Source organism: Mytilus californianus, unplaced genomic scaffold (genome assembly GCF_021869535.1).
Source record: "Mytilus californianus isolate M0D057914Y unplaced genomic scaffold, xbMytCali1.0.p SCAF_1, whole genome shotgun sequence".
Lineage (NCBI taxonomy): Eukaryota > Metazoa > Mollusca > Bivalvia > Mytilida > Mytilidae > Mytilus > Mytilus californianus.
The window spans coordinates 127,522,463-127,640,195 of record NW_026262581.1 but is presented as its reverse complement, the minus strand read 5'-3'; the positions used below and the strand labels follow the sequence as shown (position 1 = coordinate 127,640,195).

The 117,733-nt window shown below is 30.7% G+C and overlaps 3 protein-coding genes across 12 annotated transcripts; 2 read left to right on the top strand and 1 right to left on the bottom strand.

Annotated features, from left to right (window-relative positions):
* Positions 1 to 10,079: 10,079 nt before the first annotated feature.
* Positions 10,080 to 22,019, bottom strand: LOC127733807 (armadillo repeat-containing protein 7-like). Of its 2 annotated transcripts, none has more exons than XM_052243143.1 (8): positions 21,965 to 22,019; positions 19,743 to 19,851; positions 18,748 to 18,846; positions 17,146 to 17,214; positions 13,184 to 13,250; positions 11,686 to 11,756; positions 10,884 to 10,975; positions 10,080 to 10,383 (listed from the first exon to the last, which is right to left on the bottom strand). In XM_052243143.1, the coding sequence occupies exons 2-8, from the start codon at positions 19,849 to 19,851 to the stop codon at positions 10,306 to 10,308; spliced, it is 585 nt and encodes a 194-aa protein (XP_052099103.1). In that variant the 5' UTR covers positions 21,965 to 22,019; the 3' UTR covers positions 10,080 to 10,305. The 2 variants fall into 2 exon arrangements, with proteins under 2 accessions (XP_052099103.1, XP_052099113.1); XM_052243153.1 differs by having other exon boundaries at positions 21,979 to 22,018.
* A 32-nt stretch (positions 22,020 to 22,051) lies between these two features.
* LOC127733673 (5'-AMP-activated protein kinase catalytic subunit alpha-2-like) lies at positions 22,052 to 73,845 on the top strand. 9 transcript variants are annotated; one of them, XM_052242990.1, is made up of 20 exons: positions 22,052 to 22,354; positions 23,673 to 23,814; positions 29,782 to 29,875; positions 31,495 to 31,639; positions 33,353 to 33,440; positions 33,919 to 33,988; positions 34,677 to 34,725; positions 35,739 to 35,844; positions 36,383 to 36,488; positions 37,523 to 37,637; positions 38,780 to 38,841; positions 41,356 to 41,400; positions 52,904 to 52,943; positions 56,850 to 56,939; positions 57,918 to 57,988; positions 58,255 to 58,320; positions 59,068 to 59,236; positions 62,150 to 62,281; positions 69,375 to 69,407; positions 72,332 to 73,845. In XM_052242990.1, exons 1-20 carry the CDS (start codon positions 22,258 to 22,260, stop codon positions 72,427 to 72,429), a joined length of 1,818 nt encoding a protein of 605 aa, XP_052098950.1. In that variant the 5' UTR covers positions 22,052 to 22,257; the 3' UTR covers positions 72,430 to 73,845. The 9 variants fall into 9 exon arrangements, with proteins under 9 accessions (XP_052098950.1, XP_052098956.1, XP_052098969.1 ...); XM_052242996.1 differs by lacking the exon at positions 29,782 to 29,875 and adding an exon at positions 29,369 to 29,462; XM_052243009.1 differs by lacking the exon at positions 41,356 to 41,400.
* A 7,164-nt stretch (positions 73,846 to 81,009) lies between these two features.
* On the top strand, positions 81,010 to 99,500 carry LOC127733749 (uncharacterized). The gene is made up of 9 exons (XM_052243067.1): positions 81,010 to 81,088; positions 81,994 to 82,170; positions 85,498 to 85,749; positions 87,818 to 87,928; positions 89,581 to 89,772; positions 90,200 to 90,394; positions 96,734 to 96,827; positions 97,239 to 97,327; positions 97,419 to 99,500. Exons 1-9 carry the CDS (start codon positions 81,019 to 81,021, stop codon positions 97,727 to 97,729), a joined length of 1,491 nt encoding a protein of 496 aa, XP_052099027.1. The 5' UTR covers positions 81,010 to 81,018; the 3' UTR covers positions 97,730 to 99,500.
* Positions 99,501 to 117,733: the final 18,233 nt, after the last annotated feature.

The window sequence follows — 117,733 nt, the reverse complement described above, 5'->3', positions numbered from 1 at the left end:
CTATCAGTCCCGGAGGGTATCATATAGTCAGTACTTCGGTACTGACATGATTTATAACAAACCTTTCTAAATTGTCCGTTTATAAATTTTGAAATTATAAAGAAACAAAGGTTTCAACTACCGCAGTCAAAGTTGACCTTAGATGGATTTGACTAATTTTTTAAGTCCTTATTTGTCATATAGCTCTTCAACTGTTTCGGTTTTTATACATCCTTGGCTTTCAAATATTCGGCTTTGAGCGTTCCTGATGAAGTTAATCCAGAAAAGCGCTTCGGACTCATGAAATTTATAACTTCTTGTTTTCTTTTTCTAGCACAATATTATACAAAAACAAAATAATTATTTATGAAAAAAATCAAATAACAAAAATTCCGAACTCCAATGAAAATTCAAATCGGAAAGTCCCTAATCAAATGGCAAAATCAAAAGTTCAAACACATCAAACGAATGAAAAACAACTGTCATATTCCTGACTTGGTACAGGCATTTCCTTATGTAGAAAATGGTGGATTAAACCTGGTTGTATAGCTAGGTAAACCTTTCACGTGTATGACAGTCGCATAAAATTCAATTTTACATATTTAAACAGGTATAAATTAAATGATATCAAATGAAAGTGACAAATCAGTATTTTCACAGCACTACATAAAGCATTAAACAATAAAAAAGGATGTCTTTGCCATAAAATAAGATTAATATAGTAACACGTCGTGCATTGCATTTGATGATGAAGAGCACGGGTTAGTTAGTCATGCATAATTTAATTACGTCTTCCGTTTTAATAATAAAAAGGTATTTTTTCAGTATTTGTTCGTCAATTCCTTGTTCACTCAAATGTTTACACATTAATAAATATGCATTATGCATTAGGCGTAAAATTTAAACGTTTTTCTTACTTGATAATAAATAAAATGTTAATTATGAAAATTTCTCAACTAAACACAGGTTAATTTACATGTTCTTTAGCTAGATGCAAATACTCAAACGACCTTGAATTTGTGGCGTAATCTTCAATTGGGAAAACCTCGATGGCATGTGACTCAATCCATTTGTCAGTCAAATACAACAAAAAAATCGTTTATTTTTCATTCGTGGGAAAGGATTTTCAAATCTTCTCTGTAATCTTTAATAGAGAAAACAACTCCTACATTGTAACAATAGCATATATACAAACTAACGCCTACATTATAACTATTAGTAGTATTTGGCATATGTACGAACCATGGTATCCTATACGGAAGAAGTCAATCTTTTACGTGCTGAAATGTATGAAACAATTCTTTCGAGGAGAATATGATTGACAGCACAAATCCTATAGTTGGATACAAATCCATCTATATATCTTCTTATTTCAAGCCTAGGACACTAAAAACGAAGAAAACGTTAATCAGTTTAGAGGGAATATAGAGAGATCACAAAATAAAAAAATAGTAATTGATGAGATTGCAACCTACCATCGTAGGTTTGGAAGAGCCGACAATCATCTTAGCTATATTTCCAAAACCTTTCGGAATTTTAGGTCCTCAATGCTCTTTAACTTCGAACTTTATTTGGCCTTTCAAGTTGTCTTTTTTTTAACTACACGGGCGTCAGGCGTACAAAATTATAAGCCATGTGTCTTTGGTGAATTTTTTTTTCTGATACCTTATACTCACCAGTATCCTAAATTTATAGAAACACTAGATTATTGAGGAATTACTCAATTATTTAAAGAACTCACTGGAGGCAGCACTATCTTAGATCTTATAGTTACATATCACCCGGCTTGTTTCCGTATAACAGAAAGCATACCATGCATATTAGATCATGGTATATTATATACTGAAATAGATATTACATCAGCTGAACACCGGAAGAAACATGCTATTTATCATTATATCACAAAAAAGTTGAAAAAAAAAGGCAGAATGTAACTCACAAGAAAACGGGATAGGAGGTACAAATGTTAAAAGAAATCTGGGAACCATGACGATGCGGCAAAGTTCTAATAACTAAAACAAGAGACAAACCGATAATTCGACGTGCTTACTGGAAATATAAAAGAGGGTATAATCACAACACAACAGGATGACCACACTGGCACTAGAAATTGCATGAAGCATTTTTTGGAACTACATTAACAGAAAAGATCTGATAAGAACAGCTTCCGACTATGTAAATAGGAAGAAACCCTACAAATTTGAAAGTTAAAGCGAGCAATCTACATACCCAGTATTCTTAAGAGTAGATGTAACACAAGAAGACAAGGTCAAGATGAGGGGAAACTTTCAACTTTGGCTGACATAAACATCGATGACCCATATATAGCAGCTGGACCATACAAATCAACACCTAGAATTTTAAAAGAAATTCCCACTGTACCATTTCTAACTTTGATATGTGAAGAGTTATACAACACCGGAAAAGTATCTAGCATAAGAATATCATCAATTACTTGCTCTATCTTTCAGAAAGGAAAAGAAATTTATTTCATACTTATTTAAGACAAGAAAGTACAAACAATTAATATAGTATGTATGTTCTGCATAATTGGACGACAAAGAAGAAGGGCTGGAAAGAACCGCAGTGAATAGGGATAGGGCCATATAAGGACCCCTCAAAGAGGTTTTGTAAGGGCTAGTTAACATGCAGAGACTTTGGCATTTTTGTACACTCGCATCAAACTAAACGCCCCTTTATTGCTACTAGTGACACCTTGGTTACCGCTCATCAGAACAATATCTTAAATTTACTACAACATAGTTTTTGCACACGCAGCTAGTGGAATTCAAAGAAATTATAAAAAAAAGGGGTTACAGTTCAATAGACAGCTTAACTATGGATTACAGAAATGTATTTGACAAATTGATGAACTCATGGATGTGAGAGAGAATCACACAGTTAATCATGTTCACCTGAAGCTTGACTCCATATGATTTCAGATAGCATTGATTAGTAGCTCCTTAGAAAAATGCGACAAAAATTTGAAACATATCCATTACGTGTAAGAATATAGAAGTACAAGAGATAAACAGATAGTTGATGAATATGAAGAATACATCACCCGTATCGCATCCTAATATTAAGTTTGATACCAAATTTCAGTAAGCTTTGATATGTAGTTCCAGAGAAAAATGAGACGGACGAACTGAGGGAAACACGTACGGACAGATGTTAACCAGCTATCAGAACCATTTAATTAATTCAGAAAATTAAGATTCATTCATATCTAATTGCTCAAACATTGCTTATAACTTTTTTCATCTGAGCGTCACTGGTTGGTCTTGTGTGGACGAGACGCACGTCTGGCGTATTGAATTTTAAGCCTAGTACCTTTTGTTAGCTATTATTCGTGTGTTTCTTTGTCCTATATGTTCTCCCATTTATTTGTATTGTGGTCCTGACATGTGATGTTGTCGTTTTGATGTTGTGTTTGACGTTGCCATAAAAGCGGGAGGTTTGGCATGCCACAAAACCAGGTTCAACCCACCATTTTTTTCTTAAAATGTCCTGTACCAAGTCAGGAAAATGGCCATTGTTATATTATAGTTCGTTTCTGTGTGTGTTACATTTTAATGTTTTTGTTGTGTCGTTGTTCTCCTCTTATATTTGATGCGTTTCCCTCAGTTTTAGTTTGTAACCCGGATTTGTTTTTATCTCTATCGATTTATGAGTTTTGAACAGCGGTATACAACTGTTGCCTTTATTTAGCCTTTAGATCGCGTAAAATTACCGTCATGATTCAAGGAAGATTAACGGATGAAGCTTGACATTTCAACATATTAATAGTAAAATTCCTTGATTTAGATTAATGCAAACTGTACTATCAATAAACACGAGATAACAAGAGATATATCGCGTGTCACAATGAATGGGGTGTGATATGAATTTGGTGGGTCTGTCATACGGTTGGTATTTATATCTATTAATAAAATATTTTTCACAAAAACCTCATCTTTTTACTTTCTGATATATGATAATGTCGTGTGATGTATGTATAGCAAGAGACGCTTAACAATTGTTGAAGTATCTGATCATGGTAATTTTGGAGTTCATGTGATTCTCTCGATTTTGTCTTGGTCGATTTTGACATCTATGAATAAAACTTTTATTGTTGCGTTACACAACCTCTTGTGGTTACAGAATGCGAGTACAGTGGCCGTCTCAGATACATAAATAATTACCGATATAATTCAATTATCGAGGTTTTTCGCGAATAATGATTCCAGTGGATTCTGAATGGCCCATGGTTGACAGAATTAACTCACTAATACATATGCGTGAACCCCTAATGGCTGTTGAGTGTTGTACTCTCATCAAAACCATTGATTCAAGACAAAAATCAGAAAATGTTTTATTTGCAAAAATATCGATTTCAAACATCATTTTTTATCCAAAATTTCAAAAACAGTTATTGGGGCCGATAAATCATAACATGGTCGGATTCAAATTTTTAATTTCTTTCGCATGTATTTGAATACTAACTTCACTTTTTTCAGAAACCGGTTGCGATTTTGACATTTTTCGCAAAATAAATGTTAACCTCTTAGTTCAACAACGCTGGGTTTTTTTTCACTCTCTGACTTTCTGTTGTGAACGATATGCACTAGCTAAGAAATGATTTGTTTTAACATGTTTTCCTCTTTGTATTATTTTGGTATAAATTTAGGCAATACAGTAGTTTGCCGATGTTCAAATAACATAAAGTCAGATCAATTTTAACACAGCTCTAAATTGTATAAAAGTATTAACAAAAGTACCGAACTTCAAGGCAAATTCAAAAAGAGAGAAGTCCATAAAAACTGACACAATAAAACGTTAGACTATATCAACTAATGGAACGAATGGAAAACAACTGTCATATTCCTGACTTGATACAGATATTTTCCAAAGAAAATGGTGGGATAAAATAGTCTATTACAAGTGTCAATAGTGTGTTCATTGCACAAATTTAAAGAATTTCTAATCTAATAAATAGTCAATAATTTTAATTAACGAAAAGATAATTTCAGACAAAATATGATTAATTTATGGTAACAAATGCACTTTATTTGATGCGGAAGCGCGTTGTTTGCATACTATTATGTGGATTTAACTACTTCTTCCGTTTAAGAAATGAAGTTTTATTACTTTTGTGGTTTTTTTGTAAGTTCTTTGTAACACTACAATATCAAAACATAAACAAATGTGCTTTTTCGTCATCGCATATGGTTTAAAGTTTTCGACATATGAATTATGATCATTTTAAAACTTAACACATGTTAATTTACATGTTCGGTAGTTAGACCCTATAAAGACTAACATGACCTTGTATTTGTGGTTTCTTCTTTAATTAAAAAAAATCCCTCATTTACACGCGCCGATTCATTATTCATTTGTCAATCAATAACGATAGAAACTCATCCTTTCTCTTCGTAGAAAGGGATTGCTAATCTTAGTAGTATTTCTTATTTCCAGAAAGTCATTATCACATGCATACGGGAACGGTCAACCTATAGCGTAAGGCGTACATGAGTATAAAACATTTTCAAATTGCTCGACTTGTTGTATTAGATTACTCGAATGAATTTCGTTAATCTTGTCAAACAGGGTCTCAAATATCATTAGTTCGCGAATTCGCGGGATAAGTTTCTTAAATCAAATATTGGAGAATTTATAATCAATAAAATATATTTTAAAAAGACTAAAACTTTTCTTAAGGTCATATATGAAACGTGTTTCATGTAAGGAAATTATTGAACCAATGCATGCATATATTGTTTTTCTATTATATACTAAACTAATTTCTCTATATACATGATGCACGTGTTTTACATTTATTACGAATCTATAACGTATTATCGACAAATAATATTTAATTCAGTGATTAGTTTGTTGTCGACGTTTAACGGATCGTAACATTGAAAAACAATCAGCACAAAATCGTAGAGCACGTGAATAATAAGTGAGTTGATAGAGCGGTGTTAACTTTTTTGTATATTTCCCATGCGTTCCCATTTAGGAGATAACTGTTTTGTATTTAAAGATTGTCCTAGCGATAACGTAGATTTTATTGTCGCAAATTGGGTTTACCTAGCGACGCAACGGATATTTGCGACAGTAAAGTTAAGTTTACGAAGGCCAAGCTTAAAATACAATACAGTTATCTCCATTGTCATGCTACATATCAAAATAAATTCCATTTTAGTAAATGTTTTGACTTAAAAATGCCATAAATGAAAAAGTCCGCAAAACTGTTACATCGTCTTTTGGCATCTAATCAATATGACATCATAAATGTATATATACTCCAGATGTCAAACATAAACACTGGAAGTATATATACTTTTCGTACGCTTCTGAATGGTTTAAATATTGACAAAGAGAAGATTTTGAGGCACAAGATGTTACTTTTTTGTTTATGTTTTGAGAAATTACATAAAAAATATTGAAATTCAAAATGGTGGCTTTCCTTAGTTACGGACTGGTAGAACGTGGAATCTAACCCTTCAAAATATTTGTCGACGTCCAATGGAACTATTCGTTCTAAACGGATTGCATTAGAATTGCTAATTTAACTTTTTCATAACAGTTGTTAATGATTTGGTATATTAAATCAGTTCTTTAAGAATCAGTTATTACCGGTACTATATACCTTCCAGTGCACGTTTGTTTACATTCTTTCATCACGGTTTTCCCTTGCACTTGCTGTGCGGTAGCCGAAATTCTAACGAGAGGTCTCGTAGTTAAGATCACTGCATACGAGAAAATATCTTATTATCAAATTAGAGTACAGGAAGACAATAATTTAATAGCAATGCATTTCTGAAGATAAAGGCTTTTATTTTACAAAAAAGTCCACGTGAACTTGTTTTATAGTAAAACTTAGCCATTCAAGTAATAAAACATCTTCATCTTTTTTTTTAACTTTAAGTATCATATGACTTTGAACAACGCCAAAAGTATTTTATATCATTTCTCTACATACTTTTATAAATTTTAAACAATACAAACCATAGCAAATCCATCAACTGTTTATCATGAAAGGCATTATATAATAAAACAAGCAATTCAATATACGAAAGTATATTTTGAGAATAAAAGTAATGATATACAAATTCATTGGCAAATTTTTTTTATTTCTTTTATTCATCGACATAGAACAAGTTAAGACAGACATATGAATGATAACAAAACAGACATTTTATCAAAATGGTATGTATGAGAAAAGGAGATGGGATAATAAATAAGCATAAAGAAACAAGGACATGCTGACTTGGGGTGTGGGAAGGTTTTTAAAAATATTAATCATAGAAACTTAAAATAAAAATTGTCCATTAAAAAAATTTAAATTTATGAAACGAGATTTTTCGTATTCATAATATTAAAGAAATGTTTGAAGCAATAAAGGCAACAGTAGTATACCGCTGTTCAATAGTCATAAATCGATTGAGCGAAAAAAAATCGGGTCACAAACCAAAACCGAGGGAAACAGATCAACTATAAGAGGAAAACAACGGAACAACAAAAACACTGAACTGCTACAAAAACAAACATACTTAGAAACGGACTATTTGATAACAACTGCCATATTCCTAACTTGGTACAGAACATTTTAAGAAAAAATGGTGGGTTGAACCTGGTTTTATGGGTAGCCTAACCTCCCGCTTATATGGCAATGTTAAAAAATACCGCTAAAATGACAACATTACGTGCCAGGAATACAGAACAAATAAACGCAAGAACACTCAGGACAGAGAAATACATACATAAATAATATAATATAACATTACAACATGTAAACAACAGAATAAAACGGACAAACCTCCATTAATTTACGACAGTACACAAGTACACCACAATAGAATTATGAACTGTGCGTCACACGAATGTATCAACGCCACAAAAAGTGACGTCACAGGTAAATTTCTAAAAATAGAATATAAAATTGGGATTAGGTTTGTAATGGTGTTATTTTATGTATTATCTGCATGTTTATATACTAAACTAAGTCTTCTGTGCAAATTCTTTTACATTTATTTTACAAATATATAATGCGTTCTATAAAATGTTCTACCATGATTGCTGATTGAATACTTTGACTGCTAATTAACTTTCGGTTCTAGTCCCGAATTTTACCTTGGTTAACTATCATCAATGAATCACTGAGCACATGTATAATAAGAGAGATGATGGAGCAATATCTGTTTTTTTAATACTTTAATTACTAAGCCAGCTTCTAGACAAATTTAGACAGAATTATGATGGTGGGTTTCTGTCTAATTGAGTAGACCCACATCTCTTTTTTCTTAAAATTTATTGCAAATTGTATGCATTTCTTTTATATTCTTTATTCTATAGTGATCTTTTCTGCATCTTTTATTAATCTATATGAGGGATTACAATCGACTTTTCTACATCTTTTAATCTATATGAGGGATTACAAGACTCAGGTATACAAGGGATATCAATATAAATAGATGTGGCGTATTCAACAATGAGACAGCAACCCAGATTCGCTTGATAAATAAAGTTGTCTGCAAACTGCAGGTCAGCATTAAGCTAAGTCTTCAACAATAGGCAGGTTTCTATACAATATGTCAAGCTCTAAATTGCCCTAGATCTTTGAAGATTGGTACGCTTCTAAACAAACATATTTATTTTGTATTTACATTGTATCATAGATCAAATTTATTTGTTCAGTATATGTTCACTGGTGTTATGTCTTTTGATTGATTTAAACCATTTCAATTGATATTTTATAGTGTGTCTGTCTTTCTATGTTTATTCATAATATCTTGACAGTAAAAGAGAGGCGAAAGATACCAAAGGGACATTCAAACCCAAAGGTCGAAAAAAAACTGACAGCGTCATGGCTGAAAAAGAAAAAGACAAACAGTACACAAAACACGACATAGAAAACCAAAGACTGAGCAACCATAACCCCACCAAACCAGGGGTGATCTAAGGTGCTCTGGAAGGGTAAGCAGATCCTACTGCACATGTGGCACCCGTTGTGTTGCTCATGTTAGTACAAACCCTGTGATTAGTCTTATTCAGTAGGTCACAATCAAGGAAAAGGGGACAGGATTGTAGTTATGACAATTAAATATTTGTTATTGGTTTCTGAAAGTGAACAAAAATATTTCATCATATACTGGAAAAAGCCAGTTTGAACTTATTTGAAGTTTCAATGTCATGTTGTGAGATAAAAAGATTCAATTTCTTTAAAAAAAATTAATGCCCACCTCCTCCCCAGTTTCCACCTGAAACTAAGAATTTTCATTCACTGTTGAGTTTTTAAATTAGATGTTATGAATTGGTTATTTTAAAAAACGTGGTATGTGCTACCAAAAAATGAGACGTTACACTATTATTTTAATTATCTATGTGTAAATATCTGTTTTTGATTGTATTGTAATCTATGTGTGACAGCCTCTAGGATGATGACTTTGTTGTAACTAACTGTGTTTAACTTCTGCAATAACATAAATGGTACCAATTTAGATGCACCAGATGCACATTTTGATATTTAATGTCTCTCCAGTGATGATTGAGGCCAAAATATTTGAATATCCGTAATTTAATACAAATGTCGAAGAGCCAATCAAATAAAAAAGGACCAAAAGTATACACAAATTCGGACAAGGAATCAGAGCTATGTATTAGGGAAATATATTCCTTAATCTAAAATAAAGAATTTATTATTATTATCATTACCAAATTGATAGTTAAAGGGAGAACACTCTAAATTATTTAAATTTTTCTAAATTTTTCATTTTATTATTTGCTGTCATTTGTCTTTTTCACTTATAACAAACTATGCTTTTATTGGTTGAGATTGTACTAAAAGTATTGTGTATCAAAAATAATAATTGGTAGTTAAAATTGTAGTGTATGCTAAATTTTCGTACATGAATCTTCTGATATGAAATTTAAATATTAACTGTCACATTTATGGCCTGCATCATCATAACTTCTGTTAGTTGTTATATTTGCCTTCAGTGGACCATAAAAGAATTATTGATTATCTTAATGGTCAAATCTATAGCGGTTGAGAAATTTTAATGAATGGTTATATTGTGATAAACATCTAAGATTTGGAAGACATAAAAACATGGCAAAATACATAAATTTATTAAAATAAAAATCATATATTGCACATCAGTTCACTGGAATATTGAAAATTTTCACATTACAAAATGTCCACTATTTTCAGCCTTCTCTCTACAGAATGTTTTGATCTGTGCAGCTACATACTTTTAAGATTTAATGATTGACTGACTTCACAGTATTCAATCATATTTGATTTTGGTACTTTGATGCAAAGAACTTTTGGTATGAAGGTCAAGTTGTATTTTCTTGATTACTGAATTGTGCTTGTATCTTCAGAGCTTCACTTTTTTGTTGATTGGTACAATAATCCTGTAAATTTCAAGTAGCATAATTTACAATTAACAAATAATGCATTTTCTATAAAATGAAAAGAAATTTTAATACTAAATTGTGTTGAAATATAGAAAGAAATGAAATTTACGATTTTCAATAATAGCATTTGTGTACTTTCTGTTCTTTGTTCTATCCATCGAATCCCTTTGCATTCAGTATGAATCTTGTAGACAAAAGCAGATGTGTTTTTTTCTAAATGCTTACATTTAATACTTCTAATGATGAAGAATCATCAGTTATAGATGTCAATACTATTGAATAAATTAACAGATGTCATTTCATTGTGGAACTACAGTTATCAGAATTGCTAATTTTTTATGAAAACATAAATTTACCAAATTTTCATAGGAAAGCAGTTTTACTTTTGTAAATGGTTCAACTCGATCCCTTACTTTCTTATTTCTGAAATAGGAGTATTTGTCCTTCCTACGGTCCAAACCTCTTATAATAGAAAGCTGAATAAAATGTTTACCAACCTGTAAAAATACCTCAGCTAGATTACCAATTCTTTTGTTGGAAGCTTGACTAAATCTCAGCATACATTCCACAACGGGTACACTGCATATTTCTAAAAAATAAAAAGACATTTCTTACGTTTACATGGAATGAATTATCCAGTGTATGAAACTGAATGTCAGTTGAAACTAGCCATACACAATCTTATATAGAACAATATAATACATATTTTGCTACCTTCCAGTAGTCCTATTATATGTAATAAGGCTATGATTATTGAATCTAGTGTAGACATCCAGTGTTATAGAATCTGGTGTAGACATGCAGTATTATAGAATCTGGTGTAGACATGCAGTATTATAGATTCTGGTGTAGACATCCAGTATTACAGAATCTGGTGTAGACATCCAGTATTATAGAATCTGGTGTAGACATGCAGTATTATAGAATCTGGTGTAGACATCCAGTATTATACATATAAGTCTATCTGCCCACTACTGATTTTGCAGATATGTTATGTTCTATAAACTTTTAAAAACATTTTGAATGTATAGAAATTATTGTACAGATTCAAAAGCAATTCGTTCACCAACTTCTTTCACCATTAGAAATTACTAAATGTACTTTTTCAGTTGACAATGCAAATTTTAAATACAACCATGATAATCCAATTCACATGCCCTATTTTCCAAGGTGTCTACAAGTAGAATAAGATACATACATTAATGTTATAATAGTCTATTGCAGTTTCTTTTTTATTTTTAAAATTATGGGTAGTCAGTTATTCACTATTTTAATGATTAAAAGAAGAGTTTTTATTACCTGTTTTAGAATTAGGTGTAGTCAGATACATCAGGGTTGTAATGGCTGACAATACTGTTTCTTCATTTGTACTATCAAAAAGAAATTAAAGAAATTGGACAGACAAAAAGAAAGTAAAGTGAATGGACTGCTAAAAGGAAAGTAAAGTGTATAATGTGTGAGTGATGAAGTAATGTCAAAGTGTACTGCAGCACATATATTTAAAACAATTGAATATTTTATGTTCAAATCTTTTCATCAGCTTTTAACTATGTCATTAATAAATGCATTCTTTATTTCAGATAAGACTAAACAATGTGATCTTTAATAAAAGAATAATTATTTTTATAAATTAGTGTTCAAAATGGACATTACAGGACAACAAAAGAGTATGTTATAAATGTAAAACAATTGTGAATGTCTTCCCTCCTTTCCCAAACATCAGAGAGTGGTTGATTGATAGAGTGTTGTTTGTGTAAAGTCTACAGACATATATTTCACATACTAGTAGATTGATTTATTGGTTGTGTAATGTTTAGTGAGATATAACATGCATTTTCAGTACATAGAGAAAGAAAACTGGTTAAATGTATCCCCTCAAAAAGGAAGGGTGGGGGATCCAGTTCCTCCATTAAACTAGAGCCGTCAACATAGAGGTATCAATATCCCCCGTACAAGATTTTCAGTTTCTGCTGTGAAATTAAGTATTGAGACAATGACAATTTGAGATTTTTGGCTTTCTACCATTCATTTTATATAATCATTGCATTTTTGGGGTCAAAGCCACAATGACCTAATCTTACTGACAAATAATTTTCTCATAATGCATCTGCACATTTAGTTTGATTCAGTTTGGTTAACCTAAGTTCTCCAGAGACATGTTGCAAAAAAACAGGAATTTTAAGTGGGAAAAAGTGACAAAATAAGAAAAATAAATGATAATATTCAGAAGAAAATCAAATCTATCTTCCCTTGGAAAGGTGAAAAAGCATAGTTATTGTTGCATCAAAAATATTCAAAATCAGGAACTTTGTAGTTTGGTTGAATAAAGCATGAAAACAATCTTCAGAGTGAGTGTTGAAAAACACTAGAGTCCCAAATTCTGATCAAAATGGTCTGACAAATCTCTGATGTAAAAGTACTTATTCTTTTATTAAACAAAAAATTGCAAAGAGTATGATTTTTGTTATTTTTTTGTCCTCCTCTCCCTTTAGGAGAAATTAACTCATATTCATAGGATTGATCAAAGGTTATTTTCAGATTTCTTTCATTTATATGTTTTGGAGTTTAGTATGACGTCCATTTTCACTGTACTAGTACACAAAAATGTACACATTTTTATTTAGGGGCCAGCTGAAGCCCGACTCTGGGTGCAGGATTTTCTCGTATGTTGAACCCCCATTGGTGGCCTTTGGCTGTTTTCTGCTCTTTGGTTGGGTTGTTGTCTCTTTGACATATTCCCCATTTCCATTCTCAATCTTATTCCCATAATTGATTTTGAATATCTTAAAAGAATTACCTTGATAAGCATTTAATTACCAACTGAACACCATTATTCTTCAGGATATATTCCTTATTTTCTTTATCTATAATATAAAACATAGTTAATCAATATTACAAAGTTTGTCAAACCCATATTGTCTTTAAACCTAATCAGGTACTAAACAAGATTGCTTCAGCTTAACAAAATGTCTCACACCGCTGTGTAAATGAGGAATTAAATTGTATGTTCAAAATAGAATTGTAGAACGGGAACATATGATAGATTACATTATGAACTGATTATGAAGTGTGTTTATAGCTTTTGTATTTGTTACTGTTATTCAATAGGCAGAACATGCTGTCATTGTGGTACAATAGTAGAAAAAAATAGTCAAATGTTCTCTTTGTATTGATGTGTTTCAAACTGTCTGACAAACGGACAGACATATTTGGACCATCACCATATGACTGAGATTAGACAAAATACAAAAGGTTAGTCAATGCAGGAATCAGAGTGATTTATTGATTGAGAGTCTGTTATAAATTTATACGCCCATAATTTGGGCCATAAATGCATTAGTCCAACAAGCTTGCATACTTTGTAAGATTATTTTGAAAATATTTCTTAATCAGTATATATTTCAACAGTTAAATTTGAAATGTAAGTTTGCATTGCTTAATCTAAATAGGAGGTTTTTATATTTCTATTTATGCGTCCTTACTCTTATTACTATGATTTTAACTGTTGAAACAAATTATTAAATATCATACAATTGCAATTCTGTTACAAATATATATATATGTATGTATGTCAGCAGCCTGTTGTTCAGTGGTTGTCGTTTGTTGGTGTGGTTCATAGGTGTTTCTCGTTTCTTGTTTTATATATAGATTAGACCGTTGGTTTTCCTGTTTGAATTGTTTAACACTAGTCATTTTGAGGCCCTTTATAGCTTGCTGTTCGGTGTGAGCCAAGGCTCCGTTTTGAAGGTCGTACTTTGACCTATAATAGTTAACTTTTTATACGTTGTGACTTGGATGGAGAGTTGTCTCATTGGCACTCATACCACATCTTCTTATTTATAATGTATCCTAATTTTATGACCAAAAAAATAAATCTTAATAATAGATTTTCAAAATTATACTGATTAAGAAATATTTTCCAAACTTATCTCATGTACCAGTAGTCTCAAAATTGATTGTTTATGCAGAGAAAGTTAATAGTGGAGCTGGATATCCAAGGGTGTGCTAAAAATTCAAGGATGAAGGAGCAGTACCATAAAATAGCCTGTGCTGATCCCTGCATCTGGTATTCTTAATGATCATTCCGTAAAAGAACAAATTTCTGGTTATTTTGATAATACTGAACTCCCTCTTATTTGTTATGTTTATAAAAAATCTACACGGAAATATGTACTTAATTATCGAAGTGCGTAAAGATGTTAATATCAGTGACAATACACCTACGTCATAACATTGCAGTAATTCCAAATATATTTATGGCCCCAGTTCCCATGTTATAACAGGAGACCTTAACATTGTCCATGACCGAGAGTTGAAATCATTCCTCAGTAAGGAACCTAAATATCGTCCCTCGTCAATTATTAATTGGAATGAGTGCCATAACAATATCCACGACTCACTCCATACTTACTGCACGAAATGGATAAAAGGAGAAAAATCCTTAGATTCTTTTTCTAATTCAGTAATGAACATAGTAATTATTCGTATTAAACATTTTAAAGAACATTTTACTCCTAACAACAACCATATTAGCAATATTCCTCGTATCAAACATAAGCTAAAAGAACTCGCCAAGGAATTTGTTTTTGTCTTAGCTGATAAGGCTGACAATAACATCATTATCGTTTGACGTAAATTTTACATTGGGGTTCTGCAAAAGGAAATCACGAATTCACCAACAATCCGACTGACTCCATGTTTCTGGAAAATGACCTCTGTAACAAACATAAACTTTTAGCCAGTGTTCTCCCCAGATATTTCATTTAGCATCCTGGTAAACAGGGGAAATTGAAATACCATCTTGTTTCTAAAAATTATAGCATCACATCCATAACATAATCTGTAATAATAACCACTTCAGATAGCATCACATTTAAGATTATAGCATCATATAACCATGATGCTAAAAGGCCCTGGGGAGAACACTGCTTTTAGCTACCTCTTTACAAGCAGCACCGAATAACATGAAAGTTCCAACTATGTACTGGCTTCCAAAGCTGCACAAAACACCTTTAATACAAATACAGATTTATTTCGTCTTCAAGCCATTGTTCCACTACTAAACTGTCTATCCTACTTACTAGTACACTTGGTACAATCAAAAACCTGGTAATAAATTGTTCAAATAAGGCCTTTGAAAATAGTGGAATTAATTACTTTTGGAGTGTCAAATATTTGTTGGAAGTACTTGATAAATTGTATACTCATATTGGTGATTTCGAATCTGTTCAAAGTTTTGATTTTTTTACCCTCTATACCACTTTGCCTCATAATCTCATTAAGAAAAAATTCACACACCTAATTAAATGGGCATTTAAAAAGTCAGAATGCGAATATATATGTTCAAACTCTTTTAGGTCATTATTTACAAATTACAATTTACGACTAAAATCAGCAACGACCCATCGAAACAACATCTGATACAAAAATTTAATAACACTTTTAGATATTTCGATGATATATTGGCTCTCAATATTGACAACTTCGATATGTACACTAAAGAGATTTATCCTGCTGAACTGACTTTAAATAAAGCTAATACTAAAAATGAACACTGCCCTTTCCTGGATCTTGATATCTTTATCTTTAACGGGAAGCTTAATACCAAAATTTACGATAAAAGAGATGATTTTTCATTTCCTATTGTTAACTATCCATTTTTAGATGGTGATGTTCCCTTGTCATCGTCTTATGGTGTTTATATATCTCAACTTGTTCGATTCGCTCGTGTATGTAACAACGTATTTGATTTTAATGAATGAAATCGCTGTATTACTGAAAAATTATTACACCAGGGTTTTCGATATCACAAACTTGTCAAAACATTTACTTAATTTTATCATCGGTACAAGGACATCATTCGTAAATATAAATCAACGTGCAGACATTTTATACGTTCAGGTACAAAATGTATTTCACATCCAATCTTTTATGATAATATTCTATACAAAGCATAAAAATGTCGTCATTTACCTCAAAAGCTAACCAAACCTTTAAACAGACTTATTCAGAAGGGATATAATTATGATACTGTTGTCAGCTCATTAAAGATGGCATTTATTGGAATTAATATTGATTCATTCATAGGGTCTTTGCATCAAAAATAAACACATTTATTCTAAAACCAATTGTTGGCATGATACGGGTTATGTTCTTCTCGTATATTTTATGATGGTATGATAATAAACCCCTAACTGGAGGGATTGTGCTTGATTTTCATATGATGAAGACATAATCTTTCAATCAGTTAATTGAGGTCTGAAGCTGGCATGTCAGTAACTGCTAGTAGTCCTTTGTTAATTTATGTTATCATTGTCATTTTGCTTAGTTTCTTCTGTTACCAATTCTAACATCGGACTAGGACTTCTTTTAAACTGAGTTTTACTGTGGGTATTGCTGTGTGTTTGTTTATTCTGCATTGGCTACAGGTTTAGGGAGAGGGTTGGGATCTCACAAAACTTGTTTAACCCCGCCGCATTTTTGTGCCTGTCCCAAGTCAGGAACCTCCGTCTTTTGTTAGTCTTGTATGTTTTTTTAATTTTGGTTCATTTATATGTTTCGGGGCTTAGTGTGACGTCCATTTTCTCTGAACTAGTACGCATTTTTGTTTAGGGGCTAGCGGAATCCCGATTCCAGGTCAGCGATTTTCTCGCTGTGTTGAAGACCCATTGGTGGCTTTGGGCTGTTTTCTGTTCTTTGGTCGGGTTGTTGTCTCTTTGACAAATTCCCTGTTTCCATTCTCAACTTTATCATAATTACCTAAACAGCAATTACATATACCTCCCACAGCAAATTCTACCAATTGGTCATCTGTTTCCTCAATAGCATCTACAACATAAACATTAACACCTGCACTCAATCTTCTAAAAACAAAATTCACAAAAATTTAAACACATACCTATTGATACATTTTTGTTTCATCTCTGCATGTATATATCTCATATTTTTTTTAAGATAAATATTGATTCCATTTCAGTGTTTTACCTATATTTTTTTTTAAGGATTAGGAATTAACTGAAAGGATAGTAGTCTTATGAATTTTGACGGATGGGGCTGATACAGAGTAATAAGGAATTTCAAATTTTAAAAGACAGAGGCATAAATTAAACCACCAAGTATAAGCCCAATAAGAAAAACATAGCATTTAACACTTAGTGGAATCATTTATTTTCCCACTGATCGTGATATTAGGAGTGAGGCTTAGTTCTAGTTAAACCCTACCAATTTTATGTGCATTTCCAAAATTAGAACTCTTGTAAGTAGGAATTTAAAAGAAATATGGGGTATATCTCAATGACTCAGCAACCCAACAACACAATGAAAAGACATCTACATTTAACCCGACGACAAAACAAAAAGATATTTATGTCCATCACTGTCCTCTTTGTGTTTCTTTCTACAAAGAAATTTGGTGTATGCAGATTTCAGATATTTTATGTCGTCTCTTCATCTAATTCCCAAAATATTCAGACACAAGCCAATTAAGAAATTTTCAAACCAGTGAAAACCATTTATTTTTAAAACTTTTGAGACATTGCTTTTAATTTTTAAATCAAATTATCTATGCTTTCTCAGGACACATTAGAAAGATGAATACTATTCCATTTACAATTAACACAAAAGCAATGACTTGATTCTAATACACCTATCACTATTTATTCCAATCCAGAAAAGTTCTAAAATTACACAACTCTTTCAAACCACTTGAAGCTATCTGGGGCCCTGTTTAAACAGTGTACTGCGCATAAAATTTTTCAAAAAGTTATGTTTAAACCATTGTAAACAATTCAAACAAAGCATTTTTTTACTGTAATTTGTGAATAAAAAATTGGATCATAAACTATACAAATTTCAAAATGTTCACTTTCTACACATTTACTACCCTCAGCTCATTACTGATGTCCTTTGTTCTTGCGTCACTTGACCCAAACAGGAAGTTGTCTAAGTGACTGTTTTTTTCCAGATGGGACTAAATAGCAATAAGGTGTATTACTGTGGTGTAACATTTTAAATGAAAGAAAATTTATTTGCTGAACATACAAAATTTCACCATATTTCACATTTATTTATTTGGTGTACATACAAAATTTCCCCATATTTCACATATTTGTGTACATACAAAATTTCACAATATTTTGCATATTTGGTGTACATACACAATTTCCCCATATTTTGCATATTTGGTGTACATACAAATTTCACCAAATTCACATATATTTATTTGGTTCATACAAAACTTCACAATATTCACTTCAGCAATTTGTAATACTACATGTACTTACAATTTAAGAGCTGAGTGACAATTAATTTGAATCCAAGTGTTGTAAGGAAAAAAAGTGTTGCATTTGTATCAAAAATTACCTAGAAAGAGATCCAGCATGTTCAATGTTCTGAAGTAATCATAGTTTACTGGGTCATATGCAAAGTTTGCCAGGTTTGCCAACACTTGCTGCTTTGATTCTGTCAATAAAATAAATCTATTCTAAAGAACTAGCTCAAAGTCAAAAACCATTTGGAAATTCAAGTCAATTGCTTGCCCTCCTTTGCTAAAGTCAAACTGTCATTTCAGGTGAAAAGACTCATGTTTTGCTTTATAAGAGTTAACTTCTTCAGAGGCAGTCATTAGTCATCTGAAAGTTTTTTCCTTCAAGTAATTTGGTTTTGACGGCAGATATTTGATAGTCCTTGTTAAATTACTTTGCAACTAAGAGTTATTTACATTGCGTAGGTTTTTACATATTTGTATAGACACCTGTCTATTGTTGAAGGCTGTATATTGACCTCTAGATATCTTTTCGGTTATCTGTGTTGTTGGTTGCTGTCTTACTGACGTACCCCCGGTATACTTCCTTTCATTTGTATTTGCGATAATTACAAAAGATATGTTTTAACCAAATATAGGTTAAGGCTCCTGGAAAACTCAGAAAAGTTCAAGTTTTTAAGAAATGTTTAGAGAAACATAAAAAATTATAAAGTTTAGACATTTTAGAGCATGAAATCTTTTATCATTCATTTCAAAATTGTTTGGAAAGGGGGTTAAATTTTGTTGAGTTATGTCATATAAGAGTGGAAGCTATATGTATGCAAATTTTTCCACACGCTTTTTGAGTGAGACTTGTTTACTTATAGCATGATCCTTTGCCTATTGCTTCACCTTGTCTATACATTTAGAAACCTGTAGATGTGTCTATAGTCACTTTAATGTCCTTTGGTAGATAGTTGTCTTAATGGCCATTTTATCACATCCTCTATTTACAATTGTTTCTGATGAATATAAGCCTACCAGAGTTAACTTATAAATCTTGAAATTTACATTAAGCATATAAATAAATTGAACTAGTGTAAGTGAATCCTACCAAGGCTGTTTGTGTCTTGATATTCTGTGACAAGAGACTGTAAATAACTTAGTCTTCCAATACCATAAGGTCCTGTTCTTTTATCTAATTGCTCCTTGCTACTAAACATCTGTAAAAATATACATGTTTTACTTACAATGAACTAAAAGTCTTTGTTGTGATCATTAAATGCAATAGTGAAAATAAGTTACACCAATGTCTTGTAGGCAAGAGGATGAATAAAACTTATATAAAAGAATTATTCAAATTGGGTACAAACATGACATATATCGTTTCAAGCAAAATGAAAAAAAAATAATTTGAAAATGAAATCGAGTGAGAGGACATTGCCACATCTCTGGATTAATCTATTTAAACTCTATATACATGATATGTTTGTTTTTTCGTGTGTTTTGATCCATATTTTGTAACGTGTATATGTTACCCCTCCAAAAAAAACAAACAGAAAAAAAACAAACCCAACAAATTTGGAATATTCATTTGTACAGTAAGTAAGTATAATTCTGTAAGAAAGTAAAGACTTTATTTATAGAGAAAAACACATTTAAAGCATACAAATTATCTTCCATTTCGCCCTCTAATTAAAAACAAATGACAACATATCTCAGTTAAATTTGCATAAATGACGTCATTAATCGTGACAATAGACTCTTACTGTACGTTACATTGGAAATATATGGGAAAATCCAAGAATTTGAAAGTCCAATATTGCAGTGAAGCAGAAGCTCAGGGACTAACAAATCACATGTCATTACGATTGATAAGTAAAATAAAGTTAGAGAACGGAAACTAAAAATTCAGCAATTTTTATGTTTATAAAGGGACATAACTCAAGAATGGTAAAAGTGTCGCCACTAAATTTCGTACTTAATCTGTATTATGTAGTAATAAGCATTGTGTATAACTTTCATAACATTTGGTTGAGGCAAACTAAAGTTAGAAAACGGAAACAAAAAATTTGTACTTGATCTTAGTTTTGTGGTAATGAATATTGTGTATAGGTTTCATAATGTTTGGTTGAGGCAAACTTAAGTTACAGAATGGAAACTAAAAATTTTGCAATTTTTCGATTTATAAAGGGGCATAACTCAATAATGGTTAAAGTGACACTACCCAAATTCAACTTGATCTGTGTTTTATCAGTGGAAGTCAAAATTAAACATTGCATTGTATAAAGCATTGATTTTAGTTGATTCAACTATAATCATGGACAAAGGAAGATAACTCCAATTTTAAAAATAACTTGATATTTAGAAGAAAATAAAAATTTTGCAATTTTTCCATTTATAAAGGGGCATTACTCTAGAACGGTTAAAGTGACGCCACCAAAATTCAAACTTGATCTGTGTTTTGTGGTAACAAGCATTGTGTATAAGTTTCAAACTATTTGGTTGAGGCAAACTTAAGTTAGAGAACTGAAACTAAAAATTTTGCAATTTTTCCATTTATAAAGGGGCATAACTCTAGAACGGTTAAAGTGACGCCACCAAAAATTCAAATTTTATCTGTGTTTTGTGGTAACAAGCATTGTGTATAAGTTTCATACTATTTGGTTGAGGCAAACTTAAGTAAGAGAACGGAAACTAAAAATTTTGCAATTTTTCCATTTATAAAGGGGCATAACTCTATAACGGTTAAAGTGACGCCACCAAAATTCAACATTGATCTGTGTTTTGAGGTAATAAGCATTGTGTATAAGTTTCATAACATTTTGTTGAGGCAAACTCAAGTTAGAGAACGGAAACCAATTTTGGGACGTACGGACGGACGTACGGATGGACGTACGTACGTACGTACATACAGACGGACAAGGGTAAAACTTAATGCCCCCACCGCTACGAGGGGGGCATAAAAAACCATGCAAATCAAATCACTTCTTAAAGCAGGGAGCTGATAAGCTGCGATTACTATTATACCTAACAGAAGTCAATGAATTCAACAGATTTTGATTGGCAATAACGTGAAGTTGTCAATCCCGTGGTTAAAGTTATCTCAGAGATAAGGTAGCACATGTCTGATATAGTAAACAATATAAAAATAAGGAGATGTGGTATGCATTTTGCCAAATGCTGATCCACCAAGAACCAGATATATTAACTTAAGCTTTTGTACAGCTTTTCACCACAGCTTGTTACAATGTCAAATGCATTGATAGATTATAAGAATGTCAAATTATTTTATTGATATTTGCTTTTTTTCAGATTGAAAAGAAGACTACTTACTTCGAACCACTTACTTCTACTTTCTATTTACCCGGAAATAAACATTGGAAATTGGACTTTATAGAAAAAAACAGACACTTCCGAAAGTTTGACAAGTCACGTGACAAATTGTTGACAAACTGAAAGGGCCCAACTGAAAGACTGATAGGACTTATATCGAGCTAATTATGAAATGTTATTTGTTGTTCTTTTGAACAAATACAAAAACGACTTTTTCTAGCACTTGTATAGCATTATCTGTATCTTATTAACAGCTCATCCCACTGAGGAAACAGCTTCACCAGAAAATTGCAATGGCGGAGAAAAGTCCATCCACGGCTGGTCAAGTAAAGATTGGCCATTACATTCTTGGTGAAACACTAGGAACTGGAACATTTGGAAAGGTCAAAAGTATGTCTTTTGTTTATTACAGACATTGCGTTAAAAGATAGAAACATTCAGAAATTATATGACATACTTAAGGTGAAGGTCATTGTACCATTATTTTGTACACTGAATTCTTATTTACATATAAAATGTATGCTGCAAATGTGCTATTTGAGCACTCAAATTCATTGATTTTATATATTTTTTTTGTGATATACAGTCACGGAAGGAATATTGCCTAGTATGTGATGTTGATTATTTTTTACGATGAGATTGATTTATCAGGTCAGGAATAACCACCAATTGGTGGATTATACCTCAATTGGCGTATATTATAATCCACCAATTGACATATATTGGTAAATACCAATTGACGTATAATGCAAGTTTTTTGTTATAAAATGCTAGTGTGAGATAGGAGCATCATTTTGCAACTTACAACCTATTTTATGACCATTATTGAGTCCTTCGAAAGTTTCAGTTTTGTCAAAGCCTGCTGCATCTCTTAAGAATTCATGTGTACAACAATTCTTTTGTTGAAACATCTGTACTATTGACCATGATTGACTTTTAATAATGAAAGTCAAGTACATGTATTAACAAAGAGCTCCATTCACCTGTGGAGTTGTACTCATAATCACATGACTGCAGACAGTATTGATGTCCGTTGACAAGTTATTAGTGGTAAATTTGCCAATCAAGAATTGACAAGATAACAATAGAAGAATCTGCAAATACAGTTATTGATTAAATGCAATATGTTATGTCACTATACTAAACTAGGAATGTTTGACATGTTTTCATACAATAATATGGTTTTAAGAAAACAATGCTCCATTTTGGTTGAATAATTTGCTTTGAAAAACAAAGAATTATACGTCAATCCTGTCAATTGGTCTTAACCATTATATGTCAATTGGTGGATTATACATCAATTGAGGTATAATTCACCAATTGGTGGTTATTCCTGACCTGTTTATGACACCATTAAAGCATACAGGTCCACAGAATTTTTATGGCATCTGGTTCAAATTTAAAATTGACTCAAAATATTCCATTGAGCCCATTCAACAAGAATGCCAGTGGCTCATCATACCCGCCTTGAATTACTACATGTAAAAGTGTGTGGTAATACAGTGGATGCATCTAGATAATGGTGATTCAGTCTGATTTTGAGTTCATGGCTAATGGATTAGTTCTAGTTAGGGCACTGCCATTGTATGATCCTAATATGGTCCATTGAGGTTTTCTGTGTGAACACTGTGACAGAATTACACGTAGTTTGTTTCTGTTTTAGCATTTTATGTATCACACTTAATAAAATGTTTTATTTTCGTTTCAGTTGCAACACATTATATCACTAGTCATAAGGTGGCTGTGAAGATTTTAAATAGAAACAAAATAAAAAGTTTAGATGTTGTGTCTAAGATCAAAAGAGAAATACAAAACCTCAAGCTGTTTAGACATCCACACATCATCAAACTGTAAGTCTCCAACCTTGTATGATATCCTGAAATTAACAGTTACATGCATGTCCTAAAGTAATTACATGTACAGAATATATATAATCTAAGAATTTGAATGCCAAAGTACAAGTATGTATTAGACAAGAATCAGAACAAAACATTAATTCACAAAAGTGTATAGCACATGAGTGAATTATTAGTGTTGTTTGGTAAAAGAGTTGAATATTTGTTGATAAAATTTGAATTCTTGGTTTATTTATACTTTTATTACATTGACTTTCAATGTAAATTTAGTAGTAAAATCAATGAACTCTTGAAGCTTTTTCTATGCTTTCTCATTTTTGTCGAGCCTTCGACTTTTGTCGAAAAAGCGAGACATAGCGATCCTACATTCCGTCAGCGTCGTCGTTGTCGTCGGCGGCGTCCACAAATATTCACTCTGTGGTTAAAGTTTTTGAAATTTTAATAACTTTCTTAAACTATCCTGGATTGCTACCAAACTTGGACAGAAGCTTGTTTATGATCATAAGATAGTATCCAGAAGTAAATTTTGTAAAAAAAAAATTCCATTTTTTCCGTATTTTACTTATAAATGGACTTAGTTTTTCTGCCAGTTAACATTACATTCACTCTGTGGTTAAAGTTTTTAAAATTTTAACAACTTTCTTAAACTATCCTTGATTTGTACCAAACTTAGACAGAAGCTTGTTTATGATTAAAAGCTAGTATCCAGAAGTAAATTTTGTAAAAAAAAAATTTCATTTTTTCCGTATTTTACTTATAAATGGACTTAGTTTTTCTGCCAGTTAACATTACATTCACTCTGTGGTTAAAGTTTTTAAAATTTTAACAACTTTCTTAAACTATCCTGGATTTGTACCAAACTTGGACAGAAGCTTGTTTATGATTAAAAGCTAGTATCCAGAAGTAAATTTTGTAAAAAAAAAATTTCATTTTTTCCGTATTTTACTTATAAATGGACTTAGTTTTTCTGCCAGTTAACATTACATTCACTCTGTGGTTAAAGTTTTTAAAATTTTAACAACCTTCTTAAACTATCCTGGATTTGTACCAAACTTGGAAAGAAGCTTGTTTATGATCATAAGATAGTATCCAGAAGTAAATTTTGTAAAAAAAAAATTCCATTTTTTCCGTATTTTACTTATAAATGGACTTAGTTTTTCTGCCAGTTAACATTACATTCACTCTATGGTTAAAGTTTTTAAAATTTTAACAACTTTCTTAAACTATCCTGGATTTGTACCAAACTTGGACAGAAGCTTGTTTATGATTAAAAGCTAGTATCCAGAAGTAAATTTTGTAAAAAAAAAATTTCATTTTTTCCGTATTTTACTTATAAATGGACTTAGTTTTTCTGCCAGTTAACATTACATTCACTCTGTGGTTAAAGTTTTTAAAATTTTAACAACTTTCTTAAACTATCCTGGATTTGTACCAAACTTAGACAGAAGCTTGTTTATGATTAAAAGCTAGTATCTAGAAGGAAATTTTGTTCCATTTTTTCCGTATTTTACTTATAAATGGACTTAGTTTTTCTTCCAGTTAACATTACATACAGTCTGCAGTTTAAGTTTTTAAAACATTTATTAGATTCATAAACTATCCTGGATTTTTACCAAACTTGGACAGAAGCTACTTACAATCAAAAGATAGTATAGAGAGGAATATTTTTATTAATTTTTTTCCTCATTTTTGCTGAGCCTGTGATTAACAGCAAAAAGTAGGCGAGACACTGGGTTCCGCGGAACCCTTACGAATTTTGTTTTGATGCAACATCAATAACAATATTGTGTCAAAACCTAATGTTGTAAATATATATATATATATGTTCCAGACCATATGGGTAGAGTGGGTAATTAATTAACAGAATGAACATTGAAACGGTTTGCCTTTACTTCTATCATAGGCTATAATACATATGTATCTATTCTTCTATTAATTTCACAAGGATAACCCTTCTAGATGTCATAAAAAATTTGAAGTTATCTTATCATATGGTAATCAGGGTTACATGTACATATTTAATAACAAAAAAAACGATGGTGAAAAACCCAGTTAATTAAATTCTCAAGTTAGAATTACAGTGAACACATTTGTACATGGTCATTATTGATTTGTCCTGTAGAATCAAAACATATAAATTAACAATCAACCAAGAAGCCAACTGTTTTAATAACGGATGAAAAGGTCAACAAGATAAAAACGATTTTAATTGACATTAGTGTACTGTGAAGGACAGAAAACATGTTCACCCAACATGCCCAAATTAGACAAAACATCCAAGATAAAAAAAAAAGTATGTCAGTATAAACTTGTGTCGTTTTTGATTTCGTAAACAAAGTTGTGTGTTGCAGCGAAAGAAATTATTATTCTTACACATATTATCTTAACTTATTTTTTATTTGAATATACGCAATTGCAGTGAAGTATTTTGAGAAATCATCTGTGTCCGAAACATACATGTTTGTTATGTTTCTTACTTGCTGTCGTTGCATCTTATGTCGTTTGAATTATGTTTTGTTTCCTGAACATACTTGTTGAACAAAAAGCACACAAAGTATTAAATGAGCATACGTCATTGGTTAACATTTCTTATCTTATGCATATTTGAAGAATACCTATACTGTCCAAATATTTTTATGGTCGGCCCGTTGATTACCAAACAAGTATATACTCATATAGTCCGACCATACTGATATACATATATGGTCATGACCATACACCTGTGGTCCAAATACTCATATGGTCCGGAAAATATATATGTGTGAAGCCAGATAAGTGAAAATATAGGATTTATTCACATGTGAAGAATTAGTTTTTATTTGGCTAAAATGATAATATTTCTTTGCAATTGCAACTAATGTAATAAATTTTGTTTTATGTGATACATAATTTAGTTATCATGATCAATCTTTCTTTTTTTCTTATTTTATAAAAATCTTCTCACTTAATAGAATCCACTCTGACCGATATTTTAAATCTGTCGTCTGTTTGAAAAAAATGTAAAATTTTCATGCTTTTTCAAAGATATATCAATTTCATTAACATGAGTGTGTGTGTTTTATGGTGTTCATAAAAAGATTTTTGTTAGTGGCAGAAAAAGATTAAAATAATGAATACAATATATGTTACTAAAGTGTACACAACAATGTCCATGCCATACTAAAGGGTATAGCTTTGCATTTTGTTGCAAGATTTGAGCATGTGGAAATTTTGGATCCATCAATTACAAAATCAGCTTCTAATGAAATATGATGACAATATTATATTTTGATAACACATTTGAAACATAGTATGGGGAGTTTATTTTACCAAAAATTGCAATAGATGATAGTAAAAGCTGAACAAAGTTGATGGGAGTGATTTTTTTTATCTGTAATCAGATTTTAGAACATTGAAGTTGGTATGGATTCTTGATAGTGTTACTTAACCTTAGATATAGACAAAAAGTTGTTTGAACTAACATTCTGTTAAATGATTGTTGATGTCACCAATGTTTTCCTTTACTTTTTATTGTTAGTCTCTATAGATCCAATTTATTCCCTGTTAAACTAAATTAACTGCCCTGTTTTTTAATTAGAGAAGGTACATTTTATTTGCTTTATTGATTCATTTTATATTGCTGAATTTCAGTACATTTTTTGCATTTAAAAATATGTTACAAAAAAAAAGTTTATTAGTTTAAGTATGATCATTGTTCCTGTCAGCCATTTAGTTTTCATTATTTTGAGCACTTTCTGCATTTTCAGTTTAATTGCATTAGAAAATTTTCCAGAAAAAAACACTTTTCTTTTCATAATTTCATTTAATACATCTTAAAACAGATTTGACATACTATAATTTGTTGGTATTACACCTTTGATATCTTGACAATAAAATCATCTATATTCAAAATACAAGAAAAATCAAAATAATGTAATCTCTTATTGACTTTATTGAAATGGTTGTGAATAGTGTAGAGCCTACCTTTTCCTATCTTCACCAAACTTGGCACTGTGTTTTTCAACCTTATTTGGTATCAGTCAAAGCTCAAGTGTCAAGGTCATCTGGTAGTATTATTTAAAAAGATTTTAAAGTTGAAAGGTATATCTTTTTGGGTTTGATTCATATTTGCCTATTATATAAAAACATATCTTCAATACACAAATATTTTAATCCCATCTTTATTGTCCCCACGTGACACGTTGTGGGGGACATAGAAATACTGGGTGTCCGTCCAGTCTTTTTGGTGCTTAAACGTGTACAATTCTTTACAGATTTTTATAAAACTTATATCAAAGGTTTATATCAGCATTGTCTTGAATAAATTCGAAAATCAGTACCAATCAACAATTTTTAAAAGAGTTATGTCCCTTGGAAATATTAATTATATGGAAAATTGCATTATTAGTGCTCACATGTGTACAATTCTTGCCAGATTTTTATGAAACTTATATCATAGGTTTATATCTGCAATGTCTTGAAGAAATTTGAAAATCAATGCCGATCAATTATTTTTAAAAGAGTTATGCCTCTTGGAAGTATTAATTTTATGGAAAATTGCATTGTAAGTGCTCTCACATGTACAATTTTTTCCAGATTTTTATTGAAGGTTTATATCAGCAATGTCGTGAATAAACTCGAAACTCAGTGGTGATCAAATATTTTTAAAAGAGTTATGCCACTTGGAAATATTAATTATATCGGAAATTGCTTTGCAATGGTTATCCCAAGTACGTGTAGAATATGTTGAATCTTTATGAATATCTAGTTCATATATAAAGATCATGGTAAAATGTTAACATTCTGTGGAAAAAAAAACAGTCTGTTAAGGTATGTGGGATATATTCCAGTTGCCAAGGGATGCTCTTATTTTGGGATGCCCTTCAATGGCCTTCATATAACTATTTAAAGATATATTTGTGATCTCTCTGTTGAATTTCTTTTATTTTCTTAATAGCAACAACCATTGAAAGTTTACATATAACATGTATAATGGTCAATGTCAGTCATTGCTGACAAAATATCTTGTGATATCATTCACCCATTTGGAAACAAAAACAGAGGAAAATTTTCAAAGTGGGACCATTTAATAATGATATATCAGTTGTATTTGGTTGTCCTATTCAATATTAATTTACCTAGATGCCTTTGACATTGAGACAATCTGACTTCGATGGAATCACCTGTAATGTTGTTTTTTTCTAATTTTTATTTTGTATTTTATAAGATCATGGACTTTAATTTACAGAAAGAATAATTAGAAATTTATGTAATTCATTAAAGTTTTATATTATTCAATTAAATTGAAGTAAATTATAGATATAATAGAAATCTTTTTAATATATTTGTGTACTTTTTTTCAAATATACTTAAAACCCTGTTTATTTTCAAGCCTTTCAGCTTTTGTACATTCATTAACCTTTATTCTGGAAAGTATTTTTTTTTGGAACCTGTAGTTAGAATTCATTATTCAAACATTCCTTGTAAATTTGGAAAACCAAAGTAATTTGACTCAAATTTTGGTTGTATTTATTTTGATGGTAATTTTTCTTGCGTAATAAAACCTCAGGTATCAGGTGATGAGTACCCCAACAGATATATTTATGGTTATGGAGTATGTGGCTGGCGGTGAACTCTTTGATTATATTGTCAAGAAAGGCAAAGTAAGTCTAAAGCACTAGATATGAGACTGTCTCAAAATGTTTTTCTTTCAACTTTCGGAAGCAAATATGGAAATAAGTTTGAACAATGTTGGAAAATTTGAAGCAGACTTAAAAATTAAAATGATTATTATTTGAATTATGATTCAGATACATGGCTCATTAGTGAGTATAACTTTTGGTCATAATCAATGTAAACAATGTATTACAAACCAAACACATGTAGTCAGTTCAGAAAGTCTAAAAAAGCATTTTGAGACAAATCCTTTAGATATAATATAATAGCACTGCATTTTTTGCTAATTTAACCTGTTTCTAACAGGTACCAGGTGATAAGTACTCCTACGGACATATTCATGGTGATGGAATATGTGGGAGGAGGTGAATTGTTTGATTACATTGTCAAACATGGAAAAGTAAGTATAAATATTAAGGATTATCTCCCTTTTCTTTATTGCACCATATAGGCTTGTTATGAATAAATTATTCGTATTCACAATTTTTGATCCTTTAATGAAAAAATACACATTTTGACAGCAGTATGTAGAAATTTCAAAATACAAATGTACATGTAGATGCTGCTGTTTCAATTATTTTAAAGTAGAAAATTTCCATAATTTTGGTGTGTTGTGTGCAAAATGTATGTAGGTTAGTGGTGTTTTGTGGATTATAACATTTGAGTGATAGACTGATGAAGGTCTTGTGATAGATTCATTGATTGGTGATTGCTTTACTTAACTTGTGTGTCACTCTAATAAAATAACTACACTATTTGAACAGTAGTGGGGATTGTTTGATTACTTTATCTGTAATCTCAGATGGCACATTATTAAAACCGATTTATTCGGTCAAATTATAAGTAATTATTAGTACCTGTAATCTGCACTCATATTTGGATGAGAATTAAGAACAATTAAACATAATCATGATAATGGTTCAATTTTAATCATGTTTATTACATGGATGCATGTGGAAATGTATTATAACTCTTTGCATGAAGCTTTTTAAATACAAATGTATACAAATAATAATATAAGCATATATTTGGAATTCATATGTATTTTGAGTTTGATATTTAAGGTACATGTAGCTGTCTCGGAGGGTTTCATGTAATTTTAGGTTGATATTTAAGGTACATGTAGCTGTCTCGGAGGATTTCATGTAATTTTAGGTTGATATTTAAGGTACATGTAGCTGTCTTGGAGGATTTCATGTATTTTTAGTTTGATTTTTAAGGTACATGTAGCTGTCTCGTGGATTTCAAAATCTTGATTTGAAAAACTGGTTCTCTGTCAATATGTAAATCTAATGAACCTTAAATGAATAGCAATGGTGATACTTCCTGTTTGTCTTTACTTCATATTATAATAAGGCAGCAGCTTATCACCTAAGTCTGTATTTGATACTTTAAGGTATATGATAAGTTTACTAGTAGGAGTTGGAAGTAGGTCAAAGGTTAAAGTATGTGTGACATTCTTTTTACTGATTAAAGAAAAAAGATTTTATTGAGTTATAATAAGTTAATAAGTACTGTTAGTAGTCTGCTACTGAAAATACATTATGTGGTATGAGACACACCCAAAGCAGTTTATGTGAGAAGAACACAAAGTGATTGTTTTAGATTATCATATGAAAAAGTTTGTAAATGTTCTGAAGAAGGATTGAATTTATTGATACTGTAGTTTCATTTTGTAGATGAAGGAAAAATTGTTAATCCTGAATGCTTGATTTTGTGATTTTAACAAACTCTGAATACAAACCGTACAAGCTGTGTACAATATGGAATCTGTATTTTGATGAACACTTAAGTTTGTGGTTCACCTTTATAACCCAGGAAATCCTGGAAATTTAGTATTAATGTATAATAATGAATTCATAGTTGCTGTTGACAGTATATCTGTCATTCTCACCTATAACTGTCTTTGTGTTAACTCCACAGTCATTTACAATAGACAACAAAAGAATTAAAAAAAAATGTATCTCATGTGTTTTTGATTTGCTTAATTCAGGATGCCTGCAATTTTACTTAATTTAGTTAAAAGAACCAGAGGCCAGAAGATTTTTCCAGCAGATAATATCAGGAGTAGAATACTGTCACAGACACATGGTTGTACATAGAGATCTGAAACCAGAAAACTTATTACTGGATGATAAACTTAATGTCAAGATTGCTGATTTTGGTAAGGAGAAGTACTTAAGACTTTATTCTTGTACTTAAGTTTATATGAATTTGTTGAGAAGTTGCATGCATGTCATAGCTGCAAATCTTGATTTATGACAAACCATCAAATGAAAAAACAAACTTGACAGACAGCAACTAACGATAACCACTGAATAACAGCTCCTGACTTTGGACAGGCACATATAACCTGGAACAGTGGTGTTACATGTACAGCACAACATAAGAACAAACCGTAAAAATCAGTTGGAATGTCTTAACTCATTAGATGTGCTTATTTCATACACTTATCTTGAAATATACATCAGAAATGTCTTGACTCATTAGATGTGCTTATTTCATACACTTATCTTGAAATATACATCAGAAATGATTATTTATTACAGTTTTATATGAACAGTATAATACATAAGTTGAGAAACAAGTAAAACAAGATTAAGGTAGATGGGGGGTCTTAATTTAAATCCATAGAATTTTTTGATAATTTGTCAAAATGTAGTTTATATCATGCTTTTTATAAAAAATGTAATAAAAAGTAAGGGTCACCCTGCTTTTTTTCACGCTACGGTTGAGAAAAATTGTCAGAGTTTGTATAGATTATGCATGGAAAACCAAAATTTGGGTGAAAAAAGAAAACTACACCATAGACTTTTAAGATAAAATATGAGAATATAGCTCTAATAATATGCTTTCAGACAAGAAAGAGAAATAATGGGGTCGCAAGACTCGTTTTCTTGCTACATAATAAAATTGGTAAATTCACAACACATTCTATTATAAAAGTTACTTAATCGAGTTATCTCCCCTTATATCTGAGTTATCTACCCTTATATGGCAAAATTTAAAAAAAAAATCAATAAAATAAAAATAATTTGATTTTTGTATAATACAGCCGTAAATATGATAAAACACATAATTTTCTATATCAACATGAAAAGTCTTACACATGATTTACATCATGTACATACTACTCTCGAAATTTGCAAATTGCATTAAAGATCTAGACCGATTGTTATCTGTTCTTTCAAAATCCAAGATGAAGGAAGACACCCGATCTACCTTAACAGTCACGTCTCAGTCACTACAGCTGAAAGGACGTGCTGGATCAGCTCCTGATTACCCGTTGGCTACAACATGTTACGCTGCCCAGATGGTTCAACGACAAACTAGCTTATGATGTTACCTTACAAGTAGACCCGCGTTAGCGACACTCTGAAACCCATTGTGGATGGGTGAGTGTCACATGCTGCCCAGACGTCCGAGGGCTATGTGTATTAAGCTTCGTGCAGGTTGCAGTCATCTACTACAGAGTCAATGATTCATCTACCAACAACACATCGTCATGGTTAGTGGGCTGCCCAGCTGATCAACCTGGCCCTGAAAACAGCCGTTGTGGAGTTTCGACTGTAAAAAAACAACAAAATAGTAAACAAACCAAAAACAACTCAGCAAAACCAAGATGGCGACCTATCAAAATGGCGTCTTCCACCTGTTCCTGACCCACTGCAGAAAATATTTTTATGCTCACCAAACGCCTTCGGGCACTGAGCCGACCGTGCGAGGGATGTACATCCAGTCAAGGTCGTTAAACACTTCCAGTTAGTTATCTACCTTAAACAACAATATTTTTTATCTATTATTAGAGATTTTATGTCATGTATCAATACACCATATATTCTGTTCCTCTTATATAGAAGTAAAACATTTTTTACAGGTTTGTCAAATATGATGCAGGATGGAGAATTTTTACGAACAAGTTGTGGTTCACCTAATTATGCTGCTCCAGAAGTCATATCAGGAAAGTAAGATATATATATCTATGTTGTATGTACAAATAGACAAAAGGCAGTATAATTATTTACTAAGTTGTCATTGCTGATATTTATTTTCCAATAAAAAGGTAATATCCATGACAGCACATACTCTCCATGGCAACTTATAACCATGCATAGGAACATTTAAAATAAAGATAAAAAAATGATAAGTTTAAACTTGTTTTTTTCAGTTTTAAGCATTAAAATATAAATTATATGAAGATATGAATGCTTCTTTTTTGTAGTGTTGTAGGGTTGTGAATATAGTTCACTATGCACACATTTTTAGTAGAAAGTGTATCATTCAAAATATGTTTTGGTAAATGTTTTTACACCCCAACACTACAATAGTATTCAATATTTAAATACAGCATGTAGTAATAGATAAACATGATTAATAATCCCACAATACAAACTGGTTGTCCTCATATGTTTACAACTTTTCAGTATTTATAATTTGTTTCAGATTGTATGCAGGTCCTGAAGTAGATATTTGGAGTTGTGGTGTCATCTTGTATGCTTTATTGTGTGGAACAGTAAGTTCATTTTTGGGTAAAGATTGCATGAAATGCAATCAAAACACTATGGTACTGACTTGATATCTAAATCTTCCAAGGTTTATCACTACTTTTGACATACACAAAATATAGTACATTGATCATAACATTCTGTACATCCTATCCATGAACATTAGAAATTTATCAATGAAATATATGCTGCGATATTCAAGTTACAAAATGATGTTATACTGGTCAAGACAATAACATAACTTTTGCAAGGTGCAGGAATCTAATATATGTTCTAAAAATATCAATGATGTCAGTGTTAAAGTAATCTTTAAATTGGAGTTATCCGTTGTCCATAATTGTAGTTGAATCAACTACAACCAATGCTTTATACAATGCGCTGTTTAATATTACTTCCCACTGATAAATTAAAGCAATCTTTACCCTTCTGTGCTTACAAGCACTTTGATTGAAGTTTGAAAGCAAAATAACCAATTAAAAAGAAATATTTAATTCTTTAAAACCAACAACAAACTTGAATTACTTAAGATGCTTTACATAGATAAACAATCAGATTAACATACAAGAAAAGCATCTGAGAAACAGGTTTTGCTTTAAAATTTGCATTCATTGTTTACATGTTTAAAGAAGACATAGATCAATCTTATGTGTTTGAATTTTCTCCAGAACAATTATTAATATATGATTCTATTTCTAGTTGCCGTTTGATGATGAACATGTTCCAACATTGTTTAGAAAAATCAAATGTAAGTGGATTATTTATTTGTATATTGGTTAAGGAGATAAATAAAGCATAAGGGAGGTAACTTCATATAATTCAACAGAATGTTTTACTAGGAAGAAAAGTTGTAGCTTGTGAAATTAATGACTCTTATTAACAGAGACTGAAACTTTTAAAGCAGACAACATTATCAGTTTTGGCTACTGCATATTTGTGTGAAATTAAATTTTGGTAGAGATTTAAAATTTGTTTAATTGAAAAGTTGTGTTTATCTCAAATGAAAAAAATAAAGAGGAATAATGTTTATTTCAAATGAAAATATAAAAAGTAATAGTATTTAATTGGTGTTCAGTATCACGCCCTTTTAATTTTTATGCGAAATTATTTTTTAATTTTTTTAATTGTGAAAGTTTTGTGTAAAATGGTACACTGTATAAATTTGTACAGGGATGGAGGATTTAAGATATTCTGTCATGGAACTGTTTTAATTAAAAACAGATATATGTGTATTTGTTTTTCATGAATACTTGAAAATGTATATACATGTTATAGGAATTGAGGTATAGACTGCATAAAACAATTAATTTCCCCATAGGAGACAATAGTAGCCTTTTTCAAGAAACAGACTTTAGAAAGATGATTTTTGGAACAAATCTTGCTGGATTTAAAGAAAAATTATAAGGACAGTGTTTATTGTCCAAAAAATATAGGTTCCTGTTGCTTTTCTTAATGCAATTTGTACTATCTCCCTTGTCTATCAATTCTGCTCTTAAAAATATGTGTGTCATCACAGCGTAGAAAAGCCTTCTCAGTTCCTTAAAGGGTAAGGAAAATAAATTATTTGACCTGTGGTATAATGCAGAGTGAACAAAGTGTCTAGTAATAACAAATAACGGCTGCACACATCTACCAATCAGGATTAGCCATACTACCATATTATATTCATAAAATTGATTAACTTTTGTGCATTATATGATATAACTCATAGGAGAGATTAACATGGGTTGATGAAATGACTATTGATGATTTATTTTACAGCTGGTATATTTGCTGTCCCTGACTATCTTAACAAAGAAGTAGTTGGACTTCTGTGTATTATGTTACAAGTAGATCCACTCAAAAGAGCTACAACAGCACAAATCAGGTACGTACATTTTCAGATTACAGTTTTTGCATCAGTCAGTTCATACCTTTTCTACTGAGGAATCTTAGTTTTCATCGACACAGAATTTTTTTTATGTATCCATGTAATAATTTCCATACATTACAAACATTTAAAAGTAATGAAACTGCAGTGGAGATTACCTTTAATGGCAAAACTGAAGTCTTAAATTACCTATTATTTCAGTGCAAATACTGTTATTAAAAATACCTCATAAGAAATGGTCTGTAACTTTACATGTTATACCGCATTACCAAAATACCTAAGAACACTCATTACGTTTTATTCTTGTCTAGTGATATAAAGTGTTAGAACAAATCACAATTGCCTATGCTAAAAGTCCCAAAAAATAGCTTTGTATAACTTTCATAGAACATTTAAGTCTGGGGACTTTTTCATTCAATTTAAATTTTGGAGAAGACATTACTAAGTTGAAAACTTGTCTAATCTGTTTGTCCTTTTTAAACAATAAGATATGTTTAAACTAAACTCAATTAAAATAAATTTGATTTTATTTCAGAGAGCATGATTGGTTTAAGAAAGACCTACAAGATTATTTATTCCCATCACCACATGAACAAGATGCATCCATTGTAGATATGGAAGTTATATATGAAGTGTGTGTGGTGAGTATTATGACAATTTCATTATTCACCATTGTATTTGCCAAAGAATCGGCTTTTATTATGAAATACATCATCTTATGCATATTTAACAAATTTAATACAGTAAGGGAAATATAAAGCACTTCACAACTGATAGTACATAGTAAGTAAAGCTTTTTATTAGTGAAAAATGGCTCAGTGCAATTATTTTTTTTCTTTAATACGCTTTTGGGAAATGTTAGCTAGCCTGAGGTAAATTAAAAAAAAATAACTTGCTATTTTGGAGATTTTTGTTATTTGGATATGATGGAAAAAATATCTTGGTAAATATATTTGTTAATAGATATAAGAAGATTTGGTATGAGTGCCAATGAGACAACTCTCCATCCAAGTCAAAATTTATAAAAGTAAACCATTATAGGTCAAAGTATGGTCTTCAACACGGAGCCTTGGCTCACACCGAACAGCAAGCTATGAAGGGCCCCAAAAATTACTAGTGTAAAACCATTCAAACGGGGAAACCAACGGTCAAATCTATATAAAAAACGAGAAACGAGAAACACTTATGAACCACATCAACAAACAACAACTACTGAACATCAGATTCCTGACTTAGGACAGGTGCAAACAATTGCAGCGGGTTTAAACGTTTTAATGGTACCAAACCTTCACCCTTATCTGAAACAATAGTATAACATCACAACATAGAAAGACACACTATAAAATATCAATTGAAATGGCTTAAATCAATCAAAAGACATATTAACACCAGTGAACATACACTGAACAAATAAATTTGATCTATGATACAATGTAAATACAAAATAAATAAACTAAGGGAAGAATAATTAAAGTAACATGTAAATAATGCATATCTTTCATAGTAACATGTCCATGAAAGTTGGTAGGCTGAACTCATGTTTTATAAATGAATAACTACGGTTCAAATTGAGCAGATGAATTTAAAATTTAACATTGACCTACAGGGAACACACATCAGCATATATGATTCAGTACTGTCATTCCTATTGAAATGTTTTTGTTTTTTTCTTCAGAAATATGATGTAAGTGAAGAAGAAGTAGAGAGAGCCTTGTTGAATGGTGATCCATATGATCAACTTAGTATTGCATACCATCTCATACTAGATAATAAAAGACGTCAAGATACTTGTAAGTAACACACACCACACAAAGTCTCTACTAGAACTAAGTCAATCATCTCATACTAGATAATAAAAGACGTCAGGATACTTGTAAGTAACACACACCACACAAAGTCTCTACTAGAACTAAGTCAATCATAACATACTATATAATAAAAGACGTCAAGATACTTGTAAGTAACACACCCCACAAAGTCTCTACTAGAACTAAGTCAATCATCTTGTACTATATTATAAAAGACGTCAAGATACTTATAAGTAACACACACCACACAAAGTCACTACAAGAAGTCGATGATAAAATATCAACAACATTTTTAGGAAAATTGTAAATTATATGCAAGGCCCAAATCAATAGTTTTAACTTAGTCACACCTAGTTAAAAGTTTTGGTTTAAACAAAGAAAGCACAAAATGCCAAGCCATGACCACTAGGGCTCATATCTCATACTATAGTATAAAAATATCTTCCTAACCCTTAACACAGGTAACAATTCTAAACTTAAAGACTTTTTTTCTGGAATAAGTCTTAACATATTTCAAAAAAAAAAATCCAACATAGAGTCAAATATTTTGTTTTAGATAGGAACAAATCATATTACAAAATAATTTGATTAAAAGAAAAGGTTCTCTGAAACTGACATCATCAAGATGCTTGATTTAATTTTTATTCACAACATATTTGTAATGTGGGTGGACCAACTGTGCTCATCTTTTCACCAACTTGTTTCTTTATTCACTTCACTTCACAAGTGATGATAGGCTTCTCAAGAAGAAGCAAAAGAAACATTATCCTTTAAATTCATGTTTCACTATGTAGATCTGATCTATCCAATTGAATTTGAAATTAGGGACACCACAGATTGATGGAAGAGATGATTTCAATTTTCCAATTGTGAAGTCAAATGCCCCATATAGATTTAATATCATATAAACACAAAGGTTTGTAGCAATAACAATTTAAAACAAATTGTTTGGGACAATCTTGAGAAAAGATAATTTAGCTAAAAAAAAAATGCATGTTTATAGTGCTTTATTAACATTGATCTAATTCTCTTATTTTGCATTGAATGTTTAAATCATATAAAAAAAGCTGTGAAATTTGTAACCCAACAAACAAAAGTTGATTAAAGGTTTATTTCATTTTCAGCAATGGATATAGATGTCAATGATTTTTATCTGGCAGCCAGTCCACCAACAGATTCATTGCTGGTATGTTCAGGTTATAAAAACAAAATTATACACATCAAACATTTCAGAAAAGTAATGCATATGTATTGCTTTCTAGGAACAGTAACTACTACAGAAACAGTAGAATGGCAAATGTCATTCAACAATTTGAATACGATAAATTGTCATTGCACACAATATTTTTTAAGCTCCTTGAAAATGGCTAGACAGATTTCACCAAACTTACAGAATTTTCTAAAGGATATTGGTTTTCTCATACCAAAATTATGGACCATTATTTCCGCTATTAAATATAATTTGGAGATGGCAAGCTACACATGTCTCCCTTGGAAGACTTGCACACGATTAGAGAATGCTTTTCTTCTTATATGATGGGAAATTAGTTTTCTTAAAACTCTATATCTTCTATTATATTCATATAAAGATTTCAGAAGCATTTAAACATCTCATTAAAGAAATATAAGTGATATAGAAAAATTCTTTCTCCTATTCACATTAGTTAAATAAGTTTCAATATATGAGATTGATAGATTGTTGGTTGCTTAATGTCCAGTGGCAAATATTTCATGCATGCTCAGGACAACCAAAATGTTAGATCATTTAGAATTATAATTAAAACAATGTCTAAATAAGTAAATAGTAATTTGAAATTTGTCCTTTGACATAATAATCTTCTTTTACTTTTCTTGAAACAACATTTCCAAAACAAAAGTAAAATATAAATTACTGTAGTGTTGGCGCTACTCAAAGTTAAGTATTGATAAGTTTCAATGAAATTTTGAAGGCACTTTTGTTAACAAGTCTGAGTATTATAGAATACAATTTTCATTGTTTATTTCTAAATGAGTTGCATTTCCTTGCAGAAGTTTATATGGTATTTTCACAATTTTGTGTAACTACTTTGTCAGTTGTGCAACTCATTTATTAAACAATGAATACATGTATCTCAAATTTTAATGTAGTTTTCTATTTTAATAATAAAAAAAAAAAGATGTTTTTGTCTAAAAGTGCCTCCAAATTCTTTTAAGTCTGTTATTTTGAAGGAATCACGTTTTAAAGTTTTAGTTTCTTGTTTTTTTTATAACTTTGCAAGTGATACTTCACATGTGAAATACAAATTGATTTAACCTGCACTCCAATAACATTTTTTGTTTGAGTGAAAATTGCTGAGTATTTTCCTTTTTTTTTTTGGCAGATGATATACTAGAATAAAATCAGAACATTCAACCAATTTTAAGTGTTAATATGATTGGCTATACATTTTGGAAAGATTCTTGTATAGAGCATCCCTAATAAGGGTATTTACCCTTCCTCTGTTAATTTGTAAAAACACTATTTTTCAGAAAAATAATGTAAAGTATCAATTCATTGAAGTTATTTCAAATATTTTACTGTTTACGTTTTCGTTTGTGACTTTTGTGATGTTTCATTTAACCAAACAATTAATTTTTGTACATTAGAATTGCCATAGTTTCAAAGACAGGTAGCACCATTTTTTATTGCACTGTCATTTAATTTTGAAATAGATCTACCTTACAATTAATGACATTTTTTTGCAAATTTCACCCTCAATATAAAAAGACTCGGGGGAAAATAAGTAATATCTGGCAGAGGTTTAAGACAGTAATAAACTTTATTTACAAAACAATACCTGTTTTTGTTCAGATGTAGCTTTAAAGTGCTAACAAAATACAGTCCAGAAAAGCTTTTCTTTATGTTAATACCCAGGGGTGATTACTGAGGGTTAATAATTCTTGGTTAAGACACGAATGTGACCATGATGCCTTAAAGTTCTAATGATGAAGATTACACAGATTTATTGACCTGATATAAGCAGTTATATTATTGTCATAATTAATTATTGTTATCAAGAGTTTTTGGTAAATTCATATCGAAATTTGTTAATTTTAATGTCTGATCATGATCATGATAAATTGTGTCACTGGCTCTGAACATCTATTGTAACAAAGGTATTTCCTTTAAACTAAATGATATTGACATTCTGTCATTAAGCTGTATATTGATGAGCTGCAGATGGACTTTCATATCATTCCTGCTGACTCACTTCGAGGAAATAAACCATTGTACTTCAAAAATTTAATAAAAATTGTACTTGTCCAGATTTTTTTCCATATTTTGGTAGACATTAAACTAAGCTGATCTTGGTGTGCAGTTGTTACTTTGGACATTATAACTAGCAGTGGCTTTGTGTTATCATAATACATACTGTTCACATTTTCTTAAAAGAAAACAGTACATTTGATCTAACATTTTTATTAGTTTACATAAAGACTTATGTTATGTGATATTCCATCAAAATGCATGCATTAGTCTTTTATGCATAAACCTAAAGATTTATGAATAGAAGAGCTTTGGGCTTAACATTATCGAGGCAGCAATCCAAGAACACACATACACCAAATATCAGAATTGTTTTGTGTACATAAGTTGTTTCCGAGCTATGTTTACACATTTAAATAGAATAACATTTATATAAGGAATGTTATTAATTGTTGTTTGTTTTATTTTTACCAGTCTCGTTATACACACTTGGTTGGTTCCCCACCAACACAGGATCAAGTTAGTATTACTGTGTTCCTTCATTGCTTATCATAGCTAGATTGTTGTAGTCATTAACTATACTATTGTAAAGATTTGTCGACATCTGTTTGTAATTTTATTATCCCAAATTTGATTTGAATTTGGAAGTAATATTATACACTGTGCTGCAAGATTTATATTTTGCAAAGCTTTTATTGTTTATATATTTTGTAGAGCTAACAATTTAAAAAGTTTTTGAAAGAATTCTTATATTTACTGCAAAATTTATATAAGTCTTGCTTGATTTATAAATCATTACATACACATCAAAGTATTGCATTCTAATTATAGAACTTTGTATGAAAATATTCTCCGTTAATCCATCATCTTGAATTCTGCTGCTACATATATATTATGCACCAAATCTTAGTTTGATTTCATAATGAATGAAAATTTTCTATGCAGTTAATAACAGTGAATTTCTATAACTGATAAAGGTGCATGGACTCTATTCTATGCCTGTTCATATAAAGATATAATGTAAAACTACATTTGATGTCTGGAAGTCTTTAGAATATTATGGTGAAACCCTATACAGCAACATACCATTTTACTACTGACAGCTGCTCAGTAAAGACATAAGTGTGCATGGCTATTATGGAATTTCCTGGTTCTGAAGTGCTTAATTTTTCATATGACTGTCAAAGATGTACATATTATGTTATACTATTTTATGTCCGTCTGTATGCTTTTACACATCCTTAATGATATTTTATACAACACTAGGTTTCATAGATACAAATACATTTATTGATTATTCTATTATTTATTCCAGGGTTATGGGACTACAATTGGCAATTTTTCATGTCGGGTAATAATACAAGTTTGCTTCCACAGAATCCCATAATTTTTTTTAACAATGTCACAACTAATGAAAGTTTGCTCCTATTCATCTGATGATCTTCAGATTACACCTTTCACAGAATCATGGATATTTTTTAACAATGACACAACTAATGAAAAGTTAGCTCCCTTTTGATTTTGATGTTGTGTCTCACAATAACTCTTAGTATGCTCTTATTATTTTTATGAACATTTTGGACACTGTTGTTTATTCAGTTACTTTTTGTCTCCCCTGTGATGTAGAGGTGGCAAAATCATAAACTATTTGTATAAAGGTTTATATTTTAGAAGTTAGAAGACTTTGATGCTTCATACCTTGTATGTAGATGCATTACGTTACAAAGTTTTCATCTGTCATACATGTCCATTGTTCTTGAACTCATTTTCTTGGTTCAGTGATTGTTAAAATTTTTTTTAGAGTTTTTTGTCATGTGAAATACTCAGCTTTTATGAGTAATAGAATAACTATATTTAGTATATGGCATCCTTGCAAGGTCTACATGTCTGTTAGATGGGGTTCACCTGACCTCAACCTCATTTCATGGATGAGTGATCAAGGTAAAGTTTTCATGTTCAAGTACGTTTCTCATAAGCAATAATTCAACTATATTTGGTGTATGGAATGATTGTAAGGTGTACATGTCTGACTGGAAGTTTTTATCTAACCTTGACCTCATTATCATGGTTATGTTTTCGTGGTTTTGTTTGTTTTTCAGATACTATAAGCAATAGATCAGCTGTATTTGGTGTATGGAATGATTGCATGCATATGTTGTCTGGCAGGGTTCAACTGACCTTGACTTTAATTTTATTGTTCTTTGGTCAATGTTCAATTTTCCTAATTAGGTCTGTTTCTCAGATACTATAAGCCATAGGCTAACTATATTTGGTTTATGATATGTAATTAGATCATAATTAGTAAAGCAGGCAAGACATTTCAGTGTGCACTCTTGTAAAAAATTTACATACAATGTCCACCATAAGTGATCTGCAGACAGGTATATCATGGCTCCTGCTGCAGCAGTTTTTTTTTATCATATGGAATGGTAATTATTGATAAATCTGTAAATATATTGTTTACTCATATCATTTTCATGCAGTTGCTAAAATATAGATATTTTTATTTCATTGCTAAAATCCAGGAACTAATTGCATGAATTGTAATGAGATTAGGAAAATCAATGAGTAATATTGCTCAGAGTGTACAAATATTAAACGTAAAAGTAATACAGTATAATAGGGTACCTGTTTAATAGAGTTTACATTTTGTTGTATTGTCCTTTTAATACTGATATTTTAGGTATTAGTCACATAATCATCATGTAGAGTTTGTTTGATTTTTTTAATGAATGTTAACATCACATCTTAGACATTAATACAATTTCATTGCTTTTAATGTTTTTGATTGGTTGAGAAAAAAAGAGTATTTTATTTTTGAGGAAACTTTGACCTTTGACATGAATTTGATAACCTTGAACACAAACTGATAGACCATGTAAACTTTTCCTTCCTACAAAATGACCTGAGCAGGGTATAATTATGATACTTGTTGATAGTATTTAAAGAATGAAGTGATATGTACTCTCAATGTATAAAACAAAAATGAATTGTTAGTGTCTACTCGTTATGTCCAGCAGCCAGTATCACACCAAAAATGTATCATCCCATACAACATATAAATTGTTGAGATATTTTTAAGAAAACAATGTTATTTTAATTGAGTTTTACCAGGAGTTTGAAAGTTAGAGTGTAAACATTCTAATTTATCAACACATAATTGATCTTTGTCATAAGAATAAATGTATCTTTACTGAAGGATCAATGGATTTTAAAGTAACGTATTCTTATTAGGATCAAATTTGATTATATAGAGTGAAGACCTGAGGATTGCTTGGTATAACACTCTAGTACACAAAATGATGGACATCCCTTAATGAAATAAACATTTTAAAGTAGATATGGTTTCATTTAGGAAGTAAATATGTTTTCCTGTAAGGTATTTTTGATTTGATTACACCAAATATCAGCCACCAACCACAAAGAAGGGTAAGCCAAATAATTGTTGTGCTTTTGTTTATGAGCTGAACATATTTAGGAATAAGTTTTTTATTCATTTTTGATCTAGAATTATAAAGTGAAGACCATTTCACTTTAACAGGACAGGGCTTCTTGGGAAGTGGATGAAAATTTTCATTATTTTCAAGTCTTGCATTTAGTCTGCATCAAATAATGTCCTCAACTTTACAAGGGGGAGAGACTGAATCCTATACTATAAGAAGATCAAAGTTCAAGGTCACCTGATAGCAATTACCATCATTCAGTTATGAAGGATAGTGAGAAATGCTGTGCTTTGCAAAGCCTTTGTTTTTATCTGTATTTTCTGTAAAATTCTGATATGAATACAAAGCATTAAATCCTTAAATGCTGTTAATTTTACAAGAGAAAATTCAGCTAACAGTAAATAAACAAGGGTGTATGAAAGTAAAGTATTACAGTTAATACACAAGGGTGTATATAAGTAAAGTATTACAGTTAATAAACAAGGGTGTATGAAAGTAAAGTATTCCAGTTAATAAACAAGGGTGTATGAAAGTAAAGTATTACAGTTAATAAACAAGGGTGTATATAAGTAAAGTATTACAGTTAATAAACAAGGGTGTATGAAAGTAAAGTATTCCAGTTAATAAACAAGGGTGTATGAAAGTAAAGTATTACAGTTAATAAACAAGGGTGTATGAAAGTAAAGTATTCCAGTTAATAAACAAGGGTGTATGAAAGTAAAGTATTACAGTTAATAAACAAGGGTGTATATAAGTAAAGTATTACAGTCAATAAACAAGGGTGTATATAAGTAAAGTATTACAGTTAATAAACAAGGGTGTATATAAGTAAAGTATTACAGTTAATAAAAAAGGATGTATATAAGTAAAGTATTACAGTTAATAAACAAGGATGTATGAAAGTAAAGTATTACAGTCAATAAACAAGGATGTATATAAGTAAAGTATTACAGTTAATAAACAAGGGTGTATATAAGTAAAGTATTACAGTTAATAAAAAAGGATGTATATAAGTAAAGTATTACAGTTAATAAACAAGGATGTATGAAAGTAAAGTATTACAGTCAATAAACAAGGATGTATATAAGTAAAGTATTACAGTTAATAAACAAGGGTGTATGAAAGTAAAGTATTACAGTTAATAAACAAGGGTGTATATAAGTAAAGTATTACAGTTAATAAACAAGGGTGTATATAAGTAAAGTAATACAGTTAATAAACAAGGGTGTATATAAGTAAAGTATTACAGTCAATAAACAAGGATGTATATAAGTAAAGTATTACAGTTAATAAACAAGGGTGTATGAAAGTAAAGTATTACAGTTAATAAACAAGGGTGTATATAAGTAAAGTATTACAGTTAATAAACAAGGGTGTATATAAGTAAAGTAATACAGTTAATAAACAAGGGTGTATATAAGTAAAGTATTACAGTCAATAAACAAGGATGTATATAAGTAAAGTATTACAGTTAATAAACAAGGGTGTATATAAGTAAAGTATTACAGTTAATAAACAAGGGTGTATATAAGTAAAGTATTACAGTTAATAAAAAAGGATGTATATAAGTAAAGTATTACAGTTAATAAACAAGGATGTATGAAAGTAAAGTATTACAGTCAATAAACAAGGATGTATATAAGTAAAGTATTACAGTTAATAAACAAGGATGTATGAAAGTAAAGTATTACAGTTAATAAACAAGGATGTATGAAAGTAAAGTATTACAGTTAATAAACAAGGATGTATGAAAGTAAAGTATTACAGTTAATAAACAAGGGTGTATGAAAGTAAAGTATTACAGTTAATAAACAAGGATGTATGAAAGTAAAGTATTACAGTTAATAAACAAGGGTGTATGAAAGTAAAGTATTACAGTTAATAAACAAGGGTGTATGAAAGTAAAGTATTACAGTTAATACACAAGGGTGTATATAAGTAAAGTATTACAGTTAATAAACAAGGATGTATGAAAGTAAAGTATTACAGTTAATAAACAAGGATGTATGAAAGTAAAGTATTACAGTTAATAAACAAGGGTGTATGAAAGTAAAGTATTACAGTTAATAAACAAGGGTGTATGAAAGTAAAGTATTACAGTTAATACACAAGGGTGTATATAAGTAAAGTATTACAGTTAATACACAAGGGTGTATATAAGTAAAGTATTACAGTTAATAAACAAGGGTGTATATAAGTAAAGTATTACAGTTAATAAACAAGGGTGTATATAAGTAAAGTATTACAGTTAATAAACAAGGATGTATATAAGTAAAGTATTACAGTTAATAAACAAGGATGTATGAAAGTAAAGTATTACAGTTAATAAACAAGGATGTATGAAAGTAAAGTATTACAGTTAATAAACAAGGATGTATGAAAGTAAAGTATTACAGTTAATAAACAAGGGTGTATGAAAGTAAAGTATTACAGTTAATACACAAGGGTGTATATAAGTAAAGTATTACAGTTAATACACAAGGGTGTATATAAGTAAAGTATTACAGTTAATACACAAGGGTGTATATAAGTAAAGTATTACAGTTAATAAACAAGGGTGTATATAAGTAAAGTATTACAGTTAATAAACAAGGGTGTATGAAAGTAAAGTATTACAGTTAATAAACAAGGATGTATGAAAGTAAAGTATTACAGTTAATAAACAAGGATGTATGAAAGTAAAGTATTACAGTTAATAAACAAGGATGTATGAAAGTAAAGTATTACAGTTAATAAACAAGGGTGTATGAAAGTAAAGTATTACAGTTAATACACAAGGGTGTATATAAGTAAAGTATTACAGTTAATACACAAGGGTGTATATAAGTAAAGTATTACAGTTAATAAACAAGGGTGTATATAAGTAAAGTATTACAGTTAATAAACAAGGGTGTATATAAGTAAAGTATTACAGTTAATAAACAAGGGTGTATATAAGTAAAGTATTACAGTTAATAAACAAGGGTGTATATAAGTAAAGTATTACAGTTAATAAACAAGGGTGTATATAAGTAAAGTATTACAGTTAATAAACAAGGGTGTATGAAAGTAAAGTATTACAGTTAATAAGTAAAGTATTACAGTTAATAAACAAGGGTGTATATAAGTAAAGTATTACAGTTAATAAACAAGGGTGTATGAAAGTAAAGTATTGCAGTTAATAAACAAGGGTGTATGAAAGTAAAGTATTACAGTTAATACACAAGGGTGTATATAAGTAAAGTATTACAGTTAATAAACAAGGGTGTATATAAGTAAAGTATTACAGTTAATAAACAAGGGTGTATGAAAGTAAAGTATTACAGTTAATAAACAAGGATGTATGAAAGTAAAGTATTACAGTTAATAAACAAGGGTGTATATAAGTAAAGTATTACAGTTAATACACAAGGGTGTATATAAGTAAAGTATTACAGTTAATAAACAAGGGTGTATATAAGTAAAGTATTACAGTTAATAAACAAGGGTGTATGAAAGTAAAGTATTACAGTTAATAAACAAGGATGTATGAAAGTAAAGTATTACAGTTAATAAACAAGGGTGTATATAAGTAAAGTATTACAGTTAATAAACAAGGGTGTATGAAAGTAAAGTAATACAGTTAATAAACAAGGGTGTATATAAGTAAAGTATTACAGTTAATAAACAAGGGTGTATATAAGTAAAGTATTACAGTTAATACACAAGGGTGTATATAAGTAAAGTATTACAGTTAATAAACAAGGGTGTATATAAGTAAAGTATTACAGTTAATAAACAAGGGTGTATGAAAGTAAAGTATTACAGTTAATAAACAAGGGTGTATATAAGTAAGTATTACAGTTAATAAACAAGGGTGTATATAAGTATAGTATTGCAGTTCATAAACAAGGGTGTATGAAAGTAAAGTAATACAGTTAATAAACAAGGGTGTATGAAAGTAAAGTATTACAGTTAATACACAAGGGTGTATATAAGTAAAGTATTACAGTTAATAAACAAGGGTGTATATATGTAAATTATTACAGTTAATAAACAAGGGTGTATATAAGTAAAGTATTACAGTTGATACACAAGGGTGTATGAAAGTAAAGTATTACAGTTAATAAACAAGGGTGTATATATGTAAATTATTACAGTTAATAAACAAGGGTGTATATAAGTAAAGTATTACAGTTGATAAACAAGGATGTATATAAGTAAAGTATTACAGTTAATAAACAAGGATGTATGAAAGTAAAGTATTACAGTTAATACACAAGGGTGTATATAAGTAAAGTATTACAGTTAATAAACAAGGATGTATGAAAGTAAAGTATTACAGTTAATACACAAGGGTGTATGAAAGTAAAGTATTACAGTTAATACACAAGGATGTATATAAGTAAAGTATTACAGTTAATAAACAAGGGTGTATAGAAGTAAAGTATTACAGTTAATAAACAAGGGTGTATATAAGTAAAGTATTACAGTCAATAAACAAGGGTGTATATAAGTAAAGTATTACAGTCAATAAACAAGGGTGTATATAAGTAAAGTATTACAGTTAATAAACAAGGATGTATGAAAGTAAAGTATTACAGTTAATAAACAAGGGTGTATGAAAGTAAAGTATTACAGTTAATACACAAGGGTGTATGAAAGTAAAGTATAACAGTTAATAAACAAGGGTGTATATAAGTAAAGTATAAAGTATTACAGTTAATACACAAGGGTGTATATAAGTAAAGTATTACAGTTAATACACAAGGGTGTATATAAGTAAAGTATTACAGTTAATACACAAGGGTGTATATAAGTAAAGTATTACAGTTAATACACAAGGGTGTATATAAGTAAAGTATTACAGTTAATAAACAAGGGTGTATGAAAGTAAAGTATTACAGTTAATACACAAGGGTGTATATAAGTAAAGTATTACAGTTAATACACAAGGGTGTATATAAGTAAAGTATTACAGTTAATACACAAGGGTGTATGAAAGTAAAGTATTACAGTTAATAAACAAGGATGTATGAAAGTGAAGTATTACAGTTAATAAACAAGGGTGTATATAAGTAAAGTATTACAGTTAATAAACAAGGGTGTATATAAGTAAAGTATAACAGTTAATAAACAAGGGTGTATGAAAGTAAAGTATTACAGTCAATAAACAAGGATGTATATAAGTAAAGTATTACAGTTAATACACAAGGGTGTATGAAAGTAAAGTATTACAGTTAATACACAAGGATGTATGAAAGTAAAGTATTACAGTTAATAAACAAGGGTGTATATAAGTAAAGTATTACAGTTAATAAACAAGGGTGTATGAAAGTAATGAATGGCAAAACTGGTTAAAGAATCTAATTTTCTTTTTCACTAGTATTTTGGATATATTGACTTAATTAGATTCTCAGCATATATTTCCTAAGAAGGATAGCAATGGAATTGTATGAAAATTTATCATGTTAATGGAACTTTAATAAATACATCAACATCACTTTATCATGGTATAACTATATCTCTTTTATTTCTACATTTTTTTGTTTTAACTTAAAATGTTTGGAATCTAGAAATATTATGCACTTATATAATACCACAGCTAGTTGTTATATAAATTTGAAATGCACAGATAGACTAATACTATTATTTGACATATTTGAGAATAATTTGTCATTCACATTCAATCTGCCTTTAGTCATTAGCAGTTTCTTGGATGGCATAGTGAAATCATAAAAGTTTAAACTGCTTTCAGTGCGGGACGATTTTGCTTTTTGATAGGACATTTGCGCTTTAATATTTAGGACATTTGCATTTTAAAAAAGAACATTTGTGCATTTCAATAGGACATTTGGGCTTTATTAACACAGCATTTGAGTTTTATTATGGTTAAAAGTTTAAAAGATCATTTAATATCAAAAACACAATACATTCATATATTTATATACAGATAAAAGACTTTAAAATTTTCACCGTCATGCTTGTGTCAGACTTCAAGATGACAAATGGAAGTAAATTCCATAAAACAACCATGACTCTTTCTTAAAGACAACAGAAACAGCAGGTGGTTAAAAAAATCAAATCTCGGTCTTCACAAATTTAAATAAGCTTACTAAATAAATCATGACGGTACAGTTTCACAGCATATCCACGCAATAAAATATAGTTTCCAATTTTAAATCCACATTTTGTATGAAGCTGCTTGAGGAATTTAGGGCAAAATTTAAATGTTCCATCTATAAAAACATTGTTTTCTCTATGATTTACCCAAATAATTCTTTTCTGATTTTGTCTTTTGTTCAGATGAACTGTCAAAGAATATGTGAACATCTTTCTATGTATTAGTTTAATTTGGTTAAGATTACAGGGAAACTATCAAAGGTAAAAAGTGCAAATGTCTGGTCAATTTAGTTCAGATGTATCATAGTTTAGAGAGCAAATGTCCATAGTGTTAGAGAGCAAATGTCCTTTGTGTTACAGTAAAAAAAGCACAAACGTCCTGAGCCCACATTCATCTGTTTTTCATCATCATGTAAATGTTTGCAGGTCGATAATTTTATTTTTTTTAAATCTAGATAAATTTGTTTATAAGCTGTTTTATTAAAACATACATGTATCCTTATAGGGGTTGTTTCCCTTGAATGATGATTTTTCTTTTTACTACGGTATTTTTTTGTTGTCAGAAATGATTTGCAAATTAGAAATCAACAAATATGTCAACATTGCTGAAATCCTGGATCAACTCCTTTATGAGAGTTATTGCCATTAAATGATGGTCTTTGACCAGTTTAAGTGTTTTACCTTAATATCTTGCAACTTTTAATAGCAAAAAAAAAATCAGCAACTTAAGATCCTCATTTAACTTATGGTTGAAGTCTTCAATTGACTCATAACAGGATTGTGTGCTCATAAATTAAAATTTTTACCCATTATTTCAGTTTTGGCTGTTATCTAGAAAACTATATTTGATTTAAAGAAACTCCAGCAAAAATTATCATCAAGAAAAGATTGTACACCACACAGTTTTGATTTAAAACAAATATTTCTTTTTGCATTGTATAAATTTTATGAAATAATGCCTGGATAGGGATATTGACTCTAGTTTATTGTGACATGGATTTCTTGATATGCCTTTCACATCAAATTCTTTAACAATAACATAGGATCAAAACTTACCAGTATTATATCCAACAGTGCTTAGTTGAAGTGAATCTCTTAAGTTTTGTTTTTTGATTGATTTTGTGGTTTGCTCTTAATATAGTTACAGTTTATCAATGAAAATCAACAGTAGAACAAAGCTTGGAAGATTTATATCATATCACATGCTGTTCTATAGGAAGGGTAAAATGAGCATTGTTTTAGTCTGTCCAAATGTTTTTTATTATGGTATACCTTCTGTCGTCAACATATTGGACAATACCTCAAAAACATTTTTAACCAATTTTCATGAAACTTTGATGAATTGTGTATATCTATTGACTTAAGCTCCCTTTCGATTTTTATAATTTAGATTTTATGTTTCTAAGTTATGGGATTTTATTTATACAAAAAGGGGGATTTTCTAGTTTTCGGACAATAACTCAAAAATGATTTGAGCAGTTTTCATGAAATTTTGGTGACTGGTTTATATCTATTAAAATAAGCTACCGTAAGTTTTTTTTATAAATTTCTGATATAACATTGAGGAGTAATTTTTTTGTTCGTTGAAAAAGCGATGGGCGTTTCATGCACTCATGGTGCAGCTATTTATTTGTTTAATCAGCATCTCGTAGCTGCAGCATTTCATATACAAGTGACTTATTATGATTTATTTCATCAAAACTTTCAAAAAATCTTCAATGGGTTGTCAACTTGTGTTCAACTTGTGTTTTTGGATAGGAGGATTTTTTTCGGGTCTTCTTATTGCAAATAATAAACTTTGCCATTTGCATATTTGGGAAATTGTCAGAACAAATTCTCCCTCAGGGTGAAGAAAAACAGAGGGAGACATTTGTAAAAACAAACTTTAGAATTGTTTTGCTGATGTTATGTATTATATAGGACAGATTTGGATACTTTTAGAAATAGTGATTAGAATTATTTTTTTCCTTGAAGTCTTAATATGATGTCTTCATTGATCAAACAGCATAAATTCATTAAACCTCAAACAACAAGTCATGCATGGAACATTGATATTTTTTTTTTTAATTCTGTTGAGACAATAAAGTAATTGCCAGTAAGCTTGCCTTTCATTGTTTTTCATTCAATACAAGATTTTATAGTGATGATAAAATCAATAGTCTTATATTAATCACTTTTGTTTTCAAATAAAAATTCCTTGAAAATTAGACAAAACCTGTTTCATCACACTGTTTAGCAAGTAAAATTTTCTTAAAGAAAAAAATCAGTATGCAGAATGAGGTGTTAAAACATATTGTGAAAGATAGATTATTTTTTTAATGTTGTACGAGAACAATCATATTTCAGTACAAAATTCATCCTGGACAACAAGTTACAATCTATCAGCCATGTTAAGAGGCTAACGGATATGTAATATTTTGTCACAGTGAACTTCATTATATTATGTTTAAAACTGTTTTCATTTTGATATTAAGCAACAATATTTTTCTATTTTTCAGGCCACTAGTCCTCTACGGCCACATCCAGAAAGAATGCCAGGTATGTTTAGATTTTGACTGAATTAGACATTTAGAATGATAATTGTTATATTTTTATACGACCGCAAAAAAATTTTGCGGTCGTATATTGGTATGACGTTAGCGTCGTCGTCGTTGTCCGAAGACACATTGGTTTTCCCACTCTAACTTTAGTTTAAGTGAATGGATCTCTATGAAATTTTACCATAAGGTTCAATACCACAAAAGGAAGGTAGGGATGGAGTTTGGGGGTTATGGTACCAACAGTTAAGGTTTTAGGGGCCAAAAAGGGGCCAAAAATAAGCATTTTTGTAACTTCCAGACATAACTTGTGTGTTAGTATATGGATCTCTCTGGCATTGTACCGCAAGGTTCCATATCACAAAGGGAATGCTGGGATTGATTTTGGGGGTAATTGCCTCAAAATTTTAGGAATAAGGGGCCAAAAATAAGCATTTTTCTTGTTTCCAGACAATAACTTGTGTTCAAGTGTATGGATCTCTCTGAAATTGTACTGCAAGGTACCATACCACAAAGGGAAGGCTGGGATTGATTTTGGGGGTAATTGCCTCAAAATTTTAGGAATTAGGGGCCAAAAAGGAGCAAAAAACAAGCATTTTTCTAGTTTCAGGACATTAACTTGTGTGTAAGTGTATGGATCTTTATGAAATTATACTACAAGGTTCCATTCCACAAAGGGAAAGCTTGGTTTGAGTTTGGGGGTAATTGCCCTAAAATTTTAGGAATTTGGGGCCAAAAAGGGGCCAAAAAACAAACATTTCTCTAGTTTCCAGACAATAACTTGTATTCAAGTGTATGGATCTCTCTGAAATTGTACTGCAAGGTACCATACCACAAAGGGAAGGCTGGGATTGAGTTTGGGGGTGATGAATCATAAGGGGGTTCAAAAAATTTGGGGGAAGGATTTTTTTCCCTTTTTTTTCCTTTTTTTTTTCTGTAAAATTTTCCATTTTAAATTGTTTATTTCTGATTTATATATAAAAGCAAATAATAATGATACGGTTTGAATAGGTAAATTAAAAAAATTTAAGTTCTTAGACCACATTCATTCTGTGTCAGAAACCTGTGCTGTGTCAAATATTTAATCACAATCCAAATTCAGTGCTGTATCAAGCTTGAATGTTGTGTCCATACTTGCCCCAACTGTTCAGGGTTCGACCTCTGCGGTCGTATCAAGCTGCGCCCAGCAGAGCATTTTATTCATATCATGTATATAGACAAAGCCAACAATTTTTTAACTGTGTTATATTTTTACATGTAGAAAAAATTGACAGGATAAATCTCTCAAACTCTAAATACTAAATTTTTAAGAAAGCCGTCTGCCTTTCTAGAACTATTATTTTTATTGTTATAGATTTTAAGGAAAGAAACTCAACTTAATAAGTAACTGTACAAAATAAAAATCATTTAAATGCATTACAAAGATTTTATGACTTGAGGATTTCAAGGACTGCAGGATTAGCTAAAAAGGAGTTTTGAATTGGTAGTGGTACCATTTATGCATGACTGTTAAAGAAATACAACAGGGAAAGGGAATGATCCTTGCAAACAATTACATACTTTCAATTGGTAGTTGTATACTGAAATTTTTTTTTTGATAAGTAATGAGATCAAGATAAAGAATAATGTCCCAGTCCCACCAGTACTTTATTTCATTTGTTCAGCCTGTAACAGAATTTTGAAAATTTTCAGCTTTGAAAATGTCACAAGGTAATAAATGGATGTGGTTAGGCAGACTATCATATGTTAACACATAGCATTCTCATTTTTGGTAGTCAAAATTTTGTATCCCAATATGTAAATTATTTAAAAAATATCCAAATACTTCTTATTGAGAATCAGTTACTGTCATATCTATTGTGTAGGAAGAAGAGAAGATGTCTCCAAATAAATTTATTGTTATTCTGTCCTTAGTTGGAAAACCATCTTTATCTAAACCTGAATTTATCAAAAAATAGTCATTTGAAATAACCATATAAGCATTACTATAGATAATTAAAAGGTTCAATTCTAAAATTTATTTAACCATCCTAAGTAATTATTTAAAAGTTATTTGTATTAAAAGTAAGTTTAGATATTGCTGTGCCCAAAAACTTTTAAAAATTATCAAAGTAGACATCCCCACATTTTTCCTGACTTGATCATATTAAACAAAACAGAAAATTTACAAATTGAATAAACATTATTTGTTAAAAGACAACAGTTGTATTCACACAATACATCCATTTTACGTTAAAAAAACAGGTCATCATCCAGGAATTTTCAAATTTACTAGAAAAATAAAAATTTATCATGTAAGAAATGTCTGTTGTGAAAATGGGTGTTACTATATTTGTACTCAGTAAATTAGACCACAATAGATATTGATTGAATAAATCATTTCACTTAAATAGATATATATGTCATGTCATGATATCCACCTCTAAAAATTTCTCAACTTAATATTATCTTTAAACTTATGTGGGTTATTTTTTTAGCTTAAATCCATATCATATGTCATTGATTTTTCAAAATTTATAAGAACAATATTTTGTTAAACTGAAGTTAGGAAATTTGAGTAAAATGCACATGCATGTATATTTAAATAGATTTATATTATGGTACAGTGTCATGCTTGGTGGCTTTCTGTGATGGCAGTAATAAAGAATGTATTTTCTAAATGCCGGCTATAAATGGAGCATTTTAAAAAGGGAACATGCAATTAAAACCCCCAAAGAATATGTAGTGCTACTACAGTGTTTACATTGTATCCGATGAATATATAAATAAGAATATGTGGTAGGATTACTAATGAGACAACTCTCCATCAGAGACCAAAGAATGTGGATTGATGCAACTACAGGTCACTGCATGGCCTTCAACAATGAGCAAAACCTATTTAAAGCAAGCCATACCAGTCCCTAGCATGATAAAATGTGAAACAATTCAAAAATGAAAACCAATAGCCTAATCTATGTCTATTGTGATAATCTTATAATAATAGTATTGAGGTGAAAAGTTTAAAATGATATTTAAAGTTATGGTTACTAATTGTTGTTGTAAAGATATTCTCATTTACATAACACATGTCAAAGGTGTTTAAAATTTATTAATATACTTTAATCAATTTTCTTGTCTTTGATACAGATAAAAAAAATTGTGACTAGACATTAAGCTGACAACAATCGATTACATTGTATTATTTTATGTAGCTATATCTGTACTGTTATCACTGGACATTAAGCTGACAACAATCAATTACGTTGTATTATATTATGTAGCTATATTTGTACTTTTTACTTTGGCATAGATTGAATTACTGCAAACAAGTAATATATAAAGTGATATATATATATACATGTATAACTATCATAGATACTTCGTTATAACCTAGTTTCACCTTTAAATACAATAGCAAAATGTTACAATAATTAGTAACAATAATGTTGGCATAGTAGAGTAAAAAGAGAAAACCTTTTACCTGTCTGCAGCTGACAATCTGATTTAAATTCGATCCGTGGTCAAGCTTTGCTTACAAGGATTGGACAACGCTCCATTCTAATTTCTGTTCTGGTAATTATTACATCAGCCAACAAAATTTCTGCAACCAAATTTATGAAGGTGTGTATGATTACGACTAAACCAGAGGATCCTGAAAGGTCTTAAAACAGGAAGAAGAACAGAGCTCTGTCAGATCCTTGAAAGCAATCAGATTAAATGTCTGACTGAATATTTTAGTATATTATGGACAGCTTACTATCTTATTGTATAAATGAAGAAATAAAATTTGTCACTTTTAGTAGAACATTTATTGTTCGACAGTTAAAGGATGAATATATTAGTTTATATTTCATTCTTTTCAAAGCATAATTTAGATATGATACATATACGTTTGTAATTATTCAAACAGAGATATTTTATTTTTCAGAATTGAAACATACATCACATACTTTAGAGCCTTTACTAGTGACTGCCAACAAATCTCAGACTCCACCTAAAAAGGCAAAGTGGCATTTAGGTAAAACTATACAAACTTTATCAAGTGGTATAAATAGCACAATAACATTAGGAAGAGGATAGATTAACATCATTAATGTTAGATGAACTATGGATCATGCTAGTTTGACTGCACATGATTGCCCAACTACACTGAATCCTGTTTGCTACCTTTGAAACCATTGGACAACTGAATTAGAGACTTCAGTTTCATGTCAGTTCCCACTTGCTACAACAGAGTAACAGAAAATATGACTAATTATAGAATAGCCCTACATTGTGTTGTTTTAGAAACAAGTAAAAATTTGGAATTTAAATGTACATCATTTGTTTGGAAAATGTTTACAAAAAGTTGCGATTTGAAATATCTGATTACTTGCACCTCATGATACTAATTTGGAAGGCTTTATGAGCATTTTTATCTTGATGCATGCAATTTTCACGTAACTATTATTTATAAAATTAGTTCTTATTCCTGATTATTAAATTTTTTCACTAGTCTGCAATTCTTATTCATTATATAACTTTGCAATTAAATTCTACTGAAACTTTATGGAATCAGTAAAATTTATCACAAAATGCTTATTCCCATTTCTGGCTTATTTCAGTCAGCTTCTTGTAATATGCTGATCTTGGATAAAAATTATGGATTTGATTTTTTGCTAGATCAAACCAAAGACTTTTAAAATTTGTATTTGCTAATTCTCCACTGCTACCATTCTTAGAGCCAAGAAAATGTGTTAAGAGTGTGGGTAACATGTTGTCCTACTTATTGTAACCTTCTGGTTTAGAATGTGTTCAAAGTTTGGCTGAACTTGTGATTTTGATCAAAACAAGATTCACATTAGAATTGGTCACATTTAAATTATTACATGTAGTTTGAGTTTCCATTGTATCGACTCATTCATCTTTTATGTAATAAGTACTGTAAACATGTGATATGTGCATCAGTCAAAACATCAACTGATTTTCTATCATAACTGATATTGTTATATTTTAGGTATAAGATCACAGAGCAAACCACAGGACATTATGCATGAGGTATACAGAGCTATGAAGACATTGAATTATGTAAGTTTTCATCACATTCAGACTATTTACAGAGAACATTCTATATTGGTATCTAAGGAATAGGATACCAAAGATTCAATGATGGTCCTAGAAATTGATGAAACTCAAATTTAGAATTATTCCACAATTTTAAGGAAAAGATATTTTTACATAGGTATCTGATTGACGAAAATTATAATTATTTTCATCGCATAGAATAAGCTTTAGAGTCATTACACAGAAATTAGGCAATATATATAATGAACAACCATTAAATATGATTTCAGGAATGGAAGGTAATAAACCATTATCATGTTCGAGTTCGGAGGAAGAACCCAGTATCTGGTAGATTTGTGAGTATAAATAACTTTATCAAAAAATTAACAACATATAGTTTCTACTGCTGTGTAATGTCAGATGGGATGTTCACAGGAAGGGAGAGTTGAATGTTTGAAAAGTCAACTACTAAGAGTGGATAATTAATGATATTGCAGTAAAACAATTTGTTTCTGGGTTGATTTCATGAAGATACATGTATTTAGGCAAACTTAGATATTCTTTTCTGATGAACTTCAAAAGATTGTGTTCTTTCTGTAAAAGAGCATCAGGAATGGATGCCTTTTCCATGCCATTACAATAGCAAAACTATTGAATTGCTACAAATTTGTTTTTATAATCGAATTTCACTCAAGAAGAGATAAAAAACAAGCAAACAACATATCAATTATCATGAAAAAAACAGGCAAAAAAGTATTGCTCTACAAAGAATGAAAAAATGTAACTTATATTCTATCAACATATTACTAGTAAATTCAGAATATGCAGTTTATATTGATTATTTGATAAAAAGGTATATTTACAGGTAATTTTTCTGACAGTCAAAAGACAAAAACTGTAAACACAATATAAAGATTGGCTTGGTATAATTGTCACAGGGAAATGAAAGCTAGATAACCCAGCTAGTTAGAAATATATTTAAGACATGCATGAGTTGTTATCAATTGTTTTAAGTTTTTAAAAAGAACATCAGTTGTAGATTTTATATTTTTTTTTCAACCATATTTAATATAATGTAATTTTAATTAATTTAATTTTTTCAGTCAAAAATGAGTTTACAGCTATATCAGGTTGATCAGAAGAGTTTCCTTCTTGATTTCAAAAGTCTGAACTCGGTAGAATTGAGGGAATCGTCAGTAGCATCATCAGAATCTTCCCAGAGTTCAATGGCACACAGTTTACCAGCTACACCAGCCTCATTTTCAGATCTAGGTAATTTTAGTGTACATTCCATTTTCATTTTGCATCTCTTCCTAACCATTGTCTTGTTCACAAAGAAGACTTTTTATAGAATTTTTTACAGTGAGTACTGCTTCATTCAGTGGAATATTTGATTCACCAGTAAATAACTGGAATTGTGCACACAGACACTAAAGATCACTATTATGTTATAACACTGACTGTCAAGCATTTTTGTACAGCAGTATGCACAGAGAAACTTTGTTGTCCTTTTCAGAATCAAAGATATGAACTCTTGATGCCTTGGAATTTATAATATTTAATTATAATTAAGGAATACCTATATTTTACAGTATGTCATTTTTCTAAACCTTTAAAGGTGTCATTATCTTTTTATGGAATTTACAGTCAACATTTTCCATAATCTCTTGTATAAATAGGTTTGAGTCAATTTCCTGTCTGTCTTGAAAATATGGATTTTTCAAAATTACCTCATGTCTTTCTCTTATGAGATTGACTTCCAGAATTCTTAAGTCCAGTCGATTTTTACAAGTAGATCATTACAGTTTTATGTGACATGGTGGTCTCAAATTTGAACCTAAAATGTCCTGCATATTTATTAAATTTATTGAATGGCTTTATGCTTTGTTAAAACCAAATAAGATGAATCTCTTACAGTAAGTGTTCATGAAAAATTTCTTACAAGTGATACATTCAATTTTAAACTTTTTACAAAATGTCAGATGATGGAACTATAACTACTCTAGTTAAACTCTCAAGCCATCCTGAAGTGATTTCAATAGCTAACAGTCGTTTAAATAGTTGTCTGTAAAATTCTGTTAGAACTGACTTGTTGCAAGAAAAATGAACAGTTGTACCTGTTTTGATGTAAGGTATTAATTGAAATGTTGAAATGAAACATTAACGTGATTGACCAATCTTGATTCAAAGAGTTTTTTATTTTATATTTATGTCTCATTTTTTATTACAGCAAAAAGGATTATGTTATTTTCAAATGATTCCTTTGAAATTGAAATTAGCTTTTTAGCTCACCTGTTTTGGGTTGCTGCCCCTGAATAGGTAATTTTAAGGAAATTTTGCATTTTTTGGTTATTATCTTGAATATTATTATAGATAGAGATAAACTGTAAACAGCAATAATGTTCAGCAAAGTAAGATCTACAAATAAGTCAACTTGACCAAAATGGTCAGTTGACCCCTTAAGGAGTTATTGCCCTTTATAGTCAATTTTTAACCATTTTTCTCCTCTGAATCTACTAAGATAAATTTAACCAAACTTGTCCACAATCATCATTAGGGTATGTAGTTTAAAAAATGTGTCCGATTACCCCGCCCACGAACCAAGATGGCCGACATGGCTAAATAATAGAACATCGGGTAAAATGCAGTTTTTGGCTCATATCTCTGAAACCAAAGCATTTAAGGCAAATCTTTTAGCAGATAAAATTGTTCATTAGGTCAAGATCTATCTGCCCTGAAATTTTCAGACCAATCAGGCAACACGTTGTTGGGTTGCTGCCCCTGAATTGGTAATTTTAAGAAAATTTTGCAGCTTTTGGTTATTATCTTGAATATTATTATAGATAGAGATAAACTGTGACAGCAATAATGTACAGCAAAGTAAGATCTACAAATAAGTCAACATGACCAAAATTGTCAATTGACCCCTTAAGGAGTTATTGCCCTTTATAGTCAATTTTTTACAATTTTCATAAATTTTGTAAATTTTTGTAAATTTTTACAAAATATTTTCCACTGTAACTACTGGGCCAAGTTCATTATAGATAGAGATAATTATAAGCAGCAAGAATGTTCAGTAAAGTAAGATCTACAAACACATCACCATCACCAAAACACAATTTTGTCTTGAATCCATCTGTGTCCTTTGTTTAATATGCACATAGACCAAGGTGAGCGACACAGGCTCTTTAGAGCCTCTAGTTTATCTGTAATAACTAAACTGGAATATGTCAATATAATTTTTATTACAATTTTTGTATTATAATGAGTAATGAATATAAAGTTAAAAACCAACTAAAGGTAAAGAGTAAAAAAAAATATAATGATTGAAATTCATTTAAGGTAGATGGGGTGTCTAAATTATAATCCATAGAATTTTTTAATAATTTGCCAAAATGTAGTTTATATCATGCTTATTTAAAAAAAATATTAAAAGAATGGGTCACAGGGCTTATTTTCACATTACAGGTTGTGCAAAATTGACAGATTTTGTATAGATTATGCATGGAAAACCCAATTTTCTGCCATAAAACGAAAACTACACCATAGATAGCTCTCATATTATGCTTTCAGATAAGAAAAAGAAAAAATGGGGTCACAGGACCCGTTTTCTTGCTACATAATAAAATAGGTAAATTCCTAACACATTCTATTGTAAAAGTAACTTTATTTGAATGATCTGCCCTTACATTTGAGTTGCCTCCCCTCATGTGGCAAAGTTGGAAAATATTGAATCTAACAAAAGTATTCTGTTTTTTGTAAAATACAACCATAAATATGATAAAACATGTCATTTTCTATATTGAATTGAAAATGTTTACACATGAATTACCTACTACTCTCAAAATTTGCACATTTTATTAAAGATCTAGACCGATTGTTTTCTGGTATTTCAAAATCCAAGATGGAGGAAGACACCCTATCTACCTTAATAAATGACTGCTGGTAAAATTTTCGAGTTAAGTGATATTTTTCAATTCTATGTGACTTTTTTTAATGATAATTGAATAGAAATATATTATGGAAAATAGAAATAATTCAGTGAAATGATTCAGCATCAGTTAAAATGAAAACAGTTAAGAGAAAAGCAAAGTATCCATGATCTGTCATATTCATTAAGGTATAAGTAACGACCATTATCATTCATTTCTGCCAAATTAATGTCCCACATCTTTATAATTGCAGTGATAGTGAAGCCTTTTGTCTCGGCAGGGAAGGTGACTGAAAACATTCCTCGTCATCGTAAAATACTATTTCGTAATATTGAACGTTTTCCTTGTTGTCGTTTACCGTATACTCCATTCAGTATACTTCCAGGTGAAGACTTATTACTGTCCTGCCGATTTTCTTAAGCTATTTAGTGCCATTTTGTTTTGCAGGCACGAATCCTATACTCATTACTAAAATAACTGTCTATGTTTCAGTGGCAGCTCATGTAGATTTCATGCATGCTTTTAATAATTATGAAAGCTACTTTTAAATAAAATAATAAATATTCGAAATATTAAGCACATTTCTTATGGTTTGTAGAAAATTTAGTGGAAGTTGTTTTCAGATGCCAGTTATTATACTCCATGCCAACACAGTTTTTTGGGGGATTATATAGGAATTACCCTGTTCATGTGTCCTATAAGCTTATCTCCTATACTACTGAACAGATATTGATGAAATCTTACACAGTTGTAAAACACTACCTGAGGATTTACATAGAAGGAATATAACCCTGGTCTGCCATGTTTAAGTGGAGATAGTTTATGTACTTACTTCAAAATACTAGAAGTTTTGGGGGCAGGGGGATATCCATTTGTAATTTCACTCACAGTTCTATTTCTCCACTATTTATTGAAGATGAAATCCTAGGTTGTGATAAGCTGGCTTGTGAAGACAGGTTCTGCTGATACAGAAATGGACATGTTTTTTATTTTCCTCTTTTTTTGTGCATGATCTATCAGCTTGAAAAATAAAACAAAATGCATCACAAAAATGAGCATATTTCAAACACATTTTCACGTAAATGATCAAATCTTTCCCATTTGTGACAAGAGTTGTAAAGTAACAAACTTGAGATGTTAAAACCAGGATTCTATGGAATAAATTAAAAAAAAAGACAATTTCATATGTAATGTGTGTGTGCTTTGGTAATACTGAGTTGACAGTTCACTTAATCTTGTTTTAGACATATGGATGAATTATGTTGCATCTACTTTGCATTTTAAAATCAAGTAAACTAGTGCCTCTCCAAAAAAGAAAAAAAAATTGCCACAAAATCTTTGATTTGTACTGATAGCAGTGTTATGACAACCTCATTTCATTGAATGATTAGGTCAGAAATAATTTTTACAAACTGTTATTATTTCTGAAATATAAGTTTCAGAGTGCTATATAAATATAAACTTCATATTAAAAATCAATTTCATCAGTTCAGATTAAGAAGAAAATCTTCCAAATAAATAGGCAGAATGACAATGTATTACAGTATATTTACAAATCTTCTACTCTTCTTCCTCTTCCTGAACATGCATGAAATATTTGCCACTGGACGTTAAGCAACCAAAAATCAATCAATCTACTCTTCTTCCTACACAAGAGCAAAATATGAAATTATTGTTAAAATTAATAAGAAATTTCTATCATTTAGTGGATATATTCATAATTGGTCCTTTTCCCCATCAAATATCACACGAAAATTACAACAGTAGGAAGCTTCTTACATTGCTCAACAGTTGATTTATATTTCAAGTTTGTATAGTTCAGACAAACTTTGGAGCTTTATATCATTAAAAAAAGCAACAAATAATTTTAAATGAATTCTAAAGATAAACATATTGGCTGATGGGAAAATTTGAGCATACTGTTATCTCTAAATATCATTGTAAAAAACTGACAGTAGTAATTTTGATAGAGCAAACATAAGGGTTCTTAATATTCTCAGGAAGTCCAATGTAGAAAATCATTGAGTATGAATGGAAGTCAGGACCATATCACATTATGTAAGTCTAAACACTTGTTAATAAGAGAAATCCCAGTATATAAGTTTATATGTGTAATGTCAAGACCTGTTGAAAAATAATAATATGCTTATAACATAATGGCCATTCACTGAATATAACCTTTTCTTATATCAGAAATTTGTTGTCTTCTTTTTCAATTTTTATATTAAAAAAAAGTAGGAAGATGGTTGTAACCCCTGGTGTTTTTTGTTCACCTGAGACGAAAGGGAGACATTTCCAGCAGTGTTTACTGCTTAAGTTAGTTTGATATGAACTACTAGTACTTGTGATAGTTCAATGATATTTTCTATAAAGTTGCATTACTATCAGAACATATCAGTTTGACATCTATTTCAAGACCCTGCCCCCTAGGTCATGGTCCAGTGACTGAATTAATTATCAATTTTCAATGTTAAGTTTTCTGCTAAAGTCAGTTTGATAGGAACTACTTGTGATAGATCATTGATATTTTGTATAAAGTTTCATTACTTTAAGTACATTTCAGTTTGCGGACTATTTCGAGGCCCTGTCCCCTAGGTTATGGTTCAGTGACATTGAATTGATAAGCAATGTTGCTGTCCATCAGATTGTCATTTTTAAAATTTTTTGCCCACAGGCGAGATGAATCTCTGTGTCGAAAGTCAGTATTTTAATTTTGATCCTCCTGATTGGCAATACTAATTTATGATCTATTTAAATGATTAAATGTTAAAGTTATAATTTCTTTTGTGGAATGACTCTCCGGTTACATTACTGTTTTAACTTCGGTCATGATTTCTGCAGATATGATCAGTCGTAAGAAAATAATCACATAGTGTGCCTCCTGCGATATCTTAAATTTATTTAAGAATAAATATCATTTGCAAAGGATTATTATAGGGCATGCTTCTTATGATAGTAAAATTGATTTTGTGGTGTTTTATTGTTGTTTTCTGTGATGTCTTTCTTCAAACTTGACATAGATAATTACTCAATAGGGATGTGCTGTTTGCATCTACTGTACTTGTTAAGTCTGGTACATAAATTATTTAGTTAAGGCATAGCTATTTTACTGTCAGCTACTATTATTTTGAATGATCACATGAACTTGTGGTTTGCATAGTTTATTTTGTGACAGTAATGAGATGTGTGTATGTGTGATATCTTGACTATGGATCTGGAAATAACAGATAACTTTTTTTATATTAATTAAACCATTTTTGAACGTTTTGGCCACTGGCCTTCTTTAGTTTCTCTATTATCCTTCTTACCTACATGGCAGACATGTCACTTTTCACAATCATTTAGATGTTATACATTTAGATCCTTGGTAATATTATGACTTCTATACATTTAGATCATAGGTAATGTTTAATTGTTATGACCTCTATACATTTATATCCTTGTTAATGTTATGACCTCTATACATTTATATCCTTGGTAATGTTATGACATCATAATAATTACCTTTTGTATGATCAAAAATATATGTGCTATATACTTGGACATTTTTTTTTTTATATTTTTTGCCATCTCTATTAACACTTTTATTAATTTTTCATTTAATTTCAAATTTTATATATGTCCTTTATATTGTGTATACATTCAATTTGTACAATTACAGTAAATTTTTCTTTTTTTGTGGGGGGGGGGGGGGGCTATCACCATTATAATAGTAAAATGTATAATGAATTTCTAATATGCACCAATTGATGTGACTACCACTCTTGTATGACCTGCATGGGACAGCCATTTGAAAAAAAAAGAAAATGCCTTCTTTCTGTAAAGTAACAGAAAAAAAGAAAACTCAAAGCAAAAAGAAAACAACAATTTTATTGCTGTTCTTCATATCAAAGTCACAGTGAGGCCTTCAACAATCAGCAAAAGATTACAAGTTCAAGATGGTCACTAGCTCTGGTCGGAGCGTTAATTATGCCCCACCTATGATAGTAGTAGGGGCATTATGTTTTCTGGTCTGTGCATCTGTTCGTTCGTCCGTCCGTTTGTTCGTTCGTCCGTCCGTCCGTCTGTCCCGCTTCAGGTTAAAGTTTTTGGTCAAGGTAGTTTTTGATGAAGTTGAAGTCCAATCAACTTGGAACTTAGTACACATGTTCCCTATGATATGATCTTTCTAATTTTAATGCCAAAGTAGAGTTTTGACGCCAATTTCACGGTCCACTGAACATAGAAAATGATAGTGCGAGTGGGGCATCCGTGTACTATGGACACATTCTTGTTTTTATTCTGCAATAAGCATACTGGAATAAGTGAAAGGTTGACATTACTTTCTAGTCACTGTAAACACTATGTGCTTTCAAAAATGCCACATAATCACATTTTTTCCTAGCTTTTTATCATTCAAGTTGCCTTTGGAAAAACCTGTTAGAAATAGGTTTTGCATAAGAATTTCATTAACTTTGCAGTGTAGTTTTTTTTCTAGCCTTTCTTTATCATATATGTCAATGAGACAGTTACCAAATGACAAAATGCCAAAGTCATCTTAAGGCCAGCATAGTTCACTTATAAGGTATAAAACCACTAATTCATGGGCACATTGGTTCTATGTTAACTTCTGCTATTTCCAACAGTCATAGCCATTTTATCTTTAGTTGAAAAAAGTTAGTCATTTCATGTCAAAACAATACCTTTGCTTGGCTTGTGGTGAAATTTTTTTTATTGCATTTATGAGTGCACTGGTTCCTTGAGGTTTTGGAAGTACTGGTACTTCTGATCTGAAAAACAGGCCTCCTATTTCTTTTCCATATGATGTTTTAATATTCAAAATTAAAAATTCAACAAAGGTTATACAGTGATCTCAAGTCATTAAGCTTTCATATCCTACCAAAGTTACCCACAACTTTTGCATATTTTAGAAGTTACAGCTATGCCTAGGAAATAATTTGTTTAATAGATATGTATTACTGTCTTATATGTTTGTCATGACCGGGTCTAAATTAGTGGTTCTGTACCAGAAGTGTTAATGACCTATTTTAATACTTTTTAGCACATTTGAGTATTTCGTGTTTAATTCCCATATAAATTATCAGAAAATATAAGTAATTTCCAGTTTCTTGGTCTTATATTACTATTTTTTGCTCTGTTGATATGTTTGTTTGCGTTGCATTGTCTGGCTTTCTACAAAGTTTGTATACACTAAGCTTTTGTCATTTTGCATAAAAAGGTTTTCATGTGTTTTTTTTTTTGTCAACAAAAGTCATTTTCAGACACATGTAGTTGATCCATTTATTTCATAAACCTGTTCTTAGTATTGCCATCACTTCCATCTGCTGTCAAGTAGGTTTTCAAAAATAGGATTCAGTGGAACCAACCAATTTGGTTTTTGTCGAGCCTGCGACTTTTGTCGCAGAAAGCTCGACATAGGGATAGTGATCCGGCGGCGGCGTTAGCTAACTTCTTAAAAGCTTTATATTTTAGAGGGTGGAAGACCTGGATGCTTCATACTTTGTATATGGATGCCTCATGTTATGAAGTTTCCGTCAGTCACATGTCCAATGGCCTTGACCTCATTTTCATGGTTCAGTGACTACTTGAAAAAAAAGTTCAGATTTTTTGTAATGTTAAATTCTCTCTTATTATAAGTAATAGGATAACTATATTTGGTATGTGCGTACCTTGCAAGGTCCTCATGCCCGTCAGACAGTTTTCACTTGACCTCGACCTCATTTCATGGATCAGTGAACAAGGTTAAGTTTTGGTGGTCAAGTCCATATCTCAGATACTATAAGCAATAGGTCTAGTATATTGGGTGTATGGAATGATTGTAAGGTGTACATGTCTAGCTGTCAGGTGTCATCTGACCTTGACCTCATTTTCATGGTTCAGTGGTTATAGTTAAGTTTTTGTGTTTTGGTCTGTTTTTCTTATACTGTATACAATAGGTCTACTATATTTGGTGTATGGAATAATTGTAAGGTGTACATGTCTAGCTGGCAGGTGTCATCTGACCTTGACCTCATTTTCATGGTTCAGTGGTCAAAGTTAAGTTTTTGAGTTTTGGTCTTTTATTCTGATACTATATGCAATAGTTCAACTATATTTGGTGTATGGAAATAATTTATGATCTATATGTCAGTCACGCAGGTTTTATTTGACCTTGACCTCATTTTCAAGGTTCATTGCTCAGTGTTAAGTTTTTGTGTTTTTGTCTGTTTTTCTTAAACTATGAGTAATAGGTCAACTATATTTGTTGTATGGAAGAATTGTTAGCTGTACATGCCTGCCTAGCATGGTTCATCTGACCTTGACCTCATTTTCATGGTTCATTGGTTAATGTTAAGTTTATGTGACAGTTGTAATAAAGCTTTATATTTAGGTCAACATGATATCAATGATTAGTAAAGAAGGCGAGACATTTCAGCGTGTGCACTCTTGTCTTTTTATTATTTAAAATTTTTAATGTATGAAGTATTGTGCTGAATTTGAAATTTTGTACTTTGATTATCTGAACCACACAATCTATAAATTTTTAAATTTATGGTCAAAAGTCATAAATGTTCAACTCCATCACATTTTTTTTGAATAAGCTTAAATCAGACTGTTAGATTTCTCTTGAATTGATTCAAATTTTGTTATTCAAGGGTATTTTATAGCTTTTTGAATGTAAAGGGATTTTCTCATTATTGAAGGCCATATGATTACCTGTAGTTTTTTCACATCCACATCCTTTGGTCATTTGGGGACACTTGTCTTATTGGCAATCATACCACATGTCATTTTTGTACAGAGTATGTATGAGTAACAAATCAGTTTTTCAACCTGATTTGTGAGCTATTATTCTCAGCTATTCAAGTTACAAAATGACCCAGTATGTATTTGAATAACGATACTTGTTTTATTTTTAAAAATAACATATGTTGTGCATGGAGAATGAATCTATCTGTCATAAAAATGGGGTTAACTTCAAGTGTATAATTATGAACAAGGGATCATTCAAAATATATAATTTGCCTAAATGTGTTCCATTGTTAAATATAATTCATTGTTTAATTTTAAGTTCACATAGCAACATGAAAGCAATTTGTACCCTTCAATGCTAACATACAGTTTGATTTTTCTATGTCAGTGGTACATCCAAAATTACTCCTTAGCAAAATATGTTACTTGATGCTTTAGCTAGCATTTAAGCAGATTTACACATATCTGCCAGGTGAGCAATGCATGTTTTGGAGCCTTAAGTAATTATGTTTTTTCTCTTGAAACTTTTATTCCATTTGCACATGAAAGTTTTATATGAAAACCTTTTTTGAAATGATCATCATTGTCACATAATACCTGTATTTTTGTGTCACAGCACCCAGTTGTCATTCAGCACTGGTTTGAGGTTACTCACAATGGTGTGAATGACATTATGCAGGATCAAGCCCAGCTCCCTTCACAACAGCTTTATGGGGCACACTGTTTAATATATAATTGATTTTCAGATGCTTCACAAGATACTGTATTATTTATGCCTGGTAAGTGTTACTATCAGCTTATGTCACGCTTTATACACATTGCACTTTCTACTTTAAAATTGGGATTCTCTGAAAACCTAGCTATTACAGTTTCACAATTTAACTCATTTTTTGTTTATATGATACAGTTCTATCATACAAATTTCTTTATTTGGTTTGCTTCATTTGTTTATTTACAACATTAATTTTCTTGTATGATTGATTACTATTATAATACATTGTACAACAAAAATTCCCTGTGGTACACTATGGTTTTGGAATTATCTGAGAATTCCAAATTAAAATGTCTGACAGTCATAATAACTTATAAAGTAATACATTGCTAATAGTTCTAAATATTAACAATTTGACAAATGCAGATTGGAAAAATTTTGTTATCCCAGAAGACATTGAATTTTGAATATAAAAATTGTTTTCACATGGATAATATACTGCCATTGGAGCAAAAAATTTGATTTATATATTTTATTCCAATTGATTGACATAAGCTGATAACTATGGCTAGCTGCTTTGAGGTCGAAGGTTACCCAGTATATATATTATAGAATCACTTTTTTCCCTTCCTTTGAAATATTATATCATAGATGCATGATTTAGATGAATCATGCATTCATGGAATGCTTCTTAGAAAATACTTTGAGCAATTGAAATGGAAATTGGAAAACCTTTCTACTAAGATAAAACCATGTACAATGTTACAAAAACATCCATAGTCATATCATTATCTCATTTTTTTAAATATCACCAAACATCGTTTATGATTTGATGATTTCCATAATTGAAAGTGCAAGTCTTTGAGTATCAGTTTCATGTACAATTTGAGTCTAAAATAAAAAAAATAAAGATGAAGTATCTTGAGAAATTTTATTCCAAAAGTGGATTTCATTAAAATAGAGAAAAAAAACTTGAATTGTACATGACCTATGTCAATGTAAGGACAAAAACAGCAGTGTGTGCATAATGTAATAGCAATATACAAGGACTTTGATGACTTGGCACATATTGCAGATTCACACACTGGAATTGCAAGAAAAATCAATAAAGAATTAAACATTCTTTTTCTGTTTAAACTATTTGTGTATTAAGACAGTTGAATCCAGATCAGGTGCATTTTTTTTACCTTCCTTAAAGGACATAGATATATAACAGTCTGTAGTTGGAGGAGGGAGAAAGAAGCTATTATTTGTTTTGCTGACATTTTCCTGAAAAAAAATATATGCTTTAAAAATAATCTGTATTCTTCCAACTTTATACCTTGGTAATGGATGCTTGTACTGAAATTTATGGCCTGTTTATCTAAGTCAGCATGGGGTCACAGTGAATGTTCAGTAATTAATTCATTCTAATATATTATAGTACTAAGTGTTTGTATGTAGAATATAGATCTTATTAATACATGAATATATAAAGAACTGTGTTCAGCTATAGATTAATTTTATGATATTTCTTTATATGTAGAAACCTAATACAATGATGAAAATAAAATTATTCACAAGTTACCAATTTTCATCAATTAAATAATTAATTAGTTCCATTATTTATATTATCCAAAGATTGGAAAATTCTACTAAATAATTCAGCACTTTAAATGAAACTGTAAATTTCCATGGAACAGTTTTGAGCCCCTTGAGAAGAGGAATCCTCCAAGAATCACAAAAGTTGGTATCTTTGACTTGAAGTACTTTATAAGATTAATATTAAACTTCATTACTATAAATTTAATATCATGTGTGGAAAAATGGACTTCGTTGTTTTATACCAACTTCAAGAAATAACGTTATTAAGTACCATTCCAAATCAAATTTGATATGAGCAGTTGATAAAATCATGAATTCTTGAAACAATATAACTTTTTCAAATAGAAAAAAAGATGGTACCTGGAAAATTAAATATATACTGTGCTGAACCAATTTGTTTGATAGGAAAGTACTAGTTTAAATATGATTATAGGTGTCCAAATTCTTTTTACCTATTGCTACACAAACATGGGTTTTAAATGAGATAAATACCAAACAGTAAAAAACAACACTTTACTAAATTGGAAGAAATTTTAAGTCTCCAGGATAATAATAGTCAGCTGTTCACACCATACACAACAGCTCTTGTGGAGTATGCTTTTCTTATCAGTCTTAATTATTTATACTACCCTTGTACACTCTTGTTTTAAAAAATATTGAATGCATAGACTTATATTGATAAAAAAGACAGTCTATCTATGCTAGTGTTTTGGCCAGCTCTTTGTCCATTCCCATTGAAAAGATGGTTGGAAAAAGCAAGACTCCACCAGAGAAGTAGTTTTCAATAAATGGATAAATGTGTGTATGATCTCATATAGTAGGCAAGCAATTAGTAGAATTACTTGCATGTATCAATATTTTAAATAATATTTGTAAGGTTCAGTGAATTTTGTCAATTAGTTATTACTTTGATACTAATTTTCATTATCAATATGCATTCCCCTCAGCCTTCCACACACCCACACAATGGTAAATGGCATCATTTACACATTGTAATGTTTGTCTAACATTTGATTCAAAATTTACAATTTTTTTTATTCTGAAAGTCATAAATAAGATATATATGGCATGTATCTAAAATATATAACAAAATCTTTGTTTTACAAAATTTTCGAAAGTAAAGCTTTCATTACAGTATCTGTAAATATCTTACAATAACCTTTAAAAATGGAATACAGGGTTATTATAAGAGATAATTGAGGATTGCTTGATGAAATGTTATGTAGTATTTATGTAGAATTATTTTTATTTTAACCTTTCAATTGAGGCATGCTTTTCTTGGTTAAGGTTTCTGAAAAGAAATAGTAAATGTCATTTATCATTAAAACAACCATTAACAAAAACTTATTTGGATAAAGAAATGTTCAGATCTTGTACATGATAATATATTCCTCGTTTGTTTTACAGAAGAAAATATGGAAGTTGATGATGAGCCAATGAAAACACATCAGACGTTAGAATTCTTTGAAATGTGTGCTGACCTCATAACAACATTAGCTCGATAAGGAGTATACAGAAACACTGTCACAAAATATTATACTGTCTTACAGAAAAGAATGTTCAAAGAATATGACTTCCATCTTAGACTGCCTTATGAATGGAAACTTTTGATTCATCTTTTCTATAGCTGAATGAAAACAGGTATATGCTAGGAGTTCATCATAAAACTTCAGAGAGATACATCCTAGCTGTTGTTCATGTTATATTTCTTCAGATAACCCCCAAAAAAAAACATAAAGCAAGACATGACTTTTACATAAATGAGAGTTTACAAAGCACATTATTTATTAAACTTGTTGTATATTTCATTATTTGAAATGAAGTACACAATGTATTTAATGTAGTGTGTATTGCTATAAGTTACATCTAGTACATAATATATGAAATTTAGTCTGTATAGTTGTTATATTAATATGTTATAATAAATGTAGTGTGTATAACATTATGTTTAATAAAATGTACACAATACATAAATATAGTGTGTATTACATTATAAAATGAAATGTTATCTGTAATACATATGTAAGGAAGTACTCTTTTACCAGTAATCTACTCTATTCATCAAATTTCTTTGGCAAATACCCAAATTTCTTACAAATCTCTATTTCATTCCTCTAAATGCCTCGTTTCTAAAAGTTCTCAACGTAAATAGCATTTAACATTCTTCATATTTTTCAGGAACCATGTTATTGAAAGCTTTTTTTATTCTGTGAAAAATATCTAAAATTATGTTTGAATGAAGACATGTTGGGTGTGTCTCCCTATGTGATTTGTACAAAACCACTTCTCTCTTTGTGTATTTGTATGACCCAGCCATTTGAATATTTATCTCTTTTAATGAATATCTCGTTGATCGTGTTGAAGTGTAAATAGATAATAAATTCCATTTTTTAAATGTTCTGCATATGTGCAATTTAACACATAGTTTTTATGAAGATATTTTGTTTGTGTACTTTAGCTTAAGATATTTTGTTTGTGTAGTTTAGCTTACGTTATGTTGTTTCTGTTAGTGTCTTATTTGAGAGAGAAAATGTTGATTACTAAAAATTTTTAGTCTTTTTTCCAAATGGATCTAAAGCCTGTTTCAAATGAAGATGCATATATTTTGGTGAGCTTTATTTTTTATTAAATGACAACAGTGTAAGAGTTTTACTTAGTTAGGTCAATCAGACGTGTGTAGCTTTGAATGACTTGGTAAAAACATGCTGAATGTCACTCAGTAGTTGTGTTAAAATATGAAATTGACAGTGTTGATTACAGTTCCCGAATTTTCTGAAAGTTTTCAGTGCTAGTTACTTCAAGTGCTTGTTTCTGAAAAACAATATCTTTTGTTTTGTTATTATGAATAGGGCATTTATGTAATCAAAATTTTAATGTAAAAATGTATATTGACAACATATATTAAACAGAATTGGTATTTATATTTTGTTTTCCTTCTTTTTGTGAAGAAAGTATTTGAGAGCATTTGTTCAAATATATTACTTTGTCCAATACACGACATATGCAAACTATTCATGATTCTTGATCTTTAGTTTTCTATGTGGTGTTTTGTTATTGTTGTCAGTCTTTTCATTGTTTAAAAGGCATTTGCTTTTTATTGGCATCTAGTCACAGCCGTTCTGTTGACTGATTAATTACCTGAAATACAGTACACAAGTTTGTCATTGCTTTTATAAAGATTTGATCCAATCAAGCTGGGTCTATGTGATCACTCTAGATTTAAAGATGGTATAGAGTTCTGAATTAAAGACATATCATGAAAATGATGATGATTTTTATGACTTGCAGAAATTTTAAAAACCATTTTAATCATCTACTCTCAAATTGTTTTGACATGTAATTTGCCCATAAATTACAAAAGATAGGTCAAACAGCTACAGAATTGTTTGGCCAATAGAATAAAAAGTGTCTAGTAAGATTATGGAAAGGAAAATAAAATTTCATCAGAAATCAATAAACAATCATAAAAAGAGAAAAAAGTATATCAATGTTTGAACTTAAAATACCCCCAAAACAACTATATATTTTTAAGTTAATTTATGGAGAACTTCATGCTCATTTTATCCACTGAAAAAAATGTTATCTTAACTAAATGCAAAAGTGTTATATCAAGATTTTACAATGACCAGACCCAAAGGTTATAATGAGGTATTCTTATCAGTTGACGTCTGAAGTCGTCATCTCTTAACTTCTGCAAAAATCTTCCCCTCTGAAACTACTGAACAAATTTGAACAAAAGTTGGCCACAATAATCATTGAGTTATCTGGTTTAAAAATTGATTATGCAGTAACAACAAACCTTCTCTCCCAAGACTCTGTCTCTATATGGGTACAAATAAAAATCACGAATGCAAGAAAGCTAATTGCTGGAAGTTGCTATAGACCTCCATCCGATAACGGTACATCCATAGATCAACTCAAAATGTCAAATCAACGATCATTCCTGGTGGCAACTTTAATCTTGTCCACATAAACTGGAATATTCCATGCATCGTTCCTTGCAAAAACCAGACATTCAACTTCATGAACAACATCTTAACATCATTAATGGATATTCACTTGAGCAGATTGTTAAAACAACCCACAATGGGAGACAGAACACTTGATCTCATATTTACAAACATACCAACCATAGTCTACAAAGTAGAGACAATGCTCCCTATAGCGAATGCAGATCATGATATCATCCTATGCAGAATGGGCAATATCTCTGAAACGTAATAAGAAAATAAACAGGAAAACCAACCAGTGTAAAAAAGCTAACTGGAAAAACATGAAACAAACTCTAACAAGAAATTAACGGTCATTTCCACAGTTCATCTACTAATGATCTTTGGAATACATTCAGAAACAGACTTATTAAATCAGTAAAGAAACAAATTCACAAGAAGACAACCACAACAAAGATCAAACCACCCTGGGTTGCTAACACCTTAAAAATTGAAGTTTAACAACTATATAAAAAGAGCAAAAGTAGTCCGGAACAAATGAAACAAGACCAATACTTAAAAAGAACATTACAAAGAGAAATGCGTAATGCCTATTGGAACCGTATCGAAAAAATTATATCTGACTTACCGGTAGAAGAACCAGATGACAACATCCCACATACACAACCATAGAACTTGATTACATAAATTAAAAGTATGACAGCACAGGCATTGCTGCACGTAGAAAAGATAGAGAACTAACAGACACTACATCAGAAAAAGCAAACATCTTTAAGAGACAGTTTCAGAAAACTTCTCCGAAGAAACAACAAGCGAACCTATACCAAACAAAGGGAAAACATACTATCAAAAATGAAAACATCACTAAAGAAAAGTGTCATAAAATTACTGGATAAGATCAATCCTAATAAAGCAACTGGTCCAGATCAAATCTGCGGAAAAGTTCGAAAAGAGCTTAGTAGTGACATCCCTACCGCAATATCATACATATTTCAGAAATCGCTAGACACAGAAAAACCGGGTTCAACCCACCATTTGTTTCTTAAAATGTCCTGTACCAAGTCAGGAAAATGGCCATTGTTATATTATAGTTCGTTTCTGTGTGTGTTACATTTTAATGTTGTGCCGTTGTTCTCCTCTTATATTTGATGCGTTTCCCTCAGTTTTATTTGTAACCCGGATTTGTTTTTATCTCTATCGATTTATGAGTTTCGAACAGCGGTATACTACTGTTGCCTTTATTTAGACGATTGGAAACATGAGAATGTTTGTTCTGTCTTTAATAAAGGAGATAAACACACTGTAATAAACTATAGACATATATCACTCACTTTCATACTATGTAACAATCACGGAACATGTTATAGCCAGTAATATGATGGATCACTTAGAAAATAACAAAATGTTGTACGACCTTCAAAATGGATTCCGAGCATCAAGATCATGTGAAACTCAATCAGTATCGTATCATTCACCCAAGAACTTGCAAAAAACAAGATTAGCATCCAAACTGGTATAGTTGTGACGGACTTTGCCAAAGCATTTGACAAAGTACTTCACAAAAGACTTCTCTCCAAACTAAATTATTATGGTATTGAATACAGCACCTTACACTGGATAGAAGATTTCCTCACATACCGCATTGGTGTCCTATCCTGTGCCTTGCGTATATAAATGACCTTAATGATGAAACCAAATACAGCACCCCAAGATTATTTGCAAATGACGGCATAATATATAAAACGATACCTAACAAATAAAACACAAAAACTGCAAAAAGATCTTACATCAGCAGAAAATGGGAGAAGGACTGGCTTATGTTGTTCCATCCAGTGCTCACCAACCAAAATCTAAACTTCATTAAGAGAAACCTTAAGGTAAATTCAAAAACAACAAAAGAAAAAGCTTATACATTACCTGTAAGACAAAAGCTAGAATACAGCAGCTGCGTCTGGGAACAACATACCAAATCACAAACACACCAACTTGAGATTGACAAGCGCAGGGCAGCTAGGTACACTTGCAACAGATACCATAAAACCAGACCAGTACCTGAAATGCTACACACTAAACTGGGCAGCTCTTGAGAAATATCGAATAAGAACAGACACATTTTCTATAAAATCATACACCATCTTGTAGCTACATACCCAGCAAATTTGGTTATCCAATCGGACAGAAACAATACAACAATCACACAATTTTTTGTACATATCTATTAATGATACATATACATAAGAGGTACTGCCCTTTAATGGTGAATTTTACCCATGTTTTCATTTTTGGCCAGAACTATATAGCAGATAAAGAAAAATTGGAAACACCAAAATATATCAACGCGATCAAATTTGCCCATTGACTCCTTATACGAATTATTGCTCTTGTATAATGATTTTAACCCAATTTTGCATATTATGCAAAAACTGTAACAGATAAAGAAAAATCGTAAACAACAAAAATGATCAGCCATGGTGTTGTCTGTTTTTATCTAACTTCTGATTTTTTATTGACCCTTGCCTCTTTACATTGACCACACTTTCATTGAATATGCACTTGTCCATCTTTTCCTTGTTGACATGCTGATGTCGTATCATGCACTGCCTATTTAGTCCTTTGTTATCATTACACTTATATTAAAAAGAGAGATAACAAGATCTGACTTGAAAGTAAATACCAATTCATTTTATTGGAAACTAATGGTAGAAAGACTACTGAATTTCTGCCTTGAAAAAATGTACTGACCGTGGTCCTAGTTTAGCTTTTCACTAACAACAAGGAATCAGAAATTTATTGCTGTTCATCTAGGAAATTGCAAACTATATAAAATAACATATTTTTATTATGTTTTCATTATGCCAAATTACTTTTCTCAAATCAATGGCAAACTGTAGACCAAATTTTTCGTTGAACAGACAAAATTGTTCTTGCAATATATAAAAAAATCAGACATAATGCTACTGCTTTTCTTGTTTTAGAAGGCGTACAACATATAAAAGAAAATTGAACTTGTTCATTATTTAAGCGAATATTGTTTGCACAGCTTCCACCACATGGTTCTTAATCAGAACTTCAGATAAACTTAATATTTTTACACAGTATTATGCACTTCTTACCCTCTCCGGAAAGTTCTTTTTTTCAGCCAGCCATACCCACTCATCTGCGTATTTTAGGATGAGGCATAATTCTCAATTTAACATATTTGTAAGGCAAATAATACAACCATAGATCTTTACATACTTAAAGAAAATATAGAAAACCATTTTAATTATTCATCATCAACTCGTCACATGAGTTTGTCTTTAAATGAAAATGAACGACTATCGACTACAGTTTTCTTCTTCCATATATAGAAATCGTCCGTCCTTGATCTTTGACCTTGTTTTGACGGAAATGACACTGTATTTACTACCGAATAAAAAAGATAGGACATATGTTATGATTTCTAATTGTGTATGATAAATCTTTATTCCAGGGGGTGCATTAAAAATGAAATTATATGCCTTGTGTCGCTTCAATAATATTGTAGAACCTTGCTAATACGTTATGCGCGAGTACGGGGCGCCGAGTGGGACTTGAACTTTTTGTAATCAAAATAAATTTTGTGTACACAAAATTCAATTCTGTCATAACAAAATCATTTTTGTCTTACAAAACTGTGTGATACAGACTTGTTTTATGAGAACTTCAATTTTGTAATGACAAAATATTTTTTTGTAGACAAAATTCATTTTTGTCATGACAAAATTCAATTTTGTCAAATAGGTATGCAAATATAAACTTATTTTTATACAAAATTGACTTTTGTTACCTGATATGGAAATTTGTACGCAATTAACATGTTGATTGAATTAGCATCCTGTGATTTTGTAATTAAAATTATTTTTTGTGTAGACAAAATTGACTTTTGTTAAATTTTCACTTCTGTTAAACAAAACTCAATTTTGTCTTCACAAAAATAAACACAAAATTCAATTTTGTGTCAAAATCTCAGTTTTCTATGCAAATTAGTTCACAGAAACCAAACTAAACTAATTTGCATACAAAATTGACTTTTGTCGCCCAATTTTCAAATTAGGTAACAAAAGTAAAGTCTGTGATACAAAAATGAATTTTGTCATGACAAAAGTAACTTTTGTCCACTGAAAGATAATTTTGTATGACAAAATTTTAATTTGTAGTATGCTACAAATTTTGTTAAACTGAACTCATTTTTGTTGAACAAAACTCACTTTTGTCCGTACAAAATTGAATTTCGAGTACAAAACCACAAGAGTCCCGTTCGGCGCCAGTGCTAGTAGTTCCGTGACGATAGAAAAATATATTGTACGATTCTGCTTTCACCTACCATTTAATAGTTTTTGTCCGCAATCTAAAGCTCTACTGTATTTGTTATACTCCATTGTATTTGTTTTACTCAAAGGGTTAAATATATATATATACATCCATCAAATAAAAAAGTTATTCATATTGCCTTTGAATGCAATTTTGATTTACGTTAACTTTTGAAACAAACGAGGAACTGGATGGGATCTAGAAAATAAAGTGTAATGGCCAAATAAAATAATGAATAGAGAAAAATATGAAAAAAATATAAAGAGGTGAATAGTATAAAGAATAACTCTGGAAAATAGAAGAATAGAATAATACAATACTGATTACAGAAATGAAGGATGTACATAATAAAGAAATCATCTAATTACAGAAAATTATAATTGTAAAATTATTTTCTTGAGAATTTTACAGAATAAACGTCATTTTTAAAGATAAAAAAAATGCCTTAAAATTTAAAGAAAATAGAAACTACAGACTATGGCAAGCCGTTTTACTATTTGTTCTAACTTCAAAGATATCTAATAAACTTTATAATTATCTCATAAAGTTTATAAGATATCTTATATAATTTATAAGATATTTTATATAGTATATAAGATATCTTATATAGCCTATAAGATATCTTATATAGTCTATACGATATCTTATATAGTTTATTAGATATCTCATATAATTTTCTTTATAAGATATCTCATATAATTTTCTTTATAAGATATCTTATAAATTATATGAGATATCTTATATACTTTGTAAGATATCTTATATACTTTGTAAGATATCTTATAAACTTTGTAAGATATCTTATAAACTTTAGAAGATAGTTTGTAAAGTATATAAAATATCTTATATAATATATAATATATCTTATACAAACTAGATTATATAGGATATCTTATATAGTATATGAGATGTCTTATAATATATAAGATATCTCATATAGTTTATAATATATCTCATAAAGTTTATAAGATATCTTATATAGTTTATAAGATATCTTATATAGTTTATAAGATATCTTATATAGTTTATAAGATATCTTATATAGTTTATAAGATACCTTATATAGTTCATTAGATATTTCATATAATTTTCTTTAAAAGATATCTTATCAATTATATGAAATATTTTATAAACTATATGAGATATCTTATAAACTATATGAGATATCTTATATACTTTGTAAGATATCTTATATACTTTGTAAGATATCTTATAAACTTTAGAAGATATTTTGTAAATTATATAAGATATCTTATATAATATATAATATATCACATATCTCATATGATATATGATATATCTTATACAAACTAGATTATATAGGATATCTTATATATCATATGAGATATCTTATAATATATAAGATATCTCATAAAGTGTATAATATATCTCATAAAGTTTATAAGATATCTTATATAAAAAATATTTCTAAGATATCTAATAAACTTTATAAGATATCTTATATACTTTATAAGATATCTTATTAACTTTACAAGATATCTTATAAAGTATATAATATCTCCTTCAAAATCTATGAACATGGCAGTTTTGAGTCAACTTCAGACGTTTATTATATAGTTTAATGCCGAGGTAATCACCAGTATTTTGCTAAAAATTCAATATAAATAGGTTATCATGAAACTGTAATTCTGAAACAACAAACAAATGTTTTTATTAATGACCCTGTTGTGAATTAAATTCGTAATACATCCACTGAGAAATATAACCCATAAATTTCAGCAAGCTTCCGGATTTTGAGTCGAACCACTTAACTTAGTTATAAAACTTCCCTTTTCCATATTTGCTACTTGTATGAAGATGGAGGTCTTGTTTACCATTTTGTTGTTAATCTGTACTTTGTTTGTGTTGTGTGTTGATTCTGGTAAGGTGTTAATCTTTATACGTACCTACTTGTTGTAAACCATTAGAATAACGATTGTTTTGATGAAGCTCTTGTCTGCACAACTGCAATTTTCCGTAGAACTAGCAAAATATAATTATAATTGTGTAGACACAAATTAACATGTTGTAAGAACGATAATGCTTGGGTTTTGCGTCAAGTCAGCAACAAACTTGGAAATATGCTTGACACAATAAATAAACAGTTTATGGTCTAAATTTAATGAATGACAAAAAGAAAGTTTTTGCAACCTTCTTCTTCTTGGATGTATTCTTTTTCATCATAAGATGATACATACTTTTCAAGTTCAGATGGAAAGATTATAGCATAACATAATGGAACAAAAAGCATAGAATATTCTCACAGAAATGATATGAGCTGTTGCAAGGAGATTATTTACAAAGTCAGTGTTTAACCCTCATGCTGCCGGAGGGACACATGTGTCCACAACGACTATGTCCGTATGGTTATGTATGCTACCATCTGTTCATTACTATATCTCTTTCATATAACGCATCGAAGATTAAACAGTACAATATTTTTCTTCAATAGGTCTCTAATGTAATGTCATTAGAGATCATGACGTCATATAGAATGACGTTGTAGTTGGGCAAGTGACGTCACTTACGTCAAGCTGCCGTATTTTCTGGCACTTAAAACACGACGTCCACAAAAATGAACAATTGGAATATGTTACAGGCATCCATTTCTTTAAAAAATGAATCATTAAGCATGGACTTTTGTCAAATTGTTTTAACTATTGTTCCGGAATGAAAAATTTTGTCTGGATCATAAATAAACGAAGGTGAAAATGTCAAAATAGGTGATATTTGGGTACCCTCATGTTAAATACCATCCATTATGAGGAGTTTTACTTTTTTGTCCAGAAAATGCAGTGTTAAGCAAATCAAAAACCAGTGGTAAACAGCTCTCTCAAATTTGTACACCTGTTGGATTGAATAGAAACCGGTTACTCAGACCACGGATGATAAAAAGAAGTACTAAAAGAGAGTTAGTTTGGATAGGGGCAATTGTATTGTATACACCCTGGATGGATTTTAAAGGTATGTATGGATACATTTCAATTGTAAAAGAAGTGATATGAGGAAATCATTCTCTATACAAAATTATTCATTTTTTATAAGATTAAACCTATTTTTTTCTAGAGGTAATTGATGTGTGAACTCGGGCGATTAACTCACAAGCTGAATAAAGGTTCGAAGGACTTTTATGTAAAGTTTGTGACTCAGCGACCCAGTTTACACATCAGTAACCTCTAGAAAAAATGTGTTTAATCCTTATAATTCTTAACCCAAATATTAATAACTTAGGAGTAAGCCACCATATTCACTCACTGGGATCCATAAATATTCCATAAAAGCAATACAATCGAATTTGAAGCGTACAAGTAACGGAATAACCTTCAGCTTGTTTTGCCATGATCTTAAAATTTCACAGAATTTTATTTTATTATAAATTTATACATTTTTCCAAGCTCTAATGCATTATTTCTATTTGTGATGCATTAGAACAGGATTTACAGATCTGTAGTGTTTTTTGATTTTATGCATTATATGATATTGTTCATTACTTTTTTGTGTGTGTTTCATGTCGATCTGATGATTCAAGCCATTTCAAAAACGATTTTTTACAATTTGTCCCTTAAGCTTGTTAGGAGAGAGTTGAGGATTATGTTTGTTTTTACTCAAAGGGTTTAACAAGTTTAACCACGTCATATTTTGTATGTACCTATTCCAAGTTAGGGGCCTGTAATTCAGTTGTTATCGTTGGTGGCTATCTGTGATATTTGTTTTTCGTTTGTTGTTATAACATAAATCAGGCCTTTGGTTTTCTCTTTGATTGTTTCACGTTTTGTCATGCCGGGAGCCTTTACTATGTGGTATATTTTGCTCACTGTTGACTGCCGTTCGGTGATTAATAGTTGTATCATTGGCAATCAAATCACAGCTTCTTATTTTTATGCAATAATATATCTAATCCCACAGAAAAATTAAATAAAGCAGATTTAGAATATGAAATATATTAATTTGAAAAAAAACTTGTTAGTAGTACTTTGCAAAGAGGAGAAATCGATTGATTCACTATTGCAAGGGTTTGATATTTTAGAAATCAAGATTACAGTTTGGAGACTTGGTACGTAGTCTATCCACCTAATTTTGTTTCACTGTTGGGGTCAAGAAGGTTGATGAACCGTTTTGAAATTTAATGTTAACTAGCACTATATATTACCGCTGTCAAATTTTGAATTAAATAAGAATAATAGTATTAAAAATAATAATACTATTATTAGTAGTAAGAATAAATACTTGTATCTGAAAGATAATGTATAGCTTTACTTCTGAGAAAATTAAAAAAGTTGTGTTCTGTCAATCTTTTGGATACTTACTCCACATTAGCAAAATTTGTAAAAAATGCGGTTTTGAGTCACTTAAAGCACTCTTAATTCGGTTAATCATTATGTCCAGAAATACAAGAAGAATATCACAAAGCTGACAGGGTCATAGGGCCGATTGTTACCATACGGTAGAATTGTCTTCATACCTGAAGATATTTATAAATACCACATAATTGAGAGGGCGGTATATCTGATTGTTACCCAAGATAAATTGTCAAAGCCAAGGTTGACAATGTTTGTTCCGTGGGGTTATCAATACCTCTTTTCCTCATTTGAACATAAAGTATAACATATAGTATTAATTTTGCTTCGCCTCGTTTGAACATTATGTGTTATAATACATAATGTTAAAATGCCAGTTTTTATTCTCTAAAAGAGAGGCGAAAGATACCATAGGGACATTCAAACTCATGAGTCGAAAATAAACTGAAAACGCTATGGCAAAAAAAGAAAAAAGAAAACAGACAAACAACAGTACATTAAACACAACATAGAAAACTAAAGACTGAGCATCACGAACCCCACCAAAAACTCAGGATGATCTCAGATGCTCCGAAAGGGTAAACAGATCCGGCACCATATGCGGCACCCGTCGTGTTGCTCATGTTAGTACAAACCCGGTGATAAGTCTAATTTGGTAGGTCGCATTCATATTCATATTTAAGAAAATTCATAACGGAAAGTCCTTTATCAAATGGCAAAATCAAAAGCTCCAAACACATCAAACCAATGGAAAACAGCTGTCATATTCCTGACTTGGTACAGGCATTTCCTTATGTAGAAAATGGTTGGTTAAACCTTTTACTTGTATGACCGTCGCATAGAATTCCATTATATCGACAACAATGTGCGAGCAAAACAAACAGACATTTAGGTAAAAATGTCAAAAATTAGGGTACAGCAGTCAACATTTGCCTCACTTCGGTTGACAATGTATTTTGGTGTGACACTCAGTTCTATCACATTCACAGCTTAGTGGTTAGTACAAAATGTTACCTCATAGTATACATATAAAGTTACTGGATTGAAAATGTAAGTGACGATCGGATGCTTTTAAAAAATGGTCTTAGTTCGAAATAAATGCAGGGAAACGGAGAATCAGTCTTTTTTCTTTGTTTGGGTGCGTTAAACGCAATAAAAAGAAAATGCGTATGAAAACAGCTGTATCAAACGACATATTTCTTATAGTAAGTGCACAATAGTTGAACGATAACCCAAATATACCAAAACATTAAATGTCAGTAGATGATTTTTTTCTTTCGCTCTGATTTTGAAATTTATGGTGTGGTTAGATATAAGAAGATTAGGTATGAGTGCCAATGAGACAACTCTCCATCCAAGTCAAAATTTATAAAAGTAAACCATTATAGGTCAAAGTACGGTCTTTAACACGGAGCCTTGGCTCACACCGAACAGCAAGCTATAAAGGGCCCCAAAAATTACTAGTGTAAAACCATTCACGGGAAAACCAACGGTCTAATCTATTATAAAAAAAAGAGAAACGAGAAACACTTATGAACCACATCAACAAACGACAACTACTAAACATCAGATTCCTGACTTAGGACAGGTGCAAACAATTGCAGCGGGTTTAAACGTTTTAATGGTACCAAACCTTCACCCTTATCTGAAACAATAGTGTAACATCACAACATAGAAAGACACACTATAAAATATCAATTGAAATGGTTTAACTCAATCAAAAGACATATTAACACCAGTGAACATACACTGAACAAATTTGATCTATGGTACAATGCAAATATAAAATAAATGAACTAAGGGAAGAATAATTAAAGTAACATGTTATACCGCTGTGAAATGTTAAACAATTTAAGAAAAACAATATGCTTGAACAAAAATATCAGCCATTTGCAATAACACAGGTAAATGAAAATAATAAAATGGTGTACATTTCATAGTATATTTTGTTTGTTGAAAACTTTTGATATTCATGGTATTTAATTTTATTTAGGATGTGGCAGTTTAAAGGAGAATATTAATCTACAGGACCAAAAACATAATAATAATTCAGAATTAAGCTTATATGAATGTCATCAAAAATGCAGCAACACATCGGACTATATTGGATTACAAGATCATATTTGTTATTGCTTGTCTGCGACACACTTGAAAAAAAAATTTTCGTGTACGCACGTTAAAAAGTGTGAAGAATTTCTCTGTTATAATCGAAACAAACCCACAGTTGTTTTATATGCTTTAAATAGTAAGTAACCTTCTATTACAGTAAATTGTAAAACTGGATACGAACGTAATTGTACGTACACCTCATACTCTTAATCATCAGTGCTGACTTTCATTTCAATAAAAAAAATGTTTCGCTGAAAATGTATTCTAAGTCAATGCTCAGTATTACAGGAAATAATGTATGTGAATCTACAGCCCACTAAGACCTGATTGGCTAACATTATAAATATGATGACAATATAAAATTTGAGCATTTAGTCAACTATTTGGTTTAACGTAAAAGTAAAATTGTGTTCCTACGTATACCCAAAGCAAGATACTGGTTAACATTCTTTTTTGAGAAATAAAAATGGAAAAGAAAGGATATACAGTATTAATGCATGACTTTCATCATTACACACACTTGACAAACATACAGCAATGGAACAACTTGTATACACAGAAAAATAGCAAAGTTCATTTTACGGACGTTCGTTCAAAAAGTCCACAAACAATGCATTTTTAAAATTCTTGGTATAATATCAGACGTATTACAGACGAAAAAAGTTCATTTTACATAGGAAAAAGGTGTTATAGACGTAAAACATGTTTCACTTACATTCAAACGGACGACAAATTTCATGACAAAAACATACATAGTTTTACAATGATATCTTTATTGATACATCTAATCTGTTATATGTACATTCACAGCAGACAGTCGGTATTCCGATGGGTACGAGTTTTGCAACACTACTGGCCGATTTGTTTTTCTACTCATATGAGGCAAAATTCATACAGAATTAACCTTCTTAAAGACTTAAACGAAAAAAAAAACATCTTCAAAGTTAGTTGTTTAATTTCATTATATATTGATAATATTGACATAGACGCACGACTTTAAAGTTGAATTTTTGAAAAACTTATATTTCCAGTCATCATTTATACAGGCATTGCTATATTTTATCGATGTTTTGGTAGTTTAACTCTTCATCTATTAAAGTGTTACTTCTTAATTTCAACTTCCCATTCATCAGAAGTAACATACCCTCTGCACCGCCGAATTGCGTTTACATATCTCAGTTTATACGTTACGCTCGTGCATGTTCACACAGCGATATTCGTTAACATGGATGTGCTCCTTACACAAAACCTCTCCAAAAAACAAAGTAAAATAACAAAAATACCGAACTCCAAGGAAAATTCAGACGGAAAGTCCCTTATCAAATGGCAAAATCAAAAGCTCAAACACATCAAACGAATGGAAAACAACTGTCAGATTCCTCAAAAGATCAAACACATCAAACGAATGGAAAACAACTGACATATTCATATTCAATAGAGTTATGAGGAAGAACGAATAAAATCGGCATTACATAAGTTTAACGATCACCATCACGAACTGGTTGACCGACACGTACGCTGTGTCAGTGTTTCAACTCACAGGTTTCGCGTCCTATGATATTTCAACATCAGTAAAGTCGTAGGATCTGTAATTAACCGCTTGTGTCCTATTCCCAAAAGTTAAATAAAAAAAATACCGAACTCCAAGGAAAATTCAAAAAGGAAAGTCCCTTATCAAATGGCAAAATTAAATGCTCAAACACATCAAACGAATAGAAAACAACTGTCATATTCCTGACTTGGTACAGGCATTTCCTTATGTAGAAAATGGTGGATTTAACCTGGTTTTATAGCTAGCTAAACCTCTCACTTGAATGACAGTCGCAAAATTTCCATTATATTGACAACAATGTGCAGTTTTGACATTTATACTGAATTTTGATTCGCATGACGGGTGATGCATGCATAGCAGGAAACGCTTATTCTCTTAGAGCACCCAGTCTCACCCCTTTTGGAGTTCGTGCGATTCCCTCAATATTTGTTAGTTGCCTTGATTTGTCTCTTCTTTATCGATTGATGTGAGATTCGAAAATAGGTCTTCTTAGTTTACGCATGTTTAAAACAGTCGCATAATAAAGTTTTCTGTCACGGTACTAAACTTTCATTTGATTACGTACGTGAAACAGGCATTACTATATTTTATCGGTGTATTGGTAGTCATCATCTATTACAGTGTTACTTCTCTATTTCAATTTATGTTGTAGGCACTTTTCCTGTAAATAACAGTTATATTGAACAGTGTGGTGTATTTAATTTTTACGATGACGTTTCATTTGGAAGCAAAAGATGTTCCGATACCAGTCATCCAGTTTGTTGTACGTAAAAGACTTGCTTTACGCTTTTAAATCTTGACACGTATGAAACTACAAAGCTTTTGTGTGATGATTTGTGTCCCTAATGGACCTAACATTTGTAGTTCGTTCCAGATTTAACGTCAAAGTTTTAAATAGGCATTAGCTGTCAAATTCATGTTCACCGATTTGACTCCAATTCTCATATTTGATTTATAACATACTAAAACGTATATTCAAATTACGAAAAGTCTAAAATAAACAATTAACAATGCATAGACTCAATGATATGTATCAACATTCCGTGTGTATTTTTGTCTAGACGTCATCTAATTAACTATCGAGATGACCTCCAAAGACTGCCGACGGTCATATAACCTGATATAAACATAAATTTAAATATAAACAGATACCGGCCACGTTCAATTGGATTTTTTCTAGGTGTTTGATTTCATATTGTAAGTTAAAAGTATGTTTATCATCGTTTTTACCTGTATAAGAATGATTCCTTTTCTTATTCAAGCGGCACTGGTGAGTCATATGTAGACGGAACGCGCATCTGGCGCACAAAATATTAAGCCTGGTATCTATGATGAGTTTATCTAAGACAAATGCAAACTAAAAATATTCAATCTAAACTGTAATATTAGATTAGTTTTCATATTTTCTTTTATCGTTCATGACATTTTTAAAACACATACGCTAAAAACATGCAGACCAGAGAAAAAAGATTCGTTCCTGTGTATCTAAAATTTATTCAAAAGGATAGAAAAAGAAAATATTTGATTGTAACTATGCTGTAAATAATATGCTGTAAATAATATAATCTTAATTAAAATGAACTGTAAGTTTAAAAATTAGCGCATAATGTTTAACAAGCTGAAATTTCCATAATTTATTTAAAGTTTTCAGAAGGTATTGTAAATGACCTCCACATACCTTAAAATTACTTTGTTATACACAACTTAATCGTGGTAACCCGGATGTTCTGATATGTATTATCTGACATCACAATAGCCAGACAAAGGTAGCTTTCGTAATATACAATCTATTTATAGATCTGTGTTGAAAAAAAAATGAAAACTACACTTTATTAATTTCATGCGTGCGAAGCGCTTTTCTGGATTTACCAGAAACGCTCAAAGCCAACTATTTGAAAGCTAAGTATGTATAAGAACTGAAGCAGTTGAACAAAATACCAAAATGGGACCTAAAGAAAAAGCCAAATCCATCTAAGGTCAACTTTACCTGAGAGATTTTAAACGTTTGATTCTTTATAATTTCTAATTTTATAAACGAACAGTTCAAGTGATATTTGAACAACTCCTTGTGAGTGTATTATAGAAACAGATAATACAATACTACCAATCCGGTATCTAAGAAAACAATACAAATTTAAGGCAATGAAGTACTTTGTATTACTTCGGTTTACTAATGCTAGGTCTGACATATTATCTAAAAAGTAGATCAAAGAACATTTTACACCAGACAACAGTGTGATAGAGAATCCCCATGTGTTTCTATGGTTCTTCAAATGGTATTGTAACAAGTGTTATTATCTAATTACAGAATATAGATTCCGTATTAACGATAATAGTTCTTGTACTTACATAAGCCATCTTGACATTGATACCTTTGTTTTATAATACATAATATATATATTTTTTAATTAATAGATACTAATAAAACAAATTTTAAAACAAACAAAGGACACGGAAATAGATCACTGTCATGGAGAAAGAGTATGAGATTCTGTGAAAACACATCTCCTAGTTCTGTTACAAATTTACAATCGGATAATCATCATATGATTCATGGAAGTTATTGGACCACATCAGTCAGAGCAGCAAGATTCATTCCTGTAAAAGGTAAGTACACCTCATTTATCTTATTAAAAATAAGCACACTTGATTTAAGAGGGGAAGTTTTTCTTTTTTTAATTTATAAACTATTAAATGAATCCTGAATTCTGAAGTATTTAAAATCTTTATTATCATCGACATAAATGTTTAAAATATGTTCTAGAAAATAGATAGACATAACATAAAACCCCATATAAATGCAATGAAAATGGTTTTTTTTCTTTTTTGCGGAAAGGTTGGGTTTTTTTTGTAAAAAAGAAACTAGAGGAATTGAACTTATTATTTAAACAAATGAACGAATTGATAAAAAAACCTCGGGAACGTATCAATATTTACTTAAACATATTTGAAATGCACGTTACTGAAAGTAAAATATAAATCATAATAGCAATGTTTTACATGTTAATATTTTATTTATATTATATACCAATAGATGCACCAGAAGATCCCCCATTTCATTGTGTGGCGGCTTATATTTCGGAAAACAATACCATTGGAGAGCATGTAATAGAACACTGTGACAATATTTTACCTGTATTATGTTTGGAAACCACTGATAGTGCGGATCTTGCTAAAAATACACATTATAATAGCTCAACAACCCCGACTAATATGATAAACGATAATGGTAATAATTATCCTTATATTTTGTCATAGAGTATTGATGGACGTGTTGTACCCGAGAGTATAACCTGTCCAGTAGACAGCACTCCTGTTTTGACATGAAATATCTGATATGGTCATTTTCTGCAAGTTTTTTTTCATAACATTTTAAATAATTCGAAATACTAAGGTTTTTCAACGCACAGGCAAAGATGGCATTAGCCAGAATTGGAACAATTGTTTATTATATTGGTCTTAATGCTCGTAACACATTTTACCCTCCAACTGCTTTCATTCGGATGCCTCTGGTGAGTATTTTGTAGATGAAACGCGCGTCTGGCATACTAAATAGTATAACAAAAATACCGAACTCCATTTAACTAAATTAAAGACCGTAAACCTAATATGAGGGTTTGAATGCAAGTTCATCATAATATATACAAACTTTTGTTTTAAGTATGTTTGCTACCAATATTCAATGTAACAATACGTAAATACGTTTTAAGATTTTTCATTTGATAAAATGTAATTATCAAAGTAAGAAAAAAAATATGATATTCTCGTTTTCGGTAAAATCTTTTAAAAAACCATTGTTGGCGGGAAAATAATTCCTCACATCATATCTTCATAAGGATGTATTGGAAAATTGTATGAAAAGAAATAAAAGAAGAAAACCAAATCTCAGTAAAGAGGCTTATAAATTTGGTTTACCCGACCCGCGTTTCGTCTACAAAAGGCTCATCAGAGAAACAAAAACATATACCAAAGCTACTAACTAATAATAGAGGAAAACACAGTGTTAAAACTTCATAGCCAAAGTTGAAACTACCCCAAAACAAATGGGAATTTCAGAAAGAAAATACTAGATCTATTCAGAGAAAAAAGTATATCAAGAGTTAGATATTACAACCGAGATATGGCAATAAAACCACAAATGAAAATAAATCAAATTTCAGCAAGAGGTTATTATTTCATAAAGGTAGAAAATTTATAAATAACGTATACAAAAAAAACCGATCTACTATACAAAACAAACATTTTGAAAAAATAAGCAAAATTGAAAACGATTACAAAAAAAAAAAAAAATGCGGAACAAATTGTTTTAGCCCCAACACAATTGTTGAAGGTAATCATTCATTCTAAAATACCATTTATTCTACAGGAGATTTGGAATTACTCGAAAAAGGCATTAAATGAACACCTATACCATACTATTCGAATTTCAATGAAATTAAAGATGATTTATTAGCGGAATAATTTTGACATAAAAAGTAATGATGAATATATTGTCAGAAACAAAAGTTATTATACTCCGTCAAAAGGGAACACAGAAATACTAGACACATTTTGTGAACATAATGAAACTTTCCCATATAAAAGTATGCAAAAACCAACATTCGAATCAAACGACCAACGAAAGCATAATAATTTAGTTTTTGGCATCGATCAAAGACAAACATATAAGTATAAAGGAAACAAATATTGCATTTGTTGTTTTGTCTTCTCTATGCTGAATCACATCAATACAAATAAAATAACGAAGAAATCAAGAAGTATACACATGTAAACATTGTTCAAAAAATTAAAAGTTTTGATACATATATATCGCAAAGTACTTACCAATAAAGAACTAGATTATTTGACCAATTTCAAAATACAAAATCAGTAACCTTAATGGACTTCGAAAAGTACAGAAATGCAAAATTATAAGTGATGCATGTAAAAAAATATACCCGAAATTTTATCAACATTTTTTCACCTCCAGATTTTCTATTACAACCAATTGTAACGATTTCTTCTTTTGAAACAAACTTTGAATTTTTCGAAATACTAAAGATTTTCTACCCCAGGAATAGATGACCTTAGCAGTATTTGGCAAAACTAGTAGGAATTTTGGGTCCTCGAGTGCTCTTCAACTTCGTACATTGTTTGGACTTTTTAACTTTTTTTTTATTCGAGCGTCACTGATGAGTCTTTTGTAGACGAAACTCGCGTCTGGAGTACAACATTTTGATTCTGGTATCTATGATGAGTGCATTTACAACCGCTGGGTCGATGCCACTGTTGGTAGAGTTTTTCACCCCGAGGGTATCACCAGCCCAGTAGACAACACTTCTGTGTTGACATGAATTATCACTGATATGGTCATAATTATAAATTAACTGTTTTCAAAACTTAAAATTTTACGAAATACTAAAAATTTTCAACCCCGGGAATAGATTAACTAAGTTTTTAGAATTTGGATCCTCAATGCTCTTTAACATCGTACTTTGTTTGGTATTTTTAATTGTTTCGATTTGAGCGTCACACACAACGCGCGTCTGGCGTGCAAAATTGCAATTCTGGTATTTATGATGAGTTTATTTGAAACACATTAATAAAGGTATTTTCTTTGCTGAAACTATTTCTAAAGCATATCATAAGTTATGTCAAAGACGATATTGATACGCACAACCACCTCCAAGAAAATGTGGACGAACGTAATCATAATTTTGTTCGACGTGGTAATACTAATACATTATATGAATAAAGAATCAAAGCAATATAATATTAGCTAGAACATTGTAACAATAAAATTGTCTTACCGCATATAATAGTTTTTATCGGCAAACACAAGGAACGGCAATGGGAACCAAGGTAGAATCTCTGTATTCTAATCTTTTGATGGTATATTTTGAACTTGAAATCTAGGAAAAAGGCATAACAAAACGTCTGAAATGCATAACATGAATACACAAAAAAAACCCAATTGGAAACGTTTTTGGGATGATTGATTTGTTCTATGGAATGCGGATATTAAAAAATACAGAATTTCAAAGCTCTTATAAACAGCATAAATAACAATATCCAGTTCACGATGATATATAGTGATAAAGAACTAATTTTTTTTAAGATAATTTAACAATAAATGATGACTGTAAAATTGAAAAAAAATATATACTATAAACCGTCGGATTCAAAACAATTTCCTATTCTGGCTTACTGTATCTACCAATAATACCAGAGAACTTATACTTAAATAATTTAACGAACTACTTGTGGAGAGAGTTTACCAGATACCCTTCATAGAAAATGGAAAAATCAAATGGCAACAAGCAATAGGCAAAGTCGATTCAAGGACACCAAGAACTGCAGAAAATGAAAATTTCTTACCGTACGTCAACACATAATCCAAGAAATAGTGAGGCCTTTAATGTCATACACCGACATATCCGAATGTCGCAAAAAGATGATAAAATGCGACATGTACTCGAAAACTTCACAACTATCAAAAGTAAGGGACAACGTACCAACATTGCGTAATTACTATCTAATATGCAGCTTTCAAAAATGCTGACGCTTAAACTGCGGAATTTGCATCACTTTAAGAGAAAGCACAGAAGTTATGTTTTATAAAGGATAGCATTTTCTTGTTAAAAGAAATTTCACATGTGCATCTGACAACTGTAATTTATGTTATTTAATGTTAAGAGTGTGGAAATGATTTCATAAGTAAAACAGACAAGACATTAAATGTGTATGCCCGTACACTGCCAACTAATAAGACACCCGTCAACATTCAGCTAAAGCGAAGATATCGAAATATGTCCTGGAAATCGCCATGAATCTTTTTCGTTATTCCCGCTTTAGTAACTTTACAATGGGGCAGACGAAAAAAAATGAGAATACAAATGCATTTGTAATTCAGAAGTATAAAACAAATAAGATAAGGCACATAGGTATAAAAATATACGATTGCAGTAGATGAAATAGCACTTCATGCGTCTAAAGCGCTTTTCTGAATTTACCATAACGTTATTCCGCCCACTGCTACTAACTTCTATATCGAATATGTTCCTTATGTCGTAACTACAATACCCTTTCCTTTTCACGAATGTGACTTACCGAATTAGACTATTTACCGGATTTGTAATAACATAAGCAACACGACGGGTGCCACATGTGGAGCAGGATCTGCTTACCCTTCCGGAGCACCTGAGATCACCCCCAGTTTTTGGTGGGGTTCGTGTTGCTTAGTCTTTAGTTTTCTATGTTGTGCCATCTGTACTATTATTTGTCTGTTTGTCTTTTTATTTTTGGCCATGGCGTTGTCAGTTTGTTTTCGATCTATGAGTTTGACTGTCCCTCTGGTATCTTTCGTCCCTCTTTTTTTTCTACTATAATTCACTGTTGAAAGTTTATATATCTTAAAGTCTATAAAGATTTGTGCAACGATTGCTGGCTGATTTATTTAAAATATATTTATCACTTTAAACTAGATGAACAACAACAATATACTTATAACCTCTTTAAACAAATCTATTCAATCATAAAAGATGTAAAGGATAATTCAGAGTCTTGTTAGCTTAAATGATGATGCTGGAAGAACTAGCTTTAAATAACCACTTTATATTAAATTCTTGCTGGTTAGACCATACTTCAGCAATAGATATATATATACTGAAGATAAAATTTAATAAAAGTTCTGACCAACTTATGATATTTATATATCTGTTTTAAAAGTGTTTGAGCTAGGAAAATATTATATTCATTCAGGTCTGATACATCACTACAAGAATAAAACCAACAATTGATGTTTTGGTGCGTGCATTTTGAAATTTTCTTCAATCGTGCATCCTTCTGGCTTTTTTTCTAGGCAATGCATTTAAAATCTTTGACCAGCAACCAGGATCTTTTTAAATGATTGAAAGAATTATTGTATAGAGGTTTTAGTGTAGGGATTTTACAATGCATTACTAACAGAAATTCCCGAGGGTTTAAAACAGGTAGGAAAATTTGAAAAAAGTATAACAAAAATACTGAACTCCAAGGCAAACTCAAAAAGGGGAAGTCCGTAAAAACTGACATAATCAAACGCTATCAATCAACGGAACAAGTGAAATACAACTGCCATATTCCTGACTTGGTACAGGCATTTTAAATGTGAGAAGTTAGTAAAATCTGCATATTAAAAATGTTAGACATATTTATATTTACAAAGTCATAATATGTTTTTTGTTTATTCCAGTCAAGCAATTCACTTAGTTGTTTTGCTTCTACGCTAATATAAGTTGTCGTTAAGGTGAAATACCACTAAATCATAGTACGTCACATCCGGTTGCATACGAAAATAGGTCGAAAAAAAATGTTCCCTTGAATTTGACAGTTGTAGGTAATTGATCCTACATTTCATTGCAGTAAAACATTTCTGGGTCATAAACATATATCTTGGGTATTTCAAAGCACCATTATTTTTTTATTTGGGGTTTCTATAGAATATTTTGGAAACTTGAGGTAACATGGTTACTAAAGCTTGTAGACAGGTTAAAAAAGGGGGGAAATTTGATTGGTTAACTTCCAGTGATGGTTATTTTCTTATATGCAATGAAATGTTGTGTGAAATTTTTTCTATAGTACTGTACAGGATAAAACTTTACTCATGCCAAGTATTTCTTTATTTGAAACAAAGATAAATTCTGCACAATTTTTTGAAGAGTGCAAATTTAACAAAGACTAATAGGGGAAAATCAATGGTGGTATTACACCTTTATCCTCAAACTTTTTATTTGTTCAGTTGCTGAACACATATGATAAGACTTCGCAAATAATGTAATGAATAAATAACAAGATTTTAATACAGATTTAGAATGTTTTGTGCTTGGTTCTTCATAGAGGGGTTCATTTAAAAAAAGAAAGATATAAACAGTGTTAGATATTACATTAGATTTATAAAATTTTGAATTTTTCGAAATACTAAGGATTTTCCACCCCAGAAATAGATTCCCTTAACTGTATTTGACAACACATTTCGGAATTTTTTGTCCTCAATGCTCTTTAACTTTATTACTTTATTTGGCCTTTTTAACCTTTAATGATTCGAGCGTCACTGATGAGTCTTTTGTAGACGAAACGCGCGTCTGGCGTAGAATATTTGAATTCTGGTTTCTATGATGAGTTTATTTAATCATATTTATTAATAAGATTTTTTTATAAGAAATGTTCCTATGACGTATCTTCAATGAAACTTCGATTCATAATATAATTTCCATGCAGCACAATTGTTTCTGGAATAATATTCATTGGGTACGCTCATGACAAAAAAAATTGAAAATAAAAATAAATTGAAAGAAATGTTGTTGAACATAAAACCAAAAGGACTTAAATGGACCAAATTCCTCTAAAGTCAACCTTCCCTTACGAAGAAAAGCTTCAGCTTGAGTATAATACGTGAAATAATATAAATTCATGTAAGAATGTATGTTTTATTGATTTTAAAGACAACTAGGGTGTATACAACGACATCAATGTAATCATTGGTGTGCTAGATAAAATTGAAATCCAAAGAATATTTTGATATTTAATAGTATCGTCATGTATATTATAGACAAAGAAGAACAAGTTTCACGCATTCCATGGGAGATTATAGCTGGCTGTTTTGGTTTAATTGGAATAATCATAACCATTGCTTTGGTTATAGTGTAAGGTTACTTGTATTTGCTTATTTTACAATTACCTTCATAATTCAGTTATTACAAATGTCGTAACAGTTTAAAAAAGATAAAATGTGATTCAGTTAGTCCTTGTTATCTTCTTAATTTATCATATAAAGGATGATACAAAAATATAGCCTCGACGAGTGGTTGTTTCTATCTATTTTTGTTTTCATATTTTAAAAGTCAACAATCCTAGTATGTAATTTACCAATAGATATAATGGTCAGAAGGTAATATTTTCCCGATGAGATGAAGCAATTTGGTGTAATAAGGATGATCCGATTATGTAATTTAAAATAACTTATAACTTCATTTGATGAAAGCAAAGGGAATATTAGAATTTTACTTTCGAATAATTAAAGGCAATTTTAACGATCAGTTTTTATATCTCCACAGAAAATATAAAAACAAATCACCAACAAGGACAGAAATATCAACCGAGGAAACAGGACTGAACCATAGTGCCCCAAGTAATGAAGAGGCTGGTAAGTCTCGTTTTAAGGAGATAGCATTTTTGAATTTTGAACTTTTTGTCTTGAATTTATTTTGCATCTGATTGAACTATCTATATTTCAGATCATGAAAACGTTTACAATGACAGTAGCTCTAAAGAGAGATGTGCAGTAATTAAAGATAAAGATTATGATAGTATGTCTGTTATAAGACAGGAAACAGAAGAGGTTTACGACCACACGAGTTCCGCTAACATTTCTCCTAAATCAGTTGAAGATGTAAATATCTACGACCATGCAGACCCTGTCGTTATCAAACAAAGCTTACAAACTGAGAACGATGGCGTCTACAATCAATGTGAATTAAATATAAAGTCAGTTATTGCCAATGCAAAATCGAATAGAGATTCAACTACTATTTACGATCATGCATGATTTCAGACTGGATATTATAGCTTGTATTTATGAACCGAATGAGCTTTTATGTGATATTTCGTGCAAAAAAATGAAAGTGCAATCAAGTCATGGTATTATTCTGAGCAGCACAAGTTTTATAGACATTTGTACCAAATATAAAGTAACACTACATATCTACTGTTGGTCGCATATTTATGAACGTCCCTTTTCAATAAGGCTTACCCAAGCTTAAAACCGCTGATGTGATTTTAAATATCCGATGATATCAACAACTCTGTAGCCATTGCTTCAGGGTTGTGACGACATTTTTGTCACTTTAAAAAGTTTATAAATTATGAAATTCTATTATAACCGAGGGTGCAGCTCCCTTAGGTGCATTAAGATACGTTTACCTGTTTGACCATTTTGGTTTAGATGCCCATCGAAGCAGTTTATGTATTGTCTCTTCATACTTTTCGATTCTCAACCTATAAGCGGCTATCGGTACGGAAAACACACTATGATTTGTGTTTCCTACTGCTATGAAAATCAATGGATTTCGAAATAATGTATATTATATCTGATCTTCTCTTTTTTTTTTAATCATATAATTTTTTTTATCAAATTATGTATGTGCTAGAGACACATAAAATACCGATAATCAACCCTGTCTCGTAAACAATTGCGTGATAAAATTCTTATACATTATTAGTACATTTAAGTTTATAACTATCCTATTCTAGTTATTGTAATAACAAAGAAGGATCATTTATTTATATTGTATATTCTGAGTCAGTTTCTTAAAAAAAACAAACCCAATGACCATTATATCTACATATAATTTAGAAAATAAAGTAAATTGTTTCTGTAACCAATCCAGTAATGATGTCATATTTGTCTTGTTTACATTCTTTTATTTCATAATGCTGAGAAAATTCTTATTTTCTTAAATTTCAAATGCATCTATTTTTTTTCTGTTTGGACATAAAATAGACTTTATACAAAATAAAAAGTAAAAGGTAAGAAACACGTTTATACCATAATAATGTTTATCATATATCTTGAATCCATACAAAATTGTATTGACTGATATAATATGATGTCCTTTTCTAGTTTTATCAAGTACCAGTTTTATTTTTCCCAAAATAATTTCAGATATGTGCATGTTACACAGCATTGTGTATGATCGTCAATAACATTACACATATGACATGAAGGGCTCTTCGTTATTTTCCGAGGAATAGTATTTGCTAGGAAGGTAATATGTAATGTACAATTTATTTTCTTGTAAATAGTTCAAATGATATAAACCAGTTGTTCTATTTTCTTTGGTGATCGTCTTAATTAATCTGCATGTCCCATTTTTCAAACCCTACTGCTTTCTCACAATATCTGTTCAAGAGGGAAAGATAAATGTCGTTTGGTACCTTTTCTTCCCGATCTTGAAATTTAAACTGAGAATCCGTAGCAACTTTTGTTTTTATTGATTCTTCTTTCGTTAGCTCATTACACCACTGTTTGAGTATTGTTTTAAATATATTAGATTATTCAGAAATTTAAATAGCATGCGAAGATTATTTATCTTATATCACATTTTGAATAATATTCCATTTATGATCAACTATATAATTAACAAGTAAACCTTACTTTTCATTCAATTATTGAAAATATGACATTTTCCATTTTCCATTTATGTTGATGTATGTATTTCTCCAAAAGGAGTTGACGTCGAATATGATACGTGATTTACTTCTTTTTTCAGATTTCGAATTTATCCTGCTTTTGATTACTTTATAAACAAAATTGGGGAACATCCTCTTTTAGTTTATTGATTAAATTAATATTGTCAAAACTCATTTTGAATATTGGAAATTCTTGTCCATATTCATAAAAGTAAACATTTTGTGTCACTTTCCTATTAGGTGATGAGTCATCATTACCAATGAGTTTTCCTATCCAGTTATCTTTCCTATCATTGTTAAGATATTTCATTCCAATCGTTAATTACTTTTTCCTATTTCTCGTATTTTCGTTGCAGATTTTTATTTTTACATTCATTTTATAAGGTCCAAAGTATATGCCCAACGCCTTTATTGTTCGTTCTGTCCACCTAAATAAAGGCAACAGTAGTATACCGGTGTTCAAAAGTCATAAATAGATTGAGAGAAAACGAATCCGGGTTACAAACCAAAACCAAGGGAAACACATCAACTATAAGAGGAAAACAAAGGAACAACAGGAACACCGAAGTGCAACAAAAACAAACGCCAACACACACAGAAACGAACTATTTGATAACAACTGCCATATTCCTGACTTGGTACAGGACATTTTAAGAAAAATGGTGGGTTGAACCTTGTTTCATGGCATGCCAAACCTCCCGCTTTATGACAATGTTAAAAAATATCGCTAAAACACTACGTGACAGAAATACAGCACAAACACACACAAGAACATTCATAACAGAGAAACGCACAAACAAATAATATAATAGTCGATACAACATGCAAACCACAGAACAACGAACATATACCATCAACGAAAAACACCACAGGATATCAAAAACAGTGAGGCGCTTACGTAACTAACATGCAATCTCGAACATTATACAATTATTTTCACAATATTCGTTCAAACAATTTTCATGACAATGATGGTATGGAAAAACAATTTTATAATTATTTGGACTACAAACGATAAGACATAACAGATTATCCAACCGAAACCATAACAGAAACATCAAAATAAATCCATTAATGTTGGATGTACAAAACATCGAGAAACGCCGCACAGCAATGCAAATTCACATTCAGTATAACAGTCATATTCGGGAATATGACAATGATGGTATAATTTCATAATTATTTGGACAAAAAACGATACGACATAACACATTATTCAACCGGAACCATAACAAAAACATCAAAAATAAATACATGAATGTTGGATGTACAAATACCGAGACACGTCGTATAGCAACGTAAATTCACTCTCGGTATAACAGTCCTATTTGAGAATAGGTCACGTTTTGGTACTTAGCAGACAGACGACATAGATGTTAAATCACAATCTAAGACGTGGTAAAAATGTCTTGTCTCTACACGACTCCAAATTTCCAAGCTGGAATAGTGCTAAATGAATTAAAGCGAGCTAGAATCAAACCTCCTTACAAAAAGAATATTAGAAAGAAAATAGGAAACTATAGACCCGTTAGTATTCTCTGCATAATATCCCAAATTCTTGAAGAAAAAAAAATGGAGACACACTTGCTTAAAAATGATTTGTTATATCGATTTCAGTCCGTTTTCAGGAGCTCTTACTCTACCTATACGTGCTTTACCCATCGATTGACCACATAAAATCGGAAATATCAATGGGATTATTTACGGGATTGGTCATGACAGACCTTGACACTGTCGACCACAAACTACTCTGTAAAAAAATTAAGACATATTGGGGTTAGAGATGTAAAAAAATTATTTCAGACGGAATAGCATATCCTAAATTTCACGGTGATGTTGTTTACCGAGCCCGGAAATTTATATACGATTCGGGTAGAGAACTCTTGCTATATGCCGTTGACAGCACCATAATGTTTCCACATAAAGATCCCGATGTTATATCACCAAAGCTAGGAATGGAATGGAGTCTTGTAGTGACTGGCTTGTTAACAATAAACTTTCATTAGATTTAGGCAAAACAGAATGTAATATACTTGGGCCAGAACAAAAAATAAAACAAGTAACACATTTTGAGGTAATATGTAAAAATTATGTAATAAAGTCGCAACCTTAACTAAAATATTTAGGCCTACAAATTGACCAAAATTTATCCGGTGAGAGCACAGTTTACTCCATCATTAAAATAGTTAATTTTAGACTTAAAGTGATGTACCTTAAGGAGAATTTTCTGTCCACAGAAACCCGAAAAACGCTTACAACGGCTCTTATTCAATATCATATTTGATTATTCCTGCTCCTCCTGGTATGCCGGTGTATTACAAAAATAAAAAAATAAGCTTCCAATTGTCCAAAACAAAACTATTCGATTCATTTACAAATAAGGTTCAAGAACAAGCGTTGGAAAATCAGAATTATCAAGCCTCGGTTTTCTGAACATTGAAATCAGAGTTAAACAATTGCGATTGGGACATGTACATATCATCTACAACGGCAAATGTCCATAACATCTGAAAGACAATTTTTGTAAAGTCAATGAACACCATAGATACAACACAAGATCTAGCCCTTTAAACTTTGTTGTTGTTGTATAATTTTAGCTGATAATTTTATGTTTCATATTCTTAACCAGACTTGCATATATTGGATATCATTCCTAAACGAATTTTAGCTTTTTAAGCAATATTCCCTCTGTTTTATTTCTATTTCGTTTGTGGTCACAATGTATCCATTTTTGATTATATTTAATATAAGTGAAACTTCTTGTTTTGATTTTTACAAATATAGTAGGATCATCGGCAAGCTAACTTTACCTAAGAGTTTGGGTTTTATCATCTAACAAAAATTGAAAACCATTTTTGTCTGAAAAAGAGAGGCGAAAGATACCAAAGGGACATTCAAGCTCATAAGTCGAAAAGTAAACTGACAACGCCATGGTTAAAAAAGAAAAAAAAAGACCAACAGACAAACAATAGTACACAAAAACACAACATAGAAAACTAAAGACTGAGCAACACGAACCCCACCAAAAACTGGGGATGATCTCAGGTGCAGAAAATATTCAGGCTAAAATTGCTACAGCAATGACGAAAACTATAGCACTAACCGGACATCCTTGTCGGATCACACGCATAATGCTCAAGGGTCTTGAAATCCAATCATTATCTAATTACCAACCTTTTATGTCTGTATAAAGTTTTTATCCTCTTCAGCAAAGACATTTGAAAGTCAAATCTTGTTAAAAAACAATATATTAATTACCATGTCAAAGAATCAAATGCCTTTGAAAAATCTAGAAAAAGGATTGCTTCATCTACATTATAGTATCGTTTTCATAACAATGTGGACGAGACCATTTTTTGGCGCGATCAAGTATCCCATTGACTGGGTTAAATTAGGTGAATGTTCGTCTGTAACGCCCACTTATCACGTTGTATTTATTATAGACATTTAAACTGTGGGGTCACCAAAGGTTCTCAACGCCTAAATCAAATAATTCGAAAAACTAGTACAAGAATAACCTTTGTGTTTTTATTAATATTGAATACTTAAACGTTCTTTACTTGCGTTTTTGTTATGTTTTGATAAACAATTTTTATGATATCGCATGTTCTTTAAACATAAAAATTAGGGATGTCAACGAGTACTCGAGTACTCGATTATCGCTCGGTAGTACCGAGTATCGATTACCAAAATGATACTCGACTAATCGGTTTCCTGTTAGAATATTGTTGCTTTCTTATTCTTAAAAAGAAATATTTTTATTGAGAGCGCCTCCCGTGAAATTAAATATTAATACAAATTAATAAAAATTAAAATACGATTCGAATGTTTGCGTTTAACTGTCATCTAAAATCACTCTAAACAGAGGTAAGATATATGAACAAGAGCACTTTTCCAAGGCTTACCTTTTTAGCTAATCTTAGTCATTCCACCACCTCTGACGGTACGTCAGAACATATATTTTAATCAGCAGGACTGTTAGTTGCCTAACAAAGTTGAGAAGTCGCCTCGTCCCAGAAAAAGTTGACAAATAATATTTTTAAATAAGAACATATTTGTTGCACCCTGTGTCGACCCTCAGAAAATGATTAATGCCATCAGTAAGTTCTAATCATCACCCCTTTGTTGATCATTAAATGTGTTTTTACGGTTCCCAAATACTGTTGTTTGAGAAATAATTTTTCTATAGATATTAATTAATTACTTGATATGATTATTGCCCGTTTACATAATTAGTATAATGAGCCATTAATTATGGTATAAAATTCCGTGGACTATTATGTAGTCCTAGGTAATAATGTTGAGGGTTTTACGTTCTTAAGACAACGACCCACAATACATAAAATAGGTATAATTTTGTGTTTCCATTTTGTAAATGTTTTACCGAGCGAGTACTCGAGTATCGCTCGGTAACTCCAACGAGTACTCAATTAGTAAATCTTCCCGAGTTGACATCCCTAATAAAAATTAATATAACTAGCTTTAAAAGTACAATGAATGTGTTGGCTATTATCTTTTTCGGACGTCAAAGCGATTAACCCATTGCGGTTGTCTAATTTTTTCACTTAGTATCTTTTAACTTTTTATCTTGTGTAACGTTTTATTTTAGAACGAATGCATGGTCAACTTTTAATAGTTGTGCAAATAAAAAACGTAGACAAAATATACTTTCGTACGGTCTTTTTCGTACTTGCAAGATATTGGACAGTAAAAAGCTATTTTGACCAAGCCTTATGAAATTTGCATTTTACTTCACTAAATTCTATTAGGTAAAATGTATAGTTTGGTGTATTTTGGAAACTGGAACTTTTCTGCTAACTACCATACATGTGAAAAACTCTTGGTAACAGAATGATTATGCACCGACTATTCTTCCTTTTCTTAGTGTGTGTGTGTGTTGTTGTTGTTTTTTATGTGAGGGGAAGTGGGGGAACTGTTTTTTTTTTCTCATGCACATACATGAACATTACTTTTCTAATCTTAGTGTTTCCGTCCCTAACTTTGAATGTTCTTGGGTGTTTCTCGTTTCTCGTTTTTTTATATAGATTAGACCGTTGGTTTTCCTGTTTGAATTGTTTTACACTAATCATTTTGGGGCCCTTTATAGCTTGCTGTTTGGTGTGAGCCAAGGCTCCGTGTTGAAGGCCGTACTTTGACCTATAATTGTTTACTTTTTATACACTGTGACTTGGATGGAGAGTTATCTCATTGGCACTCATACCACATCTTCTTATTTCTATATAATATATGTATCATGCAGGAAATTAATTTTTAAAATGTGGTCAAAATTTGCTCGAAGCGGAAAAAGTAACAGCTTAATATGGATTGAAATTGAAATAATTGTTATAATTTACACAACGTTTTATTTTGATTTACAACATTTTTTTCAAAGACCACATTGTGACTTCGAGATTGAGAACAACCATGAATGCGCTTTTCCTTTTCTTTCTTCTGCTGTTAGTTTAACTCAGTTGTTTTGTGTCATGAATTGGTATTGATTTCATCTCGTATGTTTTTAAATATGAAGATCCGGTTGTATGTCAATGTGACACAAACAAACGACAAAAAAAAAAAAAAAAACGGGCAACCTTCAGTCTTCATTAATAAAATACGTTACAAGGAAGTTTTGTAAGATAAAGACCCAAATTCGTGAGATACAAGAATGATATATCGACGAGTACTGCAATTTAGTTTATGACTAACTATCTTTGGTCAAAGAGACAAAATAAAGGATCACACACACGCGTAACAGTTTCCCCTGTACATAAAAGCATTATACACACAGTAAGTCTTTTAATAAATTAGATATACATATAGAAATATACATAGATAAATACAATTGAGTTGTGTAGTACTGGAATATCCAAGGCAAACTTATCATATGAGTTCTCTGTATGACTGAATGGTTCATACGATGATCCATGTGAAAAATATTCAGTTAAAAAAATATTTTTTATCCTCGTCCGGAACTCTTTTCACAAATAAATCCTATGCATTGAATAAATTGTAGGTTACTCTTAAATGATCACAACGTAGGAGTATTTTTCTCTTAAGATATTTTGTGAATTAACCCCATCGACTTAAAGTTTTTACAATAAAAATCCAAATGTGTAAATGTATTTTTCGATTATTTAATGATATTAGCTCTGAACATTTATTATTCTCTAAAATGAAACTGTTGTGGGTGCTGATATAAGGAATATTTCAAACAAATTCCTTTAGAGTTTTGTGAAAAGTGTTTCATTTTATGTATCGAAATGTGTAACAAGTATTTATTTAAATCCCCACTGGGGGCCTCTGATAGACTGGGTGAGCGTAAAATCATTGTTATCGCTAGGTTTACAGTTGATTACCACAGTGTGTTCGTATAAAATATTGTACTTTGATTGATATATTTGCACGTTTATGTCGACATTTTCTCAAAGGAATTAATAGATTGAACGTATTTATAATTTATTAATTTTATCTGTTTCATTGGTATCCATTTTTTTAACTGTGAATAATGTAATGAAATAGTTTTTTTGGTCTCTGTGCAAGTGAATATGATTTTGTTTTCATGAAATAGGGTAATTGGTCTGTAATTATCTAAATTTAATGGGTCATTTTTTGGTAAATTATGGTTATTAAGTCTAGCTTTTGAGTATTTGTCTCATAGCAAATTATTAAAAACTCTACAGCAAGATATTGTAAGTTGGACGACACCTTTCCCTAAAATTCAACTGGTAAACCATCGATACCAGGTTTTTAATTTAGTTTCATTTTAAGGAAAGTTTTGGTACACTACTCTAATGTCAGATTTTCTTCAAATTCAATACTTTCGTTTTTTACTAACTCTACAATTTGTTTTTGTATTTTCAATGTTATTCTCATTTTTATTTCTACATCTGGATTAGTGTATAAGTGATGGTCTTGGTGGGGTTTACAGAATAAAGAAAAATGGCCTAAAAAAATAAGAAAAGAGAAACATTATGAAAAATTATGAAAAAAAAGAATAATAGGGTGCAAAAGTATAAAAAAAATAGCTGTGGAAAATAAATGAATAAGGTCATAAAACACTGATTACAAACATGAACTATATACAGAATAAAGAAATCATCGTACTACAGAAAATTTTCATACTAAAATCATATTCATGAAAATTTTACAGAATAAAGCGTTATTTTTAGAAATAAAGAAAAATCCCCTTAAATTTTTAAGACCCGCACAAGTTCCTATAACAATCGCTTCCCATTTCTAAGATTTTACCATGAAGTTCAATTTTATTACGTAGTATATCTCTTGGATCAGTAATACTTTTCCTTGTCCTACTGGAATTCTTAAAAACCAAAAAAATGTCTTGTATTTTTCACACTTTTCTATTCACGTAACCCTTTATCTTATATGTGCACCTTTTATTTTATCGTATAATTTATTTGTTTTTTTAGAAGGTTACTAACATAAATTTCATTCTAAAGATTTGTGCTGTAATTTTTCAATTTCATCTACGTTACATTTTGCTATGATTTTAGAATGTTAAATAGTAGTCTCCCTTACCTCTATTTTAAACAAATCTTACGGCTTGCTAACTTTTCTCATGCCTTAAATTGTCATTTTTTTTTATCAAAGCGTTTCTTCTCATCTTGAATGAATCAACTTCAATGAATGCTATATTTGACCTTAGATAAATTTGGATATATCCTTTATGTACTTTTTTTCTTTTTCATTCAGTGATGCCCACAGCCAAAATATTTGAAAATCCAAATCCTAGAACAAGCGTTAAAGAGCTGAAGAAAGCAAAATAACCAAAATTAGCCGGACAAGGGATCAGAGGTACAGTGGAGATCACTTCTAACCTCTCATCAAATCTGTCAGAATCTGTCAGGAGAACTGTTCTAGGACAGTATGTAGAACTGTCATCCTGACACCTTTTAGACAGTTCTAGCTAGAACAGTTCTAACCTAGAACTAATTTGGTCAGTTCTACCTAGAACTGATTTAGATAGTTCTACCCAGAACTGATCCTGATAGTTCTACCCTAGAACAGTTTTAGACAGTTCTACCTAGAACTGACCAAATCTTTGCTCAGTTCTAGGACTAGAACAGTTCTACGGCTAGAACAGTTCTACGACTAGAACAGTTCTACGATTAGAACTGATTTGGTCAGTTCTACGGCTAGAATTGATTTAGTCAGTTCTATCATAGAACAGTTTTAAGAACTCTTTGTCTTAAATATAAATAAGTCAAAAGAATATAATATATATTAAAAAATTCTCATCACAGCACTGTTTTAACATTTCTCTAACTGCAGTGACGTCATTTAGAACTGTTCTACAATCCTGAGAGTTCTACGGTTAGAACTGATTTAGTCAGTTCTGCTGACAGTTCTACGGTTAGAACTGATTTGGTCAGTTCTGCTGACAGTACTACGACTAGAACTGATTTGGACAGTTCTACCTAGAACAGTTTTAGACAGTTCTACCCTAGAACTGATCCTGACAGTTCTACCTAGAACTGATTTGGTCAGTTCTACCTAGAACTGATTCTGACAGTTCTACTTAGAACAGTTCTAGGGTAGAATTGTTCTAGGTAGAACTGTTCTAGGACAGTTAAGAACAGTTCTATGACAGATTATTCTGACAGTTCTAATGAGGGGTTAGAAGTGATCTCCACTGTATGTATGCATGAGAGAGATACATTCCGAATTTAAAACAAAATCCGCAATTGACATATATGTAATAGGTTTGAGACAATGGAAAGAATGCAGCATTTCATTACTGCGACCGTAGTGATTTCAGTTCTTCTTCCTTATAATACTGTTGGATATATCTTTACGAATCGTCATTAATGATAACATGCTCTGACATACTGATATAGTAAAAGCTTAGATGCTTCAAATGATAAAAGATAAAAACGGTTCCAGAACTATAAGTTGAAAAAAAAACATACACCAGTATGGTTAAATTTAAACAATACAACTCCCATTTCTATCAATTTATTGAAAGAACTGAATGTTAAGCAGACACCTTGGTCTGTGATATATTATGAAATAAGTTCATTTGGAAATATAATATGGATGCAATCACTGAAATACGATGTTTTTTAGTTAAAGGACCTAATCTGTACATCTGAAAGTGACAATATAGAACTTTTTAAAAAAAAATCCCTATTTTCTTTAGACAGGCTCTATGTAAACTCTACTTTATATGAGAACAAGAATATATTGGCTTGAAGGGTCACACAATAAGGATGAATAATTATCATATTTTGGATTGCCTTAAATCAATTTGCTTACGTCAATAAATATATTGACGATTATATAATATTCGAATAAGATTGATGCTCACAGGCTGAAAGAACTTTCAAATACGCTTATAAAGAAATCATGTCTTCTTGCACTCATGAAAAATATGTAGAGTCTAGCAGTTTTACAATCTAATTTACTGGTAATTGTTATTTGAACCAATGTGGATCTAAACTGTTCTCGAACTAAAACTGTTAACTATTTTTACAGAAGAAACATTGACATACAATAACATATTTTAAAGAAATTCAAAGTCTTGCACTTTTACTCATGATTTTTGTATCATTTATATTTATTTGTCTATCGTGTTATGTATATTTGTAGTTATCAAGAAATAAAACAATAACATACTTCCAAGTAATCGAAGACTAATAAAATTTGCACAATATTGTGTACATGTATACATATAGTATACTTTTTGATATATCATATTGCAAACTCTAATCTGTTTATTTTTAGCTCAAATAAATAATCCACTTAGACATATGGATGTCACAAAGGGAATTGAAATTACGCAACTCGAATAATCGTCCATGTTGCTGTTAGATAATTCCTCTGTATTTGCACTTAATTACTTTTAACTGAAAACAACATATTAAATAAGTATACTACTCGAACAAAGTTTAGCAACACAACTTCTAACTAAAAATAAAGTAAAACAAAATCTCGATTTATCTTTCAAGTTTGTTTTTTCTTAATTCAATCAATTGTGCAATCAAAAAGTACTACAGTTATGTTGGTCAAATTTCAAACAGCTACACTTTTCGCAAACTTTAAGGGAAGGGGTCAAAATTGAACGTCACAATTTTCAAAATTTTTTGTACATGGTCTAGTTAAAAAATGAAAAGCGCACAATATTGGCGAAGTGATGACATAGTTGATCACATATGAACAGACAGTAACATTTCTCTAGCAAAACAAGGAAAAACAATTGGGAGGGGCACTTTTTTTACCCCTCAAATTATTATCATTTTTTGTAGTTTTCTTCTTTAATCAATTCAACATCCTTAAAACAGAAATGCTGTTAATTTCCGATCATTTTGATATTTTTTCCAACGATATCAACTCTCAAAGTTTGATCCCCATTAATCTCAATGGAAGTGTTGCAAAACTTTCTCTGAGTAGTACATGTGACCGCAATAACAAATCCTTTTTGGAGTACGAAGTGTGAAATGTGTTTATTCCAGACAACTACTTAAACAACTTCGTATTAATCTATAGAATTGAAATATATCAGTAGTCTCGGTAGTAATATGTCAATACATTTAATGGTAATAAAAGCCTATGAAATGATTAGGGATTTTCCACTTAATAAATCCTATTGTAAATATTTTACAACTATTATAATATTGCACGTTTTACGATTAATATTAAAAAAGTTTAGATATTAAGTGTTCATTTGATTAATCAAGCAAATGTCAATTCGATGCTCAATTACCAGTGCAATGATCTGAAAGTTAATTTATCTAAGTGATAAATAGATGATTTGTGCAGAATATGAAACAGTTCTGCATAAAACAAGTTAATGAATAAGATTCATTGATAAATCCGTCAAAGCTACTCTAAATAGACACTTTGATATTGTATTAAATTTCTTAAATAATGTAATAATTCATAACAGAGAAACGCACAAACAAATAATATAATAGTCGATACAACATGCAAACCACAGAACAACGAACATATACCATCAACGAAAAACACCACAGGATATCAAAAACAGTGAGGCGCTTACGTAACTAACATGCAATCTCGAACATTATACAATTATTTTCACAATATTCGTTCAAACAATTTTCATGACAATGATGGTATGGAAAAACAATTTTATAATTATTTGGACTACAAACGATAAGACATAACAGATTATCCAACCGAAACCATAACAGAAACATCAAAATAAATCCATTAATGTTGGATGTACAAAACATCGAGAAACGCCGCACAGCAATGCAAATTCACATTCAGTATAACAGTCATATTCGGGAATATGACAATGATGGTATAATTTCATAATTATTTGGACAAAAAACGATACGACATAACACATTATTCAACCGGAACCATAACAAAAACATCAAAAATAAATACATGAATGTTGGATGTACAAATACCGAGACACGTCGTATAGCAACGTAAATTCACTCTCGGTATAACAGTCCTATTTGAGAATAGGTCACGTTTTGGTACTTAGCAGACAGACGACATAGATGTTAAATCACAATCTAAGACGTGGTAAAAATGTCTTGTCTCTACACGACTCCAAATTTCCAAGCTGGAATAGTGCTAAATGAATTAAAGCGAGCTAGAATCAAACCTCCTTACAAAAAGAATATTAGAAAGAAAATAGGAAACTATAGACCCGTTAGTATTCTCTGCATAATATCCCAAATTCTTGAAGAAAAAAAAATGGAGACACACTTGCTTAAAAATGATTTGTTATATCGATTTCAGTCCGTTTTCAGGAGCTCTTACTCTACCTATACGTGCTTTACCCATCGATTGACCACATAAAATCGGAAATATCAATGGGATTATTTACGGGATTGGTCATGACAGACCTTGACACTGTCGACCACAAACTACTCTGTAAAAAAATTAAGACATATTGGGGTTAGAGATGTAAAAAAATTATTTCAGACGGAATAGCATATCCTAAATTTCACGGTGATGTTGTTTACCGAGCCCGGAAATTTATATACGATTCGGGTAGAGAACTCTTGCTATATGCCGTTGACAGCACCATAATGTTTCCACATAAAGATCCCGATGTTATATCACCAAAGCTAGGAATGGAATGGAGTCTTGTAGTGACTGGCTTGTTAACAATAAACTTTCATTAGATTTAGGCAAAAACAGAATGTAATATACTTGGGCCAGAACAAAAAATAAAACAAGTAACACATTTTGAGGTAATATGTAAAAATTATGTAATAAAGTCGCAACCTTAACTAAAATATTTAGGCCTACAAATTGACCAAAATTTATCCGGTGAGAGCACAGTTTACTCCATCATTAAAATAGTTAATTTTAGACTTAAAGTGATGTACCTTAAGGAGAATTTTCTGTCCACAGAAACCCGAAAAACGCTTACAACGGCTCTTATTCAATATCATATTTGATTATTCCTGCTCCTCCTGGTATGCCGGTGTATTACAAAAATAAAAAAATAAGCTTCAAATTGTCCAAAACAAAACTATTCGATTCATTTACAAATAAGGTCCAAGAACAAGCGTTGGAAAATCAGAATTATCAAGCCTCGGTTTTCTGAACATTGAAATCAGAGTTAAACAATTGCGATTGGGACATGTACATATCATCTACAACGGCAAATGTCCATAACATCTGAAAGACAATTTTTGTAAAGTCAATGAACACCATAGATACAACACAAGATCTAGCCCTTTAAACTTTGTTGTTGTTGTATAATTTTAGCTGAGAATTTTATGTTTCATATTCTTAACCAGACTTGCATATATTGGATATCATTCCTAAACGAATTTTAGCTTTTTAAGCAATATTCCCTCTGTTTTATTTCTATTTCGTTTGTGGTCACAATGTATCCATTTTTGATTATATTTAATATAAGTGAAACTTCTTGTTTTGATTTTTACAAATATAGTAGGATAATCGGCAAGCTAACTTTACCTAAGAGTTTGGGTTTTATCATCTAACAAAAATTGAAAACCATTTTTGTCTGAAAAAGAGAGGCGAAAGATACCAAAGGGACATTCAAGCTCATAAGTCGAAAAGTAAACTGACAACGCCATGGTTAAAAAAGAAAAAAAAAGACCAACAGACAAACAATAGTACACAAAAACACAACATAGAAAACTAAAGACTGAGCAACACGAACCCCACCAAAAACTGGGGATGATCTCAGGTGCAGAAAATATTCAGGCTAAAATTGCTACAGCAATGACGAAAACTATAGCACTAACCGGACATCCTTGTCGGATCACACGCATAATGCTCAAGGGTCTTGAAATCCAATCATTATCTAATTACCAACCTTTTATGTCTGTATAAAGTTTTTATCCTCTTCAGCAAAGACATTTGAAAGTCAAATCTTGTTAAAAAACAATATATTAATTACCATGTCAAAGAATCAAATGCCTTTGAAAAATCTAGAAAAAGGATTGCTTCATCTACATTATAGTATCGTTTTCATAACAATGTGGACGAGACCATTTTTTGGCGCGATCAAGTCTCCCATTGACTGGGTTAAATTAGGTGAATGTTCGTCTGTAACGCCCACTTATCACGTTGTATTTATTATAGACATTTAAACTGTGGGGTCACCAAAGGTTCTCAACGCCTAAATCAAATAATTCGAAAAACTAGTACAAGAATAACCTTTGTGTTTTGATTAATATTGAATACTTAAACGTTCTTTACTTGCGTTTTTGTTATGTTTTGATAAACAATTTTTATGATATCGCATGTTCTTTAAACATAAAAATTAGGGATGTCAACGAGTACTCGAGTACTCGATTATCGCTCGGTAGTACCGAGTATCGATTACCAAAATGATACTCGACTAATCGGTTTCCTGTTAGAATATTGTTGCTTTCTTATTCTTAAAAAGAAATATTTTTATTGAGAGCGCCTCCCGTGAAATTAAATATTAATACAAATTAATAAAAATTAAAATACGATTCGAATGTTTGCGTTTAACTGTCATCTAAAATCACTCTAAACAGAGGTAAGATATATGAACAAGAGCACTTTTCCAAGGCTTACCTTTTTAGCTAATCTTAGTCATTCCACCACCTCTGACGGTACGTCAGAACATATATTTTAATCAGCAGGACTGTTAGTTGCCTAACAAAGTTGAGAAGTCGCCTCGTCCCAGAAAAAGTTGACAAATAATATTTTTAAATAAGAACATATTTGTTGCACCCTGTGTCGACCCTCAGAAAATGATTAATGCCATCAGTAAGTTCTAATCATCACCCCTTTGTTGATCATTAAATGTGTTTTTACGGTTCCCAAATACTGTTGTTTGAGAAATAATTTTTCTATAGATATTAATTAATTACTTGATATGATTATTGCCCGTTTACATAATTAGTATAATGAGCCATTAATTATGGTATAAAATTCCGTGGACTATTATGTAGTCCTAGGTAATAATGTTGAGGGTTTTACGTTCTTAAGACAACGACCCACAATACATAAAATAGGTATAATTTTGTGTTTCCATTTTGTAAATGTTTTACCGAGCGAGTACTCGAGTATCGCTCGGTAACTCCAACGAGTACTCAATTAGTAAATCTTCCCGAGTTGACATCCCTAATAAAAATTAATATAACTAGCTTTAAAAGTACAATGAATGTGTTGGCTATTATCTTTTTCGGACGTCAAAGCGATTAACCCATTGCGGTTGTCTAATTTTTTCACTTAGTATCTTTTAACTTTTTATCTTGTGTAACGTTTTATTTTAGAACGAATGCATGGTCAACTTTTAATAGTTGTGCAAATAAAAAACGTAGACAAAATATACTTTCGTACGGTCTTTTTCGTACTTGCAAGATATTGGACAGTAAAAAGCTATTTTGACCAAGCCTTATGAAATTTGCATTTTACTTCACTAAATTCTATTAGGTAAAATGTATAGTTTGGTGTATTTTGGAAACTGGAACTTTTCTGCTAACTACCATACATGTGAAAAACTCTTGGTAACAGAATGATTATGCACCGACTATTCTTCCTTTTCTTAGTGTGTGTGTGTGTTGTTGTTGTTTTTTATGTGAGGGGAAGTGGGGGAACTGTTTTTTTTTTCTCATGCACATACATGAACATTACTTTTCTAATCTTAGTGTTTCCGTCCCTAACTTTGAATGTTCTTGGGTGTTTCTCGTTTCTCGTTTTTTTATATAGATTAGACCGTTGGTTTTCCTGTTTGAATTGTTTTACACTAATCATTTTGGGGCCCTTTATAGCTTGCTGTTTGGTGTGAGCCAAGGCTCCGTGTTGAAGGCCGTACTTTGACCTATAATTGTTTACTTTTTATACACTGTGACTTGGATGGAGAGTTATCTCATTGGCACTCATACCACATCTTCTTATTTCTATATAATATATGTATCATGCAGGAAATTAATTTTTAAAATGTGGTCAAAATTTGCTCGAAGCGGAAAAAGTAACAGCTTAATATGGATTGAAATTGAAATAATTGTTATAATTTACACAACGTTTTATTTTGATTTACAACATTTTTTTCAAAGACCACATTGTGACTTCGAGATTGAGAACAACCATGAATGCGCTTTTCCTTTTCTTTCTTCTGCTGTTAGTTTAACTCAGTTGTTTTGTGTCATGAATTGGTATTGATTTCATCTCGTATGTTTTTAAATATGAAGATCCGATTGTATGTCAATGTGACACAAACAAACGACAAAAAAAAAAAAAAAAAAAACGGGCAACCTTCAGTCTTCATTAATAAAATACGTTACAAGGAAGTTTTGTAAGATAAAGACCCAAATTCGTGAGATACAAGAATGATATATCGACGAGTACTGCAATTTAGTTTATGACTAACTATCTTTGGTCAAAGAGACAAAATAAAGGATCACACACACGCGTAACAGTTTCCCCTGTACATAAAAGCATTATACACACAGTAAGTCTTTTAATAAATTAGATATACATATAGAAATATACATAGATAAATACAATTGAGTTGTGTAGTACTGGAATATCCAAGGCAAACTTATCATATGAGTTCTCTGTATGACTGAATGGTTCATACGATGATCCATGTGAAAAATATCCAGTTAAAAAAATATTTTTTATCCTCGTCCGGAACTCTTTTCACAAATAAATCCTATGCATTGAATAAATTGTAGGTTACTCTTAAATGATCACAACGTAGGAGTATTTTTCTCTTAAGATATTTTGTGAATTAACCCCATCGACTTAAAGTTTTTACAATAAAAATCCAAATGTGTAAATGTATTTTTCGATTATTTAATGATATTAGCTCTGAACATTTATTATTCTCTAAAATGAAACTGTTGTGGGTGCTGATATAAGGAATATTTCAAACAAATTCCTTTAGAGTTTTGTGAAAAGTGTTTCATTTTATGTATCGAAATGTGTAACAAGTATTTATTTAAATCCCCACTGGGGGCCTCTGATAGACTGGGTGAGCGTAAAATCATTGTTATCGCTAGGTTTACAGTTGATTACCACAGTGTGTTCGTATAAAATATTGTACTTTGATTGATATATTTGCACGTTTATGTCGACATTTTCTCAAAGGAATTAATAGATTGAACGTATTTATAATTTATTAATTTTATCTGTTTCATTGGTATCCATTTTTTTAACTGTGAATAATGTAATGAAATAGTTTTTTTGGTCTCTGTGCAAGTGAATATGATTTTGTTTTCATGAAATAGGGTAATTGGTCTGTAATTATCTAGATTTAATGGGTCATTTTTTGGTAAATTATGGTTATTAAGTCTAGCTTTTGAGTATTTGTCTCATAGCAAATTATTAAAAACTCTACAGCAAGATATTGTAAGTTGGACGACACCTTTCCTTAAAATTCAACTGGTAAACCATCGATACCAGGTTTTTAATTTAGTTTCATTTTAAGGAAAGTTTTGGTACACTACTCTAATGTCAGATTTTCTTCAAATTCAATACTTTCGTTTTTTACTAACTCTACAATTTGTTTTTGTATTTTCAATGTTATTCTCATTTTTATTTCTACATCTGGATTAGTGTATAAGTGATGGTCTTGGTGGGGTTTACAGAATAAAGAAAAATGGCCTAAAAAAATAAGAAAAGAGAAACATTATGAAAAATTATGAAAAAAAAGAATAATAGGGTGCAAAAGTATAAAAAAAATAGCTGTGGAAAATAAATGAATAAGGTCATAAAACACTGATTACAAACATGAACTATATACAGAATAAAGAAATCATCGTACTACAGAAAATTTTCATACTAAAATCATATTCATGAAAATTTTACAGAATAAAGCGTTATTTTTAGAAATAAAGAAAAATCCCCTTAAATTTTTAAGACCCGCACAAGTTCCTATAACAATCGCTTCCCATTTCTAAGATTTTACCATGAAGTTCAATTTTATTACGTAGTATATCTCTTGGATCAGTAATACTTTTCCTTGTCCTACTGGAATTCTTAAAAACCAAAAAAATGTCTTGTATTTTTCACACTTTTCTATTCACGTAACCCTTTATCTTATATGTGCACCTTTTATTTTATCGTATAATTTATTTGTTTTTTTAGAAGGTTACTAACATAAATTTCATTCTAAAGATTTGTGCTGTAATTTTTCAATTTCATCTACGTTACATTTTGCTATGATTTTAGAATGTTAAATAGTAGTCTCCCTTACCTCTATTTTAAACAAATCTTACGGCTTGCTAACTTTTCTCATGCCTTAAATTGTCATTTTTTTTTATCAAAGCGTTTCTTCTCATCTTGAATGAATCAACTTCAATGAATGCTATATTTGACCTTAGATAAATTTGGATATATCCTTTATGTACTTTTTTTCTTTTTCATTCAGTGATGCCCACAGCCAAAATATTTGAAAATCCAAATCCTAGAACAAGCGTTAAAGAGCTGAAGAAAGCAAAATAACCAAAATTAGCCGGACAAGGGATCAGAGGTACAGTGGAGATCACTTCTAACCTCTCATCAAATCTGTCAGAATCTGTCAGGAGAACTGTTCTAGGACAGTATGTAGAACTGTCATCCTGACACCTTTTAGACAGTTCTAGCTAGAACAGTTCTAACCTAGAACTAATTTGGTCAGTTCTACCTAGAACTGATTTAGATAGTTCTACCCAGAACTGATCCTGATAGTTCTACCCTAGAACAGTTTTAGACAGTTCTACCTAGAACTGACCAAATCTTTGCTCAGTTCTAGGACTAGAACAGTTCTACGGCTAGAACAGTTCTACGACTAGAACAGTTCTACGATTAGAACTGATTTGGTCAGTTCTACGGCTAGAATTGATTTAGTCAGTTCTATCATAGAACAGTTTTAAGAACTCTTTGTCTTAAATATAAATAAGTCAAAAGAATATAATATATATTA

Bases quoted from the DNA above. Each gene is read 5' to 3' on its own strand.
- LOC127733807 (XM_052243143.1), bottom strand. From the start codon at position 19,851: ATGTTTAGTAGCAAGGAGCAATTAGATAAAAGAACAGGACCTTATGGT. The intron at 17,215-18,747 runs GTAATTTTTGAT...TTTATGTTGTAG, and splicing joins CATGCTGGATCTCTTTCTAG to ATGCTATTGAGGAAACAGAT. The intron at 13,251-17,145 runs GTAATTATGATA...TTTATATTATAG, and splicing joins TATATGTAATTGCTGTTTAG to ATAAAGAAAATAAGGAATAT.
- LOC127733673 (XM_052242990.1), top strand. From the start codon at position 22,258: ATGGCGGAGAAAAGTCCATCCACGGCTGGTCAAGTAAAGATTGGCCAT. The intron at 22,355-23,672 runs GTATGTCTTTTG...TTTTCGTTTCAG, and splicing joins AACATTTGGAAAGGTCAAAA to TTGCAACACATTATATCACT. The intron at 58,321-59,067 runs GTGAGTATAAAT...TAATTTTTTCAG, and splicing joins ACCCAGTATCTGGTAGATTT to TCAAAAATGAGTTTACAGCT.
- LOC127733749 (XM_052243067.1), top strand. From the start codon at position 81,019: ATGAAGATGGAGGTCTTGTTTACCATTTTGTTGTTAATCTGTACTTTG. The intron at 87,929-89,580 runs GTACGTAAAAGA...TTTAATTAATAG, and splicing joins TACCAGTCATCCAGTTTGTT to ATACTAATAAAACAAATTTT. The intron at 89,773-90,199 runs GTAAGTACACCT...ATATACCAATAG, and splicing joins AAGATTCATTCCTGTAAAAG to ATGCACCAGAAGATCCCCCA.